Source organism: Puma concolor, chromosome B2 (assembly GCF_028749965.1).
Source record: "Puma concolor isolate L17-30 chromosome B2, mPumCon1.1.hap2, whole genome shotgun sequence".
NCBI classification, from domain to species: Eukaryota; Metazoa; Chordata; class Mammalia; order Carnivora; family Felidae; genus Puma; species Puma concolor.
In genome coordinates this window covers 52,029,197-52,152,416 of record NC_141671.1, presented here as the reverse complement: position 1 = coordinate 52,152,416, position 123,220 = coordinate 52,029,197, and the positions used below count along the sequence as shown (strand labels likewise).

Genomic DNA, 123,220 nt, shown 5'->3' with positions numbered 1-123,220 from the left:
AGAGCCTGATGCAGGGCTGGAGCTCATGAACCGTGAGATCATGACCTGAGCCGAAATCAAGAGTTGGACACTTAACCAACTGAGCCACGCAGGTGCCCCTCTACAAAAGCATTCTTAAGCTCATTGAAGATGAACAGGGAAAATGTTGACTGTCATACTTTTTGTCCCTTGCATGACAGCCATGCTAACATTTTTGTACAATGCAAACTACTAATTTGCCTGACATTCCATGTTAAACAAATTAGATTATTTGGTGAGGTCACTCTCAGTCATATGCCTGGTTAAATCCCACCCTACCCTGTGCTTTCTTATCCACTTTTCCTCTGTTTTCTTTTTCTACACAGCATTGACCACAATCTGATACATGATTTATATTTTTTAATTACTTGTTGTCTTCCTCTCCCCTGCATGCTCTCCAGGAGGGCAGAGACTTTTGCTAGTTTTGTTCATTGCTTCCCCTGTTCCTAGAACAGCACCTGGCACAGAGCATTGGAGACAACCAACAAATAGTTGTTGAATTCATGAGAGATGCAATGAACATGGGCTTTATCACCAGGGGCAGGTTCATTACTGACTTGCCCTGCTTACCAGTTGCAATTTGGGAAAATTCTTATTTTTAAGTCATAAATAGATTTTTATTTCTCTGGTCTCTCTCTCTCTCTCTCTCACACACACACACACACACGTACACACACACACACACACACACACACACAATATATGCTCACTATGAAATATTCAGAAATACAGAAAAATATGGAAAGTGGTGAAAAATAATAATAATTACACCCCCCAGAAGTTGTTAAAAATTTTCATATATAGCCTCTGACCACCCGTGTTGATTTCCATTCATGGGATTGCAAACATAGCAGCCATTTGGTGGAACTGTTAGAGATAATGTGTAGAAAACAGCTGTGCCTCAGTGCTATTCTTTATCTGGACGGAATGCAAACATGTATTCACCTCCAGATGCATGGGGCACACTATTATTTTGAGACAAGTTCAAGAAAATTTAGCTCCAATTTCAGATATTGATAAGAATTAGTATTATAGAAGATGGTCATCATTAGAGATCCCATCCCAAGAGATAACATCTAATGCTGATGGTAATAGTAAAGTAGGAGGAAGGGTCTTCTTACATCTTTAAAAGATAAATATATATGCCAATAAATTAAACAAATATTTTTAAATGTTTACTATGTGCCTGGCTCTGTGTTTATTGCGTTCAGGTATCTTTGCATTTTAGCGTCACAATAACCATGTTACTATTATTATTCCCATTTTAAGAATGAAATGGAGGGGCGCCTGGGTGGCTCAGTTGGTTGAGCGTCCGACTTGGGCTCAGTTCATGATCTTGCAGTTCATGAGTTTGAGCCCCGCGTCGGGCTCTGTGCTGACAGCTCAGAGCCTGAAGCCTGCTTCGGATTCTGTGTCTCCCTCTCTCTCTCTGCCCCTCCCCTGCTCATGCGCTCGCTCTCTCTCTCTCTCTCTCTCTCTCAAAACTAAATAAATAAATAAACATTAAAAAAATTTTTTTTTTAAGAATGAAATGGAGGTGTAAAGAGATAGTAAGCTGCCCAGGTCATAGGGCTTGAAACCAAGAAAACTAGAATGCAAATCCTGGATCTGGCTCCAGGGTCCTCATTCATAGAGCATTTCAGAACAGCATCCAGTGCAAACATGCAAAGGGGGCCTACATGCAATATAGAAGGATGCAAAATAAGAATAACGTCCAGAGGATCAAGAGGATGTCGGTCATGAGGCATGAGCATTCTGTTCCACTCTGCTATCAACTTCCAACAGGATTCATCAGTTAGTTGGCTTTTATTGGTATGAATCTGCCCTTTAAATCCCAATCATGACTAGATGAACCGATGAAAATACTGTTCTTTGGACTCTGAAGTTCAGTTTCAGACCTTGGACCCATAATGACTTTACTAAAGAGTGGGTCCCCACAGGGGCCAAGACAGGGCAGCCGCTCTATCTCAGCAGTGGCCTCAGTGCCACTGATAAGACATTCCATATTCTCCAGCTGGTTTTTGTTACCTGATAGGGAAATCAAGACAGGTGATTGGGAAATATGTATCTATGATCAAAAACATGTTATGCAGTGATTGGAATTTAATTTCTGACATGTGAGTTCACCCTTAGTAAGCTAACAGAAGGTTCATTGGACTGGCTGGGCATGCGAAGGTCACACTGATGCCCAGTCTGGTTAGAAGCTGGAGGATCCTAGGAGAACTCCAAATGTTTCCTCCCCTAGCCTATTTTCACCCTCAAGCCTCTGAACACACATCCTATTGATTGCTTCTTGCTTCACCAAGATTCCAGAATCCTTATTTCTGACATTAGTCCAGGACCCTGCCTTCAGTTCCTCACGGCCTCCTTTGCTTGAATGCCCGCTGTTAGTGTTCTTGAACTTGAGCCACACCTCACTGTACATAAATTCAGAAACTGGACTTCTTTTTTGACATTGCGTACCCAGAAGGAAGAAATATTGTTGAAAGAAATAAAAGAACTTTGGCATCAGACTGACTTGGACTTTAATTCAAGCCCCACATTCACTAGCCATGTAGACTTTGACTTCTCATCTTGAGAACAACATTTTTTGCCCCTGTGAAAATGGGGAAAATACCTCTTATCCTGCTCACTTGTTGGGACTAAATGAAACAGTGAATGAGCAAAGGTCTGTGGCAGTGCTGAGACATTTCAGGCTCTCGGTCTTCTTGGCCTCTTTTCTCAGAGCTGCCCGCATATTTTCTAGACCAGGGGTCCGCAAACCATTTCTGTGAGGGACCAACAAGTTAATATTTTAAACTTTTCTGGACAAACTCATTCACAGCTGATCACTCAGGCCAGTAAAACTTATTAGCTATGTAAATTTGGACCAGAGTTGTACATGAGTTTGGCATTCCACAATCAAACTACAACCCAATACTGAAATTCAGTCACTATGAAGGCTTCTCACTCTTTCTGTCTCTTACAAGTCTTAGGCACAAATATAAATTAAGCAGTTCCTTTGTACCTCATTTTGCTTTTAATTTAGAGGACAACGCCACAATGGCTCTGGGATGGCATCAATTATCCTCAAATCAGGCCAGCTTTACAGTCTTAGGAGTGAATTGCTGGTATGTAAGTTTTCTACTACTCACAGAATGACTCCTTTTGTGACAACCTGGGGGGCGGGGGAAGCTACTCTGGGCATATTTTAATCACGAATTCAAACTGGCCAGAAAAACAGTCAGAGAAAAGAAAGCGTGCCTATATGCCTCATAAGATTTATACAAACTTGTACAAAGAAAACAGAGATCACAGAAGAGCGTGACTTGACTTTTCACCTTTAAAGAAGCGGCACATAAGAAAGTCTGGTTGCGCAATGCCTCCTTGAGGCTCAGCTAAAAAGTAACCCTAGCTGGCCTGAGATCAGCAGCAACCACCACAGCATTTCTTCCTTCCTTCCTGGTTATACAATTCATCATGCTTAGTGAGTAGCCCTGGAGATATCACTGCAGCAAAGAAAAAAAGGGATATCTTAAGTTTAATTTTTTTTAATGTTCATTTTATTTTTGAGAGAGAGAGAGCACAAGTGCGGCAGGGACAGAAAGAGAGGGGAACAAAGAATGCAAAGCAGGCTCTGTGCTGCCAGCATGAGCCCGATGTGGAGCTCCAACTCATGAACTGTGAGATCATGACCTGAACCGAAGTCAGACGCTCAACTGATGGAGCCCCCCAGGCACCCCATTTTAGGATTAAGATAATGATAAATAAGAAGCAGCGTGAGTGGCCTCATAGAAAGGATCTACCAAGCACCTTCTCAACACAGTGTAACCTCTGAAACATTCCCTCAAGATAGGTTGTCCCCATTTTGCATTTAAAGATACTAAGGCTCAGAGAGTTTAGACTTCTGCCCAAATTTCATCTAAACGGCAGGTAATCAAACTGGACTTGAAATCCTCTATTTCTCAGCTCAAGATGATAACTCTGCTTGTACCACACCAGGATGCCCCTTTCAGAGACTAGGAAAATAATTATAGCATTTATATATATGGGAAATCCTGCCCTCTCTTTACTTTGTTTTCTAATTAGAACTGATTTTATTTGATCACCAGCCTTGAAAACAGTGTCCTTAATTCAATTGTGCCTAATACATTTCTGTTTAAATAACCATTTAAGCTACATTGTGGGTTATACAGGCTTTTCTGAACTAGCCTGAAAATCTATTCACCCTTTAATTGCTGAGGAAACTATCTGTCCCAAATTGCTGAGGAAACTCATTTATTAATATATATTTAGAGTAATGTTCAATTATGTATTATGGATTTCCAATGTCAATGAGTAAATATTGCCAGAGTGTTATGTAAGTTATTAAAATTTCTGCATTACATTTACATCCACCCATTTTTATTAGACTTCTAAGAGTTTTGAAGGGCTGTGGCTTATGATTAGGAAAGATGGGACAGAAAATAGAGATAGATGTAAATCTCAGCCTTGGCTATACCTGGGAATCATCTGGAGAGCTTTAAAATGTGCAATGTCTGGGTCTAATGTTTAGAGATTCTGATAATATTTGAGTTGGAGACTTGGTATCAGGCGACAAGCTTCCTGGGTAATTCTGACAAACAGCCAAGATTGAGAAGGAATGAAAAAGAAACAACAATTAAAAATATCCCATAGGAAAAAAAATTACCCCATAGAATGTACAACACCAAGAGTGAACCCTAATGTAAAGTATGGACTTAGGGTACTTACCATGTATCAGTGTAGGTTTATCAACTGTAGCAAACGCACCACTCTGGTTGGGGTTGGTAAAGGGAGAGGTAGGCATGTGTGGGAGCAGGAGGCATAAGGAAAATCCCTCTACCGTCCTCTCAGTGTTGTTGTGAGCCTGACTAAAATTGCTCTAAAGGAAAAGTCTTTAATTTTTAAAAGCATACAAAGTAAATATTTTAAAAAGAAAAAAAAGGATTTCTTCTTTAATTTGGTTACAGGAAATGTAAATATATATGGAAATGTGACTAGGAAAATATTTAGTGAAGATAATAATTTAAACAGTTCTTTTAATTTTAAAGACTTTTACGTGACACATGAAAGCCCACTTTTAAAAAGTCGTGCCTACCATGTGCCTCAACATTTCTAAGTGCCTTACACCTGCTATTTCAAGTAGCCAAAATCATACCTAAAGAAAAATGTATGCTTATAAGTGTATATATTGGCAAATAAGGAAAATTGAAAATAAATGGATCTAGCACAAAATTCAAGAAACCAAAAAATAACAAATAAAATCAAAGAAAAAAGGTAAGAAAGGAAGGAAATAAGGAAGATAAAGGCAGAAACCAACCAAATGAAAAATTGAAAGAAAAAACGAATAGCAATTAAAAATAAAAGTCAAATATGCTCAGTTGGTAGAGCATGTGACTCTTGATCTCAGGGTTGTGAGCCCCATGTTGGGTGTGGAGCCTACTTAAAATAAATAAATAGATATCTTAAAAAAAATAAAAAGTTGGAAAGAAATAAAATTACTAAATCTAACCTGGCAAACGATCACACCAAAAGAGATAATGTATAAGTAACATTATGGATAAAAAAGAGTCTATAGTTATAAATGAAGTAGGGAATAAAACCACTTGAAGAGCATACTAGTCAGTAAGCTTAAAAATCTATATAACTTTTTCAGATAGTTTTCTAGAGAAACGCAAATTAAGATTCGTTCAAAAAGACTTAGGATACTTGACTAGTATAATAACCAGAAGAGAAAACAAAGAGGAAGCTAATCATTTACCTTGAATAAGAACATCTTTTTCAAAATGAAAGATGTGTTTTTTCCCTCTTTCCCTCCTAGGAAGGAGACTTCCTAGAAGTCCCACATCCCGCTTCTGCTGCCATCTCATTAGCCAGAATGTAGTCACATGGCCAAGGGGATTTGAAAAAGGTTGTCTTTACCTGGAAAAGGAAAAGGAAGGGTGGAACAGAAGGACAAAGTCATATTCAGAGGTGGCTAGAAATATCTCCTATTAAGCAGCAACAATCAACTAGATAAACTAATGGAAAAAAAGATATCGTTGGTTTTTTTTTTTTAATGTTTATTTTTGAGAGAGAGAGAGAGAACGAGCAGGCTAATGGCAGAGAGAGAAGGAGACACAGAGTCTGAAGCACGCTCCAGCCTCTGAGCTATGAGCACACAGCCTGATGTGGGGCTTGAACTCATGACCCATGAGACCATGACCTAAGCTGAAGTCGGATGCTTAACCGACTGAGCCATCCAGGCGCCCCTATAGTTGGGGTTTTGTTAAGCCATAAAAATAACATGTCCAAGAAATGCATAATCATTATATAAGAAAAAGAAAATCAAGTGTGTGTACCTCCAGGCCCAAGGAGACGCCAAAGGTGGCTTTTGGGGAAGGAGTGTGGAGGGAGCTAGGACAGGCTGACGAGGCGGTCACATGTATACATGAAGCCCTGCTGGGCCTTTAACATACTGAGACATGGTATGTGGACCTCCCTTCACACTTGCTCCAGGCCTGTGTATGTGAAGGACTTATCTGGCCAGGGTGTCAGGATGGGGATTCCTATTTTATATAATTAGGCCAAGGAAATCCTCATTGTTAAGGTGAATGAGTAGAGAGCTGAAGGAATAAAGAGCAGTCTGCATAGGTCACAAAATGAACATGTGAGGAAATCAAATTTAAAGTAATACAGAAGAAGAAGCAAACAACCCATCCAAACCCAAACCATATTTATGTTTATATCGACAAGAGCCATGTGAGAAATGGTTTTGAACAACTTCTTTGGAAATCTTGACTATGTCATGATCTAGCTTGCTTCTCAAATGGAATTAAAAACTCCTAGCAACCTCTATGTCCCCTGTGCGATAAGAGTGAATCTGGCAGAGGCCTGAAATGGAATGGCTGAGTGTGCAATGAGGTCAGCAGCTATGTGTGGTGTGAGGGAGAGAGGGCTCCATGACGCTGGGCTATAATTGGCTGGTATAAATGCCAGCAAGCCAGCCTGGCAGCAGCAGGAGAGACTGAACCCAATAATCTGAGTAGCAGAAGTTACATTAGCGTTTCTGCCCATTAGTGACAAGCACATGGTTCTTTATAAAACAAACTTCCAGCACAACAGTGTTGGCATATTGAATGCACTTATTCTTTCAAAAAGCACACCAGTTAGGAGCACCTGGGTGGATCAGTCTGTTGAGCATTTGTCTCGATTTCGATTTGGTGAGTAACATGTCACTGAGTTACAATATTGTCACATAGGTGTATGCAAGCATAGTTTAATTTGAGTTTTAAGAAAATGCTTCTTATGATCTCACAGTGGTGGGGTCGAGCCTTGTGTTGGGCTCTACACTGAGCATGAAGCCTGACTGGGATTCTCTCTCTCTCTCTCTCTCTCTCTCTCTCTGCCCCTCCCCACTCCTCCCAAAATAAATAGATAAATATATATATACATGTATATATGTATATATATACACACATATACATGTATATATGCACATATATGTGTATACTTATATAGATATATATATACATATATATATACCAGTTAATTAAACTGTGATTACAATTATGTTGCAGAAGCTATGCAAAAAAAAAGAATGAAAACTGATACAAGTAAAATGATAATAATTGTCCTTGGTTGCCAGGGTAGTTTTTTCTACATTTCTGGGTTTTTTCTTGCATACTCATTAATTTCATATTTGAAAAAATATACTAAGACAATCAATTAAATTTTTTGGACTTATGAGCCTAGTAAGATGGATAATTAGGAGATAAATATATATCTTTTCAATTTTTTAAAAGTTTATTTATTTATTTTGAGAGAGACAGAGACAATGTGAGTGTGGGAAGGGCAGAGAGACAGGCAGAGAGAAAGAATCCCAAGCAGGCCCCACACTGCCAGCGTAGAATCCAGTGTGGGGTTCAAGCTTACAAAACCAAGAGATCATGACCTGAGCTGAAACCAACAGTCAGATGCTTCACCAACTGAGCCACCCAGGCACCCCAGGAGATAAATATATTCAAATCAGTTTAGTCTCAATAATCAATTAGAATGATGATTTGGAAAGAGATATCACAATATATATATTTCACCCAGGAATAAACTTAACAAGAAACATGCAAGATCTATGTTTGTAAAGAAAATATATATATATATATTTTTTTTTTTTTTATATCCATATATATATATCCATACATATTTATATATATATGGAAAGACATATCTTATTTCCGCGTGAGACACCAAATACTAAAAATGCTATAAGAATCCACATTAGTGAGGGGCGCCTGGGTGGCTCAGTCGGTTAAGCGTCCGACTTCAGCTCTGGTCACGATCTCGCGGTCCATGAGTTCGAGCCCTGTGTCGGGCTCTGAGCTGGTGGCTCAGAGCCTGGATCCTGCTTCCGATGCTGTGTCTCCCTCTCTCTCTGCCCCTCCCCCGTTCATGCTGTGTCTCTCTCTGTCTCAAAAATAAATAAACGTTAAAAAACAGGTTACTCTTTAAAAAAAGAATCCACATTAGTGGATTAAAATGCAATTTCAGTAAAAAAAAAAAAAAATCCAGTTAGGCTTCCTTAGAACCTGACATGGGAATTTTAAATTCATCGTAGAGAAGAAATTTGTTTAAAAAAGAAGGAAAACTAAAGAATAACAAGGAAAAGGGGGCACCTGGAAAAGGGGGCACCTGGGTGGCTCAGTCAGTTAAGCGTCTGACTTCGGCTCAGGTCATGATCTCGCAGTCTGTGAGTTCGAGCCCTGCGTCAAGCTCTGTGCTGACAGCTCAGAGCCTAGAGCCTGTTTCAGATTCTGTGTCTCCCTCTCTCTCTCTGACGCTCCCCCATTCATGCTCTGTCTCTCTCTGTCTCAAAAATAAATAAACGTTAAAAAAAAAAAAAAAGAATAACAAGGAAAGGGGTGCCTGGCTGGCTCAGTCAGTTAAGTGCTGACTTCAGCTCAGGTCATGATCTCATGGTCCATGGGTTCAAGCCCGTGTGGCACTCTGTGCTGACAGCTCAGAGCCTGGAGACTGCTTCGGATTCTGTGTCTCCCTCTTTCTCTGCCCCTCCCCCACTCCCACTCTGTCTCTCTGTCTCTCTCTCAAAAATAAATAAACGTTAAAAAAAAAAAAAGAATAACAAGGAAAGAGTTGTCTTTCTAAAAGTCCTGTGAAACTGCAGAAATTAAAACAGAAAATAAAGAAAGAGGTGGAAGGAAGAGACCAGACTGTGTGAGATTGATTATCTGATACAGGGGGTATTTCAAATCCAGGAGTGACAATGGCCTGCTCCATGAATAGTGCTGAGAATCGTATTTCAGAAGCAAAAGAAACAAAGTAAGAGTTCTACTTCAAGAGTTCCTCTCTTCAATTCTGACTGGAAAGATTAATGAATGACAAGTCTATCCAAGTAGTAGATGGAAAAACCAGTGACTATTTTATAATCTTGGTATAAGTTACTTTCTTAAGTAAAAAGAAAATTCAGAAGTCATGAAAGAATATTGTAGCATAAATTGTAGACAAAAGATTAATATAATATGGTAAGCAACCACATAACTAAAGGGGCAAATCCAAAGGAGAAATGCTTAAGTCCAATAAACATATGAAGAGACATTCATCTTCATACATTCATTATGACATGCAAACTAAAGCATCATTGGGATCCATGTCTCTTACATTAGATCGGTTAACATTGAAAAGATTGATAATACCCAGTAGTTGCAAGGTGGTGGGGAAGAGGTATTTCTATATGTGATGGTGGGAATGTAATTTGGTGAGCCTTGTGGGGGTCAATTTGAGAATAAATATTTAAATAACCCAGGAATTCCACATCTAGAAGTCCATTCTACAAAACAACCTAACCATGGGTATGTACACAAAGTGTTACCTATAAAACTGAAAAATTAGAATCAACTGAATGTGTTCCTGTAAAAAATTGGTGAGATGAATTCTGACTTAACCATGCTAGAGGATGCAATGCAGTGTCAATAAGGACGAAATAGTTCTGCGTGTACCAATGATGAAAAAAGCTTGTGACATGTCACTGAATTACGATATTGTCACACAGGTGTATGCAAGGATGGTTTAATTTGAGTTTTAAGAAAATTCTTCATGTTATGTAGGGAATGGAGGAGTTTTAAGTTTTATTTTATGAACTTTTATATTGTTTCAAATATTATTAGACATTAAATGTCTTATGTTTTTAAAACACTTGATTTAGCTGCAGTATTCAAAATTAAGTATCTATCAGTCCAGGTGTCCAACTTTCCTGCCCTCACTGGGGTCCAAGCTACTCATCACCTGTCCTCGGTGTATAAAATTTCCCTGGAGGAGCACCTGAGTGGCTCGGTCAGTTAAGCCTCCAACTCTTGATTTTGTTTAGTTCATCATCTCTCATGAGATCAAACCCCAACATTGGGCTCTACACTGACAGCACAGAGCCTGCTTGGGATTTTCTCTCTCCCTCTATGCTCCTCCCCTGCTTGCTTGCTCTCTCTCTCTTGCTCTCTCTCTCAAAAAAAATGAGCTTTAAAAAAAAGTTCCCTGGGGCATGCCTGGGTGGCTCAGTTGATTAAGCATCCAACTTCGGCTCAGGTCATGATCTCACAATTTGTGAGTTCAAGCCCCGCGTCGGGCTCTGTGCTGATAGCTCAGAGCCTGGAGCCTGCTTCGGATTCTGTCTCCTTTTCTCTCTGCCCTCCCATGCTCATGCTCTGTCTCTCTCTGTCTCTCAATAATAAATAAATGGTTTTTTTTTTAAAAGTTCCCTGGACAGTGTGGAAGTTCCTCAAAAAATTAAAAATAGACCTACCCTATGACCCAGCAATAGCACTGCTAGGAATTTACCCAAGGGATACTGGAGTGCTGATGCATAGGGGCATTTGTACCCTAATGTTTATAGCAGCACTCTCAACAATAGCCAAATTATGGAAAGAGCCTAAATGTCCATCAACTGATGAATGGATAAAGAAATTGTGGTTTATATACACAATGGAGTACTACGTGGCAATGAGAAAGAATGAAATATGGCCCTTTGTAGCAACATGGATGGAACTGGAGAGTGTGATGCTAAGTGAAATAAGCCATACAGAGAAAGACAGATACCATATGTTTTCACTCTTATGTGGATCCTGAGAAACTTAACAGAAACCCATGGGGGAGGAGAAGGAAAAAAAAAAAGAGGTTAGAGTGGGAGAGAGCCAAAGCATAAGAGACTCTTAAAAACTGAGAACAAACTGAGGGTTGATGGGGGGGTGAGAGGGAAGGGAGGGTGGGTGATGGGCATTGAGGAGGGCACCTTTTGGGATGAGCACTGGGTGTTGTATGGAAACCAATTTGACAATAAACTTCAAATATTGAAAACAAATTTAAAAAAATAAAAATAATTAAAAAAAGTTCCCTGGAAAGATTTTAGAAAACAGTGATGCCTGTTCTCCATCTCAGAACAAGTAAGTCAGAATCTCAGGGGTAGGACTGAGGCACCCAATGCATGGTCTGCAGACCAGCAGTATCAACAGGATCTGACAGCCTGTTAGAAATGCAGACTCTCAGGCCCCACCCGAGACCTACTCCATCAAAGTGTGCATCTTGAATCACACCTCCCAGGGAATTCATTTGCACATTAGGTTGGGAAATGCTGACTATTCCATTTAGTGACCCAGGGTAAATTACTTAATGTCTGGAGACTCCACTTTTCTTGACTGTAAAATAGAGGGAAATGATATCTCTGAAAGCTAAATGGGCTTATGTGTGTAAAGTGTCCAGGGCCCCACCAGGCATATAGTAGGGACCCAGTGAATGGTACCTTTTGCATGCTGGTTACTTCTAGCTTTGCACCTCAAAAGTGGATGGCTCACCCACCCGACCTCCACTGACCACCTCACCAGAAAATCCTGTGCTCTGCATTCTCTCTGTGAGACATACAGACCAATGATCAGGGTACACGAGGTGGTGGCTACTCTCCAGCACACCCATGTGCTTCTGCTCCCACAGGTTCAGCTGTGTGTTTACCAAGAGGCAGCTGGGTGTGTTCCCAAACCTGTTTATGCCAGTAGCACTTGTTATTGAATTACATAATTTAATTAAACATTATGTAAACCAATGAAATAGGAGTCCAAAAAGTAAACTGTTCCCATGAAATGCTACATTGAGGGCTTTCAAAAGACCCAATAAATGCAAGTATCTAAAAATGCGCGTGGATGAGACAACTGTAGAAGACAAGAGAAAAGAAGTCATATGCATGTACAATTATATTCAGGTTGCTTGGCAAGGTTTGAACATTTTTCTGTCCAACATAAGGAAACCAAAATTGAATTCACAATTGACGTTTTGTGTGTGAATTTAAGAAAGGTCCATCTACCTGTGCTCACACAGAAGGCCTTGGCTCTATGTCAAAAGATTGGGGATGAGTATCTCTATGTGTCAAGTTAAAATAAAGTATCTCCAATATGGGTAGGCATCTCTTGGAAAGATTTCCCATGTGTTCTGGTCACAGAAGGCTTGGCACTCTGCAGGGCCCAAAGAGAATTTGTCTCTGCCGTCGCCTCTAATGTACACACTGAGTGGGCTGATTCTTTCCTGTCCTTATATGAAGCCTCAAGCAGCCCTCCCAGTCACTCTGGGTGTGAAATGTCCTGAGATCACCTTTGGTCTTAAGGAAAGCCTTGTTTTAGTAATTAGAATAATCAGTTTAGTTTAATAACAAAATTCCATATTTTCCCCCTCCCTGAGCTGAGGGTTGATTTAGGCCACGAAACCCAAGGTCTTGGGAGTCGGGGACACAGGGGCCATTAGGACAGGTGGATGTCCGTCCTCTTTCAGTGCCTCCCCTTACTAGCTGCCTTTCCATCCCCTCCAAGGTTGGGCCTGGGACAAGTGGGTTAAGACAAAGGACACAGTCTTCCATGGATAATACCTCCGTGACCTGGCATGGCTGCCCATTGGTCTTGAGTGTACAGGGTTGAGTCTCTCATGAGGTATTCTCCCCATTGCGAATCCCCACTGAAAACCACATGATGAAAGCGATCATTCCTCTGCCTGCCTGCTCTCACTGCCTACACTCAACCCTCAGGCTGCTAGTCTGAGGAACTCTCCAGAAGGCCCTTTCTTGGTGGTCCTTCTTAAGAAGACTCTAGGCCAGCTCCCTCACATGAATCCAAACAACAAACCAGAAAAACTCACCTCCTTGTCCCAATGTTGGTGAAAGAACAGCTTAGAGTTCTAGCCATAAGAGCTTGTCAACACCTAGGGTCTCCAAGTGCAGATGTACAGATTATACACATTGTCATCTGTGTGGATGGCACCTTACAGTTGTGCAGTGTACCATCTGAACAGTCATCCTCAGAGTCACTAGCTCACTGAAACCCAGAGAATACACATCAAGCTTAGATGACTGCCTCAAAGCCTTTTTCACTTGGATTGGGAAGTGATAAAGCACACCTCTCCCCCTACTAAATTAAAGGGGAAATGTCACAGCTCTCCAAGAACTTTCTCCATAAGAATCCTCTCTCTTTGATCCTCTTTACTCTCCTCTTCAACTTCCTAGCCCCATCTTAAATTACTTCTAAGGGTCACAAAAATAGAATTTTTTTGACCACCTGGTTTACATAGGACACTTTGGAGTATGAGTTTATTGTTTGTTCTTATACCTTCCTTCAAACAGGACAGAAATTGCTCTTGTTACACCTTTAATTGACTTTTAAAACTAATTGACCAAGAGAGTGCCTGGGTGGCTCAGTCAGCTAAGCATCCAACTTTAGCCCAGGTCATGATCTCATGGGCCCTGAGTTTGAGGCCCCATTTCAGATCCTCTGTCCCCTGTCTCTCTGCCCCTCTCTTGCTTACTGTGTTGTATGTGTGTGTGTGTGTGTGTGTGTGTGTGTCTCAAAAATAAGTAAACATTTTGGGTGCCTGGTGGCTCAGTTGGTTAAGCGCCCAACTTTAGCTCAGGTCATGATGTCACAGGTCATGAGTTGGAGCCCTCACTTTGGATCCTCTGTCCCCCTGTCTCTCTGCCCCTCTGTCACTTGCGTGTGCTCTCTCTCTCTCTCAAAAATAAGTAAACACTTGGGGCACCTGGGCGGCTCAGTCAGTGAAGCACCCAACTTCAGCTCAAGTCATGATCTCACAGTTCGTGGGTTTGAGCCCCACATTGGGATCTGTGCTGACAGCTCAGAGCCTGGAGCCTGCTTCAGATTCTGTGTCTCCCTCTCTCTCTGCCCCTCCCCTGTTCATGCTCTGTCTCTCTCTGTCCCAAAAATAAATAAACGTTGAAAAAAAATTTTTTTAATAAGTTAACATTTAAAGAAAAAACAAAACAATAATTGACCAACTGTGGACCCAATGGCTGTTGTACATGGAAACACTTTATGCAGGAGGATGTGCCAACAGAAGGGAATCAGGCATTCAGTGAACTTTCACAGAAAGGCTTTTTTCCATGAGCACAATTTACATTAGCCTTGAAACATCTGCCAGACCAAATCTAAGTGGAAGGGTACGGGAGCCAGAGAGGGGTCCTATTGGTGGAGAGATTGACATTGAATATCCATATTCACTCATTGACTCAAATTATGTTATCATGTCTGTGAAAACTTGGTCTGGCAAACATCAAAAAGACACAAGAACGGGATAATCTTAGCCTTTTTTCCTGCTTTAGAAGTTAGAATGACGGGGCGCCTGGGTGGCGCAGTCGGTTAAGCGTCCGACTTCAGCCAGGTCACGATCTCGCGGTCCGTGAGTTCGAGCCCCGCGTCAGGCTCTGGGCTGATGGCTCAGAGCCTAGAGCCTGTTTCCGATTCTGTGTCTCCCTCTCTCTCTGCCCCTCCCCCGTTCATGCTCTGTCTCTCTCTGTCCCAAAAATAAAAAATAAAAAACGTTGAAAAAAAATTAAAAAAAAAAAAGTTAGAATGATTGTTTAAGAGATGTCAGGTGAAATATTTCCTAATTTGTGTCATGAAACAGCCTTAAACCCTATCAAAAGACTATGGCTGTGGGGCGCCTGGGTGGCTTAGTCGGTAGAGCATCTGACTTCAGCTCAGGTTGTGATCCCACAGTTTGTGAGTTTGAGCCCCATATCTGGCTCACTGCTGTCAGTGGCTGTGGGGCGCCTGGGTGGCTCAGTCGGTAGAGCATCTGACTTCAGCTCAGGTTGTGATCCCACAGTTTGTGAGTTTGAGCCCCATATCTGGCTCGCTGCTGTCAGTGTGGAGCTCACTTCTGATTCTCTGTCTCCCTCTCTCTCTGCACCTCCCCCCCACTCAAAACTAATAAAAATAAATTAAAAAGACTATGGCCATAAGTCCCATAGGATGATACACTGCTCAAGAATGCAGTTGCTGAAGCCATGAGAGGTAGCCCTCCAGGTCCACACTCATGGGCTCAGCCATGTTTTCCACAGCAGAGGACTAAGCTAGCATGATCCTGATGGGTGTCACCCCAGTCCCATGCTTCTCCAGACCTAGCCTTTGCCATTATGAGATCAAAACTGAGGCCAGAACCCCACTTCCCTCCTGCTGAGTTCTTCTTTGGGACCTTGTCATTGGGTCAGCCTTGTACGTTACAGTTTTCAAGGTCAGCACTGAAAGAAGCAAATTTCCTTCAAGCCCCTTTAAATTTTTTTTTTTCCAATGTTTATTTATTTTTGGGACAGAGAGAGACAGAGCATGAACGGGGGAGGGGCAGAGAGAGAGGGAGACACAGAATCGGAAACAGGCTCCAGGCTCTGAGCCACCAGCCCAGAGCCCGACGCAGGGCTTGAACTCACGGACTGCGAGATCGTGACCTGGCTGAAGTCGGACGCCCAACCGACTGCGCCACCCAGGCGCCCCTCTTCAAGCCCCTTTAACTGCAGTGAAACTATGTGGCCATTAGGTGGATAGGATGCCTTGTTAATGACCCTGATGCCCAAAGACACTGCAGAGTAGGAGTTGCAAAACATGTGTTTTTTGTTTTGTTGCCATGGGCAATGTTGAAAACAAATTAGTTACCAACATTTAGAGATTAGGATATATCACATGAAAAGGTGATTTTTTTTTCTTGTCTTGAAATTAGAATCTCTCTCAACATACTGGGCCTAAATTCCTAAATGGCAACAGATAACTAAAACATTGTTTCCTGATACCCTATGATAATAAACACATTTGATCTCCGAGGTTCATGGGTTCAAGCCCTGCGTCAGAGCCTGGAGCCTGCTTTGGATTCTGTGTCTCCCCTCTCTCTGCCCCTCCCCCATTCACACTGTCTCTCTCTCTCTCTCTCTCTCTCTCTCTCTCTCTCAAAAGGAAAAAATAAACATTAAAAAAATTTTTTAAATAAATAAATAAAAAGTTTATCCTAAAAGTAAAAGCTAAGGTCACCTGAGTGGCACAGTCAGTTAAGCAACTGACTCTTGATTTTGGCTCATGTCATGATCCCACGATTCGTGAGTTTGAGCCCCACTTCAGCACAGAGCCTGCTTGGGATTCTCTCTCTCCCTCTGTCTCAAAATAAATAAATAAACTTAAAAAAAAGTAAAAGCTACACTTGAAATTCTCTTTAAGGTCTTATGAATTGCACTGCAATTTCCTCTGCCCATTGGAGAAACACATTTTAATGGAGTCCTTTACCTGACTCACCCAGAAAATACCTCCAAAGCCTTCAGGACCATGCCAAACATGATCTCCTGTGCTGAAATGTCACCAGCTTCTTGGGGCTGCTTCCCTGTGCTTCCATTATACCTAAGTCTAGTTAGTCTTTTTCTGATGATGTAATCATCATTCATCTCCCCAACCGGACTGTGAGCAATTTGAGAAAAAAAAAAAAAAAAGGTAATAATTTACAGGGCATTCCTAGCAGCTCAGCTATAATGTCTGATTAATGCTTATTTAATAGTGCATCATCCTTCAGGTCTCAGATTAGATATCGTTTCTATGAAGAAACCTTCCAACCTTTCCTGACACAACTGACTTTACCAGAACCCCTGTTATCCCTCTCCAAATATGGCCAACTTCTCATTCACAGCACCCGTTACAATGGTAGTTCATTGTTTGGTGGGAATTATTTGTTTGTCAGGGCCTTCCGCACCAGATTCGTGAGGCTGAGCCTATGTCTTCTGGTTCCTCAGTGTATTCACCCATCTGCCTAGTACAGTGCCCAGCAGCTATTCTCAAGTGGTTGCATGGCCCATGCATAGTCATCAGGGTCATGACTATCCAGCATAACAGTTCTGCCACTGCCCCCGTGCTCCTGTCTGCTGTCACCATCTGTAAGTCCCAGGAGAAAGGGCCCCTGCCTTCTTTTGCTCACCATTATGGCTCCAGTCCAATGCCTAGTTCAATGTCTGTGTCTGGAGCACCACATATGCCTATCCCTTGCTCCAGTCACCACCTCAGCCCCCAGTTCTGTGCAAACTTTCACCTACATTGTGCAGGTAAAATCTGTCAGTACCTCACTGGCCCAAGGTGTGGAATCCTGGGAGAACCCACTTGACTCACAAGAATACACAAGCCAGAAGCCAGGGTGTTAGTGCCTGTGGGGCCACTCTTGGTCAGTGGACAGTTATATGAGATCCATTTCAGAAAGCTTCTCAAGAGATCCAGGGGGCTGAGGCACAGCAGCCCACGGTGCTAGGCAACTTCTTAATGCATCCTTGTGCTGTCTTTCTCTCTGTTCTTTTTCAAAAATTCCTCTGGCCTCTCACTCTTCCCTGCGATCACTTCCCAAATACACCTCCCATCGAGGCATATACCTATACAGGTGTATATAGGCTCTGCTCTCAGGGAAATCCAGGGCAACATATGATGCAACAATTTGTTGTTGAATGAATGAATGACCCAGTGAATGAACAAGACCTTAACCATTGTGGATGCATGAGCATAACTGGGTCTCCAAAAATATCATGAATGATCATTTGCATTCATTACCACTCCTAAGAATAGAATTACCTCCAACAGATAGAAGATGTTATCCCAAAGAATATCTTTAAAAGAATAGACTCATTAAAAAGCAAGAAGGGACTAGTTGGTGGTTGCCAAGGACTGGCGGGAGGGGGGGATAGGGAGTTATTTTTAATGGAATTAAAATTATTTTAAGGGCACCTGGATGGCTCAGTCGGTTAAGTGCCCAACTTTGGCTCAGGTCATAATCTCACTGCTTGTGAGTTCAAGCCCCACGTCGGGCTCTGTGCTGACGGCTCAAAGCCTGGAGCTTGCTTTGGATTCTCTGTCTCCCCCATCTCTGCCTCTTCCCTGCTTTCTCTCACTCTCTTTCCCTCTCAAAAATAAATAAACCTTAAAAATTAAAAAAATAAAAATAAAATTATTTTAGAAGAATTAACAGAATTTCAGTTTGGAAGATGAAAAAGTTCCGGAGATGGCGGGAGGTGATGGCTGCACCACAGTGCGAAGATACTCAACACCACTAAAATGTACACCTAAAAATGGTTAAAATGATGCATTTTGTTATGGATACTTTACCATAATAAATAATTATAATAACAACTATAAGTATAATAAGATTATAATGATAAAAAACACATTGGACACTAACAAATAGTAGGAAATAAACACCAATGTTGCTACCTGTGATATGGGAGTGGGATTTTAGAATATACACTCTTTAGTTTCCAATTTTCTCCAATGCTATTCTACTGCATTCCTCACCTGACAGTGGTGATGACCGTGCTATTCTTCTTGAGATGGCCCCAAAACATTAATATACATATTTTAGCTAACATTAAATTCTGAGTACAAAAGGAGACTTATTAACTAGCCTGCTTGTCTTTAATGATGATAATTTAATGATGATAATGGAAAAATTTTTGTTTTGTTCTCTTCCATTTCACTTTTGTTAGGACTTAATTTTGACAGGAGGTAAAAATGAGACTAACCCCTGGTATGGCTTGCTTTTCTAAAGGATATGCTTGTAACATATATTATACTTTTATATAAAACATGAACATTAAACAAAGTAGTGCTTTCACTTTTTATGAAAATAAAGCTAACCCTCATTAATTACCTCCTTAATCTCCTTATCACTTCCCATTATTATTATTATTATATATTTTGTTATCATTGATTCTCCATTAACATCCGTGTTCCTTTTTTAAGGTGATCACACTTTCCTTCTCCACAATTTTGGGTTTAACTAAGACCATTTACCCCCAAACTTAGTGATCAGTGTGTGCATTCCATATGCATTCTGCTACTACTAGGTGACAGGATTCTGGGATTTCAACCCACTTTCATCACAGCCACCATTTCTGTTCTGGAGCAAGTTGCTGTATCTCGCTTCCGACCGACTTTTCAGAAATAGTATAAGACCACATAAGAAAAGTTGGAAGTCCCTAGGAATTCCTATATGCGTTGTTTTCTAAGGTTATTCTGTGGAACACTTGTGCCACAGGGTAGTCCCATGAAAATAGGTTTTGATCAAATATATATGAGAAAAGGCTACATGTTTATTCTCCTTTTAGAGACTAACAATGCACAATAAGTGTTTTAAAGTGTCTAAGAAGTCCTTCACTAGAAGGAAGGAAGGAAAGAAGGAAGGAAGGAAGGAAGGGGAAAGAAAGGAAAAGAAAAGGGGAAAGAAAGGAAAAGAAAAGGGGAAAGAAAAGAAAAAAACAAAAGAAAAGAAAAGCAGTCATTTATCTTTGCTGATAAATGAATAAATACCCGGCTACTGAAATTTTTCTTTTATGTAACACCAATCTTAACATCCCTTGGAACAAAGTTTCTACAGAACATACTTTGGGTTTTACATAAATAAAAGTAGCTAATTCTAGGTGGGGAGAGCAGGGAGAGTGAAAATATCTTCTTGGTGTCATGGAGAATTCCCTGTTACTGAAAAACTATAAATGGTTAAGTGACTCCTTGCTGAGGATATTCTTGTCTAATCTCAAACCTGAAGAAGTCACTTCTACAAAGTTGCTTCTAATTTTAGAATGGTAGACAATTAGACAACGAACTATGATATGAAGCTCTTCGTGGCAAACTCAATTGCCTACCATGACTAAGGAGAAATGAGAAAACCATCCAGGATAAGTGCCAGGCAAACCCCATGTGGGCAATGGAAACTGATGCGTTGGGGGCATATGCCCTAATGGGTGCAGTCCCCACTCAGCTTCAGCTGTTGTTCTCACGTAGATGGACGGGCCCAGTATCGCTAGATTGTATGACTGTTCATGAAACCACCTTTCTATGGAAATTGTTCTATGCAGCAAGATACTGTTCTGTGAAAACCTCTTTATTTAAAACTATTGGCTCAGGGGCACCTGGGTTGCTCAGCTGGTTAAACATCCGACTTCAGCTCAGGTCATGATCTCACAGTTCATGAGCTCAAGCCCCACATCAGCCTCGCTGCTGTCAGCGCAGAGCCTGCTTCGGATCCTCTGTTTCCCCTGTCTCTCTGCCCCTTCCTCGCTTGAGCTCTCTCTCTCTCTCAAAAATGAATATACATTTATTTAAAAAATATATTATCATTTTTGCAACTGACTGATGGCTCAGTCAGTTAAGCGGCCAACTTCAGCTCAGGTCATGGACTCACAGTTGGTGAGTTCAAGCCCCACATTGGGCTCAATGCTGACAGCTCAGAGCCTGGAGACTGCTTCAGATTCTGTGTCTCCCTCTTTCTCTGCCCTTCTGCCATTTGTGCTATATCTCTCAAAAATAAATAAGCATTAAAAAAAGAAGTTTAAAAAATATATTAGTCCAATAAAATAAAAAACAAAAACACTGTAAAGGCTAAATTTGGTCCACAGGACAACTGTCTTGAGTCCTCTCACAATGGTGCTCAGAAATGAGTGCCCCTACCCTATGATGTAAAACTGAGGATTTGGGAAGTCCTGTGTCACATTTTCATGTGACACATGTTTGTCATGTTTGCCTCCATCCTGATCAATCCGCCACCTCTTGCTGTGAATGTCTTCTTTACTGCCTGGGAACAAACTTGATTGGAATATGTGAAGAAAGAATGAATATGCAATGAGTGAGGATGTGGAGGGACCTCCTAAGTGGAAACAATAAGGAACCTATAACATCTGAGTTTTGATCATCTTATTCTTTCCAGCTGTTTTCCACATAGTGTGGAGTCACTGTGTTGCCCGAGAAGACTCAGGGACAGTCATCAAGCTTTCAAAAGATAATTTTAATCAATTTTTCTGTTCAGAAATAGCTTTTGCAATTTAAAGCTGTTTTAATATAACATATAATTGATCTCAACTTGCATAAACACAAGGCACTATGGTTTCAAAATTTTATGATGGCTGGCCTTCTTTAAAGGGGGAGGGGCAGGAATGAAAAATGATAGATTTAACTTTACCGAAAAGGTCTCACATCTCTCCTTTCAACTTCTTTAAATCTTCCAGAATGATATCACTCTTGATCATGGTGAGGCAAAGGAAAAATATTTTAGTAGAATAGCTAGATTGGAAAAAAGAAGAGCATGGCAGGAAGGACAGAACGAGGCCATCACTTGTCTAGGGCATTGAATGGAAGGGGCTTTTAGTCTTTCAATTACCTTTTGAAGGTAATTTGATGATGCGACTAATGAGAAACTAATCTTTGTCATCTTTTTTAATCTTGTTTAAATCTTGTTTAATTCCAGAGATAGTGGGTCATTAATGCAAGCAAACGGATCATCCCTAGGGTGACAAGCTTTCTTGAGCACTGACCATGTACCAGGCATCATACTGATATAGAAGTTAAAGAAAAAAAAAAAAAAAAAAAAAAAAGACCTTGTCCTCTAAGATGTCCCAGGTCAGGGAGGAGAAAACCACATTAATATAATGTAGTAAGTGCCACAAGAGACAGCTATATCCATGCATCACAGGACCATGGAAGGAGGCACCTAACACAACTTGGGCAGAAAAGGAAGAAGACAGGTCAGGGAAGGAGTCTACAAGAAGAAGGTAAATGATGAAGAAACACCACTCAACACTTGGGAATAAAGAAAATTATATCATTTTAACTCACGATGGCCGGGAAAGCAAATTCCCTAAATAAGGGGCTTCTACGTTTTAGATGACTCTTCAATAGTGCCAAACCAAAGTGAGTGTTAGTCCTCAGCTTTCATATGTAGATTGTTTTTATTATTTGATGTCTAAAAGCAACCCTCAGTGACTGTACGCTTGCAATCATCGGAGAAGCATGCTGTATATTTTGAAAACTGTCATATTTTTATTTTTTTTTAATTTTTTTTGAATGTTTTATTTATTTTTGACAGAGAGAGACAGAGCATGAGCGGAGGAGGGTCAGAGAGAGAGGGAGACACAGAATCCAAAGCAGGCTCCAGGCTCTGAGCCATCAGCACAGAGCCCGAAGCAGGGCTTGAACTCACGGACTGTGAGATCGTGACCTAAGCCAAAGTCGGACGCTCAACCGACTGAGCCACTCAGGCACCCCAAAACTGTCATACTTTTAGAAGTGCTTGCAATGAATATGTTTTCTCCTTTACAAGTGTGTCTTTATACCAAAACAGAACTGCCACCTTTAAAATGTCACAACAGAGCATGTGGCTTGTAAATGTCCTCTTACGTCAAGAACCTCTTAACTATACTGAGCACAGTCCATGCGCAATTGGCATCTGTAGAGGCTTTTGGAATGGGCTGCATACATTCATGAATCAGCTATAGTATCCATGAAAGTTTTTACTTCATTGATTGACCTCATGTTTATCTTCCAAAAGTAAGAGTTCAATGGGACCTTTGAACGCCTCTATGCTTGACTTACCTAGCCAATGTTTTCTGCAAAACCTATGTGTTTACAATAATGAAATAGATCCCTTTGTGTCACCTTGAAAAGGCAATGCTTCATGTCTATTATCTGAAAATTCTTGGCATAGGAACCCGGCTCTGCCTGTTCCATTTGTTTTAGAGAGTCACTAACAGATCCTCTTTCAAAGATTTACTCCCACAATAAAGATGAGAAACTATCTGTTGTCCCCTGTGACTGATCCCTGAGCTAGTCCTTCTTAGTGATGACAAATAGATTAACACGGGTGAGACCCTGATGTCAGATGACATCTCCAAGCCTTTCTGATATATAAATAAAATTGGCTTCACCTTTCTAAGTCACAGCCATGCCCTCACCAGGATTTCGGGGAATTACCCAGGGACCTAGGCTCACGTATGTCACCTGTGACTCCAAGTAACTGCTCACCTCCTCAAAGCTCATCCCCATAACTCTCCTGTCATTTTTACTCTGCGCCAATGCGGGTGACTTTTCTATGATTTCCACTGAAAACACCCACCCAGAACATTACGTAGAGCAGCCTTTACTCAAACTTTTGTGCCATGGAGAGTATTTACAGCGCAGAAATACAAACTGCTGAGAATGAATCATTAGGCACCTTTGTTGTTACAGGTACATCAGCCACCCTGCATCAGAAATGGCTCCGTTTCTGACTCCCTGCCCCCACCACCTGCAGACTACAGCTCACATCTCCTAACTCAGCCCTTCTCCCTCAAGACTCCCACCGGCTCTGTGCTTCCCTGCTTCCAGGCTGCCCTCTCTGAGTTTCCCCCCTTCAAGTGCCCCCATTTCATTATACCAAGGAGCTGAGCTCCTGGGCCTGTCAGCTGAGTAACTAAAGAGGAAAGAAATGCACTGAAAGGATACTGTGGAGCCCACGGACTCACTCCTGACCGGCCAGAGAAACAGGCCAGAGAGAGGAAGAGAACAAACAAAGCCTCTGCAGCTGAAGCCAGAGCGGAGAGCCCCAGACACCACAGCCCCCACAGAACAGTAGAAGCCATGGCAGGAAGTCCGAAAACCCCTAGATCTGGACGCAGAGGCCACCACTGGCCCCACTGCCAGTTCTGCTGTGGCAGACAGATGTTGCTGATGCGGCTCAGCCATTCCCCACCGCCCCCCTCGGGCCAGAACAGCTTCCTCTCTGCCCTGCTTCTTTGCGTCATTAGCTCCCAATTTCTAATCTGGGGTGCAGGCATCTGATGAGCCAAACCCATGACTTATGCCCATCCATGCCATAGCTGACAAATTAAGCATCTGGCTTCTTGGCTTTTATGGCAGAGACAGACTCTGCTTGCCACCCAACCTCATACAGTAGAAAATAAGTATACAACCATCAGAAAGGGGTTCACATGTCCAGCAGCCAGACGTAAAAAGTGTCAGCGTCACTTTCTATCACCTGTTTGCCTCCTGGCCTTTCTGGCTCCTTGATGACTCTGGCACAACCAAAGACTTACTATAGCCTTGCCTTTGCTAAACAAAGGGCAATCTTCTCCAGCCTCACTGTCTAGGATGCAAAACCTGTCAGTTTTGTTCTCTCAAACTTTCCTGTCTTCTGCCTGAAATGTAAACTGTATATTTCTGGGAACCTAAATTTTAGAAGATGAAGGACATGCTTAAACTCTTCTCAGGCTACTGTTTAAGATGACAGGTCATGATTTCTTTTCCAGGTCCCACTTAAAGAAAAACTTTAAGACCACTTCTGTCCCTAAAGTTCAGTTTTTATTTTGAATAGTTTCTAGTACCTCTTGAGATCATAACAGAAGGAGTAATTATAAGAATAAGAGATACCCTGTTGACTCCCAGAGGCTGCATCTTCCTTCCAACTTTTCTTTATACCTGCACTGTCCATGTATGCCGTGCCTAATACTAACATTGGGCACTTGAAATAAGGCAAATCCAAATGTCAGCACTTGAAATGTACTGAAAGTATAAAAGATTTTGAGCACTTAGTATTTACTTAGAATGTAAAATATCTCATAATTTTATATCAATTGTCTATTGAAACAATATTATAGATATATTGAGTTCAGTAAAATATATTATTAAATTAATGTCATCTGTTCCCTTTTTCTAATTTCTAAAGCAACTCTTAGAACATTTAAACTTACATATGCTTACATAATGCTTACGTTACACTGTTTTGCACTCTGAAATGCACCTGTATTTTTAAATTAATTCCAGTATAGTTAACATACAGTGTATTAGTTTCAGGTGTACAATATAGTGATTCAGTAATTCCATATATTAGTGTCATCAAGATGAGTGTGCTCTGAATCCCCTTCACCTGTTTTATCAATCCCCCCCCCCACCCTGCCAACTCCCCTCTGGTAACCATCTGTTTGTTCTCTACAGTTAAAAGACTGGGTTTGGGGAGTTTTTTTAGTTTGTCTCTTCCCCCCCCTCCTTATTTGTTTTGTTTCTTAAATTCCACACATGAATGAAATCATATGGCATTTGTGTTTCTCTTAACTGACTTATTTCACTTAGCATTATACTCTCTAGGTCTATCCATGTTGTTTGTAAGGGGCAGGATTTCGTTCTTTTTTATGGCTGAATAATACTCCATGGTGTGTGTGTGTGTGTGTGTCTTTTGTGTGTGTGTGTCTTTTGGGTGTTGAGTTTTATCATTTTTTTTATATATTTTGAATACTAACCCTTTATTGGATATGTCATTTACAAATATCTCCTCCCATTCAGTAGTTTGTCTTTTAGTTTTGTTGCTTGTTTCCTGCACTCTGCAGAAACTTTTTATTTTACTGTAATCTCAATAGTTTATTTTTGCTTTTATCTTCTTGCCTCAGGAGACATATCTAGAAAGATGTTATTATGGCCAATGTCAGATAAATTGCTGCCTGTGCTCCCTACTAGGATTTTTATGGTTTCAGGTTTCACATTTAGGTCTTTAATCCATTTTGAGTTTATTGTTGAGTATGGTATAAGAAAGTGGTCCGGTTTCATTCTTTTGCTTGTGGCTCTCCAGTTTTCCCAGCACCATCTGTTGATGAGATTGTCTTTCCCCCATTGTATATCCTTTCCTCCTTTGTTGAAGATTAATTGACCATATAGTTGTGGGTTTCTTTCTGGGCTTTCTATTCTGCTCCATCAATCTATGTGTCTATTTTTGTCCCAATACCATACCATTTTGACTACTACAGCTTTTTTTATATGAAATTTGTCAAATTGGTTTCCATACGACACCCAGTGCTCATCCCAACAGGTGTCCTCCTCCATGCCCATCACCTACCCTCCCCTCCCTCCCACCCCCCCCCATCAGCCCTCAGTTTATTCTCAGTTTTTAAGAGTCTCTTATGGTTTGGCTGTCTCCCTCTCTTTTTTTTTTCCTTCCCCTCCCCCATGGTCTTCTGTTAAGTTTCTGTTTCTGTTTCTGTTAAGGATCCACATAAGAGTGAACACATATGGTATCTGTCTTTCTCTGTATGACTTATTTCACTTAGCATAACACTCTGCAGTTCCATCCATGTTGCTACAAAAGGCCATATTTCATTCTTTATCATTGCCACGTAGTATTCCATTGTGTATATAAACCACAATTTCTTTATCCACCCATCAGTTGATGTACATTGAGGCTCTTTCCATAATTTGGCTATTGTTGAAAGTGCTGCTATAAACATTGGGGTACAAGTGCCTAGAAATCTGGGATTGTGATCACTCCAACTTTGTGTTTCTTTTTCAAGATTGCTTTGGCTATTCAGGGCCTTTTGTGATCCATACAAATTTTAGGATTGTTGGTTCTAGTTCTGTGAAAAATGCTGCTGGTATGCACCTATAATTTTCAGTCAATGAGCATGTAGCCCATTCTATGCCTGCATACTACAAAATGAAAAAAAGCCTTTGAGAGTCAGTTATAACTGAGAATACTCTTCTAAAATTCTTTTGCATGAACAAACCCAAAATTTATTCATCACTCATTTAGCACTTTTCTAAATTAAGTAATCAATTAACCAATTATTGAACACTAGTGTGTGTAAAATGCTGTGTTGTTGGTTGGGACTAGAGTTATACACAAATCAGGTACAGTCACTGTTTCATGCAAAATGAAGTGATTAAAAGCATGGGCCATGGAGCCTGACCATGTGGGTCTAAATTCTGGTTCCATCCATTACCAGCATGTGCTCTAGGATATGTTAAGAGTTCTTCACTTTTTTAATCTATAAAACATGAATCCTAGCTGGTAAAAATGTTGTGAGGATTATGTTAGCTTATCCATGAAAGGTACATGGAAGGGTTAGTTACCTACTGCTGCATAACTTAGCAGCTTGAAACAATACACATTTATTATCTCACAGTTTCAGTAGATCAGAGATCCAAGCTTAACTGTGAAATCACAGTACTGCACAAAGTACTGCACGGTTTGATTACTAAGTCATTAGCTGATAAGCAAACCTCACAGAGCAGCTTCATGTCAGCCAAGGCCACACACAACTGTGCACAACACATTTGAACTGACAGATTTTGACATGTTAGAAATACAACATCGGTGCACACTGGGGATCCCTGGTGCCAGAAACAAAGGCGACAGAAGGAAAAAAACTAGTCCTTAGTAGTTTCCTCCTCCTTGATTTTAACTGAAGCACTCTCTCAAGCTTTGACCAACATACAGAGCTTGATTTCCAGGCTAATGGCTTTGGCCAGGGGTCATGGCAGTGTTAACCACCTGCTGGTGCTTATCCAGGATATTTGCCAAGGTTGAGTCTCATCTGAAGGTTCAACTGAAGAAGGATCCACTTGGAAGTTCATGCAGGGGTGTTGGCAGGATTCACATCTTTGGGGGAATGTTGGACTAAGGGCTTCATTTTCTAGAGGTTGTTCCTTGCCTGGGTATTTCAGATGTTGCACTGAGCTTCATTAAAGACAGGAATAGAGAAAGTCTTTTAATGTGGAAATAGGAATCTCTTGCAATCTAGTCATAGAAATCATAGTCCCTCAACTTTGAGGTATTCTATTGTTTAGAAGTAAGTTGCTGAAAGCTAAGAGATTATTTAATGCTATGAATCCCAGGAGGCAGAGATCATTTGGGGACCATTGTAGAAGCTACCTACCACAGTTACCTGGTACAGAGTAAGTGCATGCTAGCTTTTGTTATTTATGGCACTTCTGGTCCAATGAGGGGTTGTTGAACTGTGAAGTGGAAGGGGAAATAGATGGTACCTTGGGAGCAAGTATGATGACTTAAGGCCAGAGAGAGAGGTGGTATATTTGAGGTACTTGGAGAGGACTGGCTTTGCTAGAGCATGAAGATATTGTAGAGGAAAACAGGGATCAGGTGGCTGAAAGGCAATGTAAGCCAGAGAGAGATTTGGGACTTTATCCTGAGGAAATGGAAAGCTATTGAATTTTCTGCAGGGAAGTTACATGACCAGATTTGAAAACATCACTTTGGTTACATTGTGTTAAGGACAGTTTGGAGAGAAGCAAGAGTAGACACAGGAAAGCCATTTTGGGGGATTTCATAATGGTTCAAGTGAGAGGTGATGATAGCCAGGGCCATAATGGCAGCAGTGGGAAATATATTACAGATCTGTAATAACAGGACATGGTGAATTATAAGATGTGGATACAGGGGTGCAGGGTGGTGAGGAAGAGGCAAATGATGATCCCAAGTTCACCCTTTATAGAACTAGATGAGTGATGGCTTGTATACTACCAAAGGCAATATTGTAGAAAGAACATATTTTGAGGGAAAAGATGACTTTAATCCTGGAAATAATGAATTTTAAGGAGCCTGTGAGATATCTAAGGATGTCTGAGATCATCTGCCAAATGCAGCTTTGAGGACTGAAGAGAGTTGAGGACAGCTCTGAAGCACTTTGATCTTCAAAAGTTGCACAGAAGATCTTCTTCAAGAAAAGGAAAATGAGAATAAAAGACCAGAGAAATTGGAGAAAAGTCAAAACCAATAGGAAGAAAAAAATGTTAGTAGAAGTGATTGGTCAACTGTGTGGAATAATTCAGAAAGGTCAGGCTCTGACAAATGTCCAAAAAACTAGTTACTCGGGGTTATTTATGACCCTGGCACTAGCACTTTGGTAGAAGGGCAAACAGGGAAACTTAGTTGGATTGATTTGGAGAGAAAATGGGAAGCAACATGATAGAGGCTACAGATATAAATACACACAATACATCTGAGAAGGTTGCCTATAAAGAAGTGAAGAGAAATATGGCATTATCTGGAGAAAATATGGACAAAATTGAAACCTTTGTTTTGTTGCACTTGTTTTAAATAGAAGAGTTTGTGTACCATTAAATATAGGTAGAAATTGGCCAGCAGAAATGGGGGTGGGGGTACAGGAGAGTAGGAAGAATTGATACAGCAAGGTTCCTGAACAGATGGCTATGTCTGTAACCCAAAGCACCAGCAGAGGGGTTTAGAAGGAGGGGCTGTTCCATTTTAACAAGGCAAAGAAAGAAAGGTTGTGTACTTCGTCCTGGTGGATTTGGTATTGGAACACTGAATGTGTTCTGATAGAATGGCTTCTATTGCCTTTTTAACAAACCCTTTCCTTCAGATGTTGAGTAGCCCAAGCATTCTAAATCCTCGCTACTCCAAGTGTGGCCCTGGGACCAGCAATATCAGCATTACCTGTGAGCTTGTTAGAAAAACAGAATCGGGGCACCAGGGTGGCTCAGTGGGTTGAGTGTCCGACTTCAGCTTAGGTCATGATCTCACAGTCAGTGAGTTCCAGCCCGGCATCGGGCTCTGTGCTGACAGCTCAGAGCCTGGAGCCTGCTTCAGATTCTGTGTCTCCCTCTCTCTCTGCTCCTCCCCTGCTTGCACTCTATCTCTCTCTGTCTCTCAAAAATAAACGTTAAAAAGAAAAGAAAAACAGAATCTCGGGCCCCACCCCAGGCCTACCTTATCAAAACTGATTTTTAACAAGGTTCCCAGGTCATTCCTTCTTACTTCTTGAAGGACCTTTCCATAATCATATAAGTATCATCATAAATACTGATATAAGCTGATTTTTATCATTCTACTAAGGTGACAGTTGAATGCCCTGGCCCTTGACTGCATCAAGGAGGTGGAAACAGGAAGGATCACATGGAAGTGGTCCTCTATTAGTTTTATGTAAACCATAGAATAAAGAACTTCTTTGATTTATTTCTGACACATTCGAAGCTGAAGATCTATGGGTGAAAACAAAGAATTAAAAAAAAAAAATCAGAATAGTTTCCCATTCTAAAAAAGCTGAATGGAATTTAAGTAGAAGTGATAACTAAGATTCTAACCAGTGAGCTGAGAGGTGACAGGAGGACTAAGCCCAGTACCTACGGAAATCATAGAATCATAGAGTTGGAAAGATACCAGACGTGATCTAGTGCAAGGGCCAGCCAGAGCGATAGTCCCTCCTACCTCACCCAATCCTATAGCTTCTTTTATTTCCCCGCTTCCCCTCATAAGGAACTGGCTCCTTTTCATCATTAGGATCCTTTTTCATCATTAGAACCCAGTTGTTACCGGAATTTTCCTTTCTTATTTTTAATATTTCCCTGGACTTCCACCCATGGGGCCCAAATTTGGCCTTGTTAGGTTGCAAGAATTTTTACTGAATCCCTTGTTGCACAACAACCCCCAAAACACTTGACACAGGAGTTTCATCTATCCTAAGTCCTTTCTCGATACTTTGCTTCAGACAGGCCCAATATGCACAGCTTCTGAAGTTCTCTTCATTCCAGACATTTCCTTCAGGATGCAGAATAATTTCCCAGTGTGCCAAGGGGCAAAGCAATGCCTAACACATCACCTGAGTAATGAAGACTAATTTAGAACATTAATTTTCCCTGATCCATTTCTCCATTATTGCAGCCTAATATCACATTAATGCTTCACAGCCATTTCACACTCTTGGTGTCTATTAAAAGCTTGTGGTCAATTGTAATCCTCTGATTTTTTTTTCACAGGAAGTGCTGCCAAAGTGGACATCTTTCCACCTGCCTGTATGCCAGAGTGTGTGTTCATCGCAGACCTCCCTGTGCATCACTGCAGAGTCAGGGACTGGTCGCAAACCTCACTCTGTTCAACTATACCATGACCGTAATGATGTCGATATCACATGTGAGGTATCAAAGAACACACCTTGTCCTCCTAAACATGTGCTCCTCTTCTAAAGAACAACCTATTTATAAACTCGGGCTTTGGGGAGGACCTGAGGTGACCAGGCTATTTACCGTTCTAGAAGCTAATTTGTGATTCACAGCCTTCCCTTCTTCTTACCAAGGATGCCTTCCCCGTCCCTGCTTCCAATAATTAAATACCCAGCTAATTAATTTCCTTTCCTCACACCCAGGGTGACTGACTCTTGACTCTTTTTTTTTAAACTACTGAGCAGGTCAAGAAACCCAACCCCTCCCCAGCAACCAGAGCCCCGCCTCTGCCCCAGGAAGCTGAGAGTTGAAGGGGGGGGGTGCGGCTGGGGGGGGTCCCCTCCTACTCCAGGCCAGGTCCCCTCCTACTCCAGGCCAGTCGGGCTGAAGAGCTCAAGCTCTGAGGAGCTCAAGCTCTGACGCCTCATTTGGTTGGCCGGCCAAGGTCACTCTAAAAATTGCTGCTGCTGGGACTTTGTCAGGTGGCTGCTGGTGGCTCCCCACCGCATTTTCCTTCTCCCTCCCTCCCTCCCTCTCTCTCTCTCTCCACAGATTGCTTCCCAAGAGGAGCCTGCTGCTGAAAACTCACCATCACACGTCTGGACGCCACTTCGCACAGGAGGGTAAGGAGCTGGGGCCACGCTCTCCAATTCCTGTCTTCTAGATTCGAGGGTGCGTATGGGTGTGTGGGTGCGAGAGGGTGGCCGTGACCGCGTGCTCCCGGCTCCGGAGCAATTCACTGACTGCCGTCTACAGCGGGCGGTAACGTTCTGTGCCTGTGCCCGATGGGAAATTGGGAGCCAGAAAACATTTTCTTGAAATGTAAGGAATGCCATAGATTAGGAGAATGCCTAGGGATAGAAATGCATGAGAGGGATGCCTTTAAATAGTAAAACTGCTAGTCGTTTCTATTAATAATTTTAAGTCTCTAAAGCCTAATGTATTTTTTTTCTTCCTCTCTATTTTATAAGGAAAGGAGGGACAAAGTAACATTCTTAGGTTTGGTTCACAAGGTTTAGAATTCCCTCTTCATTTTGATCAGGAACCATGTAAACATTTAGTACCTGATCCATTTAGATGAAATACAGTCCGTTTCAACTCAGTTGGTAGCACAAAAGTCAGATAAACTCTGAATTCCCAGAAATATTCCTACTGGCAAGATAGAAACTCCCCCTATGAAAAGAAAGTATTGTTGACTGAACCATAAGACAAATTTTTGTTCCCGATGTACACATATGGCTATGCTGATCATACGTTTTAGGTTAGAAATGAAACGGTAAAGTGGAAACCCCCCCCTCAAGTCCAACTTAACTTAAAATGGCAAGCAGCAGAGGCTGGAGTGTTTCTATTCCAGGAGTCAGTCCTGATGAGCTCGGACAGATGCAGCCACAGGAATGTGACAGGACAGGGAGAAGGCGCAGCTGATTCGCCCCTTTGGCAAGGACACATTCTGGGATCCCAGCTCATTCTGGCATGAGAGTGACAGTGACACTTTAGCACACATGGCTTTTCAGCTTGCCCCATGTGGAGTCTCTCCCAGGAGGCAAGGGTGGAGGGCAGCAGAAAAGAGATTGTTCTTAAATATAAAGTGACAATTCTTTTCTATAGTCAGCTCTAGAAGATTTTCATTTGAGAGCTGTATCAGGCCGGGACACAGTGTAATTCTTTCACAGTGACTTGCCCACTCCTTGAAGACAGTAGAATTTTGTGACTATTTCTTGTCTGACCATTCTCAGCCCAATGGTTCTGGGTCTATTTTGGGTTACGGGCCCTTTTCAGAAGATTTCATGAAATCTCTAAGCCCACTCTACAGAAAAACACAAACACACAGGCGTAACATGTTTCATAATATTCCAGAAATTTTCATGGAATTCACGGACTCACTTGAAACCTTAGCCAGAGCAAGGTTTCCAGATAAAATACAGGATACCCAAACTATATTTGAATTTCAGATAAACCACCCAGTTTTTTGTATAAGTATGTCCCAAATATTTCAGGGGATATACTGATTCTAAAATATGATTCAAGGTTTATCTGAAATTCAAATTTAACTGGACATCTCGTATTTTTATTTGCTAAATCTGTAAATCTCCTGTCCCAGTTGGTTTATTTGTATCTGATAAAATTGATTGTAGGGTTCTGAAAAACCATATTGAGGGGAGAAAAGATATGGGACCAGACTTTGACAATTCTGGCAGCCAAAGCCAGCTGTTTCACCTTAACTCTCTGTAAACTTTTAGAACTGAGAGGTACACATTTTCTCATTTGATGGATGATTGAAGTGAATTCCTACTTGGTTGAGGTTTTGCCATACTTCCATTAGATGGTTAGAGCAAAAAGATCACCAAAACTCAATTTCCAGTTCTGTGACAACCAAAGAGACATTAATCTGAATAATTACATTTCCAACCAGTCCCACAACCCATATACATACAAAAGTCTAAGAAGAGATTTCAACAAAACCAAAACCAAACATTTTAGTACTAGTTCCTTGCATCCTGTGTGCGGTCTTAGTGAGTGGAATTACAATCAACTCTGCGTATGGTTTCTGTATCCTTTACACATAAAAGCCAGGCGCAATTCTCTAGCTAAGTTAAACCATATGGAATTAATACTTGTTTTTAAACAAAAATTGATAATTTCATATGCATCCCAACACATAATAAAAGGAAGTGCTTTATTCTCTGATCAACACATTCCTGTAGGATCTCCTTGAACCTATTTCTGTTTTTGGCTTACCCAACCGATTAGAGTTTTATATCTTTACTACCCATAACAGGATTAAGAAATCCACAGGCTCTGTTCCTCCTCAAATTTATTTTACATTCAAAAAGGCATTTCCTTTATTTTAGTGTTTGGAGTTTTTATAACTCCATTTCGTGTTCTCTGTATCCAAATTTTTATCTTAGAACCTTGGTTCTGCCTCACTTAGTCTGTGTCTTCCCATGCTGGAAAGAGCTAACTTTTTAACCTGCTACAGAGTTTAGCCTACCCTGGGTCTAAGAGAGGTGATTATAGGGGTCAGGACTCAATCTGGGTTTGAATCTGTGCTCCACTGCACACTACATACTTGTGTGACCTTGATACGTTTTTAAACTCTCTCTGAACCTTAATTTCTTCATTGGTAAAATGAACATAATATACCCTATCTTTTAGGATTTCAGTGGTGCTTAAATTTAAAAAAAAAAGTCACATCAAGTACTTAACTCAGGGCTCAGCACACAGTAAGGTCTCAATTAATAAATGCTAGCTATATAATTATTTTGAACAGACATGGAGGTAACAGTTTACATTTAATACATAGTGTAGATTCATGCTTGGTGGTTTATAGTTAGGAATTAATTATGAATGTACTTAAATTTGGCAAATATGAAAGATGATGAAAACTGTGATGGCTCACATGACTGTTGCCATGTGTTCATCAGATGTTGAATACATGACACCATCATAATAGAAATGACACGAGAGCCAAGATCTGCGGTGGACAATGGGAGGAAAGTGTGGAATTGCATCCCTAGTACCCTTCTACCTAGTTTCTAATGGGCAGCCCTTCCAGGGGACCCAAGAGGCTGCTCCGGGTAATATTGGACAGAGCAGAGACAGAAGGAGGGAGGCTATGGTGTCCATCACCAGAAAAAAAGAATTGTCTGGGGTTTCTGCACAGAATGAAGGGATAGTTTGGAAGTATAGCGAGCTTTCTATAACCCTCTGCACCCTGTGCAGTCTTTCACCCAAAAAGAGAAGGGAAAGGAAAGGATTTGCAGTGCCTTCCGTTATACTTAGCTGTTCATCCCATTACACAACCTCTTCTGCTGTAACTAACTGGACCAGTTCCTCTTTCCAGTGAGTCCTACTATGGTAGGGGCTGTGTGAAAACTGCAAGTCCTAACTGTCTCAGGGAGCATGTGTGGTTCTTCCTTTCTTTGATCCTGGAGTGGTGGTGGGGAGGCCCACAGCTTCCTAGAGCCCCCCTGGGTAGGGAGGGAGAATCAAGCCTGTTGTGCTTTAAGAACAACAGAGAAACAGTCTTGAAACTCTCCCAGCCTAGGACACCTCAGCAAGGCTGTGCTTCTCACCATCTAGACCATGACCCCAGTCAAAGCCTTCCTAACCTCCCTCTATGGTAACTGTGGTCATTGCCCTGCCAAGAAGCCTGGGCAATGTCTCAGTAGCTTGACCACAAGACACTCACTCAGTTAAAAAAAGAGAAAAAAGCTTTAAAAAAAAATAACAGTAATTAAAACCCTCATCCAACTGTGAGTTAATATATAATTGAATCAATGAAAGCGCAATGCTTTCAAAATTTATTGCTTAATTTCTAGGTTATACTCTAGATTACATATGAACATATGTATGCAACTTATTTGTAAAACATCTGTTCCTCACAACCACGTTGTGGGGCTGTCACTGTGACCATCATCAGCCATCACTTACAGTATGACCCAGGGCACACAGTGAACATTTGTATAATTGTAGAAGAAACAGTAAAGTGTTCCTGTACAAATTGTTTCTGAATATATGTTTGCATATGACCTGAGTGACTGAGCATTTGCATTTGCAGTGACTGAGTAATATATTTTGTAAATATTCAGTTCTTTCTGATCATTCGTTGTACAATCAGCTTGGAAGCCCAGCGCCATGACGGAATGAGTAAATAGCAGTGGATTAAATTGTTCCACTTTACCTTCACACATCTGCTCCTTAGGCTGCCCTTTTACAACCCCCTTCCTTTCAAGCTGTCCTTGCTCTTCATTTAAATGTGACTGTGAAAGAATGATGGTCGGTCACGTGGCACGGTGAGTGTATATGTGTGTGTGTGCACACATACACCCACTGTAACATCCCTGTGCCTGTACTCCCCAGCAAGGCCCCAGGGTGAGGGATCTGTAGAGTTTGTTGCAGGCTTGTCTGTCTGCCTGATGAGAACGGAGCCTCTTGGGTTTTGATCTGCCATAATGAGAAAGCTAGTCTTCTCTGCAGTAGGGCCCTGAGTAGCTGCCCTTACCACTCTTACTGACCTGTATTCCTCCTCGAATTGAGAAAAGCAGTGGCCAGAGCCCCATGCAGGGCCAATAGGAATTAGAGGAGCAGGCCCAGTGGAAAAGCATCTGTCGGGATACAGGAGCCCGTGAACATCTCTGCAGCCTAGAGGACATCATCAGAACTTTGCCCAGCTTCAGAGCAGTGACTGACCCTCAGAGTCCTGTGAGAGTCTTTAGGGTCCTTATTGGAGGAACATAGCCCACACTAAGAACACCTGGCCAGGTGGATACACAGCCTCACCTCCAAGGTGCACACCTAGAAAAAGGATGTAGTGGCAGCTCTAGTACAGAATGATTGAATATGTGAGCATGTCTGGGAAAATATGGCCACTAGGAAGTTGAAGGCAAGCTCTGGTTTCAGTAGTCTTTTATAGTCTCCTGACGACTTCTCTCCCTCTAACTCGCCTAGAGAGAGCTTAAGAAGCCAGTTACCTGGATTTTGAGGGCTCTAAAAGACCTCTCTTATTTTAAAAATGTACATATTAAAATGTTACCTAGAATATTAATTAAGTGATGCCTGGGTGGCTCAGCCAGTCAGGCGTGCGACTTCGGCTCATGTCATGATCTCGTGGTTCGTGAGTTTGAGCCCTGTGTCAGACTCTGTGCTGATGGCTCAGAGCCTGGAACCTACTTCGGATTCCGTGTCTCCCTCTCTCTCTGCCCGTCCCCTGCTTGCGCTCTCTCTCTCTCTTTCAAAAATAAATAAACATTTAAAAAATGTCAACAGGGGCGCCTGGGTGGCGCAGTCGGTTAAGCGTCCGACTTCAGCCAGGTCACGATCTCGCGGTCCGTGAGTTCGAGCCCCCGTGTCAGGCTCTGGGCTGATGGCTTGGAGCCTGGAGCCTGTTTCCGATTCTGTGTCTCCCTCTCTCTCTGCCCCTCCCCCGTTCATGCTCTGTCTCTCTCTGTCCCAAAAAAAAAAAAAAAAAAAAAAAAAGTTGAAAAAAAATAAAAAATGTCAACAAAGAGCATGTCTTAAAAATAAATAAAATAAAATAAAATAAAATAAAATTTTAATTAATAGGGGTACCTGGCTGCCTCAGTCGGTAGAGCACGCAACTCTTGATCTTGGGGTTGTGGCTTTGAGCCCATGTTGGGTATAGAGATTACTTAAAAATAAAATGTTATTAAAATATTAATTATACTAAATTAATTTAACTGATTAATATTATTTAAAATATCATTTAAATAATAAAATTATATATACATAATAAACAGCTGACCCTTGAGCAACATGGGGGCTAGGGGAGCCAAACCCCTGCACACTCAAAAATCTGTGTATAGCTTTTGACTCCCCCAAAACTTAACTACTGATCACAAGGACCATAAGACATCACGTTTTGCTGCCATAAAAAATTTCCTGGAGAGACAGACTGTTTATGCAGAGGTGATTAGGGTCACACAGCATGTTAAGAGAATATTTGCAACTCTTTTTTTTTTTTTTTTTCAACGTTTATTTATTTTTGGGACAGAGAGAGACAGAGCTTGAACGGGGGAGGGGCAGAGAGAGAGGGAGACACAGAATCGGAAACAGGCTCCAGGCTCCGAGCCATCAGCCCAGGGCCTGACGCGGGGCTCGAACTCACGGAACGCGAGATCGTGACCTGGCTGAAGTCGGACGCTTAACCGACTGCGCCACCCAGGCGCCCCAGAATATTTGCAACTCTTGAGCTCACTGCAGTAGCAACAGGAGGGTGCTGCAAAATTATTACAATTAATTTTATGCAGTTATGACTTAATTCTGCATCTTTATGTTTGTTTACATTTCTCTCAACTACAAATGGTGCCACGCATGGTCTGTGTTTGTGTGTGTACGTTTTCATAAATTTTAAATTGTTTATAATAGGTTTGTGTGTATCTTATGGTAGCAGATGATAAAATAGACTAGTATCTACATACATTTTATGCATTCATGACGTACCAGACTTTTTAATTTTTTCACTATTTCTAGATTATATGGTTTGTCTGCAAGTGTTTTCAATTATTGCAAATCTCCAAAAAAACCTCCAATGTATTTATTGAAAAACCTGTGTGGAAGTTCAGTCCAAGAGTCAACTGTACATACACATGTACATATATGAAAGATAGATATGTATATATCTATATCTATATCTATATCTATATCTATATCTATATCTATATCTATATCTATATATAAAGGAAATTAAAAGTGGCAACAGGAGATAAGAGATGGAGGCCTGGAAGAACTTTTACTGATTTCACTAGGGCCTCAGGTCATCTTCTTCTCCCTTCCTGGAGATTTCTTAATCCTTCTTGATCACATACTAATTTATTGAGTTCAGGCCCTTCCCAGAATCCAACAACCTTTATGTTTTGGCCTAATATGCCTGCCCACCTATCCCTCATGACAGCCATCTGAGTCTGCATGTACCATGCTGAGTCATGCCTCCCTGCTTCAGCATGAGGCATTTCCTCTACTACTAAGTGATCTTATCTGCGCCCACCCCCCCACCCACTCCTCTTAAAAATCCTTTGTCTTGTACCAGGACCAGCAAAACCTATTATCTGCAAACCCTCCCATCCCAACACCACTTCACCAAAATAAGCCTTGTATTTGAATCCTTAGGCCCAGTCTTACAGGTTCAATCTGTTTCATGTAATTTTGTGTTGCTACATAACCGATAACCAAATGTCCCAAGCCTTCTAAATTTCTAGGGTTACCTTTATCATTCATATCAAAATAAAAATAATCTGCTCCTCATACTGCATAATTGCACAAATTCCATTTCTCTCCCTAGGATTTTCAAAAATTCTTAGAAATGTTCATAGTTTCTAGAAACACCCCCCTGCTTCCAGGTTGCTGTTTGCCATTTCTCATTCTGGGTCCCTGTGTATGCTTGTCCCCTGCTCCTCATGATTGCTTTTCCATAATGTGGCATCTTTCTCTGATTTGCTTCACTTCAAGGCTTAAACAAGTTACTTTCCTATTCCCAAAGACCCACAACACAATGTTGTTGATTTTTATGAAAATGATTGAAATTTTTTGAATGCTCACTTTTTGCTAGATACTCGGCTGAGTGCTGTATAGGCATTAATTTCTCATTACGTTTTCATTTGCAACCTTGCAGGCAGGCACTATTATTATCTTCACTTTAAAGACAAGTCAGTGGAGACTCTAAGAGGTTAGGTAATCTATGGTGAGTCTTACTTTGGATTAGTAGCAGAGCTGTATTTATATCACATTTCATTATCATTTAGTTTGAAATATTATCTAATTTCTCTTGTGACTTCTTCTTTGACACATGGATTATTTAGAAGTATACTGTTTAATTTCCAAATAATGGTGGTTTTTCTAGATTATTGTTACTAATTTCTAAATTTAATTCCAGTATGATCAGAGAATGTACTCCGTATGGCTTCAGTGCCTTTAAGTTTACTGAGACATGTTTTGGGGTTCAGCATAGGGTCTGATCTGTCTTGGTAAGAGTACCATGTGCACCTGAGGAGAATTTGTATTCTGCAGTTGTTGGGTGTAATGTCATAGAAATACCAGTTAAGTCAAGGTGATTAATAATGTTGTTCAGGTAATCTATACCTTTACTTATTTCTTTGCCTAGTAGTTCTGTTAGTGTCTGGGAGTTATTAATATTTTCAAGTATAATTGAGGAATTGCCCATTTCTCCTTTTAATTCTGTCACTTGTTTTGCTTCACGTAACTTTGAAAGTCTGTTATTGGGGCGCCTGGGTGGCTCAGTCGGTTAAGCCTCCGACTTTGGCTTAGGTCATGATCTCACGGTCCGTGAGTTCGAGCCCCACGTCGGGCTCTGTGCTGACAGCTCAGAGCCTGGAGCCCGTTTCAGATTCTGTGTCTTCCTCTCTCTCTCTCTGACCCTCCCCTGTTCATGCTGTCTCTCTCTGTCTCAAAAATAAATAAACGTTAAAAAAATTTTTTTTAATAAATAAATAAAATGAAAGTCTGTTATTTGCACATATATGTTTATATTTGTTATATTCTCATGATGATTTGACCTTCTTATCATTATGAAATTCCCTCTTTACCAATGGTAATTGTTTTTTTATTGAAATGTATTTCACCTGATATTAACATATCCACTCCAGTCTTCTTATGTCTACTATTTCTATAGTAAATCTTTTTGTACCCATTTATTTTTTACCTATCTGTGTCTTTATATTTATAGTGAGTCTCTTGTAGACAGCATATATTTGGGTCTTACTCTTGCTTTTCTTATCCGTTCTGAGAATCTGTGCCTGTTAACTGTAATGTTCTACCCACTGACATTTAATGTAATTAGCAATATAATTGGATTTAGGTTTACCATTAAATTCTTAGCGGGGGTTTTGTCCCCTCTAATTTTTGTCTCTCTGCTCCAACTTCCCTGCCTTCTTTTGAATTCCATTTAATCTATTGCTCTTTCAGCTATACTTGGCATTCTTTTTTTAATGTTTTTATTTATTTTTGAGAGAGAGAGAGAGTACAAACAGGGGAGGGGCAGAGAAAGGGGGGTACAGGGGATCTGAAGTGGACTTCATGTTGAAAGCAGGGAGCCCAATGCAGGGCTCAAACTCACAAACTGTGAGATCATGAGCGAAAGTCGGACACTTAATCAACTGAGCCACCCAGGCGCCCCGTACTCTGCATTCTTTAAGTGGTTATTCTAGGGCTTTGCTGTCCAATACCATGGTCATCAGTCACATGTGACTATTAAACACTTTAAGTGTAGCTAGTCCAAAATGAGCTGCACTGTAAGTATAAAATACACCTTGCATTTTGAAGACTTGGGATGAATGAAGAATGTAAAATATCACATTAATAATTTTATACCAATTACATAGTGAAATGATAATATTTTGCATGTATATGGTTGAATAAACCATATTATTAAAATTAATTTCACTTGTTTCTTTTTAACATTTTAATGTCACTACTAGAAATTCTTTAATTGCATGTGTGACTCATGTTACATTTCTATTGGACAGCACTACTCTAGAGATTACAATATGCAAAGTTAAATTCTCACAGGCTACAGAAGTTAATATTTACCATTTCACACAAAATGTAGTAACCTTGCAACCATATAGATTCACTTACCATCACCCCACCCTTTATGCTGTAATTGTTGTATGTGCTACATCTAGAAATATTAGAAACCCCGCAAGACAATTTATCAATTTTGCTTTGAAGAGTTGTATGAATTTTAAAGAAGAATAGAGGGAAAAAAAGTCTTTTATATGCATCCAGATGTTTATCATTTCTGATACATTTCATTCCTTCCTGAAGATCTAAATTTCCACTGAGTTCCCCTTTGAGGATCTCTCTTTCCCAGAATTCCCAGCTCACTTTGTAGTGGATGTGATTGCCACAAACTGTCCTCTGGTTCTTCAATGCAGCGATACTTTCTGTTGGAGGTGTAGCTGCCCCTTGAAGTGCCAGTTGCAATCTGCTCTTAGGCAAAAAGCCACCAACAAAACAAAACAACCCACAAAAAAACCACCCCAAAACTTTTCAAGGGTAGGGGAACTCATCCTATGCTATTTCTTTTTTCCAACTCTTGACTCCTCTATAAAATCACCCTGCCTTTATTTTTTTTAAGTTTATTTATTTATTTTGAGTCTCTGAGAGAGCACAAGCAGAGGAGGGGCAGAGAGAGAGAGGGAGACAGAGAATACCATGCAGGCTCTGTCCGCACTGTCAGCACAGAGCCCAATGCAGGGCTTGAACTCAGGAGCTGTGAGATCATGACCTGAGCAGAAATCAAGAGCTGGAGGCTTAACGATCTGAGCCCCCCAGGCACCCCACATCCTGCTTTTTATACTCCCTACAGTCACTTGATAGTTTCCCCTGCTTCTCCTCCCCCCCCCCCCCCCCGCCCAATCCACAGCTTCCCACCCTCACCCCTAGAGCTGCTTGTTAAATTGAAGCAGTCCTTCTGTAGAGGCTGAGGTGTTCACGACAATACCAGATGATACTCCTACAGGCAGAGAGGGAGCTAGTCAGCAATTTATCAGACTTTATTAAGGATACTTGAGATTCCTCAATTAAGTGTGATATAGGAGAGTAACACTGTAGAAAAGGAAGATTTAAAACTGGCAATCATATATTATTGCTCCCAGGATCCACTGGTCACCCTTTCCTTTGGAATTCCCTGCTGGCCCTTTGTCTCCAGAGCCCCATAATATTGCTGCTTTGTTGAAGCTAGATTTTCTCTTTTCTTCAGAAACCTCATGATTATACCCTGTCACTGAGACAAGAATGATTCAGTACAGTATACCAGTTGTTAAAATAGTGAGATCCTTCCGTACGGAGTTGATCCTTCTGTATTTCCGGATATTTGCTGCCCTGACCTCCCCCTGATTCCCTCCCACCCCTCCAGCCTTCTCCAAGAAGCCCCTGGGCCCCACTGTTATCCAGCAACTGATGCCTTACACAGAGTGCTCCAGGGAAGCCTCTGGAACTCAGCTCCAGAATCCATGCTATTAAGTAGGCTCCTGTGAATCCATGCTATTTAGTAGGCGCCCTGTTTTATCAGTTGTTGAATATCTTAAGATATTTAAGATATCCTATATGCTACCAATGAATACAGTAGTCACCAAGTCACATATAATCCAAGCTATGTGAATGTGCTCTCTCTTAAAATATCTTACTGTACCTTACTCTCCCTTCTTGTGATGCTGTGAGATGATAAAATGCTTACGTGACGAGATGAAGTGAGGTGAATGACATAGGCGTTGTGATGTAGCATTTAGGCTACTGTTGGTCTTCTGTCCAGAAGGACATCATCTGCCTCCAGACCACAGCTGACCATGGGTAATGGAAAGAGAGGAAAGCAAAACCACAGATAAAAAGGGGACTACTGTAATCATTTAATGATAGATGAACAGAATTTTTACCTTTTCGGTCTAAAACATTGATACTACTCTTCAAGTTCAGGATTTCCTCCAAAATAATGAGTGATTATAAGCCCAACATTTATGGGAATAAAAAATTGTCCAAAGGGGCTCTTCCAAGAAAATATACCAGGCTTTTCCCAAAGACATTGGTGCTACTACTCCAGATGGTAGAAACTGATGTTTTAAAAAAATTATTGTGTTTACCTAGTTACTTGTTGCCATTTTATACTTGTATGCCTTGTCTGTCTAACATAAATTACATATTGTATTACTCCATCACTCCCAGCACAGTGCTGCCCAGACAGCAGTAGGTGTCTGATAAGTACTTGCTGAACAAAATTTTTACATTTCCCCAGAAAAATCCATCAAGAGGACACTAACCACCTAAGTCAAAGGCATTTGAAGACTAAACTGATGCGGGTTTGGAAATCTATTTCACAAGGTCAGGATGCATCTGGCATTGCTTGCAGGAAAGAATGAAGCAGGACATATGTGCTGCCGTCTTGTAAACAAATATAAATATGAATATGACAATCTGAACTTAATGAGGAGGACAAAAGGCCCTGGCAAAGAGATAGATCTTCTCTGTTTCCCACGTACTTGCTATGATTCTTCTACATCAAAGGAATAAGGACAAACAAAATAAAAAGGTTATGGAATTCTTAACATATATTCCAGTAGTTAAATTGAAGGCCTTTCAAGAAGGATCAAAGCCAAGTTTTACCCTTCAGAATGAATTCAACAGTGAAACTTAAAAGACACACACACACACACACACACACACACACACACACACGCACACACACAGAGCCTTCAAAAAACTATGAAATGCCTGAATACCCAAATACCCATCAGTAGGAGAATAATTGCATAAATTTTATACATCTTTAGTATGGGATGCTATGCAACTATTAGAATGATGTGATGCATGTGTGTACTGATACAGAAGGAAGTACATAACTTATGGTAGGTGAGAAAAAACAAACTGCTGAATAATACAGCATCAATGTGTTTTGATGTAAGTTCTCATATAGTGGTCTGCTGGAGCTGACTTGTACTGGCTTCTGAAAGCCAACTGTTACATTTTCAGGAATTTGACAAGCTGATTGTTAAGCAGTGGATAGCTTAAAAGCAGCCACAATGAGTGTATTTGCACTAAAGAAATCCATACCTTACAAAGAAGGACTTTTTCACCTTTAAGAGAGCTGGTTTATCAACACATCACTGCTCAAAAATATGCAAATATAAGTTTGTATAAGCTTATCCAATTATCTGGAGTAATATCTACCAAAGTGAGTTGTTGATTTATAAATACTGATTTTGCAATCTTAAAAATTAAAAAAAAACAAAACAGTAATCTCACAAAAAAGTGAATACTACCATCCTGGTGTAAATAAAACCCACTGAAAAGTCCAAATATAACATCTTCTGGTGACTAAGCTCAATATTTTTAAAAAGTCTAAAGCAGTTTAATTAATGATATTTTAAGGGCTAAGCATGTATTTGTTAAACTTAGTATATTTCAAGTCTGTTTAATACTGAAGCTTAAATCACCTTAAAGGTTCAGAGGCACTTCATATCAGTTTAAACTGGCTCAAATATTTATAACATTGATAATGGAAAATGGATACTATCCATATAAATATATCTTTATGAGGATAATACTCTATGAGGCACATTCCTAGATTTAGATTTAGCATCAAAGCAAAGACTGTATCAATCATACTCCCATCAATAATGTGTGTGGAGAGCACCACACCAGTATCTGATATACGAAGATTAAAAAATATTTTGACCATCTGATAAGCAAAATGAATCCACAAAAAAGTAAATAAAAAGGATTTCTGTATTTCAGTTGACAGTTCTCTGATTATAATTAGTTTAGCTTTAAAAAATGTATTGATCAACTATTTGTATTTTCTGTGAACAATCTAGTTACCTAGTCATAGTCTTTGATAATTTTTAATTGGATTACTTTTTTATTGTTAATTAATTGTTGGAGTTCTTTAAATATCATGTTAATTAACTTATTATCTGTCAAGAGTGTTACAATTTTTAAAAAGGTGGGGTGTGCCTGGGTGGCTCAGAGGTTAAGCATCCAATTTTTTGTTTTGGTTCAGGTCATGATCTCGCAGTTCTTAAGATCAAGCCCGCTTGGGATTCTCTCTCTCCCTCTCTATCTGCCTCTCCCTGACTTGCGTGCACACTCTCTCTCTCTAAAAATAAATAAATAAACATTGAAAAAAAGAATGTGACAAACATTTTTTAAACATCAATTTCTTGCCTTTTAAATGGCTGGTGTTATTTTATAGTTTCTTTTTTTTTGTATTCAGATATTTCAGTCTTTTCCCCTATGACTTCTGGATTTGGGATTATGCTTAAGAGGGCCTTTCCTACCCTAAAATTAAAAAAGAAAAAGAAAAAAAAACACCTACTTTGCTCTACTTTTTGTACACATTGCGTGTGTGTGTATGTGTATGTGTGTGTGTGAGTGTGACTTAGGGATTTCATCCATCTGGAAGTTATTTTAGTGACTATGTAGAGTAGAAATTAATTGAACTAATGTATCATTACAAATCCTTACTCACTGATTTTTAAATTCCACATTTATTCTAATATATATATACATTTCACATGGATTCCTGAATTTTAGTATTTTATTGAGGAAAACTTCAGAGTAGTTATAATTCATTTTTTCATGAGAATAAACTAAGCCCTTCAAGTGATGTTTAACTACTGTTCTATAAATACTATACAGCTAGAACAGAGAATATTTGATCATTTCTGCTATATAAAATTACTTGGCAGTATAGGTATTGAGAGGTCTCATTTGATAATATAAATCTTTCTAGAATTGTCTTCAGTGCTTGATGCTGAAGCAAACTGTCCATAAAATGTGCATCTGGTTTAATGTAAGTCTTTAAGCCCATTTTTGAGGTTTAATCTACATTATGCTATTAAAAAACTATTATGAAAAAGGTTTTCAGTGTAACATTTCAAAGCCCAATGCACAGTTAAAATAAAACCATGCCTTTCTTTCTTTTCTTTCTTCCTTTCTTTCTTTCTTTCTTTCTTTCTTTCTTTCTTTCTTTCTTTCTTTCTTTTCTTTTCTTTTCTTTTGTTTTTTTTTTGTTTTTTTTTTGTAGCAAAATCTTGCCTGTGACAGTGTGTTTGCCAACATGGCCCCCAAAAAGAAGACTGTCAAAAAGAACAAAGGAGATATCAATGAGATGACCATAATCGTAGAAGATAGCCCCCTAAACAAATTAAATGCTTTGAATGGGCTCCTAGAGGGAGGCAATGGCCTTAACTGCATTTCTTCTGAACTAACAGATGCTTCTTATGGCCCCAATCTCTTGGAAGGCTTAAGTAGAATGAGGCAGGAGAACTTCCTTTGCGACTTAGTCATTGGCACCAAAACCAAATCTTTTGATGTTCACAAGTCAGTGATGGCTTCATGCAGTGAATACTTTTACAACATCCTAAAAAAAGACCCATCTACCCAAAGGGTGGATCTCAATGATATCTCACCACTAGGCCTGGCTACTGTCATCGCATATGCCTACACCGGAAAGCTGACTCTCTCCTTGTACACGATAGGAAGCATTATTTCTGCTGCTGTTTATCTTCAGATCCACACCCTTGTAAAGATGTGCAGTGATTTTCTGATACGGGAGATGAGTGTTGAGAATTGCATGTACATTGCTAACATTGCTGAAACATACTCTTTGAAAAATGCAAAAGCAGCAACCCAAAAATTTATCCGGGATAACTTCCTTGAATTTGCAGAATCAGATCAGTTTTTGAAACTTACCTTTGAGCAAATTAATGAACTTCTCATAGATGATGACTTACAGTTGCCTTCTGAAATAGTAGCATTCCAGATTGCAATGAAGTGGTTAGAATTTGACCAAAAGAGAGTGAGGTATGCTGCAGATCTTTTGAGCAATATTCGCTTTGGTACCATCTCTGCACAAGACCTGGTCAACTATGTTCAGTCTGTACCAAGAATGATGCAAGATGCTGACTGCCACAAACTTCTCGTAGATGCTATGAACTACCACTTACTTCCATATCATCAAAACACATTGCAGTCTAGGCGCACGAGAATCCGTGGGGGCTGTCGAGTCCTTGTCACTGTTGGGGGACGTCCAGGACTCACTGAGAAGTCCCTTAGTAGAGACATCTTGTACAGAGACCCTGAAAATGGATGGAGCAAGCTTACAGAAATGCCAGCCAAGAGTTTTAATCAGTGTGTGGCTGTGATGGACGGATTTCTTTACGTGGCCGGTGGCGAAGACCAGAATGATGCAAGAAATCAAGCCAAGCACGCAGTCAGCAATTTCTGCAGGTATTTGATCCTTTATTAGAAACTCAAATGGTTTAATATAAGACAGTTTCCCCGACAGAAGTAAATTAGTCATTTCTGTTAGTTCATTGGCTCAGTAAATCAATAACAATAATCCCACATTACGTGTACACAACAGTTCACATTACATAAAGTACATGCATATATAAATAGTGCACTCCAGATTTCTGAATAAGCCTAGGAAATGAGCTGGGAAGATGTGGTTATTCTGATTATACACGTGAGAAATCTGATACCCAGAGAAGTTATACCACTAGTAAGTAGTAATTCACATTTTCTCATTTATAGTATGGCGCCCTTCCCAATACATTGTTTTTCTGAAAACAAACTAGGTACAAATGTAGTTTTTAACACTAGATGGTAAGAAAGATCACAATAATACAAAATTTATTTTAAGTGACTGTCACTGATGACTGTCAGATTTATAATTGGCAGATACAATGAGATCGTTAAACACATGACAGGTAATTAATTTTAAACATTTATTTGAGGACTGAATACCTTAGAAAATATCTACATTTTTGATGCATGTAGAAACAGTAAAAGTATAATATAGCCTTCAGAAAATGAAACTCAAATGCCATGTTATTTTTGTATATTTATAATAACAACTTTCATATATTTGAAATGTCAGAAAGTCATGCTTCTATCATGGTACAAGTACAAAGTCAAACAACTAATGAGCAAGATCTGAAAATTTATACAGCATATCATGAAAAAAATTCTTTATTATTTCATTATAAGTCTGTGTGTCATTTAAATGAATCCAAACAATTAACTGATTTTTGTCCTTTATAAGAGTGGTTAAGCTTTGATTTGGAGGTTAAATGTGACAAAAATGAAGGAACATCAAACCAATGGAAAGAATCTGTGTTTACAATATTTTGGAACTATGTAAACAGTTGAAACAGGTTTTCTATGACTGCTTATTTTCCTCCTGCTAATAACTCTTATTAGGATTCTAGCCACTGCTTTTGCAGTATTGATTTCAATGCCTTGTGGCATAATAACTGTAATATCCAACACTGAAAAAATATACCTCTAACCTAAAAAATCTTCCCTGCGCAGAGGTGCTAAAAAATAGAAAGGTATCAAAAATTAGGCATCTGTTGATGTTTTTGGATAGGAGCTCCATTGATCTCATTCTAAACAGATGATAGAAGACTTGGTTGAGTGACTTAGCTTTACTGTTGCAATGGCCAGGACAGGTGTGTAAATGAGAAGGTATTGGTGAGAGATGGAGAAATCCAACTAGCCAACTCCTATCTTAAGCAGTGAGAATGAGCGAGGGATGGCTGGTGTCTGTAGATATGTGGAATTGACGTCAATGTGGCAGTGTTCCCTTTCTGCTTGCCACAAATACCCAGTTTGCACGGCCTCCCCTACATGCATAAATCTTCCCCATGATGGACATTTGAGTATGGAGGAAGAGGGACTGGAAGGTTGGGCTCTGTGGGGACTTCTCCAAGTGACAGCGGGTTTTATAAACGGGAGGAGGAGGAGTCACCAATGCCTACCTTGCCTTTTCCAAGTGTCACGCTCTTTTACTGGCTGACACAGAAACACCAGCCCCCAGGTGAGGGGCTGCGCTCTGTTGGTAGGGAAGCCTCCTTGCAGGAAGTGTCAACATTTCCATTTGTGGACTCACGTGGGTTCTCCAGCTGCCGCCAACAAGGCTGTCACACTTCCTCTGCCATTTTCAGATATGATCCCCGCTTCAACACCTGGATACACCTGGCCAGCATGAACCAGAAGCGCACGCACTTCAGCCTGAGCGTGTTCAACGGGCTCCTTTACGCCGTGGGCGGCCGCAATACCGAAGGCAGTCTGGCCTCGCTGGAATGCTACGTGCCCTCCACCAATCAGTGGCAGCCGAAGACGCCCCTGGAGGTGGCGCGCTGCTGCCACGCCAGCGCGGTCACCGACGGCCGGGTGCTGGTGACCGGCGGGTACATCGGCAGCGCGTACTCGCGCTCGGTGTGCGCGTACGACCCCGCCGGCGACTCGTGGCAGGAGCTGCCGGGCCTGAGCACGCCGCGGGGCTGGCACTGCGCGGTCACTCTGGGCGACAGGGTGTACGTGATGGGGGGTAGCCAGCTGGGGGCGCGCGGGGAGCGCGTGGACGTGCTGACCGTGGAGTGCTACAGCCCCGCGACTGGCCAATGGAGCTACGCGGCGCCGCTGCTGGTGGGCGTGAGCACGGCGGGCGCCTCGGCGCTGCACGGCCGCGCGTATCTCGTGGGGGGCTGGAACGAGGGCGAGAAGAAATACAAGAAGTGCATCCAGTGCTTCAGCCCGGAGCTCAACGAGTGGATGGAGGACGACGAGTTGCCCGAGGCCACCGTGGGCGTGTCCTGCTGCACCCTCTCGATGCCCAACAGCGTGACCCGGGAATCCCGAGCCAGCTCGGTGTCCTCCGTGCCAGTCAGTATCTGAACCCAGGTAGATGCGGGGACGCAGGAAGAACAAATAGGCGTTCGTGGGTAACCTTTGAGTTAGCGGAAAGGAAAATATATAACCTTTACTACAGTGGTTGTATCTTAAACTATATCGAGGCCTATGTCTTGGTGGTTTTAAATTCCGGGTATGGCTTAATCTACCTCTGGGTCTGTTTTTTTTTTTTTGGTTTTTTTTTTTTTTGGTTTTTTTTTTTTTTTGTTTTTTGTTTTGTTTTGTTTTGTTTTGTTTTCTGTAAGCCACAAAGAAAAGAAACCACTCCTTTCACCGGCCATTGGGTGGCAGGCAGAATTCATTGCAGGCAGTCTTCCACCAGGGCGTTTTCCCTTCATGCATAGCGGTTACACCCACATCTGAGAATTTTCTTTTACCCTTCAGTAGACGGGAAGCTTATTCGAGTAAGCAGTTTCATGTACAAAAGTTTATCTTCCTCTTTCTCTTTTTCTTTAGGAAGTTAAAAGCATTCATAGCTTTTATTTTAAAATGGAAATCCATCTATATCCATAAAGACTTAATTCTATATTTAAATGCAGTTTCTTTTTCTATACGTGACTGAGTAAAGAATATTGAAAGGCATCCCGTGACAAAGTCATAAAGCTTAAAACAACGTCTGACTGGAAAGTAACAGGGATTCCTCCCTGTAACTGTCACATTGATACCTTTGGTTTATCCCTTGTTCTCTTTTTCCTCTGTGCCTCAGTCTCCAGTGTAGTTGCTATCAAAAAATACTGCTCTCAAAGAAGAGAACCACTAGTCATTTAGTTTATGGTGTAAATTTAGATCATTTTGTTGTTTTTCCTACAAGTGTTTGCACTTCAACCTTCCTCCCCTATTAAAGGAATTGCAAGTATGATGGGAGCCTTACTCTGACCCTAAAAACTACACGGAGATGCAAACTTGACCCAATGTAAGCCCCAAGAAAGAACACCAAATAAAACTATGGCTGTAAGGATCATTAACTTAAAGCTTATGTAGCCTGAAGGTTATACAACTGGTAACAGTAATGTGATTTCCCCCATTTTTTTTTTTTTTTTTTTAATGGATGAGAATGAAGGGAACGTTTGGAATTCTTGGGTTTGGCAATAACATCCTGGTGGTAAATGTCATTGTTTTCCATTTCACAGCAATCCTCTTGATTTCTTAGTTAAAAATCTAACACATTTATCTCACATGGAAATATCAAAATAATATATGCCCATTCTGTTATATATGTTTTCACTTCGTCTGCTCCAAATTAACTTTGCAAATTAAGGTGTATCCACTTGATATCATTTTCTTACATGTTTGCCAAGTTTTGGAGCAAGGGAATGATTGTAGTAAATGATACATATTTTCCTTTCTTATAATTTATCACTTTATTCTTTGATAGTTTCTTTGTTTTGGAGAAGTGGCCTATCAGTTATGGGTTATGTGCAATTAGGTTTTGAAAAATAAAACTATTTAAATGGTTAAACACGGGATACGTGGAAATGTAACTGGGTTCTCATTAATCCCATTTCTCCTACCTTGTGTAGATAGGTTATTGCTAGAGTTACAATATTTATATTTAAAATATTTTATTTGAACTGTGAAAAGTGGTTCATGTAGTACACTTTGTGGAACAATTTTATATCATTGCCCCTTATGAAAAGTTCAATTTCTGTGTATTTAATGGTAACACTTGGGTAAAGCCTACGACACTATAAGTTGAGAACAAGGCATTGTTAATGTAAAAACACTGGGCTGTTTCCTCACCCCACACAGAACATTCAGAGCTTCTCCACGTACGGAGCAAATCTAAAGGTATCTGCTCCCTTGACTCTCTGTTCAGGCTGGAAAGTAAAGCTGTATAAGAAACTAGTTTATGGAGCAAGTTAAATCACTGAGCCCCTTAAGTTACCATTGTACAAACCACAGATAACCCTTGTCCTTGAAGCATCATTGGGAAAATAAACTTTTCATTTTTAATAAATTATTTTGGCCACAACCCACAATGCCTGTGTGAGGGTGACTATAACATCTTTTAGTTTGATATAAATGTATGTTCTTGTACAGTTGAGATGCCTGTAGTATATCACAAATTTTGAGAGGAAAAAAAGTGATTTCTTATGGATTATAGGTCATAAGTGGGCAAATAGACATAATTCCTGATGTGCACTAGTAGTGTCTCCCGTTGAGATCCTAGAAGTTCGGTGAAGTGGAGGGCCTATGGCTTGAAATGAAATGAGAATCAATCAGTTGTAACATTTTATCTTGGAAGAATGAGGAGAGATTGACACTAGAGGATTTTTCAGCAATCAGAGCTTGATGAGAGCTTGGTGCAGACACGGAAGTGGCTTTTTAGAGATGAGACTGGAGACATGTTGGAGCTGGGTAAATCATTTGAAATTACCGTGTAATGTATTTTCTATGTTGTTTATTTGAAGAGTGAGAAAACCCACGTGTCTGGGCGTACCAGGTTCCTGGGGACGTTGCTGCTCTCTCTTCTGTTTCAACAGTTAGGTCCATAAATAAAGACCAATATGAATTTAGGATCCTGGAATTTCTGACATAACAAATTGATAGGGAGCATGGAACATTAAGTGTTGGTGAAAGTGCTGTGTCCTGAAACATCCCTCACTGACAACTGAAAGACACTAAAGTATGTAGAATCAAACTAATGCGCGTCACTTTTTGCGCACGAGCGAAACGTACTCTTTAACCCTGCCATTGAAGCAGTTGCCCCTAGAACCGCGACGGTTTCTCCATGTTTCCCAACTGGAAAAGCACTTCATTTTCCATGTGTTTAAAGCATTCAATTATACTTTTGGTCTCAGGATCCAACCCTATACCTCCTTTTATTTTTCTGAAAGAAAAGGACGTGTTATTTTTGTAATGCCAACATTACATCCTGTGACTAAATAAAAGCATCAGTTCCGCCTATCAGAGCAATAGCAAGTTACCCAGTAGCTGAAATAAGAAGCTTTCTTTTTCTGAATGGGCCAGAGACCTGATGTGCGAGTCTCAAGGAAACAAGACTGTCATGTGGTCTGTCCGTTGTTAGCGTGCCACTGTCGTCCCTGATGCTCCAGTTGCTTTCGGTGTCATTGAATGAGTTTTGTGTTTACTTTCTCTGTTGTAAGACTGGTTATGAATAGAAGGTCAGTGATGGTACAGATTAATATAATTCTAAACAGTAATTAGACGGTAGCGGGGTGTTACGAGTGAAGAGGTGTAATTGAGGCAAGAAGGAAGTGAAAACGTACTGAATGGTTCTATGGTTAAGGCAACACAGCAATTATAGTAAGTGTATTTTACAAATATGCATGTAACTAGAGGCTTCCCTGGAAATATGTAAGTGTTAAAAGGTCAATTTTTTGCTGGTTATCTCGGCCAAATGCCTTCAGAATTTATCCAAGACACTAGATAAAAGAAACTAAAATCACTTCATTTAATTTTTTCCCTGAGTTACAAAGCAATAAGTTTATGTAATCTTCTCTGAATGATTCTTCTGAATTCTTTTCTGAACAAATGTTCTCTGAATGAGCTATATCCCCATCCCAGCCACGGATGAATATGTCTTCTAGCACAAGGCAGCATTATAAGGAATTATTTTTCAGTATGTCTCTTCATATCAGTAAAAACTGTAGCAAAATTTCCTCAATGCTCCTCCCATGGTAATTATGAGAACTAAAGAATCTAAAATATTAAAGATTTACCCTCCAGCACATTCAGAAGGTAAAAACCATTTAAATTTCCTTCCCAGAGACTTTGAGATGAAATGCTTGTCTTGGATACTCCTTTTAAAACAACTTTGTATCTAGTCAGCAAATTCTGGCAAAAAAAAAAAAAATTCTTTGCTTAAAACATTCTGGTACCATATAAGGAACAACAAACTAAAATGTATGTGGTGTCTGTAACCTCATCACTACCAATAAAGCTGCATTCAGTAAGAGCTCAGTCAATGATCCACGTGGACAGTTTTGTAGTGTCCTTTGTGTGATAACTGGGGTGTGTGGTTTCTTCCTCTAGTTAGTTTTCATGGTGACTCACTTCAGCAAAACACAACAAGAAAACGAAATGAGATGATTGAAGAGCTGTTTCAGCTGCTTGAGGACTGGTAAAGGAAAAATGTATTTTTATACATCGAGAGTGATTTGCTTTGTAGCTCAGACAAAAGCCTACGTTTGGTCTGTCTCAGCCCTGACCACTTAGAAGTCATAGATGAAGTGTGGTGGTTTCTAGTCTCGTTCCCACCCTGACCACAGCCAACCTGGCATGGACTCTGGTTCATCATCATTTGCATCGAAACTACATGTTAGGAAATGAAACTGTATTTTGTGCCAACAAACCCTTATAGCCTTACTCTTCCACCTCACCTTCCAAATGAGCAAATGAAATATAACCAACATAAGATGCTCAGTCTTTGATCTGGTTTAGTAAAGAATAACACTCAGTTGAGGCCATTAGTCATTTCTAGAAAATTCTAAATGGAAGCGATTACTTTTTCTTAAACTTCTCCAAGCTTTGCCACCATGAAAAGAGACTAGAACGGCCCCCAAACAGAAACAGCCTGGTGCCACATTCCCAGTTCTGAGCACACTGGCAGGTGCCCCAGAGTTTCCTTGACTTTTCTTTGAACTCCCACATTTATAACTCCAAGCTTCCCCACCGGTCTGCACTCCCTCCCCTGTCCACATACTAGTCCGTTTATCCAATTCTTAGCACACGTGAAATTGTTTAAAGACACTAATTACATCTAAGGCACTCCAGTATGTATCAAAGGAATAACCATATTGCATACACTGCGTTTGCAAATTTGATAGACTAGAGACCGAAAGATATTCAAAACTACCTCTAGGCTTTCCCCTCACCGGGGTTGCAGGGGAAGTGGATTAGGAAGTCCATTTCAGGAAAGGGACTTGAAGGAATCCAACCCACACCCTCTAGAAATACTCTTCTTGTCCCTTCTTTTCCTTTCTAGCTACATTCACAAGATGGTCTATGAATGTAAGTGTAGGATGCATTATTCCTTATGCCAATGCCAATCTTCCACCCAGTTTCAGACCAGACATACTCCTTAAAGAATGGTGAGGGGAGGCCCTTTTCCCCAACCTTTTGACAAATACAGTAGTCTCTGGTTAGTCTAAAGATCCTATATGTCTTCTTTTCTTATCCCTTTCAGAAAAGCACCTTTTAAAGTCAGTCTGACTCATCCTGGAGAAATTATTATTCAGATTTTGCCTTGATATTCAGTCACAGCTATGGAAGTGACTGCAACTTTCAAAAAAGAAGACCTCTTAAAATTACGATTCATCTAGTGCAGATAAGGGTGATATATCAAAATGGAAGAAATGAGACCTTGATTATAGTGGCAAACATTTCTCTTTACCTTACCTCCATCCCCACTGTTGCAACATGTACCCACAGGAGGGAAGTGTACAGTGATATGAATGGAGGACTTACATCTTTTTATCTAGCTGTTTTTGCTTTCTGCTCACATTTAGGTTATCACTATAGACTCTACATTCAGAAATTCCTTTTCCATCTTGGAGACATCACTACCAACAATTAGGGGGGGAAACTGAGCAGGATCTGTTTTTGGTGGGCCAGGTATGGAAGTAACCTATGTCAATTCCGCCTACATCACTTTGGCCAGAACTAAGCATATGGCTGTACCTAGATACAAGGGAGCTGGAGAAACAGACTTCATGTGAGCCCAAGAGGAAGAAGAAAGGATTTCATACAGCGTTGTCTCTGCACATTGAAAGATTACATTTTGGAAACCACTGCTCTCATCTTCCTCCCTGGTTGCCCAGGGAGCAAGGAGCTTCCCAGGCAAACTGCCTCCCCTCAGCTTCTGGATGTGGTCACAGCACAACAGGTTCTCCTCTTTCCCTTTCCTGCCTCATAAGACTTGCACTCAGCTCCTCTATTGTATCTTGCCTTTTCCTTTCTGAAGAACAAGTCCAGATGACTCTTGCAGCCTTTTCTCAATTCAGGGCCCTGATAGGTCTACAGCATACATTACATGTATTCTGTAAGCCTTGAGAATTGGTATAAATCTGGCTCCCCCAAATCATCAAGGAAACCCATCCAATACCAGAATCACCCCCTCATCCCTCCCTCTTTGGGTCTCCCTGCCCCTCTACTTCTAGAATACTCTAAACTCTTCTTGATTTTACCTCTTCTAAAACAATATTGACTAGAAATCATACATCTGTGATTAAATTCCTCTTACTCCAGTCATACAAGGAAGTTCCCAATGCATGATTGTTTGGAGAGAATAGAACACATTATGTAGAGTCTAAAAGAGGAAATACATGGATCTATTCTTAATAACCACAAGAAGAGAGGATTCCTTAATGAGAAAGGGAGAAAGAAAATGAAATGGCTATAATCTGACCCCCAAGTCTTTTTCCCTAACCTTTATGCAACCTTTCCATTTAGTGTAGAGCTCCAAGCTGAGAATTGTTTTATTCTTATTTTTTTAAGGTTTATTTATTTACTTTTAAGAGAGAGAGAGAGAGCACAAGGAGGGGAAGGACAAAGAGAGAGGGAGACACAGAATCCAAAGCAGGCTCCAGGCCCTCCACTGTCAGCACAGAGCCCGATGTGGGGCTTGAACTCATGAACTGTGCGATCATGACCTGAGCCAAAGGCTGACACTTAGCCCACTGAGCCACCCAGGTGCCCCCAAGAGTTTTATTCTATCACAATTTTGCATGTGGGTAACAAAGGAAATTCTGTATGCAGAAAGAATCCTTTCCTTGTTTAGCAAATATTCATTGAACATAACCATGTACCAAGCACACTGTTGGAACACCATTGTGAAAAGGTGCTATGTTTCCCCCAGGGAAAGTGAAGAACCAGAATTCCCATGGGACACTGCTACCTGAAGCATACTCATTTGGGCAGAGGCAACCCTACGAAGTACAATCATATTAACAGGCATTTACTTATTGCCAAGTTTCGTGCTCCTGAGGTCCTGTGCAGAAGAGAAAGATAAACGTAACTTAGAGCCTGGCCTCACAGAGACTTTTAGAAGGGGTAAAAGTTGGAGTGCTTTGGTGGCTGAGTCGGTCAAGTGTCCAACTCTTGATTTCAGCTCAGGTTGTGGGATCCCAGGGTCATGAGATCAAGCCCCGCATTGGGCTCTGCGCTAAGCGAATGTAGAGCCTGCTTAAGATTCTCTCTCTCCTTCTCCCAAAAAGAAAAAGAAGCAGAAGAAGGGAAAGAAGAAGTAAAAGTTTTCTAATTGACTACATTTGGACAGTATTCTTTTATTTCCCAACCCCATACCCCTGATCCTGCTCTGTCTGTCTTTGTCCTGCTCTGTGCTCTCAGAGGCTGACCCCCAGGGACTACATCCTCCAGACTCAGACTCTTTGTTCCATAGGTTGTATTTACCCAGTGACGCATCAGGAGGAGGTAGAGGGCAGAAGAGAGTGGTTGGGGCATCTCTTTCCTGTCCTTCCGGACTTCTGCACTGCACTCTGGCCACTGCTGCAACTCTCTGCAACTACTGCTTCTTCTGGGCGAGCCCCCCTCCCTGCCTCCACCTCTCACACACGACACGTCACAGCCCTGCAGCTCCTGGATATTTCCTTCCCAGTTTATGTACATTCCGCCACCCCTTTCAGAATACGTTCCTTCAAAGTGAGAACACTGTCTCCCCTGTTTACTGCTGTACCTCTAGTGTCCAGAACAATTCTTGGTGTACAGCCAGGGTATCAGTATTTTTTGTTGAGTGAATGGATGAATGAATGAATGAAATGATAAAACCATCATGACTTACTGCTTGCCAGATTCCTATTCTAACGATACTCACTTATTCAATCAGTAAATATTTACTGTGTATCTATGATACTCAAATCGCTTTCCCTTACCCCGGAAGAGGTGAGCACAAGTACCATACAAGACCATGAAAATAGGTCTTCTCTAAACGAATGGCAGCCAAGAGTTACATTGTCAAGAAACAGTACAGGTGGAAGGAATTATCCAGCCAAACCTTTACTGTACATTTCTGTTTTTTAAAAAATCTCTCAGGGGCACCTGGGTGGCTCAGTCGGTTAAGCGTCCGACTTCAGCTCAGGTCACGATCTCGCAGCTCATGGGTTCACGCTCCAGGTCTTCCTCTGTGTTGACAGCTCAGAGCCTGGAGCTGCTTTGGATTCTGTGTCTCCCTCTCTCTCTGCCCCTCCCCTACTTGTGCTCGCTCGCTCTCTCTCTCTCTCAAAAATAAATAAACATTTAAAAAAGAAACATTTGTAAAAAAATCTCAAAAGATTGATAATATTTATATAGTTATTTTACCATTAAACTTTCTAAAATCTCATTGCTTTCTCTCTATAATTGCCAAATCTTTAAAAGCAAATTAGGACTAGTTTCAGCATTTAGCTGGTAACTGTTTATTTAGTGTATTTATTTAGTAATAAATATTTAGTGTCCATATTTAAACTGTTTATTCAATATAGTTATGTATAGACATACATACATTTGATGCAATACATATATTGGTATTTATGTATATGTCCATATTTATATACAGTCTATCAAATGATGTGCATATATATGTATATTTAGTAAGCACTAAACACCAGCTAAGGGCTGAAACTAATCCTATTATAAATATATCTACATATGTGTGTGTGTGAGTGCGCATGTGTATATATATACATGTATATATATATACATATATATATATATACATATATATATATATATATATATAGTTATACTGTTACAGACTGAATGTGTCCCCTGAAATTTATATGTTGAAACCATATATGATGACATTTGGAGGTGGGGCCTTTGGGAGGTACTTAGGTCATGAGGGTGGAGTCCCATGATGGGATCATTGTCCCCAGAGAAGAGGAAGAGTCAGCTCTCTCTGCCACGTGAGGATACAAATTAGAAGACGGCCATCTGTAAACCAGGAAGAGGGCCTTTGCCCAGAATCCAACCACACTGGTACCCTTATTTCAGATTTTCAACCTCCGGAACTGTGAGAAAAAAGAGTTGTTTAAGGCACCTGGTCTATGGTATTTTATTATGGTGGTCTCAGCCCAAGCAGACTAAAAGACAAAGATAGGGAGATAAAGAGAGACAGAGACATATCTGTATTTATATCTTATCATGTCACTACATGCTTGCATCCTGAGATTTACAGCCGTTCTGACTCCAACACCTTACTTTACATGACAGCTAAATGAGTTCATAGGTAACGTTCAGTTCTATAAATACTTCTTGAGGGCAGCTGTGTTCGTGGTCACATGTAGGAACCTGAGAAGTTTGGAGCCTACGCATTGATGCCCAGAGGGCTTCTTCTGATTCAGGAATGAGAGATAAATAGAGGGACTCCTGGGAGCAGGGTCCCTGCAGCCCGAACCCCGGCACCTTTCAGAACCCCAGAGCAGCCTCCATCAGTGGTTCTGTCTTTCAAGTTTAAAGATACAGAGGGCAAGGCAGAGTCCTAAACAATGAACAGTAAGGCTCTAGGCCTGAGCACAGAGCCTGCTTTGGATCCTCTGCCCCCCCCCCCCCCCCGACCTCCCCCTGCTCATGCTCTCTCAAAATTAAATAAAACATTAAAAAAATAAATAAAAAGATAAAACGTTGCAAATTCTGCTGAGAGGGAGATCTGCCTGTCCTTCAGAGACACAACACGGAAGCACACTTCTGAAAGTGATGTGAGAGATGGGAGACTGACCCTGGGCAACCTTGGGAGCGATGCGCTGAAAGTGAGAAGGCCATTGGAAGAGAGTCTCCCTGTGGAATGCTTGCATTGAATGGGGACAAATTGGCTCCACCGAAAATCCCCAAAATACTAAGACATTGTCCGTCTCAGTCCCACCTTGATTCCTCCTGAATTCTTCCAGTTGAAATCCAGCTCTGTAAGCTAGTACCTTTGGTGAAGCCCTCTGTCCTCTGCGGCCACCCCCAGCCTGCACTGACCAAACACAGAAGAGAGAGGAAGCCTTCAGGGGTGGTAACTCCCTGTGATGTCTGTAGGGAGATCAGGGCTCTGGGCTGCAGAAGGAAACTTTAAATCAGAAGAGTGAGCATCACCCAGGGCTGGGGGGATGTGAGTCCTCTGCTGCAGTGGGTGCCACCATTATGCCCTGACACACACAGCCTGGGTTCCGGCACAGCATGGCTGTGATGCCTCCTAGGTTTGCTGTAGGGATTTTGCTGTACGTTTGCAGGTGGAGCCTAGAGAGGCCAGTGTTCACAGGCTGGTCTTCTCTGGCTGCATCAGCCTTTTCCATAGCCTCCTCAGTGCACCATACAAATAATTTTTTTGTGCACTTACTCTCTGCTTGGGCAGAGCAAAGTTACAAACCCTGGCCTCCCCCTCTCCCAGTCCCACTAATGGTCTGTCCTGGATTGAGGCAGTTGTTTGGGTCAGAGGTGGCACACTTTACAGGGGCCTGTGCCAGTCATGTGGCTCAGAGGATACTAGCAACCAGAGGTGGCACTGTGGGACCCTTTGGAGCGACGGAGGGCCTGCTGACTGCCACAACAATGACTTCCCGGCAGTCCTGAGCAGCTGTGTTGTGCTCTGCCAGGCTTGTCGGCACACTGGAGACAATGCCCAGCCAGTTCTCTCTGGGTTTTCTCATGGTTTTGGCATTGGCTGTTTATAGTAAAGAGCCCATGTTCTTTAAAGAGGGGGAAAAGAACTAGGCAAAAGATCATCTGCCCCAGGGTAGAAGAATATGGCAAAGTCAGGGAGAAGACTGGTCTGCTCACAAGACCAAGAAGGACTCAAGTCACCACCAGTGGAGGTGAGTCCTCCGATGGGCCAAGCACCATATTCGGCAGCCCTTGACTGAAAGCTGAGCAAGTTCATCTCTTCTCTAGAGGATACAGCAGACCTTCCTGACAGATCATAGAAAAGTGAGACACCTATGGGGCACCCGGGTGGCGCAGTTGGTAAAGCGTCCGACTCTTGATTTTGCCCCAGGTCATGATCTCATGATTTATAAGTTCAAGCCCCACATGGGGCTCCATGCTGACAGTGCAGAGCCTGCTTGGGATTCTCTCTCTCTCTCTCTCTCTCTCTCTCTCTCTGTCTCTCCTCCTCCCCGCTCTTGCTCTCTTTCTCTCTCAAAAAAATAAACTTAAAAAAAAAACCTTAAAAGCGAGACACCCAAACTTTCATTTCATTTCATGGAATAATAAAGACTCGCCTTCAAGGATAGACACATGGTCACTTGCAGATGATTCAAAATCCCTCCAGTCCCTAGTAACTCACATCAAAATATGCCTTTATATTTTTTTAAACCATCAGTGGTAAGATGTATTTGTTCTTTAGGTAAAGGAGAAAAGGACCAAGGTAAAAGCCATGTTGAAATTTACAAATATGACCCATTTAAAGAGGTTAGGAAAATCTCACAGCAAGAGCAGTCAAGCTTTTCTAATACAAGGATATGGCTTGCATAGAATATTTCCCATTAAATTAAAACAATTACCCAGGCCCTAAAATTTGAGAAATAAAAAGATTTTAGGAAGTGCAGTTGATCCATGTTGATCCACAGAGGATGTGGATAATAGTCTTGGAAAATACAGGTAACAACTGAAGGTTAGGTAGTACAAATTTCCACTTTATTTACTTTTGTGTGTGTTTGTGTGTTGGGGAAAAGCAAGCTCATTTTATTTTATTTATTTTATTTTTATGGATTTTATTTTATTTTATTTTTTTAATTTACATCCAAGTTAGCATATAGTGCAACAATGATTTCAGGAGTAGATTCCTCAATGCCCCTTACCCATTTAGCCCATCCCCCCTCCCACATCCCCTCCAGTAACTCTCTCTTTGTTCTCCATATTTAAGAGTCTCTTATGTTTTGTCCCCCTCCCTGTTTTTATATTTTTGCTTCCCTTCCCTTGTATTCATCTGTTCTGTGTCTTAAAGTCCTTATATGAGGGAAGTCATATATTTGACTTTCTCTGTCTAATTTTGCTTAGCATAATACCCTCCAGTTCCAACCACATAGTTGCAAATGGCAAGATTTCATTCTTTTTGATTGCCAAATAATACTCCATTGTATATATATATATATATATATATATATATATATATATATATATATATATACCATATCTTCTTTATCCATTCATCCATCGGTGGACATTTGGGCTCTTTCCATACTTTGGCTACTGTCGATAGTGCTGTTATAAACATTGGGGTGCATGTGCCCCTTCGAACAGCATAACTGTATCCCTTGGTAAATACCTATTAGTGCAATTGCTGGGTCATAGGGAAGTTCTGTTTTTAATTTTTTGAGGGACCTCCATGCTGCTTTCCAGAGTGATTGCACCAGTTTGCATTCCCACCAGCAGTGCAAAAGAGATCCTCTTTCTCCACATCCTCACCAACATCTGTTGTTGCCTGAGTTGTTAATGTTAGCCATTCTGATAGGTGTGAGGTGGTATCTCATTGTGGTTTTGATTTGTATTTCCCTGATGATGAGTGATGTTGAGCACTTTTTCATGTGTCAGTTGGCCATCTGGATGTCTTCTTTGGAGACGTGTCTATACATGTCTTTTGCCCATTTCTTTACTGGATTATTTGTTTTTTGGGTGTTGAGTTGGCTAAGTTTTCTATAGATTTTGGATACTACCCTTTATCTGATATGTCCTTTGCAAATATCTTCTCCCGTTCCATCGGTTGTCTTTTAGTTTTGCTGATTGTTTCCTTCACTGTGCAGAAAGTTTTTATTTTGATGAGGTCCCAGTAGTTCCTTTTTGCTTTGGTTTCCCTTGTCTCTGGAGACTTGTTGAGTAAGAAGTTGCTGCAGCTGAGGTCAAAAGAAGTTTTTGCCTGCTTTCTCCTCAAGAATTTTGATGGCTTCCTGTCTTACATTTAGGTCTTTCATCCATTTTGAGGTTATTTTTGTGTATGGTGTTAAGAAAGTGGTCCACGTTCATTTTTCTGCATGTTGCTGTCCAGTTTTCCCAGCAGCACCACTTGCTGAAGAGACTGTCTTTATTCCATTGGATATTCGTTCCTGCTTAGTCAAAGATTAGTTGGCGATATGTTTGTGGGTCCATTTCTGGGTTCTCTATTCTGCTCCATTGATCTAAGTGTCTGTTTTTGTGCCAGTACCATATTGTCTTGATGATTACAGCTTTGTAATACAGCTTGAAGTCTGGGATTGTGATGCCCCAGCTTTGGTTTTCTTTTTCAATATTGCTTTGGCTATTTGGAGTCTTTTGTGGTTCTATCCAAATTTTAGGATTGTTTGTTCTAGCTCTGTGAAGAATGCTGGTGTTACTTTGATAGGGATTGCATTGAATATGTAGATTGCTTTGGGTAGTATCGACATTTTAACAATATTCTTCCTATCCAGGAGCATGGAATCTTTTTCCATTTTTTTATGTCTTCTTCAATTTCTTTCATAAGTTTTCTATAGTTTTCAATGTATAGATTTTTCACCTCTTTGGTTAGATTTATTCCTAAGTATTTTATGGTGTTTGGTGCAATTGTAAATGGGATCGATTCCTTGATTTCTCTTTCTGTTGCTTCATTGTTGGTATATAGGAATGCAACTGATTTCTGTGCATTGATTTTATATCCTGCAACTTTGCTGAATTCATGGATCAGTTCTGGCAGTTTTTTAGTGGAATCTTTTGGGTTTTCCATATAGAGCATCATGTCATCTGCAAAGTGAAAGTTTGACCTTCTCCTGGACGATTTGGATGCCTTTTATTTCTTTATGTTGTCTGATTGCTGAGGCTAAGACTTCCAATACTATGTTGAGTAACAGTGGTTAGAGTAGACATCCCTGTCTTGTTCCTGACCTTAGGGGGAAACTCTCAGTTTTTTCCCATTGAGAACAATATTAGTGTTGGGTCTTTTATATATGGCTTTTATGATCTTGAGGTATGATCTTTCTATCCCTACTTTCTTGAGGGCTTTTCTCAAGAAAGAATACTGTATTTTGTCAAATGCTTTCTCTGCATCTATTGAGAGGATCATATTGTTCTTGTCCTTTCTTTTATTGATGTGATCAATCACATTGATTGTTTTGTGGATATTGAACCAGCCTTGCATCCCAGGTATAAATCCCACTTGGTTGTGGTGGATAATTTTTTTAATGTATTGTTGAATCTGGCTGGCTAATACCTTGCTGAGGATTTTTGCATCCATGTTCATCAGGAAAATTGGTCTATAGTTCTCCCTTTTAGTGGGGTCTTTGACTGGTTTTGGAATCAAGGTAATGCTGGCTTCATAGAAAGAGTTTGGAAGTTTTCCTTCCATTTCTATTTTTTGGACAACTTCAGGAGAATAGGTGTTAACTCTTCCTTAAATGTTTGGTACAATTCTCCTGGAAAGCCATCTGGCCCTGGACTCTTGTTTTTTGGGGAGATTTTTGATTACTAATTCGATTTCTTTACTGGTTATGGGTCTGTTCAAATTTTCTATTTCTTCCTGTTTCAGTTTTGGTAGTGTACATGTTTCTAAGAATTTGCCCATTTCTTCCAGATGACCCATTTTATTGGTGTATAATTGCTGATAATATTCTTTTATTATTGTTTTTATTTCTGCTGTGTTTTTGTGATCTCTCCTCTTTCATTCTTGATTTTATTTGTTTAGGTCCTTTCCTTTTTCTTTTTGATCAAACTGGCTAGGGGTATATCAATTTTGTTAATTCTTTCAAAGAACCAGCTTCTGGTTTCATGGATCTGTTCTACTGGTTTTTGTGGGTTTTTTTTTTGTTTGCTTGGTTTCATAGCATTAATTTCTGCTCTAATCTTTATTATTTCCTGTCTTCTGCTGGTTTGAGGTTTTATTTGCTGTTCTTTTTACAGCTTTTTAAGATTTAAGGTTAAGTTGTATATCTGAGATCTTTCTTCCTTCTTTAGGAAGGCCTGGATTGCTATATACGTTCCCCTTATGACCGCCTTTTCTGCTTCCCAGAGGTTTTGGGTTGTGGTGTTATCATTTTCATTGGCTTCCATGTACTTTTTAATTTCCTCTTCAACTTCTTGGTTATCACATTAATTCCTTAGTAGGATGTTCTGTAGTCTCCAAGTATTGGTTACCTTTCCAAATTTTTTCCTGTGGTTGATTTCGAGTTTCATAGCATTATGGTCTGAAAGTATGCATGGTATGATCTGGATCTTTTTGTACTTGTTGAGGGCTGATTTTTGTCCCAGTATGTTGTGTATTCTGGAGAATGTTCCATGTGCACTGGAGAAGAATGTATATTCCACTGCTTTAGGATAAAATGTTCTGAATACATCTGTTAAGTCCATCCGGTCCAGTGTGTCATTCAAAGCCATTGTTTCCTTGTTGATTTTTCTGATTAGATAATCTGTACATTGCTATAAGAGGGGTGTTGAAGTCCCCTACTATTATGGTGTTATTATCAATGAGTTTCTTTGTTTGTGATTAACTGATTTATATATTTGGGTTCTTCCACATTTGGAGCATAAATGTTTACAATTGTTAGGTCTTCTTGGGGGATAGACCCCTTAATTATGATATAATGCCCTTATTCATCTCTTGTTACAGTCTTTATTTTAAAGTCTAGATTGTCTGATAAAAGTATGGCTACTCCGGCTTTCTTTTGTCGACCATTAGTATGATAGATGGTTCTGCATCCCCTTACTTTCAATCTGAATGTGTCTTTAGGTCTAAAGTGGGTTTCTTGTAAACAACATATAGATGGATCTTGTTTTCTTACCCATTCTGTTACCCTGTGTCTTTTGATTGGAACATTTAGTCCATTGACGTTTAGAGTGAGTACTGAAAGATATGAATTTATTGACATTATGTTGCTTGTAGAGATGGAGTTTCTGGTGGTGTTCTCTGGTACTTTCTAGTCTTTGTTGCTTTTGGTCTTTCTTTCTTTCTTTCTTTCCTCCTTTCTTTCTTTCTTTTTCATGTTTTCTCCCCTCAGAGAGTCCCCCTTAAAATTTTTTGCAGGACTGGTTTAGTGATTGTGAACTCCTTTAATTTTTCTTTTTCTGGGAAACTTTTTATCTCTCCTTCTATTTTGAATGACAGCCTTGCTGGGTAAAGAATTCTTGGCTGCATATCTTTCCGATTCAGTACACTGAATATATCCCACCACTCCTTTCTGGCCTGCCAAGTTTCTGTGGATAGGTCTGCTGCAAACCTGATCTGTCTTCCCTTGTAGGTTAAGGACTTTTTTCCCTTGCTGTGTTCATGATTCTCTCCTTGCCTGAGTATTTTGTGAATTGAAGATGATATGCCTTGTTGATGGTTGATTTTTGTTGAATATAATGGGAGTCCTCTGTGCTTCCTGTATTTTGATGTCTTTGTCTTTCCCCAGGTTAGGAAAGTTTTCCCATATGATTTGCTCACATAACCCTTCTACCCCTTTTTCTCTCTCTTCACTTTCTGGGGCCCCTATGATTCTAATGGTGTTCCTTTTTAATGAATCACTGATTTCTCTAATTCTTAAATCGTGTTCTTTTGCCTTAGTCTCCCTCTTTTTTTCTGCTTCATTATTCTCCATAAGTTTGTCCTCTATATCTCTGATTTTCTGCTCTGCCTCATCCATCTTTGCTGCCATGGCATCCATTCGAGATTGCAGCTCAGTTATAGCACTTTTTATTTCATCCTGACTAGCTTTTACTTCTTTTATCTCCACAGAAAAGGATTCTAATCTATTTTCGACTCTAGCTAGTATTCTTATTATCATGATTCTAAATTCTGGTTCAGACATTTTGCTTGTATATGTGTTGGTTAAGTCCCTGGTTTTCATTTCTTCCTGCTCTTTCTTTTGGGGTGAATTCCTTTGTTTCATCATTTTGAAGGAGAAAAGGAATTAATGAGGTAAAAAAATTAAAATTAAAAAAATTAAAATTAAAAAATTAAAAACAACGCACACATACACACACACACACACACACACACACACACAAATCAAATACATGATGCTAGATCCTAGGTATGTTTCCATCTAGTTGTTGAATGGGGCTTCATAGATTAGAAAAAAAAGGGGGGAAGAAAAATTTTAAAAAGGAAATCATTTGAAAATTTGAAAAAAATGAATATACTGAAATAGAATAAAATGAAATGATGGAAGTAAAATAGAGTCTGAAAAAATTTACACAAAAGTAAAAAATATAGTGGAAAACATTAAAGAGAAATGTTTTTGATAAAAATTGAAAATAAAAATTTTTTTCTCTTTATGTATTCAAGAAAAAAACAAAAAAGAGAAAAAAGAAAAAGAAAATTGAACAGATGGACCAGTGAACAGACTGAAATACGATTTAAATTACTTCATTTTCCCCTAGAAGTCAAACTATGAAGCTCTTTATTGTCCATAAACTAAGCAGGCAGAGACTTGTGTTCCTGAGGAGCAAGGTTGGCCCAGTTGGGCGGGGCTTAGTGTAATGGCTCCATTCTCCACTAGATGGCGCTGCTTAGCTTACTGGGGTGGATGGTTGTGGTGCTTGTAGGTGTGTATGTGCACAGGCCGCAGGGTTGAAAATGGTGTTACCCAGCTACCCAGTCTCTAGTATTGGAACTCTGCTCACCGATCAGCAATCGCGCACCTGTCCTTTGTCTTTGGCTTCCTCCCACTTCCCGCTTTGACGCTGTCAGTGACCAAGCCCCAGGTAGCACCTCCCTCCCGAGTTTTGTCTCAGATGTGGCTGTGTTTCCCAGCCCCTCGCTTGTGAAGGACTGCGGCTTTGACCAGCTCAGACCTTCTGGGGAATCGTCTCACTGAGCAATGGCTGGGTGCCGGCCGCACCCAGGAACATTTGCATGATTGTGCTGCTGCCGGTGCCCAGAGACTGCAGCTGAGTGCCAGCCCGCCCCAGAAAAAGTTCACGCGATCGTGCAGCAGCAACATTTCAGGGATTATGGCAAATCACAACACACACCTGGTGCCAGGCTTCACCCTCAACGACCTTGTTCCAGCACTAGTGGATGTGGTTGTTCTCCCAGGTCCACTGGGGCCTTTTCCTTTTGGGGGTGGGGGCCACACAGACTCTACAGCTCCCAGCAAGGGAACCACCTCTCCACATGTGGCCCAAGGACCTGAGGACCTTGCTCTCTGCTCCTGGGGATTCGCCCTTCCCACCAGAGCACCACCAGGTACCGAGCTGCAGAGCCTCAGACTCTGCACTCCCCTTGTTTATAGAGTCTTAATGGAATTTAAACCCTCTCCTTTCTCCTTTCTCCCTGTTTTGTTCAGTCCCCACAGCTGTTTCCACTTCTCCACTTTCTCTCCAGCTGCTTTTGGGGTGTGGTGCTTTTCCCGTACTCTCCTCCCATCTCTGTCCTCTCTCTGCGAGCAAAAACAGTTCCCTGCCCTCTGTGGCTTCTGTCTCCCCCAGTTCACCTCTCTGCACCAGGTACCTGCTGAGTTCTGTGGTTCAGGTTGTGCAGATTGTTGTGTTAATCCTCAAATCAGTTTTCTAGGTGTGCAGCATGGTTTAGTGTTGACCTGGCTGTATTTCATGGATGCGAGACACAAAAAAAACTTCCATGCTGTTTTGCCATCTTGGCTCCTGTCCCCACATCAAAAGTGTCTTTAAAGGTGGGGCGCCCTGGTGGCTTGGTCGGTTAAGCATCTGACTTCAGCTCAGGTCATGATCTCGGAGTTCATAAGTTCAAGCCCGGCTTTGGGCTGTCCACCATCAGCACAGTGCCCACTTTGGATCCTCTCCCTGGCCCCACCTCTTGCCTTCCCTCTCTCAAAAATAACTAAACATTTTAAAAAATGTCTTAAAGGAATCTCAGAAGAATGTAGAACAACTTCTGAGGAAAATAATGGATGGCTTGGATGAAAACGCTCATCCCAAGAGGTGATATGATAGATGAAAAGTAGGGGGAGAAATGCTTGAAAATTTAAGCCACGTGAATAAAACAGGCCATACAGGATAAAGGGGGCCCGTTGAAATCTCTGACTGAAACCGTGCTGGAGATGATCCACTTGCCTGCTCCATTTAGAGATGGCCACGTGGATGATGGCAGCTTGTAGAAAAAAGAGAACTGGACATGGCTGCCTAAATGGTCAGCCACAAGTCATTTGAAGAAACTCATTGATGCCACTAACTTAAATGTTTCCTTAGAAGATTTCAAGGAGAGAAACAAGGAATTTTAAAAGTTTTAAAAATAATATTGGGGTGCCTAGGTGGCTCAGTCTGTTAAGTGTCTGACTCTTGGTTTCAGCTCAGGTCATGATCTCGAGGTTTCATGGGTTCAAGCCCTGCATCGGGCTCTATGCTGACAGTATAGCACTTGCTCTCTCTGCCCCTCCCCCACTTGCACTGTCTCTGTCTCTCTCAAAAAATAAATACTTAAAAAATTTTTAAATTAAAAAAATTATAAAATTAAAAAAAGTTTTTTGAATAAAATCAAATGAAGAGCTTACAGGTCACAAAAAGTTTCTAATCCAAACAACCATCTTTAGTGGCTGAAAATTCACAGCCTGATGGGGAGATTTAAGAGCTTCCATTGAAACATCAAATACTGCCTGAACTGTATCAAGAACATATTATGAAACTTTGCAGAAAAACAGTCGAGGAGGTAATTTACCTTAGAAGTTGAGAAAAAAAAAAAACTTGTTAAAATGTAGGAAAGCATCAGCACTATAAACTGGAAACACAGCTCCCACCCAGAAGATGGCTGGAGACCTGGGGGAAGAATGGCAGTGCACAGCTTCCTTCTTTGCAAGCTGGACTGATTATCTCCTGTGGGAAAAGAAGCTCAAGAAGGTTGGTTGCCAACTGAGAGAAAGCTCAACAAGCCAGGACCAGGAAATGGCCAAACACCCAAAAGTTGGCTGAAGCACAGTTTAAATTCTAGTTTTCCCACGGGGTCTTATGCGGGGCTGGTTAATGTCCACACCCACACCCAAATGTCTGGATCCTGTACGTATGTTCTGTTCCATGGCGAAAGGGGCTTTACAGATGTAATTAAGGCTATGACTCATGAGGTGAGGAGAAGAGCCTGGATTAACCAAGTGGATCCAATCTAATCGTTGAGACCTTAAAATGGGACTCCACTTCCAGCTGGAGTCAGAGATGCAGCAGCAGAGAAAGGAGCTTCCAAGTGTGAGAAGGATTGACTGCACTATTGCTGCCACTGAGGCATAGGTGTCCGCGTGCAGAGATTGAAGAGAAGCCTCTAGAAGCTACAGCCAGCCCCCAGCTGTCAGTTAGCGAGGAGATGAGGACCTCAGTCCTACAGCTGCGAAGCACTGGATTTTGCCAATAACAACCAGAATGAGCCTGGAATGAGCCTCTGCAGAAGAATGTGTCCTGTCGACACCTTGATGACAGCCTGTGAAACCTGGAGCTGAGAAACCAGCAAGCTAACCCACACTTGCAACCTGCAGAATAAAAGGCAATAAATGTGTGTTGCTTTAAGGCACTGAGTTGGGGTGATTTGTCCAGCAACAGTAGAAAACTAAAGCCCCTATTATTCAACAAGCAGCCCTGGGCACAGGCCCAAGAGAATTGGGGCATCCCCTGGGTCATCAGGTCCCCAGGGGAAAGGGAGGGTTAAGCTGTGATGTCTCTGGAATCCAGGGTCACATGCTGGTCTGATTCAACTTTCAAAGCCCCCGATCTCTGTGTATCCACAACAACCGAGTGATTTTCCTGCATCCTCTCTCTTTAAAAATCATTTTGAGGGACGCCTGGGTGGCTCAGTCAGTTAAGCGTCTGACTTCAATTCAGGTCATGATCTCACATTTCATGAGTTTGAGCCCCACATAGGACTCTGCACTGTGCCACAGAGCCTACTTCATGCCCTCTCTCTCCCTCTATCTCTGCCTCCACCCTGCTCATGCTCTTCTCTCTCTCAAAAATAAATAAACATTAAAAAAATAAAGACTTTAGAAGTCATTTTGATACATCTCTTTTTAGTTCAACTACTATTACTTAATTGATGAAACATGTGCTGTTAGTAAGGTCTGATAGAATGATAATTCCTAAGGTAGTGTTTTTCTAATACAGATGGTTGTTCTATAATTCTTGTACGTACGTCGTTTCCACTTCAGTAGACCCTGTAGAATATTGATGATATATTGCATTTTGCTTCAAGAAAAAGGTCCATTATTACTTAAATTATCATTGAACCTTGACATGACCAAATGGAAACATTTAGAAGAGTAAAGACCATTTCTATACCCTCTGAGCTGCTAGTAGAAATCAGTAAAAGTCCCCGGGCGCCTGGGTGGCTCAGTCGGTTGACTGAGCCTTGATTTCAGCGCAGGTCATGATCTCATGGTTTGAGAGTTTGATCCCTGAGCTGGGCTCTGTGTTGGCGGTGTGGAGCCTGCTTGGGATTCTCTCTCCTTCTCTTTCTTTTTCTCTCTTTCTCTCTGCCCTTCCCTCACATATGTGTATGCTCTTTCTCTTTCAAAGTAAATAAATGAACATTAAATTTTTTTAGAAATCAGTAAAAGTATTACCTCAAAATGTTTTGACTGGTATTTAAAACAACACATACACATAGCCCCAAATGGCAGCATCATCCCTAGCTGAACTTAGTAATATTTTTATTATTAATTCATAGATTAGAGGATTTGATATTTTGTAGCCATTTCTTATTTTTCTATTTCTTTTTAACTTTATTTCATTTTTGATATTCTTTACTGTTCAAATATTTCTGAATTTTATGCAGTCGAAGTAAGTTTTTCCTTTTATGAAAAACATAAAGATCCTTCTTGGGCATTTATTACATCTAGCAACCTGCTGGGTACTGGAGACCCAAGATGGCTGGCCCTGTGTCACTGTCCCCGGGGGGTGGGGAGACAAGGGGAAGAGGTGGAGGGGACAGACATGTAAACGAATTATTGTTGTATGACGCAGTACGTGTAATTACAGGGGCAGGTGGGCAGCCTCACGGGATTGCTGCAGGAGTGGCAGATTCTATCTGGAGGGGTTAAAGCAAGAGGGGCAAACTTGGAGCTGAATTTTTAAAAAGATTTAGAAATTCAGTGTCACTGTGGGTTATGTACTATGTGCAAACAGCATTAGCAAGTCTGTGCTCTTGCCTGTCTTGAATTTTGCCAAGAAATTTAGCAAGGGTTGTCCCCAGAAAGCCTCTTCTATGGTCCTTGGAAAGTAGTCTAAACTGTGAGTCGGAAGCCTGGAATTTTATACCCAGATCTTGCATTTGCTAAACAAATGGTTTGGGTCTCAGTTTTTGTAAAAATGGCAATTGATCATAATCATCCTGCTTCCTTCATAGGAAAATTAGTAAAGATTGAATTAGAGCATGTATGTGCAAACACCAGGGCACTCTACAAATTAACTGAGGTCACAACATTCCTCTTCTGAGTTGCCCAGGGCCAATGTTAATTACTACTACATATTAAAAGGACAGATTAAGCAGACTAATAAAAATGTTTGATGCCTTAGAGTTTCATAGCACCTCTCCTCTGAAGCTGGGCACCCCTGTTCCCTCCTTAGGCCTTCCAGGGTCTTTCCAGGATAACCATGGCCTGTGTCATTACCCCACACTTGTGGAAGAATGGGGAGGATCAGGTAGAAGGCCCAAGATCGACAGGCAGAGTGAGGACTGGAGCTCCGGCCCTTGTCTTCAGACCATTTCCTGGTACACAGAGTGCACAGAGCTCCGGGCAGGAATGATCATGGTGCTTTCTCAAACTATTTCATTTTTTAAAAATAAGTGTTTTTTCTTTTAAGTTTATTTATTTATTTTAAGAAAGAGAGAGAGCACATGAGTTTGGTAGGGGCAGAGAGAGAGAGAGAATCCCAAGCAGGCTCCACACTATTAGAGTGGAGCCTGATGGGGGGCTCAAACTCATAAACTACGAGATCATAACCTGAGCCAAAATCAAGAGTCAGACACTTAAAAGACTGAGCTACCCAGGTGCCCCTCTCACAAACTATTTCAAAAGTCGCCCAGAACAGATAAAGATGTATTTGTTCTAATTACAGATGTTCAACAGTAAGGCTCATTCTCTTCAATATTCAACTGGAATTAAAAACAAACAAACAAACAGGAGCGTCTGGGTGAGTCAGTCCTTTAAGCATCAGGTTCTTGGTTTCATCTCAGGTCATGATCTCATGGAACATGAGCCCTCAGTGGGGGCTGTCAAGACATAGCCCTCTTCAGATTCTGTCTGTCTGTCTCTCTCTCTGTCCCCCTCAACTCATGCGCTCTCTGTCTCTCAAAATAAATGAACATTTAGAAAACAAACAAACAAAGCATGCCTTGAAAATGTAAAAGGAGGGGTGCCTGGGTGGCTCAGTCGTTTGAGTGCCTGACTTTGGCTCAAGTCATGATCTCATGGTTCATGGGTTCGAGCCCTATGTCACAGTCTGTGCTGACAGCTCAGAGCCAGCAGCCTGCTTCGACAGCCAACAGCCTGTCTGTCTCCCTCTCTCTGCCCCTCCCCTGCTTGCGCTTTGTCTCTCTCTGTCTCTCAAAAATAAATAGATGTAAAAAAAATTTTTTTTAATTAAAAAACAGTTTTTAATGTAAAAGGAGAAAGCACTATGTGACTACCTCTCCTTGTCCCCCAGGCTCCACCCATTCCAGGCACGGAATATGCCTCCCCATCTCCACCTGTGGAAATTTACCCCAACCCTAAGCTCAGCTGCAATGCCACTCCCTGATCCCAGCTGCCAGAAACATTTCCCTCTCTTGAAATCCCAGGGCTTAGACTAGTGGGTGAGAACCCAGGCTCCCCAGGCAGTCTGTGTCTGAATCCCAGACCAAGTACTTACTAGCAGCCTCTCTACCTGTGGTCCCTTACCTGCAAGTGCATGGTGACGCTAAAAAACAAACAAACAGCAGCAACAACAAAATCATGGGCATTACAGGTTTATTAAAAAGATTAATAAGAGGGGCACCTGGGTGGCTCATTCAGTAAGCGTCTGACTCTTGATTTAGGCTCAGGTCATGATTTCACAGTTTGTCGGTTCAGGCCTGAGTCAGGCTCCATGATGACGGCATGGAGTCTGCTTGGGACTCTCTCTCTCCCCTCTCTCTCTGCCCCTCCCCACATGCTCGCGCTCTCTCTCTCTCTCTCTCTCGATTGTCCTCTCTCTCTCTCTCAAAATCAATAAATAAACATTAAAAAAATTAATAAGATGATGTGTGTAGAACACACTTAATGACACATGACAATACCCAATAAATATTAGCTGTCAAATTTTCACCTATTCGTTTTCAGGTTTTTCCTGTGCGCTAGGTAGCCAGTTCTCTGGGAATAGGAACTGCTGTCATGACACCCCTTGCCGAGTTAACACAACATCCCAGCTCTGCTGTTTATGAACTCTGTAGGCTGGGCCTGCCATTTAATTTCTGTGTCTCTGTCCCTCATCTGTAAAATGGGGATAAGATGAAACTTAAAGGCAATAAGGTATGTATACTTTAGCCATTATTTGGTGTTTAAGAGTCTATATTAAAATTATATTAAAGAGTTAAGGCTCTGATACCACGGTGTTTCTCTGACTGTATTTTTCTGACCTATAAAGTTGAAATTACAGATCAAAATTTGGAGAGAGAGACAGAGAGAGAAAATGCAGTGTGAGGATGTTCAGGGCTGGGAAAATAGCTGCAGGCAGTCTTATGAGATATACTCTCCACAAGAGACAGGAACCCCTCAACTCTGCTCTTACAAGAGGGCCACTACCTCCTCCCTGATGAAAGTGCGAAGGAGGAGGAGATGGGAAAAGCAGAGCAAGGAGGGGAAAGGCAAGGCAACACGGGAAATGAACAGGAGTGGCAGCAGAGGAAAAGAGAAGGGAGAAGAGAGGAAGGCAGAGACAGGAGAGGACAAGGGGACAAAAGAGATTTGGGAATAAGGAAGCCCTAACCTAGTGGCTGCCAGTTGGAGTGATCCAGCGCCTGGAGGTGTGGAAATTTAAGGGGGTGGTTGTATGTCCCAACAGTTGAAGTTTGGATATGGTGGATATCATGGAACTGTGGATGGTCCCACAACTAGATAGTCCCACATCCTGCTTAACCATTGAATTAATTCACGTAGGTGACAAAGTCAGGACCCCAGTCTATTTCCCACATTCACACAGTGTTTTCTCTGGGTTTTGATATAGGCTGAATATCCCCGCAACGCCACTAAATTGGAGGGAAAATTATATGTTGCTTTGTTGACAATTGTTTTTAATCAGGGAGAGCTTATGTGCTGTTTTGCTAATAACTTTACTTAGATTACTCACCACTGGAAAAATCTCATCTCCTGAGGTAAGGCTACTCTCGATAGGTGACTCACACCACACCCTGTATCAGCACATACTCACATTTGCAGATTCCACATATGGGTGCAAACATTTGACTACATCATTATGACTTTGCTATAGTTGGTCCTGAGCTATAAGTATCATACTATTTAGTTTCCATTTACTTTCCTTTTGTTCTTTCTTTATGATTCAGTTGGGCATAACATTGATTTTCAATTATGTGTATAAATAGATTAGGTTATCTAGGAAAGTCATTTTAGAATAGTCAAAAGAGTTTTAATAAAAAATTTTTTGTGGGCAGGAGGTTTTGGGGACGATGGGATTAAACTCCTATCCTAGAAACAATCCTGACCCATCCTTTCCCTAATCCATTTCCCTCTTGACCACTTCAACAGTAGGAGATGCTGGCCTATAGGAGCCCTCCCAAAAGAGGCACTGGACTCTGGCCCTCTCTTCCCTGGATCTCTGATATCTCATCCCAGATGTGTGCTGTGTAGGGAGGTAAGTAGACCTGCAGTCAATCACTGGCACTAATTTTATTGTATAATAACATGATATGAAAACAAAACATTTCATTTTGAAAATGTTGTGATATTTCTGGTTAGTGGGTCTAGTTGGAGAAAATGTGACTGCTTAAAAATGGTGCCCCTGTGGCCTAGATCATTCAAAGATCAAGAGGCCTCTGTAACATCAACAATCACAAATACTCCAGAGCTGGACTTCAGGGGCTCATTCCATCCCCTTCCTGCAGAGATGATCCTACAACCTTGGGCAAACACATAGATCCAAAATTTCCATTAGCTGAAAAGGCCATAAAAGCCATGCTTTTCAGTGAGGAAAACATGCCAAGGTTCAGATCCAGGATGGGAGTATTTCCCGGGTAGAAAGCCAACGGAGTAATGGTTAAGGAAAAGACTTTGCATCCAGACCACCTGGGTTCATAATCTTAGCCCTGGTGCTCATCAGCCCCGTGACCTCTGGTGACTTCTACTCATCGCTGCCATCAATTGGTTTGTTTGCTGTAAAGGGAGGAGAGAAATAACACCTGCCCAATAGGGTCCTTGTAAGAATAAAAATGGTATCTGCTGTCAAGCATCTGAAGAAGAGTTTGGCACACAGGAATCAATAAACGTTAGCTCTTAGAATTCTTCTGCCTGGGAAATTTCCTTCCTTTGACTCTAGCAATGCTTACGTGCGATTCTGCTCTACCAGGTACGTGGTGTTCTTTATGACCATGTCATCAAGTACAGATCAAATTAGAGGGGAAAGCTCTAAAGGAAAACAAAGACACCAGAGAATTCCTCTTTGACAGGCGTAGACTAAGACAAAAGGAGTTATGTGACCGCTAGCCATATATTCAGAAGAGTTTAGACAATACAGCGCTTTGTTATATTTCATGAGTTCATAGGACCCAAAGAAGCTAATACAGTAGAACAATAGCTGACATATCAGGTTTTTCAGTCATACTATCAGTTGCTGACAGGTTGCCAAACTGCCTTTGGCCTGGCTCTGAATCCACATCAGGCAAAGTATTAAAATGATCATTTCCCTTTAACTTTGAAAGTCCCGGGTTATCTGAAAGATAAATCAAAATCAAATGTGGCCTGTGCATCTGATGGCAGAATTACTGAGCTGACTCTGTTACTGAGGTATCTAGACAGTGAGGAGGACATTTAACAAGAGGAGAGGGGATCGCTCTATGAAATTTATTTGAATTATTCTGTGTCAGCCCATAGTTGGTATCTTAGTTTCCTAGGACTGCCACAAATTGCCACAGACTGAGTAACTTAAAACAATAGCTGTTTGTGCTTTCATGGTTCTGGAGGCTTAGAAGTCCAAAATCAAAGTGCCAGCAAGGTTCTGGAGGCCTGAGAGCGAGCCTGTGCTATGCTTCTCCCCTAGCTCCTGAAAGTTATCAGCCATCTCTGATATTTCTTGCCTTGTGGCTACCTCATTCCCATCTTTGCTTCCATTGTCATGTGGCCTCCTTCTCCCTGCACATCGCTGTCTTTACGTGGCATTCTCCTCTGTGTGTGTGTCTGTGTCCAGATTTCTGTCACCTTATGAAAATACCAGTCATATTAGATTAGGATCTACCCTAATGACTTCACCTTAACTTGATTACATCTGCAAAGACCCTATTTCCAAATAAGGTGACATTCACAGGCCCCAAGGGCTAAATTAGCATTTCCCTATATCTTTTGGGAAGACACTAGCCAAGCAATAACAGGTGACGGAAGTTGCTAATTGCTGAAGACAATTTAGTGTTTATCAGGTTCTGCCCTGCATCTGAGCATTTTCATTCCTTAGATAAGGAGGGCAAACAGTTTAACCTTTGGACTTGATTCTGGCCAGGATCAGTCTCTTCTGGTAGTTTCTCACTCAAGTTCTGCGTTTGGTATTTTCCTGCATTTTGAAAGAAACTGCATTTGCCTCATCTTTGAATACATTAACTCTCTATTTGGATAAGCAGTGCCAAAGAAGGCCAAATTAGATGGTCATTGTTGCCAGTGAAATGGGAGAAAGAGTGGTGGCCGCGTAAGAGACACTACTCAACTCTTACCAGAGGCCGTCTGTGTATGAAGAACTTCACTAGATGGGAGGAAAAAGTAGCAAACAGGATCTCGGTCCTTAAAATAAAAAACCCGCCATAACACGTTCCAGCCGCTTCTGTATCTTAAAAGCAGACAGGAAGTTTGGTTTGAGGCTATTCGCTTCCAGAGTTACAAATGGAAGCTAGAAGGTAAATGACAGGGACACACAGGTAAAATGGTTCCTCCTACCCCCCATCCTTTAGGAAAAAAAACAATCAGAATTTAAAAATTGCTCATGGAGAGTATAAAATGTATATATCTGTTTGTCTGTTCATTTCTATCGTGGATCAGCAGCGGTGGTCCACATGCCAAATCTGATTGCTGCCTGTTTTGTCAATAAAGTTTTACTGGAACACAGCCATACCTATTTGTCTTACTGTCTATCACAGATTCCCACCACAGTGGCAGAAATGAATATTGCCAACAAGGCCTAAAGTATTTACCACTGGTCTTAAAAGAAAAAGGTTGCCAACTCTTTATTTAGGTTTAGGGATTAGGAACTAAAGAATACCTTAAGACACCAAGCAAGAATGGATTACACATGGGTTACAAGTAGTAACTTGCAGCAGATCTCTTGGTATTACCATTTATTTGACAAGCCTATGAATTTAGTGGTAAAAGCTTGGCATTAGTGCCTATTAGTACAAGCCAAGTAGGATTTAAACAACAAACCCTGAGTAATCCTAAGAATGGAGATCCCCAAAGTCAGTATTATTAAGTCAGAATCCTAGACCTGGGGCACCTGGGTGGCTCAGGCAGTTAAACATCTAACTTTAGCTCAGGTCACGATCTCATGGTTCGTGGGTTTGAGCCCTGTGTTGGGCTCTGTGCTGACAGCTCAGAGCCTGGAGCTTGCTTCAGATTCTGTGTCGCCCTCTCTCTGCCCCTTCCTTGCTTGCTCTCTATCTCTCTCTCTCAAAAATAAATAAACATTTTTTTTAATTAAAAAAAAAAAAAAAAGAATCCTAGACCTGATGGTAAAGGAGAATGAATCCCAGTCCAGTATAGCCTTCTAGGGCTCAGAGTAGGGTGTAAAAATCTTCTTCTACTTGTTTGTAACTACATTTTGGTGTTGGGATGAAATCTAGCACAACTTCTCCCTGCTATTGTTATTCTTGTACTTTGTCCCTTTTTTTGCCTGGGTCACCAAACCATGGGAGGGTATGCCCAAATAGTGCTGGAGACCCCACACCCTTCACAGGGTTCTCCCAGAGCACCCCATACACCAGTGCTCTATAAAAAGCAACTGCCACTTTATCCCAGGGGCGAAGCTTCTCTCTAGGCCCCGGCACCCCTTCCTCAGGCCTGCTGCTTTGATCTGGTGCACCCACATTCTCAATCCAAACTCTGCCTCTCTGGCCAGCCCCTATGGATGAATGCCTCGGCCCAACTGTCTGCCCAGCTTCCCATCAGATCATCTTTGAATCCAGGCCTGCTGCACAAGTGCCAGACCTGATCTCTCCCAGTCTGTTCTGATCTCATCGTTTTTCCCCTAAGGGCACAATGTCCAATCCCTGCCACTAAGCCACGGGGACTTCTGCGTAACATGTTGGCTGGTCCCTTTTTGCTGAATCTGTTTTTCCATGACAGTTTCTGGGTTAACTTGTCTTAGAACATACCAGGACTTGAAAGGTCTGCTAATCCCTTATGTCCTAAGAGAATAAATTAGTATATCTGTATCTATCTATCTATCTATCACATATTAGAATATATAGTGTGTATATATACATATATAAATTGTGTATATGTGTGTGTGTGTATATATATATACATACATACACACACACACACACACACACACACATATATGACACTTAGAAGTGTGTCTGACTAGGGAAAACATCTAATATATGTTATTATCTTATCAAGGTCTGAGCCAGCAGTGATAGTTTCTTCAGCGCTGCATGGTATTCAGAAAGCTTCTGGAACCAAGCATTTACTTCTAAGAACAATATTCATCTTTAGGATGCTGAAACTCTAGTCATATCCAGTATCTCTTTTTACTATTTCTCAAGTCCTGTTTTCAGGTGGAGAAGAAAGACTTGTAAAATCTGCCTTTAAGTACAATGAGAAGGCAAAAATGCCTGTACTTATCTTTCTCATTTTTAAGCCACTGAAACTCATTTTGGCCAATAGATGGGTGATCCTTGAACCCTCACAAGCTTTGTCTAAAACAGAAGCATTTTTTTTCTCATCTTCCTAACAGAATGTCTTTTATACTTTTTCCCCAAAAACCAGCACAGAAAGAACCACTAAGAGCAAGAGGCAGTCTACTAATCCAGTATAAGTCCACCGGGGCCATCTATCTGTATGTCTTGTTAAATTATCCATGTTTATGATGTGCTAAGTGTTTACTGCTCATTTCTTGACCTCCAGGTCCCTCATGACTGGCTCCTTGCACTTTGAGCTCTTCCACCAGCTGGTCTTAGGAGACAAAACTGCAGGAAGACATGTGACAGAAATCAGGAAGCAAAGGTGCTGCTTCCCCAGCACGAGCCAGAGTGGAAACAGGCCTATTTCAAAGATTGTTTGGGACAAAGCCCTGTGGTACTGTTTCTAATACTACATGTCTGGTGTCTGTTCCAGAAGTAGCAATGTAGGATAGATAATAACTAATGGGCCTGTAGGGACCAGACCTTATTGGTGGCCACTGGGAAATTTCAGACAGTGGGCACGGTTCCAGATGTGAGATAATCTGTTATCTTTAGACTCATTTAGAATCACTGGAGTTGGAGCTGAGCCCATACTGGCTTGCAGGGAAAGGACCTCCCAAGGACATTTTGTCCAATGCAAAGCCCAGAAGATTCCTTATATCTTGTACGTGCTTTATTGTTGCCCTTATCACACAGCATCATAGATATTTGTATTCCCCATTTAAACTCTAACCTCCTTAAGGGCTTTGATCATATAATATTCATGTTTAACTTCCCAGTGACCACTGATCAATCAATTCATCAATCAATCAAATTTAACTTTAGGTTTAAAAAGAACACTGTATTTACACCCTTCAATTTAGACCAAACAGTTGAGATACTAATGAGGCTTTAGGGACTCCTCCAGGGTGGATAAAAAGTGGTATCTTCCTCTCCTCTGCTTCTTTCCTGGGATCATTCACAAATGGACTGGAAATATTGGTCCCACTCTTGCCTTAAAGCTAAAAGGCTCCCGGGGCTCCTGTGTGGCTCAGTCAGTTAAGCATACAATTTCAGCTCAGGTCATAATCTCACAGTTCATGGGTTCGAGCCTCACGTCAGGCTGTGTGCTGACAGCTCAGAGCCTGGAGCCTGCTTCAGATTCTGTGTCTCCCCCTGTCTCTGCTCTGTGTCTCCCTCCCCTGCTCACACACTCTCTCTCTCAAAAATAAATAAACATTAAAAAAAATTAAAAAAAAAAACAACTATAATGCTCTGGATGTGTGGCCCTCAAAGAACACCTGGGACTAATGAAAGTTCTCCCACCCATCTGCCAGGTGGCATCAACTCCCTCCAAGCCTAGATGCAGGAGTTCACCCAAATGCTTGTTGTACTTGATTACAGCATCCTCTCCTAGGAGGGCAGATAATTGCTTCCATATTCTGTGTCTCTGAATGTCCTTTCTTTATCTCATCTGACAAAAGATCATCTCTTGTCCTTTTGGTACTGACAGTATTCACCATCCTAGTACTCCCAGGGTTTCCCTGACCAAACACTCTGGAAGTGTGCATGACTCATCAAGTCCCATCTTCTGGATGTTACAGTGGCATAAGTAGTACAGTAGGGTCACAGCCGTAGCAATAGAGGTGACCAACCTGGCATTTTACCTGAGAACAAAGACCACTGCAAGTTCTTTCCATTCTTTATCCCCCCTGAATATTTATGTTGTTAATTCTTTGCATGAATCTACATTTGCCTTTCTGTTCCTTTATCTTAATCCTTCATTCTAGATCAGTTTGGATTCAATGACCTTTATGGAGCTATTTACAACCTACTGGTTTATCATCTGAGTCTGACCTTCTGGACCCTGGCCTCCGGTCAAATATTTAATACAAAATGAAGACTATTTATTTATTTATTTATTTTAATGTTTATTTATTTTTGAAAGAGACAGAGAGAGAGAGACAGAGAGAGAGAGAGAGAGAGACAGAGCATGAGCAAAGGAAGGGCAGAGAGCAAGGGAGGCACAGAATCCAAAGCAAGCTCCAGGCTCTGAACTGTCAGCATGGAGCCCGGTGTGGGGCTTGAGCTCATGAACCACGAGATTATGACTGAGCCAAAGTTGGATGTTTAACCGATTGAGCCACCTGAGCACCCTCAAAATAAAGACTTTTTAAACTTCCAAAGGATAAGTGTCAGAACAACACCAACCCTTACAAGTCACCATGTGTCTGAGAAATAACTATTTGGATGTTAAAAGGCTAACAGAAATACCTGACATCCACATCCCCCTGGTTGAACTGACTACAACAAAGGGGTGGAAAATAGAGAAGGGGGTGGAAGGGAAGGAATTACGAGGTATGCTGGCTCAAAGCCATGTGCCTATGGGGGAAACGAATTCTTTGACACCCCCAACAATGACTCCCAAACCTTTTGGAATTCTGGCATCCTAGCATTAGCTACTTGACCATCTAGTGTTGATGTGACAACTTCCAATCCTGCACTTGCATGAAAATTAAATGAAATTCACTTAACGTTTTTAAATGAATGTGAATTAACAAGAACTTTATTGCAGGCATTTTGCAGCGTCCCTTGTAACAACTTGTATATAACACATTGGCTAAGAGGAACACCACTTTTTTAAACAAAATGGTGCAGTCATATAGTTGTTACAGCCCTGGAGTCATGTCAGGTGAGCCTTGCCACATCCATCCTGGAAAATAGCAGGAGCAGTTGGCACCTCACTCAGGGAGACAGTGCAAGAGTGAAAGAGTTCCCAGGGGGTCCAGGCACACTTCCTACAAATGAACTCCAGGACATAACCTCAAAGTCTTCCAGTGGACCCTCCTTTACTTGAGCTACTTTCAGTCATTTTCAGTCCTTACAAAATAAATAATCCTTGCCTAGATCATGCTGAATTGGCACATAGAAAAAGGATATGTGAATACCAGTAAAAAAACTTGGCAGGCCCAGGCCCTGCCTCCATCTGACCTTCAGGGCACAGTGCCATGTGGGGGGTAGAAGGGTGACAGAGAGGTGGCCTAAGCATCTGGAGTTGATGTGCTGCCCAGCTTTGCTACAACCAGATCTTGCACTCACCTACCCAACAGAGCCATCTATCCGTATATGAAGATGTTTAACTCTACAAAAGGGATGGCACTTTGCTTGGCTCCTTTGACTGGTATCTTTGGATAAAGCAAGAGGAAAAGAGACAGTAAACAACATGGAAAGGAAAAATAAAAGATGGAGAGACTTGTGGCCGATATATTCCCACCCAAACATGCACACTCTATTCTACAGAGCACATAAAAGACCCTAGAATTAGGAAAAGACTGTTCCATGAGAATAATACTCACGGGGTTTTTCAACAAAATGTTTTTGCCCTATAGACCTACAGAGCAGTCTGGCTGACTCATTTCTGCTATAAAACACGCTCCAATTTTCTCTGGCCTTAACAGAGAAATATGAAACTTGAAAAATTTTTATTTCCCCAGCTTCTTGCAAAGCCCTACCTCCCAAGTTATTGTGGTAACTTCCTGACTTCCACCCCCGTGAACCCACAACTGCTTTATTTCCCTCAGGCCTACGGCCTGGTCAACACATATCAGTCAGTTTCCCAAGGCTCTGCTTTCTGCCATGTGACCATGGTTGGTACTAGTTCACACAGGAAGTGTCCCCAATTTCAATGGAGATTTCTTCAACAGTAAGTGTTAGCAAGAATGTGGAGAAAAAGGAACATTCATGCACTGTTGGTAGAAATGCAAACTGTGCAGCTACTATGGAAAACATAGTTTCCTCAAAAAGTTAAAAACAGAACTACCCTACAATTCAGTAATTACACTATTGGGTACTTACCCCAAAAATACAAAAACACTAGCTCAAAGGGATATGCACCCCTATGTTTATAGCAGTATTATCTACAAGAGCCAAATTATGGAAGCAGCCCAAGTATCCATCAATAGGTGAATGGATAAGCAAGATGTGGCGTGTGTATATATATATGTGTGTATACATAAACACATATATATATATGATGGCATATCATTCAGCCATAAAAAAGGAAATCTTGCCATTTGCAATGACATGGATGGAACTAGAGAAAATAATGCTAAGTGAAATCAGTCAGTAAGAGAAAGACAAATACCATATGATTTTCACTCATATGTGGAATTTAAGAAACAAATAGAAAGGGGTGCCTGAATGGCTCAGTTGGTTAAGTGTCTGACTTTGGCTCAGGTCATGATCTCACAGTTCATGGATTGGAGCCCCATATCAGGTTCTGCACTGGCAGTGAGGAGCCTGCTTGAGATTCTCATTCTCTTTCTCTTTCTCTCTCTGCCCTTTCCTGCTTACACACACTCATGCATGCTCTCTCTGTCTCTCTCTCTCTCTAAAAAATCAATAAACATTAAAAAAACACACAAAAAAATGATGAAGATAAAAAAAAAGAAGAGAGATACAAACGAAGAAACAGACTCTTAACTACAAAGAACAAACTGATGGTTACCAGGGCAGGGAGTGGGGGGAATGGGTAAGATGGGGATGGGGACTAAGAATAGCACTTGTGATGAGCACTAGGTGGTGTGTGGAATTGTTGAGTCACTATATTGTACATCTGAAACTAATATAACTCTGCATGTAAATTATACTGGAATTTAAAACTTTTTTTAAATGGAGATTTTTTTCCCTCTTGGTGTTGTTGACTGGATGGAATGAGGGAGCAAATGCAAAGTTCCAGGCTGAGGGCAGGCACCCAAGAAGCCTCTACACAATTTACTGTGGGGATCTGGCCTTCCCTCCTGAGAGAACAAAGTACTTGCCTCCTTGGAGTTAATGTAACTGTAGGTCCAAAAGTGTATGGAGTTAAGGGACAAGTTTACAAGGCAGTGGGCTGAGGATAGAAGACTTTCTGCTCTGGGGGTAACTTCTGGTCCCACATGGGTGGAATATGCTTTCATATGCCTACTACAGACTCAGATGAATACCTCAGGCAGCTGAGCAGGAGAACTCAGCACAGTGCTACATAAGGATCAAACTGGAATTCTGCAGATAAAATTTTATTGTGAAAGAAAGATGTGAATGGGGAATTACACTTTGATGATGTTAAATTAACTGATTTTTTAACATACTGAGATGAAAAGGAAGTTTAAAGTCATTCTTATTATTAAATGCTTAGCCAATTCAGAGTCCTTTGGGGGAACCAAAATGTCTATTGATATCTTTTAAAAAATTACTTATTTTAGAGCCTTAATAGATCTCTTTGACTCTGTGTTGGCAAAAACTTCAAATCTATCACTCATTGAAATTAACTTTGTTTATTAAATCACTTTTGATTCCAAGAAATTTCAAGCTTTCAAATTCCAAGCTTTAACCATGCAGGAGAAACACCAAATCCAGATAATGAATTTGAGTGAATTTAGCTGATGATGTGGCTGGGAATTTCATTCTCAGAAACAGCTTAGAAAACGATGTCATAAGGTTGTTAACATGAAGATAGTAATACATGTCACATATCTGTGTCTGTCTTTGATTGTGGTTTTTAAATTTAACCAGTTAGTTATTCCCACACCCACACTATTTTCCATAAAGAATAAAAGAGCACTTAGAAGATTTTATGAAAGATAGCTTGATAACATAAGATACGTAGAGGTGGTAACCAAAGGGGAAAACCACGATAAGTTCCTGAAATAGAAGTAGGAATGAATCCAACAAAGGATTATTTATTATATGAAACTATTTAGTGACTTTGGTACCAACTTTTTAACCAGGTGAGGAAAAAATAGTTTGACTTTTTATAAATAGAAAATGTTTAACTTTTTGCTCTTTCCAGTTTAAACTTTACCCATTTGAATCAGACCTCAAATATACCCTACACCTCCACTTAATAACTATTCTTTTACTTAAAAGATTTTCCCAATAAAATCTTTGCTCTTATCAGGTTTGGGTCCCAGCAAAGACAGTCACCTTGCAAATTTCAGTAACACATAGCCCTTAGGTGGATTCAGCATTTACAATCTTAGATCTTCTAAGTGCTACTTTCCAGTATTCTGTCCCATATTCTGTCCTACTGAATCATCAGAATATCCCAGAAATTCCAGCATTCTGGCAAGGAAAAGCATACGTATGTATGTAGGTATGTGCGTGTGCATATGCGTGTGTATGTATATGTAGTATTTATCATATTAAGGTGTACTTGGAATTCTTTTTATTCCTAGGATATATCTCAATGGTTATACATTAAATCACTGTTTTTTAAGCCCCTTGAAATAATTTATCTTTGTATAGTTAAGCTACTAACTCAACACAGTAATCTTTATCTTACTTTCTGTTTTAGGAATTACTTTTGAAATTTAATTTGATTTTTATAATGATATAAAAATGGATCCAAACTCAAATTCACAAAACAAGGTATAATCCAAAATGTAGTTTTCAATCTGTGTTTCCTTCACTGTAGTCCCAATATAACCAATTTTTTTTCAGTGTTTTTATTATGCCCTTTTGTTGTTATGATTTCAAATATAAGCAAATATTCATATCCCTGCCACATTTTGGGGGTAAATAGTGAAATATATCTTCTTCCATCTTGTTTTTTTCAGGTAATAACACATTCTACAGAGTACATATCCATAGAAGCATATAGAGATGCTCCTTATTTCTAGCTACACTTCTCCAGTGGTGAGTGTCTGAGTCCCCTATTGACAAACATTTGGATTATTTCCAGCATTTTATTGTTACAAATAGAGTTGCAATGAATATCTGCCTAAAGATTATAAAATAACTTTGGAGTTTTGGAAACGTTTATATTCTAAGACTATTTTGGAAACTGTTAGATAATTCACGGACTGAAGCGTTTTGTTTGCTTAAACCTTTCTTAGTGTATGTTAGCTATGATTATATAAATATGTTTACTACATTTTCTCTTTTTTAAATTTATTTATTTTGAGAGAGAGAGGGAGAGAGAGAGTATGAGCAGGAGAGGGACAGAGAGAAAGGGAGAGAGAGAGAGAATCCCAAGCAGGCTCTGCACTGTCAGCACAGAGCCCGACATGGGGCTTGATCTCAGGAGCCATGAGACTGTGGCCCGAGCCAAAATCAAGATTAGGATGCTCAGCTGACTGAGCCACCTAGGTGCCCCCATTTTCTCATTTTTCTTATATAATTGGACTTCTGTGTCAAAGTATATGACCAGCCACTGCAAATGGTCCACAGATGCATGGCAAAGGTATAGCCTCTGCTTGTAAAATACAAAGTTCAATACCTACCTACTGAGTCAATCTTATTTTACTTTTTGCTCTCTACAAAATCTTGAGAAAAATATTTTAATTCCTCTTACAATTATATTTATCATTTTCTCTTTGATATTCCAGAAAGTTTTTTCTTTATTTCTTTTAAGGCTATATTACTAAGAAGGCTCATGAATTTTACATCTTCTTTTTTCTATATAAAATGATCCTTGTTGGGGTGCGTGGGTGGCTCAGTAGTAGTTTAAGCCTCCAACTCTTCATTTCGGCTCAGGTCATGATCTCATGATTCATGAGATCAAGCCCCACATTGAGCTCTGTACTGACAGCACAGAGAATGCTTGGGATTCTCCCTCTCCCTTTCTCTCTGCCGCTCCCCCACTCATGCTCACACTCTCACTCTCAAAATAAATAGATAAATAAACTCAAAAAAATATTAAAAAAATAAAATGATCCTTGTTTTCCTGACAAATTATTTTTGGTTTTAATGACATTGTTATCACTACCTTTATCTTCTTTCTTGCCTTCCTTCTTATTCCTTTTTTTTTTCCCATTGTTTATCTTTTTATTTTTAATGCTCACAGCTGAGTAATGGCTGCCCAGTTTTTGGCTAGCAACTGTCCTGAGTTCTTGAACCAAGGAGTATGCAAAGCCTGTCTCAACCCCCAGCAAGATCTTCCATGTCAGGGGTAAAGCTTTGATGGCTCCTGATAGAGATCCTCAGAAAGCTCCGTAAGATTTTCACCTAATGACATTCCCTCTCCGATTCTGACTGCCACTCAAGCTTCATTTCCAGTGTCACTGGAATTGATAATGGATTCATCATTTTTATGTGGGTTCATTGGGGTAAGATACTGGATGCATAAAACTAGAAGAGATTGCACTGGAGCACATTCCATTTTATTTATTTATTTTTAAGTTTATTTTTTATTTTTATTTGAGAATGAGGGGAGGGGCAGATAGAGAGAGAGATTCCCAGGCAGGCTCCACCCTGTCAGTGTAGAGCCTGCTGCAAGGCTCAAACTCATGAACCATGAGATCATGACCTAAGCCAGAGTCAGACGCCTAACCAACTGAGCCACCCAGGTACCTTAGAGCACATTCTATTTTAAACTGGAAGCCAACTTGCGATGTTTTGAACATTCACTACTATTTGGTAATATGATTTTGATAATTAAATTTGTATTATAAAAGCATATATTAAAGAGAACTTAATGGCCGAATATGACACAAAAAAAGAAACAGTGTGTCAAAGATGATAAAATTTACTTATAAACTTTTATTCTATGAATGTATTTCAGACCTAAAGAAAATATACAACCTTGTCCTTTCACTTTGGGGTCAACTTATATTTTTAAGTACTCTTGTATTTTTTATATTAAGAACTTATGATGAATTGGAGGTTTCAAAATTGATAACTCAAATCCATTAGTCTGTTGTTTGTTTCAAAATTTTGAGAAAAGAGTTCATTGTTAAGCAAACTGAGTTCTTCAGACAATACAAATGGATCAATATACCATTGACTTTAAAATGGTCAAATGACAATTCAACTCTTCTATAAACCAATAGATGCAGTTTATTAAATTATTTTTTCTCATGAATTTTTATTCTTTTCAATAGAAGTATATTCAATATGTGCCTTAATTTGTCATCTTTGGAGGATTTTTTTAATTTAAAACATCTTAAAAGACTCTTCAGACAAAATATGCCAATTTGCAGCTCAGAAAATATTATAATCCTTCTCAAAGACCATAAATTAAAACTCTTCCATCTTTTAAGTTGGAAAACTGGGTCTTCAAATCACAGGACTAATTTTCTTTTTCATTTTTTATTTCAAAATAATTTCGAATTTATAGAAAAGTTGCAAAAACAGGAAAGAGAATCCTGTACTACCCTAGTTCATCAAATGTTAACATTTTGCCACATTTACTTTTCCAGTCTCTCTCTCATCTCACTCTTTTCTCTCTCCATGTGTACACACACACACACACACACACACACACAACCAGAACAAGAGTATCCTCTTACATAACCACATTGCAGTTATACATTTAGCACTGATGCCATAATCACTCTTTATCATTCAGTTTCTGTTCGCACACTTCCAGTTTTCCGAACAATGTCCTTTATGGCCACCCCAGATCCAACACAGCGTTCTGAGTTGCATTTAGCTGCCTTGCCCCTTTCGTCTCCTTCAATCTGGAAGAGTTCCTCAGCCTTTCCTTGTCTTGACAGCAACCGTTGTAAAGAGTCAGAGCAGTTGTTAGAACAGGAACTAGTTTTCACTCTCCTCAATCCCTTCTGGCACTGGCTTTGTCTTAGCAGAGGGAACTTGGTGTCTGCTCTTCTAACCTGCCAGAATCTATTTCTTAAGGGTGAATCAACCCAATGACTCATTTTCATGAATCGTTATGTGTAGCATCTGAATCCACATCCACATACAAAGACTCAAAGCAAACCTAAAAATAGTAGTAGTTGTGGCAGTAGAAGCTTGTAATACATAGAGCTTACTCTGTTTCATATGTTTACTCATTTGCTCCTCGTAATAACTCTAGGAGAGTAATACAATTATCATGGCTGCCTTTTTATGACAGGAAACTGAGGCACAAAGAAGTTAAGGAACTGTACAAAATCACACAGCTAGAACATGGCAAAACCTGAACTTCAACCCCAGCAATCTGTCACTAGAAGCTTCTATGGGTTCCTTCTCTCTCAAATAAATCTCTCACCTCTTTTATAAGCCTTCAGCCTAGCAAATGAAAACGTGGCTTTTATGATAGGTTGGCATGTGATATAGCTAGTAAAATTTATAAGAACAATGTTCTGGTCTATTGCATAAGCCCCACACTCTACATCTGAGCTAGGTGGGAACGGAAGACCCAGAGAAGCACCAACAGACAGCAGTTCCCTGAGAGCAGGGAACTGCAGTATCTGAACAAATTGTCACTGAGTCATATTAAGTTAAATATTTACTTAGCTGGCAGGAGTGAATATTATATTTTTAATTGTTATCTACTTTAACCAACAGTTAGTTGGTATCCATTGTGGATGGAAGATTATATTATGCATTTTGGAAAGAACCCAAATAGAAGAAAGAGTCTCAAGGAACAATACCCATTCATGAAAAGACAAAAGGTTAAGAATATTTACTAGGAAGTGCACATGTGTTGATACATTAGTATTATATAAAGAAAACACTTTTCACAGAAACCCTACGGGAGTTATTAGAGTAGGGAACATTTAAGAAGATATGTTTTTCCAAAGGGCACCTGGGTGGCTCAGTCGGTTGAGCGTCTTACTTCTGTTCAGGTCATGATCACGCTGCTCGTAAGTTCAAGCCCCATGTGTGGCTCTTGGCTGACAGCTCAGAGCCTGGAGCCTGCTTCAGATCCTGTGTCTCCCTTTCTCTTTGCCCCACCCCCGTTCATGCTCTGTCTCTCAAAACTGAATGAAACTTAAAAAGATAAATAAATAAATAAATAAATAAATAAATAAATAAACAAACATTAAAAATTAAAAAAAAAAAAAGAAGTTATGTTTTTCCTTGAATGTATGAGTTTTAAAATTGGCTTAGAAAACCAAGTGGAATTAAGAGTGTCCTGAGCAGGGTAAAGATGCACAGGAAGGGGACCACACACCTGAGGACCTACAGAGGGTAGAGAGTCATGGGTTCACCTCAGAAAGCAAAAGGATGCCAATAATGGGTGTGACAAAGAAAAATCAGCATTAACCTGTTCACCAGATGGGTTAAAAAAAAAAAAAAAGAGCTCAGGGTCATACCTGTCAGGAAGAAGAGACTATCTTAAAGAAAAGGCTTTTGGTTGAGGAGGGATTTTTGTTTTATTTTATTTTTTTAATAATGTCAGACCAACTAAGCATGAAAGAGGAGTATGAAAAGAGCTTACTGGCTCAAGGTCAGAAGAAAGCACTGAGGCCTTATAAGAAGTGGTGTATTCCGGGGCACCTGTGTGGCTCAGTCGGTTAAGGGTTCACCTTTGGCTCAGGCCATGATCTCTCGGTTCATGAGTTCCAGCCCCACATCGGGCTCTGTGCTGACCGCTCAGAGCCTGGAGCCTGCTTCAGATTCTGGGTCTCCCTCTCTCTCTGCCCCTCCCCTGCTCATACTCTATCTCTCGAAAGTAAATAAACATTAAAAAAAATTAAAAAAAAAAAAAAAAGAGGAAGTGGTGTGTTCTGAAGAGCAGTGAAGCCAAAGTCAGGCAGCAGCTAGCTGAGGTAAGAGTAGGATGGAAAAGTCCGCTTTGTCACACATGGTTGTGGAAAATGAAATGGCAATTGGATGCTGTAGCGAGGTCAAGGGAGGGATACTCTTTAAGTTAAGAGCAAACACTACACACTGGCTACAAACTCCCTGAGACTGTGTCTAACCAGCGCTGTAGATATTGAATCAGCTCCTGAGGATGGCTTTCACGACTCCAGTCATTGGGAAAATGTTCGGAAGAAACAGGAAATATGGGAAATATAAACATTTGTGCAGAAAATAGTGGGATTCTAAAAATAAAACTTAAAATTTTTGTGTATAAGGCCACGTGGCATACAGTTAAATTAAAAGGAAGGAACCAGAGGGATTGCCTGGCTGGCTCAGTTGGCTCAGGGTTGTGAGTTCAAGCCCTACACTGGGTGTGGAACCTACTTAAAATAAAAATTAAAAAATAAAACTACACACACAAATTTAAAAATAAAATGAAAAATAAAAGGAAGGAACCAGAGGAATGTGATTAGATAAAAATACCAAAGTCAGTTAAATTTTTGTTTAAGCTTATTTATTTATTTTGAGAGAGAGAGAGAGAGACAGAGCAGGGGAGGGGCAGATATATATATACAGAGAGAGAGAGAATCCCGCTGACAATGTGGAGCCCAATTCAGGGCTTGAACCCACAAACTCTGAGATCATGACCTGAGACGAAACCAAGACCCGGCTGCTTAACTGACTGAGCCACTGTGGTGTCCCCAAAGTCGGTTAAATATTTACATGTGAGGGTTCAAAGAAAACTTAGAAATAGTAGTAATCATGGCAAGCATAGTTAACACTTGTATGGTGCTTACTCTGTATGAACGTGTGAGTATAGAAGCAAAAGTCCTGAGACACTAAGTTTTTCTTCACATCTCAGAGTTTTGAAGAAAAAGTAGAAGATGGATTTATTTACTAACTCAATAGAAACATTTGCTAAACATCAGGGGTATTGAGATCAATCCAATATGTCCCCTTTGGTCAAGGAGCTTCCGATCCAATGGAACTGGCAGATAACTACAATCTGTTGTGCCGAGAGCTACCAAGGACAAGAGTAACAAACATAAAGGTAATGAAAATGTATTTTAGTGATTTGGTGATTTGGGTGCCACTCAGTAGACCCTCAGAAGCCCCAAGCCTTCCAGCCCATCTTTTATCCCAGGAGGATCCTGGATCACTCACAATACTCTTTGGCATTCTTAACATTGTCTTACTCTAAGTCTTGACTCTAATACACCCACCACCACCACCACACCTTCACATTCACGCACATGCACCGAGGAAGGATGGTCTCAGTTGATTCTTCCATCCACATTGTCACATTGTCCACATTGTCACCACCACATCTATCATGGCTAATCTTGCCAGGTGGACCTTGCTGTTATTTATCAAAAAGGCCTTCATCTCACCTATGTTGGAGCCCTCTTACTGGTATTCCAAAAGGTTCTCTGGCTCCTAGATTGTTTTTTTGTAATTTTCTTTCTAAAGCAATTTGAAATACCTCTACTCTGTTCAACCTTGAATAAGTTTCTTAACTACCTAGGAGTGAGTTTAAGACACACACACACACACACACACACACACACACTCCTTTGCTCATTAAATTTCAGTGTGCTGATTCCTAAGCATGAATCCCAATCTTCCACCCCTACCTAAAATTCCAAGGCAAATCTAGTTGAGTCTTTGAGGCAGCCAGACAGGCTCAGTTCCCCCTAGGGACGTGGCCACCTATGTGCTTTGCATTTTATTATGTGAGGGAGAAGCACCTGAAATGTGAGATTTAGTGAAAGAAAGGCAGTCATGTAACAGTGCCTCCAGCTTATTTCAGCAAAAGAAAGGAAGTGAAAGCCAAGCTCTCTGTATATCCTTTTCACTAGACAATCACCAAATCACAATGACTCAGCACCATCATATGTTTTGGTCATTGGCACTTATTCCTATTCCATTAGGACCCAAACGTTGCTCCAATCATGTTGCCGTGTCACACCTCACCACTGTTGCTAGAAAAACATTCCATGCGGGAAAACACACTTGTTACACAAAAAGAATATGAGAGATTACATGGTGGAAGCAGGCAGTGTTACGGTAAAGATCAAAGTTCCTTTTCAAAAGGAATTTGTTATTGGTTCACACTCTTAGATTTGAACTTTTGTTGACTCATTGTACGGTACTTAAGCTGCACTGAGCTAATGTTTAGAAATTCATTCAATATGGAAGCAAAGTCCAATATCAAATTCTTAAGAGCATGTGACTTGGGTCTATTCATACCTGGGTATGTTCTTATTCATGAGTACACACACACACACACACACACACACACACACACATCCACACAGAACATGGCTGTAGAAAAATGGAATGATAACTGGACACTGAAATGAAGTCACCAAAGGATTACTTTTCATAAGAAATGAGAAGGAACACTACAGAGTGGCAGCAACTTCTCTCTGCATTGAGATTCATATGCATCCATATACATTCTTACATGAAAACTCTTTTTTAAAAGCTTAAAACCAAATGAGGGAAAACAGTTATAACTTGAACTAAGATTACAGTGAACAAGGAGTCCACAGAATGTTAGTATTTAGTTGTATATATCAACTTCCTTGCTCAAAGCATACACTTTAAAGAAATGTACTGAGGTGCAATATACGTCCTGTAAAGGGCACACATGTGAAATGTGGAGTTGATGGATTCTCCCACATGCATTTACCTACGTAACTAACGTTCAATTCAGGATAGAGGACATCTCTGTGCTCCTCTAAGAAGGCTGTCTCTTGCCTGTTCCCAGTAAACATCTCCCCATAGAGGTAATACTATTCTTACCTCTGTCACCATAATTTGTTTTGTGTGTTCTTGAGATTTATGTAATTTGAATCTATTAAAGTATGTACTTTAATGTATATTTAAAGTGTATACTTTAGTGCCATTTAATTTTTAAAAATGCAATACATTTGAAAGGTGTTTCCCTCTCAGCTCTGACCTCCAGCCACTCACACTTCTACCCAAGGCAACCAATGATACCAGCTTCTTGTGCATCTCTACAGAAATATTTATTCATACACATGCAAATGCACATGCATATACATAGTTTTCCTCCTCACACAAGTTCTACCGAATGCCATACCCACAGTGACCTATAGTTTGCATTTTACACACACACACACACACACACACACACACAAAATATATCACGGATATTGTTCTTATTCAAGACTTTCCTGATCTTTTCTCTGCCACAGAACATTCCCTTAATGAACCAGTCCCCTACTGATAAGCTTTTGCTTCCTAATTTTTTGCTATGATAAACATTTAAATATATTATTTCACACACAGGGAAGTAAATCTATGGGAAAACATTTTTAAAGGTGGATTTGTTGGGTCAAATGACATAATGTATATGCAATTTTTATACATTTATAAAATTACTCCAGTGACATGTTTTTTCCAGTTTAAGCTCCAAGGGTCTGTTTTCTCATTCATTTGCCAACATAGAGTGTTATTAAACTTAGGATCTTTGCCAATCTGACAAGAAAAAACTGATTTCCTCTCTGTAGATCTAATTTGCATTTATGAGTGCAGTTGGGTGTATGTTCATGGGTATAAGGGCCATTTGTAGATCTTTTTCTATACACCATCTTTTTACACCTTTATTCATGTTCCTATTTGATTGTTGGCTTATTTCTTTGAAGATACTTTTTATATACTGGAGAATTTAGCCTTTAATTGTGAAATGTCTTGCAAATATTTTCTCCTAGGTTCTTGCTTATCTCTTATCTTTGCCATATTGGCATTTGCCATACAGATTTTTTATGAAGTTGAATTTTATTGTGTAGCTTATAACTTTTCCACTCAAAGATTATAAGAGAAGATTCTCCCATGAATTCTTTTGACACTTTAATTGTTTGTTTGTTTAAATGTCGTGTTCATCTGGAATTTACTTGGGTATAAAATATAAGATATGGATATAACTTCATCTTTTTCCAGATAACCATTCAAGTTTACAAATACCGTTTATCAAATAACTGTCTTTTCCCTGTTGATTTCAAAGGCCATTTTTATCATATCCTAAATTATATGTGTGTTGGGGTACATTTCTACAACAAGAAACCAACCCTTGGAGATTCTTCTACACCCTGAGATCAAATAGGACCCAAATAGAGGTCTTGATTACTTCTGAAGATATGCTCACAGGCCAAGGAGAGAGTCGGCAGACACCAACATGTAAGGAATCACCCTGAATGAACTACATGCTATAGAATCATCTGAAGGGAACTAAAACAAACATTTCAAATGTCAAAGAGATAAAAGAAGGAAGAGAATCTATAAGGCAAGAAAAGAACATACAGATTTGGAGGTGCCTGGATGGCTCAGTTGGTTAAATGTCTGACTATTTTGGCTCAAGTCACCATCTCACCTTTCATGAGATCAATCCTTGAGTGTGGTTCTGCTCTGACAGCACAGAACCTGCTTGGGATTCTCTCTCTCTCTGCCCCTGCCCCACTCACATAGTCTCTGTCTCTCTCTCTCTGTCTCTCTGTCTCAAAAATAATAAATAAGCTTTATTTACTTATTTGTCTATTTTTTGAGAGAGAGAGGGCACAAGTGAGTGAGGGACAGAGAGCTAGAGAGAGAGAGAGAGAGAGAGAGAGAGAGAGAGAGAGAATCCCTGAGGGGCAGAGACTGGGTGGAGAGAAAGAAACAGGGCTCACCCAAAGTAGGTTCCTGTTTTTATGGATGTGGGGCTCGTGTTCACCTGAAATGGGGTTCGTTGGACTGGAATTCTCAAATCGTGAGATCATGACGTGAGCGAAAGTCAGATGCTTAAGGACTGAGCCACCAAGGTGCCCAAATAAATAAACTTAAAAAAAAAAAAAAGAGCATACAGATTTGGAAGGGAGTTAAATGGAATGATTGAATTATAATCTACTGATTTGACCTGTATTGAATACAAAGCTGACCAATTACTGACTAAACTTTGTTGTAAATTTTGCCTAAGAATAGGCAAAAAATGAAGGAAACAAATATGAAACTGACAATTAAAACTTTTTGATTATTCCAAAGTTATTTAGAAAAGTTATTTTAAAAAAAAAAACTTTAAAAAAAAAGTTATTCTAAATGTTTTGTTTCAGCCTCTGCAGTCCTTGCTTGATAGTCATTTTTATTAGGAGGAAAGGGGCATCATTTTACCAGAGTGAACACATGTTGAAGAGAAGTGGACAAAAGCTACTGGTGAGGGAAGCATTGTACCGTAATTTTTCTTGGTAGATGAAAGGTAGCCTTGAAAACCAATGCAAGTTAAAGGTGTTTCTAATTGGTAAGGCAAGTAATAATGGGTATGGACATTGTACAGAGCTATAATTATCATTCCAGGGAAGCCAGATGGGTAGAGTCAGTTTATTGCATATAAAAATAAAAAAGAGGGGAAAAATCAGTGATATTGCACAGCATTTAGGAATGTGTAGGTGCAAATACCAGACTCAAAAACAGTATCTTAAATGATACACTTGCCCTGTGCAACAAGAAGCTGGGGTAGACCAACGTTGCCCTGGAGGCTCAAGAGGCTTTTCCTGCTTTTCACTTCCACCATCCTGAACATGAGGCTTTCATCTTCATGCTGACCACTTCTTTGTTGCAAGGGAGCCACTGTACCCCTACGTACTACAGCAACACCCAGGCAGGGAGAAGAGAAGAGAAAGTAAGAAGGCTGGATCTGTATCAGGAAAACAGAAGTTTCCCCAGAAACCCTCTGCATATGTCTCATGCAACGCTACAGGGTCACGTGGCCCCAAAGTCGGCAAGATAGTCTGATGAAGCAAGTATTTTTAATTTGGCTCATTAGCTAAAATTAGGGTCTTTGAGAAAGAAACAGGGCCAGTGAGAATTGGCATCAGCAGATACAGGGTTAACCCCTGGTCTCACATGATATTTTGACCGTGTTGCTTATTAAACATTCAGAAAGTTATGGACTATTTCAACACATTTTAGTTTTGATAAACATCTTATGTACCTTCATTTTTGCCTAGTCCCTCCCTACTCGTAAGCAAAAGGTGAACTAAAGCACTCCTAAAATGTCTTCTCATTTTGTTATGATAAACAGGTCCATCTTCCTTTATCCACAGTTTGCAAAATGTAAAAACAAGACAGAAACCATGAAAACAGAAAAAATGTTGTAACTGATTTTGTGACAAAAGCTTGATCTGACATGAGAAAGACATATTTAGAGGCTTCATTCATATGAATTAGTGTGAATGTTTATTTCATACGTTGCAGAAATATTAATGTTTGGTTAAGGGGTGCTGTCACAGGCTCTGCTTGGAATATTACATAATAATATTTGAAGTTCTGAATTCCGAAAAACTTCTTCTCAATGGTTTGAATAGGGGATTGTGGAACCACACTTAGAAAGATGACCTCGATGTAAATACACAGTTTAGCAGAAAGCACAGGGTAATTACATAAGTAATCACAGGTTTAAAAAAATGCGGACATTTGAGAACCTGGAAGAAGGTACAATTAATATGCCTCTTAACACTGAGTAATTTAGGGGCACCTGGGTGGCTTAGTTGGTTGAGCATCTGACTCTTGATTCCCGCTCAGGTCATGATCCCAGCATCTTGGGATCAAGCCCTGTACTGCTTGGGATTCTCTCTCTCTTTCCCTCTGCCCCTCTCCCTCATTCACTGTCAATCTCTCTCTCTCTCCCCCCCCCCCAAAAAAAAAATTAGGAATTTAAACCATTTCTATAGTCACCTATGAGGAGAGCATCAAGAATTCTTTCTAAATTTTATTATTTTTTTAATTTTTTTTAACGTTTATTTATTTTTGAGACAGAGAGAGACAAAGCATGAACGGGGGAGGGTCAGAGAGAGAGGGAGACACAGAATCGGAAACAGGCTCCAGGCTCTGAGCCATCAGCACAGAGCCTGATGCGGGGCTTGAACTCAGGAACCGCGAGATCATGACCTGAGCCGAAGTCGGACGCTTAACCGACTGAGCCACCCAGGTGCCCCCTAAATTTTAAACATTACATACATTTGAATGCTAAACTAGTCCTAAGACTAGTCCCAGAAATATCACTGACCAGTACAAGTTAATGTTACTATTTGCCCACCTGTGTTGCCGCAGGATGTCCAGTGTAAGTAAAGTAGCTGCAGCAGAGGTCTTTGATCTTGTGTGTTACTCAGAGATGATCCTCTACCTGAAAATACCTAAGCAGGCTTCTCAGCGTTACCATACAAATGATATCTAGTAGTTCCCTGTGAATACTCCGTGTGCTTTTCAAACTCCTACCGTAACACATTCATTTACATGATAAATAACAACCAAAGTATTCAATGCGTTATTGTGTTCCATATCTATATTATGTTGTACAAGATATTATACAAGCGTTGTATAAATAGTAATGGAAGGTGCAATATACAATAAATTCACCTCGCTTGAGCTCTTTGCAGGGGTGCTGTGGCAGAGCTGAGCACCACATAAGTGATGAGGCCAAAGCACAAGGACAGCAGTGTTCCAACACTTCACAAATGTGCACACAAATGGGGAGGCGGGGTTGTTGAACTATGCATTCTGATTTAGCAGGTCTGGAGTTGGGCCCTGAGATTCTGCATTTCTCCCAAACTTCCGGGTGATGCACATGCTGACTGGTGGACCACATTTTTTTAAATGTTTGTTTATTTTTGAGAAAGAGCAAAAGAGAGATGGTGCAAGGTAGAGGCAGAGAGAGAGCAGGGACAGGGGATCTGAAGCAGGCTCTGCACTGACAGCAGCAAGCCCGATGTGATGCTCGAACTCACAAACCATGAGATCATGACCTGAGCCGAAGTTGGAGGCTCAACCAACTGAGCCACCCAAGCACCCCATTATGGTGGGCCACATTTTGAATAACAAGGCCCTAAAACTTCTTCCAACCCTGAGTTACAATCCTCTATAAAAGGATTCATATAATCTATCTGTAAAATGAACTACAGAAAAATAGAGTAATAATAGTTTACTACTGTTCGTCGCTTGGGAGGACAACGTACATCTTCGAATACACAAAGTCTTAGGAGAACTCCATGTGATTTAGCAATCTAGCTAGCTTGCCAAGAGGATAATGGAAAACATAATTGAGATGTGGGCGAAAACCTCCAAAGACTAAAAACCTTTGCTCTGACATGCACCCTGAATATGGTTGTCCCTATGCCAAGATTTTACTAAAAGGTAATTAAGTCTAACCTTGAAAAAACATGTGCTCCCGAGAGTCTCTTGAACCCTCTCAGCCTCAAGTGGAGTTAGGCAATTCTGGAAGACTCCTTTAACATCTTAGATCTATTACTTGCAAGGAACAGTAAGACCCCATAAACAACTAAGATGTTCGTTAGATAAAAGGCCGTAAAAGAAGTAGGGCAAAGTGGAGAACCACAATAATCAAGAAGGACAAAAAGGAATTCAGAGTGAACCGTTTCTATAAGGGCTATTATACCAGATTCAAACTGGCCTCCTGGTTTCTAGAAACTTTAACACCAATTTATGCTACTTACCATAGCCAAAGTCATCCTCTCCAAAGAGAATTTTTTGCATGCTGCTCTGCTGTGAAGTCTAAGGCTCATAGAGAAAAATAAGTGCTCACAATTCTATAGGTTTTCACAAAAGCATACAGTTGTGGAACTACAACCACAATCAAGGTATTGAACACTTCCATCATCCCTCAAATCTTTCCCTGTACCTACATAGCCAGTCCGTTCCCCAATCCCAGCCCTTTGCAACCAGTGACTTCCTTTCCCTTCCTATAGTTTTTTCTATTTCCGAATGTTCTAAATGGAATCATACATCTAGGGCCTTCTGAATTGGCTTGTCAACTTTGCGCAACACCTTAGAGATACATCAGTCAGGTATTTGTTCCTTCCCGATGCTGGGCAGTATTCCCACTGCAATGCCGTGCGGAGCCATATTGGAGCCTATGGCAAAAGGAAAACTATGCACCCCTATCTACATATTTTTATGTATTTTATGGGCATTTTCTTTCTAAAACATTTAAGTAGCTGAAAAATATTGAAGACTTGAAAAATGGATGTAATTCACATTAAGTATAAAAATTATATTTATACCAAAGCAGAATTTGTTGTAATTTTACTTTCTTGGCTTTAATGGAAGCAAACTCATCATTAATATTTTCAAAATCTACTTCTTTGCTTATCTCATTTTCTTTTGTAGAAGATTATTGCACTAAGATTAGCATCATTAAAAAAAAAATCTCGGGGCGCCTGGGTGGCTCAGTCCATTAAGCCTCCAACTTCGGCTCAGGTCATGATCTCACGGTTTGCGAGTTCAAGTCCTATGTCGGTCTCTTGGCTGGCAGCTGGAGCCTGGAGACTGCTTCAGATTCTGTGTCTCCCTCTCTCTCTCTGCCCCTCCCATGTTGATGCTCTGTCTCTCTCTGTCTCTCAATAATAAATAAACATTAAAAAAAATTGTTTTTAAATCTCAAGATCACTTCTGAGATTGTTTTTTAAATCTTGTTTTTAAATCAAGACCCAGCTCGGTTGGTGGAGCAAGTGACTCTCGATCTCAGGGTTGTGAGTTTGACCCACACATTGGATGTAGAGATTACTTAAAAATAAAAGCTTTTTTTTTGAAAAATATAATTTATCGTCAAGTTGGCTAACATACAGTGTATACAGTGTGCTCTTGGTTTTGGGGGTAGATTCCTGTGATTACATACAACACCCAGTGCTCATCCCAGTAAGTGCCCTCCTCAATGCTCATCACCCATTTTCCCCTCTCCCCAAAAGCTTTTTTTTTAATGTTTATTTATTTTTGAGAGAGAGAGAGAGAGAGAGAGAGCATGAGCAGGGGAAGGGCAGAGAGAGAGGGAGACACAGAATCTGAAGCAGGCTCCAGGCTCTGAGCTGTCAGCACAGAGCCCCATGCGGGGCTTGAACTCACCAACTGACATAGTTTTTGTGTGATGTGCATTTTTTCCATAATAATTGATACTCTCATGCAGTGATTTGTAAATTTCTTACTTCCTAATTTTTCTTTTCATTTATTTTCAAATTCTGGATATATATTCATATCTTTTGTTAAAGTTTACATTCATCAAATATGCTTTAAAAGTAATTTTTTCATTTGTTATAAGCAAAGGGATAGGCCTTCTATTAAGCATGCAGCATTATGTACAGTCACGTGTTTTTAACATAGAGCTTTATTAACTTTTTTGTTGTTGCTTTAAAACATCCCATACATGTAAGTTTCATAAAATATTTGATCTATTGCACTAAGATGCTTTTGGTTACAGCATAATGTATTTTGTCATTTGATAGTATATCTTTTAATATTTGGTGAGTGTTTTTAATTTGTGTAAAAGGTCCCTTGGTGCAGTTGATCTTTATGCCTGTCAGATGTTCCATAATATCATTCTTAAAACAGACATAATAATGTTCCATGTGTCATTGAATGAAAAAAAAAAGTAAATGTACTTTATTCCATACTCAAGACAGTTTATATTTCAATTCACAGAAGCAACATTTCTGCATATTAAAATTATGAGCTAAGTATTGCACAGACTTGGGACAATCAATTTTGGGAGGAAATACTGGCTTGTACACCCATGTATACACCAGCCATGTTTGCTCCATTGTCACACCCCTGGACACAAGCATTTTTATGTTAATACTATCTTTTCTAATTTATTAATAGTTTCACAAGATAGGCCATATCCAGTTTTTTTTATTTCAGTAAAGTCAGTAGAAATTTCTTTTATTGATGACATTATTCATCTTGTGAATATACCTAATAATCTGACACACCTGTTCACAATGAGCTATATAAGGTGTACAATCAAAATTACTCTGCTTCCTTTATTCTAAATAGTTTTCAGATTTACTAGGATTTCCTAGTAGCATTACTAATTTGTTTTGAATTTTGTTAGACAAGTAAATCATGGGTTCATTTTTATAATAGCCATGTGATTACCTTTATTGACATTCATGATCTATAAGTTCAACTAAATTTAGAAACATTCCAGCATCTAGACTTCCAATAATTTCTTGCCATTCTCTAAGAGGTAAATCATTTTTGCACCAAATATAACATCTAAAATCACTTACAAACTATTCCACCATTTTTTTCCTCTAATTTTACTTCCTTCTGCTAAGTATTATCTATTAAACAGTTTGAAAACACTTTCATTTTAGAAAAGCATCATGATAAAACAAGGCATTTTTATGGGGAAAAAAAATGCTTAAATCTTCCAGTCTTTGAAAGCTGTTTTTGAGTTGCAAATATCTGTTTTTAAACCTGTTTTTAAGTTTCAAATATCTGATTTTGTAGTATCACTGCTAAAAAGTACACATGAAAAAAAAGAAAAACACTTTTTAAAATAAATCAGCCAGTCACAATGAATCTATTTGCCTTTAAAACATTTTTTTTTTTAAAGTGTCTTGAGGGGTGGCTGGGTGGCTCAGTTGTTAAGCATTTGACTTTTGATTTCAGCTCACATCGTGATCTCACGGTCATGGGATTGAGCCCTGTGTCAGGCTCTACACTGAGCGTGCTGCCTGCTTAAGATTCTCTCTCTCTCTCTCTCTCTCTCTCTCTCTCTCTCTCTCCCCCTCTGCCCCTCTCCTCACCCCCCCTTAAATAAATTTTTTTTTAAAAATGGTCTCTTGAAATCTTCAGCCACTATGTGAAAGTCATTATAATCTGGATCCTATCCTGGATTATGTTTATTAACATCAGTTTTTTTACTGAAAATTGGTGGCCACAATGGAACATTATTAAAAGTTATTACAAATGTCATTTTTCTTGCTCTCTTGCTCATATTCTTGTTACTAGTTTCTGAAATGTACATTTTCTTTTCTTCAGATTTTTCTTCACATTCAAAATGATTCTTTAGAAAACTGAATTTGCTTGTTCTATTCTAACAATGCCAATATTAGAGACTCAATTATTTTTTTAAAATTTTTTTTTAACATTTATTTATTTTTGAGACAGAGAGAGAGAGAGAGCATGAGCAGGGGAGGGTCAGAGAAAGAGGGAGACACAGAATCTGAAACAGGCTCCAGGCTCTGAGCTGTCAGCCCAGAGCCTGATGCGGGGCTTGAACCCATGGACCGCGAGATCATGACCTGAGCCGAAGTTGGATGCTCAACCGACTGAGCCACCCAGACTCCCCTTCAGTGGTTGAAGTACAAGTGCTTTGCTGTCTAGCCAAACTTGTAACTGCCCCATATAATTTTGATCCATTTCTATATGCATTCTTTCTCCTTTTCCTGAACATTTTATCATCACATACCGTTTTTAGATGCCATATTTCTGAAAAATAAATTTTAGTATAAAACATATTTATTTTTAATCCATATGCAGTTCAAGTAAATATAATATATGGTGAATTGGAATTAGTTTAATTCATATAAATTATAATATTTAACAATCAAGTATATGTACGTAAAAGTTTGTATCAAAATTTTTTTTAAATCCCTGTGAATGGTTCTTGGAAATGCAAAATGGTGCAGCTGCCATAGAAAGCAGCATGGCAGTTCCTCAAAAACTCAAAAATGGTATTACTGTATAGCCCAGTTATTCAACTTCCGGACATATAGGCCAAAGAATTGAAAGCAGGGTCTCAAAAAGGTATTGTATAACCACATTCATAGCAGTATTATTTACAACAGCCAAAAGGTGGAAGCAACCCAAGCATCCATTGACAGATTGATGGATAATTAAACTATAGTATACATGGGGCACCTGGGTGGCTCAGTCAGTTAAGCGTCTGACTTTGGCTCAGGTCATGATTTCATGGTTCATGGGTTCGAGCCCCGCATCAGGCTTTGTGCTGATAGCTCACAGCCTGGAGCCTGCTTCAGATCCTGTGTCTCCCTCTCTCTACCCCTCCCCTGCTCATGCTCTGTCTCTCTCTCAAAAATAAATAAACACTAAAAAAATATGATGTACATTTGCAATAGTATATATTCAGCCTTAAAAAGGAAGGAACTTCTGACACACAGTGCAACATGGATGAATCATTATGCTAACTGAATAAGCCAGTCAAAAGGACAAATACTGTATGATTCCACTTAAATGTGGTACCAAGGACAGTCAAATTCCTAAGGACAGAAAGTAGAACAGTGGTTACCAGGGCCAGGGATGGGGGGAAAGGGATGTTATTGTTCAATAGGCAGAGACTTTCAATTTTGCAAGATGAAAAAGTTCTGGTGGTTGTACAACAATGTGAATATACATAACACTATTCAACTATACACTTAAAAATGATTAAGATGGTAATTTTTTATGTGTATTTTACCACAATTTAAAATTTACTTTAATTAAAACTTTAATTTTAATTAAAAACCACTCTATATATGTGTGTGTATACATATGTGTGTGTATATATATATATATATATAAATCAACAATTACAAATAGAAAATTACATACTAGCTTTCTAGACAAGTTAGTAAAACAAAAAGTAGTTTAAAAAATAGGTTTGATATAAAGATATGAAACAGTGAATTATTTATTATTGTTTTAAGTAAATAAAGTGTAAAAGCCTCCTAAGTTTATTTTCCTGATTAAAATTTTTTTTCATAAAACATTTGAAGTGACCAAGTTTTATTCCTGAAAAGTAAAATATATTATTTATACACTATTTATATATTTCAGAAATAAATATAAATCAAAAATAAATATTTATTTTATTTTGAAGTAAATATTTATTAAATAAAATTTGTATACCTCACTTCAGTTCTTACTATTTTTAAATTTTTTTTTTACGTTTATTTATTTTTGAGACAGAGAGAGACAGAGCATGAACGGGGGAGGGTCAGAGAGAGGGAGACACAGAATCCGAAACAGGCTCCAGGCTCTGAGCTGTCAGCACAGAGCCCAACGCGGGGCTCGAACTCACGGACCGCGAGATCATGACCTGAGCCAAAGTTGGCCGCTTAACCGACTGAGCCACCCAGGCGCCCCAGTTCTTACTATTTTTAAAATCACACATTTATTTGTAATAAAATAAAACTTTCCCATTTACACTGCAGTACTGTAGATGTACAAACAATTATAAATGATGGAAAGAACTTGCCAGTTTCCTTCATTTGGGAACAATGGTCATGATTGTCCGAAGAAAATGCAAATTGGATCATTTTTACCACCTTGCACGTGCACCCCCAACTTGCTTAACTCTCATGGTTGTAGCAGTGCAGGGTCAGTTTCTGCATTAAATTTTCATGTTTTGTTCATCATGTATTTTTTTGCATTAGTTTTGATCTTTAAAAAATATTGCATTAATATTATTTATCTTGGTTACTGAGTGCTTTGGTGTCCTTAAATGTTGTGCCTGAGCTGAGTGTCTCATTTGCCTCACCCTAATCCTGGGCCTGCTCCATCGTGTGGATGTACCACAGCTGGTTTATCCACCTGAAGAATTTTGTACTGTTTCAAGTTTCGGGCGATTATGAATGAAGCCATTATAAATATGCATGTAGAGGTTTTCATGAGAATATATGTCTTGGAGCACCGGGGTGGCTCAGTCAGGTAAGCGTCCAACTCTGGATTTTAGTTCAGGTCACGATCTCACGGTTCGTGGAATGGAGCCTCGCATTGGGCTCTGAGCTGACAGCACGGAGCCTGCTTGGGATTCTCTCTCTCTCTCTCTCTCTCTCTCTCTCTCAAAATAAATAAATAAACATTTCCAAAAAAGAACATGTTTTCATTTCATTTGAGTAAATGTCTGGGCATGGAACTTTTGTTGTATATGAAGTACGCACTCACCTTTATAAGAGACTGCCAACCGTTTTCCAAACTGGCAGTAACGTTTTGCTTTCTCACTGGTTTATGAGAGTTTCAGTTGCTCTGCATCCTTGTCAGCACTTGGTATTGTCAGCTTTTTATGGTTTGTTTTTTAATTTATCTGGATCATTCTAATAGGTGTACAATGTGGTATCCTGCTGTCATTTTAATTTGCTTTTCTCTAATGTTCCTGATTTATCCATGTAGTGTTTTACACCATGTGCCAATTAAAAATATGGCACATGTGGGGCACCTGGGTGGCTCAATCGGTCGAGCACCCAGCTCTTGATTTTGGCTCATGTCATGATCCCAGAGTCATGGGATCGAGCCCTGCATTGCGCTCCACACTGAGCACGGAGCCTGCTGAGGATTCTCTCTCCCTTCCTCTGCCCCTCTTCCCTGCTCACACATGTGCTCTCTCTCTCTCTCTCTCTCTCAAATAAAAAATAAAACAAATAAAACTTTAAAAATTTTAAGAATATGGCATATGTACATATGCTGAAAAAGATAGGTTTAAAAAGCAAGAGCAGAATATCACGTACTGTGATCTCTTTGTGTAAATAAATATACATGCACATAACTGAAAGTTTTTGGAAGAACACATAAGAAATGTCAATGATGAGTCCTCTAGGGGAAGAAGACTTTAACTTAATACCTTTTGAACAGTTTAAATATTTTTTTTAAAAATTCATTATTTTAGAGAGAGAGTGAGAGAGACAGAGTGTGAAGAGGGGAGGAGCAGAGAGAAAGAAGGAGACACAGAATCCAAAGTAGGCTCCTGGCTCTGCGCTGTCAGCACAGAGCCTGGCGTGGGGCTCAAACTCACCACGAGATTGTGACCTGAGCCGAAGTCGGATGCTTAACCGACTGAACCACTCAGGCGCCCCGACAGTTTCAATATTTTTATAAGCATGTGTTACTTAAACAGATAACGTACTGTTTAAAAATTTAATAACGTCCATGGCTCTCCTGGGAAGATATAATTTAAAAATCATCCAAAAAACAACTTCAGCAGGGCTCTAATCACTCACATTCCCAACATAGACTCCTAGGACAGCAGGGAGGTGATGGGATCTCAGGAAATCCTGCCTCGGCTGCAGGTTATCCCTTCCTGGAGCTGCAGCTTGTAGAGAACAAGCTCCTCCCAGATGCACCAAGGCAATCTCACCTGTGCTGAGACAGAAAGGGCAAGGTGAAGGGTGCTTACAATTAAATCTGCCCCTTTTGACTGAGAAAAGCAGAGGCTGTTTCACCAGGCTCAGCTAGAAGACTTCTGCTTACAGCTCGTGGGCTAAAACCAAGCGGTGTGGCCGCCCCTCACCTCGAGGGAGACTTGTGACTAGGAGTCTCAGACAGCCATTGGGTCAGCAACCAGCACTCTGCACTGGGTTGGTACACATTACATGTGTTCAAAAAATTGGGCTTTGAGATGCCACGAATTTCTAAAACATGCCTCCTTGCATGCCTATTTGCAAATAATGTAAAAAAGCAGCAAGAAAAAAAACAAGTGTGCCAAAGGAACACAGAGTGAGGAAAACACGTCTTTAGGAAAATAAGTGCAGTTGTCCTTCTTAGGAAGTTTTGAAGACAATGACATTTCATTCATGGTACCGTTGTAAGTATGTTGTTTATTCCACCCTGGCCCCTCTTCCTTTCCCCCACTTTGTAAGAGAATGAGACCAGTAACATAAGGTTACCTGAAAATAATGTTGTAATTCCTGAACATGAGCAAAAGCCAGCTGTGTTCACTCTGTGCTGGGCTCTGAGGAGCTTTCAATCCACCCGGGGAAACGAGAGTTCTACACATTAAACAAATAGAGAAATTAAAAATGTTAAAATGAATCCTGGGGACGCCTGGCTGGCTCAGTCGGTTATGCGTCTTGACTTCAGCTCAGGTCACGATCTTGCAGTCTGTGGGTTCGAGCCCCACGTCGGGCTCTGTGCTGACAGCTCAGAGCCTGGAGCCTGCTTCGGATGTTGTGTGTCCCTCTCTCTCTGCCCTCCCCGCTCACACTCTGTGTGTCTCTCTCAAATATAAATAAACATTCAGAAACAATAAAAATAAAAATGAATCCTGTGCTGGACTGTGGGGTTTAAGCCACAGGGGGTTAGGATGCAAACAGTAGCCAGCCATCTCAGCTGTGGCTCTTCAGTGAAATCTCCTCACAGGCAAGTTTTGAGTTTTTCTGATGCAGTCTGTATCATCCTCCCTTCCTTTTTCTCACTTCTTTCCAGGATGATGTTTGTCCCGATTCTACAAGGCAGAGAGGGTGACATTTTCAACTTCTTTCTGGCACCAGCTCCCCTACAAGAAAAGAACACTATAAGTGAGTACTCTTCCAGGCACAAAAAAGGGGGGAGGGGGGCGGGGGACCTTTCTTCAACTTTATCCGGTTTTTCCTTTGGAATCAGAGCTCCTGAAAAAAATAGTATCTCCTTAAAACAGAAGCTGGTCAAAAAATTTTGTCCGGGATTTTAAAACATGGGTGTGCATGGATGAATAGTTTTCAAATAATTTGTCCCTGAGAGGTGAGCCTTCTTTTGCCCTGGGGTAGTCACATGAGTGGCCATTTTAGGCAAACAAACAGAGCAAGAAAGCAGGCATTGTCCTGGGATTAGGATGGAACCCAAGCTTTTGTGTCTCAGTCAAGTCTGAGATCCTTGTTACATAAAATTCAACACTGGGGACACAGTGGGTCAGTTTGAGTGAGTCCGGAGTCTTCAGGGAGGCAGCAGACTGTTTAATCAACCGGGTTTGCAGATATGTGAAGAGAAGGGCCTATCGGGGTGGACTAGGATGGTTCTGAAATTAACTCTAGGGTAACAGGGGTCTCAACGAGGGAGGGGAGCTCAGGTCACAGGCCCCCGCGTGAATGCGGAAGGAATGCGTTAAACATATAGATCCTGCTGAAGCTGGAGGCCTCCTGGCCTGCCAGCAGGACGTGGGGCTTGTGATCCAAGGCACAGGCGTGGAGCACACGGGCTGGGGAAGGGGCGCGCCTGCATCAAGGTCCCGAGCTGAGGGATGGGATTCCCACCCCCACCCTCCCCCCACCCCCAGGAACTGAGACGCCAGGTGTTGAGCAGGAGACACCACTTCACAGGGGAGTGTCATCGTCTGCTGATGGGGGAGGATTTGTTTTCTCTCTCACAGGCTGTGCGTGGTGGGGATGGGGGTGGGGAGAATGGCAACAGCTGATAGATCACTTAAAAGTCAGACAAAGGCCCTCTTCAGACCTTAGAAGTCCACGGTGTTTGGTGGGGGGCGGAGTATGCCAACGATTCATAGAAAGGAACCTGGAAGCGGGGCTGTTGGACTGCCCGTTAACCTGGCAACTGGGGCTCTTGAGCGCTCTTAGGCTCAACGTGAAAATCTAAAAGAATGTGACGAATGGCACTCAGATCCATGAAGCAGGAAAACCCAGTTACACGTATAACACAACCCTCATCCGGGTTCTTATCTGGAACAGTATCTGAAGCAGTATCAGAGGTATTAGAACTTAGTGGTTGAAGGCATAGACTTTGAAAGCAGATAAGCTGAGACCAAGCTCTAGTTCTGCCACTTATTTGGGAAGTAATCTCAGGAAACATCAGAGAGTAAGGGAATAAAATAGGAAAAGGAGGGAAGCTAATAAAGGGTATATTATCAAGTCAACTGTCACAGGGGGCAATGGGCACATAATCCTGCTGGGGAACCCTAGGAGACAGAACAGAGATTACCTCAGAGTTATCCCAACCAGGGGCTAGGAAGCCAGGGTTTGTCCACCAATTTCTGTCCACCATTGCTTCAGAGCTGCTCCTGGGGGCATTGACTCTCTGGCACTCAGGCTTCCCACAATGCTGCTGTGCATGTTCCCAGGACCAGAGCAAAGCCCTTGGGTAGAGAATCTCAAGTGTTCACAGTAAGGCTTGGGCCCAGAGATAGGAGTGCCAGGAGGATATAATGGTCGGCTCTGGCCATGTGGGCCACAGGATAACAGGGCTCATCCTTGTGTGGTTCAGAAAGCACTCGTAGAGATATTACCATATTTTACCTTCACTACCAACCTGAAAGATAGATTTTGATTATATCCATCTCATAAGGAATGGAACAGAGGATACAAGACATTAAATGACTTGCCAAAGTCATACAATTAATAGGCACAGCAGGAATTGAACCCAGATTTTCTGTTTCAAAGCACCATTTTTAAAAAATCAGCTATAGCCTCTCTCTCTCTCTCTCTCTCTCTCTCTCTCTCTTTCTCTCCTCTCTCTCTCCCTCAAAAATAAACATTTAACAATAAATAAACAAACAAACAAACAAATAGGCACCAGTGTGGCTCAGTCGGTTAAGCTCTTGACTTTGGCTCAGGTCATGATCTCATGGTTCATGAGTTCAAGCCCCACTTCAGGCTCTCTTCTGTCAGTGCAGAGCCCACATCAGATTTTCTGTCTCCCTCCCCCCTCCCTCTCTGCCCCATCTCTGCTTCTGCTCTCTCTCTCAAAAATAAATAAACATTATATATATATAATGTTTATTGGTATATTTGTATACCATATTGGTATATGGTTTATTGTATATATATATATATATATATATATATATATATATATATATATATACCAAATACAGCAAGCCATCTTATAAATGGAGTTTAAAAGGGTGGAAAACTATTTGCCCATCAGAATAGCTGAGCCCCCCCCTTCCCCGCCCCCAGGCCTAGTAGCATGAGGGCTATGACAGAATCCACCCCGTGGAGGGCTGCTGGAGAAGTAGAGTCCACATGAGAACAAGAAGAGGAAGACACTATTTAGAGTCTGGGCTGATATTATAAGTGTGTTTTGTGACAATGGGTAATGAATTCCAAAGGGAATCATAGAAGGGTTTTAGAAGTTGGGGGTGGGGGAGGCTCAGGTGAGCTCGAAGAGACAAAGAGCGAATACACAAAGCCCTGTGCGGTTTTTATATTTGCCTCCTTTGCCGTCACCTTATCCTCTTACATGCCAGTGCCATTGTTCTGAGCTCCTTGCTGTTTTCCTGACAACTCCTAACTCCCTCCCTGCACAAGGCCTTTGTACTGGCTGTTTCCTCTGCCTGCAATACTCTTCCTCACTTGGCTACTTGGCTAAACCCCTAACTTCCTTCAAGTCCTTGTTCACATCGTTCCTTCTCAAGAAGACCTAACTACCCTGGCCACTATCCAGGCCATATCATGTCCTGACCATGAACTAACTGCATACTATGGATCCCCTGCTTTAATTTTTCTTTTTCCCATAACACTTATCACTTTCTGACTTCCTGTACAGTTACTTATTTTCCATATGTACTGTGTGTCTTTCCTTGCTAAAACATAAAGTCCAGAAGGCCAAGCATCTTTGTTTTGTTCTCTGATATATCCCAAGCACCTAGAAGAGCATCTGGCCAGTGGTAAGCACTCAGTGAACACTGAGAAATGAGTGAATGAATGCCAACATTGCTCAGCTCACAAAGGAACAATCCAGGTGCCATTCCATGCCTTCACCATAACTTAATGCCCCCTGCTTCCAGGGACAGAAGAGATTCCATCTTCTCCCTTTCCTGTCCCCCACCTCTCCCACTTTCTCAACTCCACTGAGTCTCAGTCTCTCCTCCCCTCCTTAACCTAGGCAACCAGAACCTTCTGCATTGTGAAAGTGGGCATTTTCTTCTTGGTTTACTTTTAAATGGTAAGTACTTTTGTTTGCCCTGTGAAATATATGGCAACAGTTTATTTAATAACTCTACTGTCTTCTTTCTTTTTTTGGACACAGTAGATGCCATGAAATAGCATGCTCTTAGTTATATTTGTCCAAAAAAGGGGGGGGGGTAGGATCTGTTAAATGGTCAGCATTAGGGCTGGACACTGCCCTTACACTGTCAACACTATGTTTACTTTGACATATTTACAGTGCCTGAAAACATTTGCTGTAGTTCCAACAGTCAAGGTTAAGAGATAAGTATCTGAATGAGAGGAGAGGATGGAAACCAGCCCATGTCAAATGCTGGGGAAAGGGCAGAGCTACAGCTAGAGAGTACCGGAATCTTGCTCTAGAATAAAATCCCCAGTTTTATTTATTTTTTTTTTTTAGTTTTTTTTAATTAACATTTATTTATTTTTTGAGAGTCAGAAAGAGACAGAGCACGAGCAGGGGAGGTGCAGAGAGAGGGAGACACAGAACCGGAAGCAGGCCGTCAGCACAGAGCCCGACACGGGGCTCAAACCCATGAACCATGAGATCATGACCCGATCCGAAGTCAGTTGCCCAACCAACTGAGCCACCCAGGCGCCCCTAAAACCCCCAGTTTTTTTTTAAAGCACTGAAATAATTCTAATATATAAGCTGAGAACTAAAAACTGTACTTAAGTTCTTGGAGCAGCATTTCAAATACTGAGGCACCCTGGGGAGTGTTGTGTTGTAGAGTTTGAAATTTGATTTGACTAGTTTTGATTTAACTAGTAATTTGAAGTAACTAGTCCCGTTTCCTACACGTGAAATCATAAGCAGTTAAGTATGCAAAGAACATGCAAAATATCCAATAGAGAAAAATCCTGAGTAACACTTTCAGTCTTTTTTATTATTATTGTTTTTATTTATTTTTGAGAGAGGGAGAGAGAAAGAGAGAGAGAGAGAGAATGGAGGACGGGCAGAGAGAGAGGCAGAGGATCCGAAGCAGGCTCTGCGCTGACAACAGGGAGCCCAACTTGAGGCTCAAACTCATGAACCATGAGATCATGACCTGAGCCCAAGTCAGATGCTTAACTGCCTGAGCCACCCAGACACTCCTCACTTTCAGTCTTAAAGATAATAATCTGATGTAGAGAGAACAGAGGAAGACGGAACCTGACAGGACACTGAGAAGTCACTGGCAGAGCCCTACCAGCTGGTTATAATATGGACAGATTGTACACTAACTAGAAAGGTCATCGTGTTGTGTTCTTCACATCAAACCCCCACGGATAGAACAGTTCAGCGTCAGATACTCAGTTTTCCCCATCCATTCGATCATCCATCTTTCCCAACATTCTGGGTGTTTAAGTAAGGACCAGGCAAATGAGCTTTAAGTTATTGAAAAAGAAAAAAGAAAAAGGGGAGGGGACCCTCACATAAGGAGTTCCCAGAAAAGCAAGAAAGACTCGTCAGGGAAAGTTTCAGGGAAGTGGAGCCAGGGCTGAAGATCATTGGCTTGTCTTGCAATGCCTGAATCAAAGCAAATGGAAAAGTGCTCACATCAATATTTCTACAGCATTCTTGCTCTGTCACATCCAATTATTTACAGAGCTTTCATGTATCTTTGTTTATTTTAATCAAATTACTTCTTTTCTGGCTAGTTTAGAAAATACCATTGGCAGAATGAAAGAACATATGTCTTTTTTTTTTTCTTTATATTTTATTTTCTTTAATCCCCTCCATGAAGCAGTCAGGATTTTCAACCTCGGCTCTGAATTGCCACAATACCAAAATAGTCAAGAAACTGTTCCATGAAGGCAATGCCAGTGTTATGGATAAGAAAATTGATGTTCAGAAGCTTGCTCAGTGTCACCTGCTGACAGCTGTGTCAAAATGTTTTTTACCTTTTTGCTCCTACTTAGTCTAGAAAAACGTACAGAAATTTCTGTAGTGCTGCATTGTTCTGGGAATAGTGACATATTAAGCCATTAGAAATGACCTAGTCGGACCCTGTCTAGAGGTTACCTAGTCAGCCCCAGCAAGAAACGTGGACACGTGTGAAAGATCAAAGTGACAAGGGCAACTTTTGCTAGAAAAATCCAATGATGTAAGAGAGTCAGTAGCCAGCATCTGACCTGCTTAATTTATGCTTAAAATTGTACTAGGGACTTTTTTACTAGACTCTAAAAGCAGGTAAGGAAAGTGTTATTACAATGCTTCATCTAAGAATTCCCCCTTGTTTGGAGTAAATCTGAGAATTCCTGGAAAATGGGAGCTTGCTGACTACTTTTGAATTACCTCAAATGTCATTTCTCAATCTCAGGGCCGCTTGGGGCCTGAAAATTCTTTGGCGTGAGGGGCTGCCCTTTGCACTGAAGGAGGTTCAATAGCATCTCTGGCCTCTACTCACTAGATACTGGCAAAACTACCAGCAAAACCACCCCTTCCCCCTCCCCCCCCCCTTGTGACAAGCAAAATATCTGTAGACATTGCTGAATGTCCCCCAGGGGCAAATCATGAGCACCATTGCTTCTAGGTGCCTCCAGCTCAGCCTTCAGGCTCAGGCATGTTACCTCCTCTAAGAGGCCTTCCCTGATTACTTAATCTAAAGCAAATCCCCTTAGGTGCACCTGGGTGGCTCAGTCGGTTAAGTATCTGACTTTGGCTCAGGTCCCGATCTCATGCTTCGTGGGTTCGAGTCCTGCACTGGGCTCTGTGCCAACAGCTTGGAGTCTGGAGCCTGCTTTGGATTCTGTGTCTCCCTTTCTCTCTGCTGTTCCCCTGACCTCACTCTGTCTCTCTCTCTCAAAAAAAATTTTTTAAGTAAATCCCTTTATTAATATCTCTCACACATCACCCAGTAAACTAAGATAGACATTGCAAAGTTTATGATTACACACCTATTTTCTTCTTTTCTTTTCTTTTTTTTTTAATTTTTAACATTTATTCATTTTTGAGAGACAGAGACAGAGCACAAGCAGGGGAGGGGCAGAGAGAGAGGGAGACACAGAATCCAAAACAGACTCCAGGCTCTGAGCTGTCAGCACAGAGCCTGAAGCAGGACTAGAACTCACAAACTGTGATACCATGACCTGTGCTAAAGTCAGACACTTAACTGACTGAACCGCCCAGGCTTCTCTTATTTTCTTGTTCAGTGTCTATCTAACCCATTTTATTGGAAGCCCAATGAGGGCTGTGACCATGCATATTTCATTTGCTACCATACACTCATCAACTGGCACAGTGCATGACATAAAAAAGATGTTTAGTTAGAATTGGCTAAGTAAGTACATTATACTAACATGTCAGAAGATACTGAGGTTAGATTTATTCTGTATCCAAAATCCCTAGGGAGGACCATATTCCAGGATGTAGAATAAGTAATTGCTTTAGGGTTGTAAGAATTTTTTAAATGCCCCTTATGGAAGGAACATTAGGCATAAAATTAAGCAGTTTTATACTTAGGGCTCTGAGAGATTTGGAACAAAAAATCAACTTACCAGCCCAAGTTAGTCACTTCACTTCCTTGACCTACAGTTGTCTGCTCTGGAAAATAGGGGTAATAGTACATGCTTCAATAAAGTTGTAGTAAGGAGTAGGGATATGATTTATAAGGTGTCTGGCACATAGAAATTGCTCAATAAAATGGCAAATGCCATCAAATACTTTTTGTAATAATAATAACAATAACAGCTTAGTCCTGTCAGACCTGGGCTTTACCAACCCAATCACACTCAGCAATTGCCATTCAACCTCCAACTGACAAGTTCAGTTCCAACAGCCAACCCAAGGCTGTTTGAGACCCTGCAAATGGATAAGGTCTGCAGTTCATTTTCCTACCCCTAGCCTGGAATGCCATGTGCCCCAACCGAGCCTTGAGCCCAACAAATGGCAATCTGTCTCTGACCCCAGTCATTCTTGTTCTTGGCTTTTGCACAAATTTCTTGGCTTACCCTCTACTTCCCTTTCCAGGACAAACTTTCTCCCGAGACCCACCCATTTTGTTAGGGCTCAAACATTCTCTTAGTTATTTCTAGCCTCTCCTCTCTATGCCAGTAACCATAGCCGATCCAGCAATATCGACCAACCCAAACCACAGCTACAGTTCTAACACCGACACTGCCTAGATACTCCCATGTAGCCCCCATCGGTAATCAGACCAAATGCTGGCCAGCCTGGCCTTATTTGAGCCGGAATTTCCCCCTGGAGAGTAGGATATTGACTGCTGAATGAAGCATACTGTGAGCTGGATTAGACTTGAGGAAACAGCATAGAGATTATTTGGAGAGAGAAGGAGGGATAGGATATGTGGCAGGATATGTGCTGAATCAGAGCCCCATGCATACTTTATCTGCTTTCTCCCCGGCCCCCATCTACTGCAAAGGTTCCAGATGATGCCAATATCTATGGCAAAGTCTTCCAAACACACGCATAGCCTTGAAAATAGGTAAACACAGCCATAACTATTTCTATATTTCTGAAAAATCCAGGCCTTCTTAAGGTTGAGAGTCACCACCTCTGAGTGTCCTGGCTTAGTGGTCTGGCAAGGTGTTTTAGCAAACTCTTCCCTGCATTTAATATGACTAGGTGGGGCTGACATAAGCTAGTAAAAATTTAAACCCTTTTCTGATTAAGCAACATGTCAGTGCCAGTGAGAGAGAACCTGTTGACACATCTGGCTTACTAGGCTAGAGAGCAAAGAAAAAGAGCCATTATCCTTGGCTTCTAGTTAACTCTTTTCTCTGTAGCTTCAGGGTCAGCAGATTTTTTTCTCTAAAGGTTCCAGTTAATAAATATTTTAAGCTTTGCTGCTCACATATAGTTTCTGTTCCTTCTTTTCCTTCTCCTATTTGCCTTAAATCATGTAAAAATTTTAAGACATTCTTAGCTCCTAGACCATACAGAAATAGTCTACACTGCCCCATAGGCCATAGTTTATTGATCCCGCTCCAAACCAACAACTCACAAATATCTGAGTAATGGCCTTCAAACTGACATTTCAAGACAAAGTCCATTGATTTTATTTGGGATATATGCTCATTGCTAAAATTGCAATTATCCTTGAATAAGTTTCCTGGCACTTATGATAACTCCTAATTTATTGGTAACCCATTGAGCTTATCCTTAAGATGTGTACGTTTTACGATATGAAAGTTATAGCTCAATTTTTTAAACTTTTAAAATGTTATTAGGGTATATTTGTTTAATAACTATATGTGTCTTCCTTGCTTGCCTTTTTAACTTTTTTTTTTTTTTAAGTAATCTCTACACCCGACATGGAGCTCGAACTCCTGACCCCAAAATCAAGGGTCAGATGCTCCAGTGACTAAGCCAGCCAGGCTCCCCTATCTCGCTTACCTTTCTATTTTTAGCACCACATCCAGCTTGAAGTAGGCACTCATTTGTTGGGTATAATGGAGAGAAGAAGAGATTCAGGAGAATGGATGGTGGTGGAGGAAGGAGTGGAGGAACATTACAAACACAATAAACCAGGACTGTAGACTAAGATGAATCATAACTGAATGGCCAGATTGTTTGAGAAACACCTGTTACGTAGACACAAAAAGGCACCTGTGGATGCCTGATTCTGATAAACACGTAAAATTATTCTGTGAAAATCACAGAATTGTCGTGACTGCAGTTACAAGGGCTCTCCGGGAGCCTACCGGGAATATGACTTTGGAGTCACACACCTACCAGGAATATGACTTTGGAGCTGCAACCAACTAGTCTACAAAGCCAGAAGAGATTTCAAAAATTCAATTTGCTATCACTTCAGTATTTGCAATAGCTCTTACGAGCTTCCAGAAAACCCAAAGGGCAGCCAAGTTGTATGTAGACAACTCGTATTTGTTGTATTTGTTCGCAAATGTTAAGAGTCAAGAGAAGAGGGTCTGCAGGCTTCCCTGCAGAGAGAATTAAAGTTTGAGGGCTAAGTGACCTTTTGGCTCCGGAAATCACAGAGTCAATGACAAAGCTGCAAAAGCGGACTCAGTGTGTCCCGTCAAGATTGCCAAAAAGAATATATAGTAAGCCTTCTTCTGGCTGAAGTTTCCAGGCAGTAAGCCACGTCAGGCAAGCTGAGACAGTCAGCCCCAAAATGCATGGGACAAGGAAATGGTTTCCATAGTGAAGAAGTATCTTTTGACTCCAAAGAGGATTCAGAACCAAGCACAGAAATATTTAAGATAACCAAGGCCATATGTTACTCTATTGAGACTAGAGTGTGTGCAAATTTAGTGCTTTCTGTATTAGGAATATTTAGGAGAAATAAGTCTATCAGAGTGTCTACCTTCTAATTAGAAGTTTTGTTTTGTTTATTTATTTTTGGGGGAGGGAGGGAGAATGAGCAAGGGAAGGGCAAAGAGAGAAAGGGGGATGGGGGACAGAGGATCCAAAGTGGGCTCATGCCAACAGCAGAGAGCCTGATGCGGGGCTCAGACTCACGAACCATGAGATCATGACCTAAGCTGAAGTCAGATGCTCAACTGACTTAGCCATCCAGGTGCCCCCTAATTAGAATTTAAATGTGTAATTGAGTAGTCAGTATCAACTTGTAATTTTTGGTTGAAATCTTCTACATTGGGAAGAAGCACTGGAACATTTAAGAGAATCATAAGTTCACTCTCCAGCTGAACAGTTCTTTCTTGCAGATAACCTGAGCACCAGGTAGGAAGGTGGGCCTATAGTGTCCCCTGTCTCTTTATCGTCCCAGGATGCTGGACTCCTTGGTGGCAGATGAAATGACCGGACTGACCTTGAAACTCTGGGAGAAGAAACTGGAGCAAGAGCCTAAGCATGTGGAAGGGGATTCTGAGGACCCCCACCTCAGGCCAGGAAATGAGGTCAGGCTGGAGTGGAGTGCTCTGAGGAGGAGGAAAGAGTTTCCATAGAGCACCTTCCAGCACCTCCTGGAGGAGGTCTCCCAGGCCCAGGGGAACAGGTGTCAACAGAGGAGGATCCCCCCCACCACGGGCATCTACCTGCGTCTCCCTGCCCCCACCAGTCCTGGAGCCACCAGGGATTATCCAACACTCTGTCCCCCAGCCTCTTGCCACCATCACTAAACAGCTACCTCAGCAGCCACTCATCTCATAGATTCCCCTCTCCAGGTCTTCCCCACTCAAAGGTCAGGAAGTATTAAGGAAGGTCTTCTGCCTCACTCATTGATATCTAGGAATTCCTTACCTATTCTAACATGGGCCTTTTTCAATACGCAAATTGCAAGTGTTAAGTCCTTTGGTGACCTGCCTTTCAGTCTCTTTGCGGTGTCTTTGGATGAACACACGTCCTTAATTTTAATCATTTTGTTTTTCAGGCTTTCCCCCCGCCCCCAAAAAATAGAATTTTAAGTTTGTTATAAGTTTAATGTATCAGATTTCTAAGAATTATTTAAACACTTGGAAAGGTTTATTGGTCAAAAGATTTTTAAGGCTAAAGACCTAACCTGAAATACATTAAATATACAAATGCAGTGTAAAGTATTTGAAGATATTTGATGAACAGATCCATAAATAGTGCCAAATATTAGTCAAAGAGCCTTACAAGTGATTGCAAAAATGTGCTTGATATATAATAAAATAAGATTTGTAAGCTGAACTTCAAACCTTAAGGGTTTTGAATCTGTAACTATAATAAATTTATTATTAACTTCAAAAGCTTAAACAAGCCTCTGCATAGTCCTTCCTGCACTTAAAACAGCCCTTAAAGTGTGCTGAAAAATGAACACTTAACACTTTCATCATCAGCCCTAATTCCTTTGGTAGTTCCTCTTATGACATGATTTACACACATCTCAGAACTTCAGTTACTCCTCTGAACTGGAATTTATCTCTGTGTCTATGGGTGCTTATTCCAAAAATTCACATTGATGCTTACCAATTTAACATCTAAGAGGTACTTAGTAATGTAAAATCACTAAGATTTCCTGATGCAAGAAGTTCTAAAGTTGAGGTAAACTGTAAAATAACTGAAATTTTAAGAAGGCAGTCCAAATTAATCTGCTAATTTAGAGCTTCTCTGTGGCCCAGAAACTAAGCTATCCATGTTGGCACTTTGCACAATCAGCATAATGCAGTACCTTCTAGAAAATAACCTGCTTCCAGTTCCCTGAAATTGAAATTTAGGGACCATCAGCAGAAACTCCAGCTAGCACAACCTGACAAGAGGCTGCAGCAATAAAACATGACGTCTATAGACAGTATGAGATAATATTTTCCCAATTCTACAAATATTTTTAGCATAGGAAATAGTGCTATTAGCTTTGAATTATTTTCTAGTAGTGGTAGTTTTAAAGGATAAAATAAATACATAATGGATTGAAAATACAGCACAGGGAATATAGTCAATAACATTGTAACTTTGTAGGGTGACTGATGGTAACTACACTTATTGTGGTGACCTTTTTGTAATGTATGTAATTGTCGAATCACTGTGTTATACACTCAAAACTAATATAATATTGTATGTCGACTAACGTTCAATTTAAAAAATTAAATAGTGGTGCCTGGGTGGCTCAGTTGGTTGAATATCTGACTCTTGATTTTGGCTCAGGTCATGATCCCAGGGTTGTGGGATCAAGCCCCACGTTGGGCTCCATGCACAGCACAATTTCTGCTTAAGATTCTCTCTCTCTCCCTCTGCCCCTCTCCACCTCTGGCATGCTCTCTCTCTGCCTCTCTCTCTAAATAAATAATAAAAATAAAGTAAAATATACATACATGATGTTGTAATGGGTTTGAACATTTCCTATGAGTATAGAACAGCATGGTAGTCATTAAATCTTTATTTTTCCCCAAAACAAAAGCAAAATACATGAATGGAGGATGTCTCCAATTACTAAGTAAAAAGACAGAGGGATAGCCCAATTAGCAAAAAAGAAATATAGTTGTTAGGTAGATTTAATTAAAGTCTTTACACATTTCATCTAAGACTATGCTTTTATTCACTGTAACTTAGAGGCCATTTCAGTCATAATTGCATATGATTAAATGTAAGAGTAAAAAAGGAATAATGGGGCACCTGGGTGGCTCAGTCGGTTGGGCTTCCGACTTCACTCAGGTCACGATCTCGCGGTCCCTGAGTTCGAGCCCCGCGTCGGGCTCTGGGCTGATGGCTCAGAGCCTGGAGCCTGCTTTGGATTCTGTGTCTCCTTCTCTCTCTGCCCCTTCCCCGTTCATGCTCTGTCTCTCTCTGTCCCAAAGATAAATAAACGTTAAAAAAAAAAAAAAAAAAGAGGGGCGCCTGGGTGGCGCAGTCGGTTAAGCGTCCGACTTCAACCAGGTCACGATCTCGCGGTCCGTGAGTTCGAGCCCCGCATCAGGCTCTGGGCTGATGGCTCAGAGCCTGGAGCCTGTTTCCGATTCTGTGTCTCCCTCTCTCTCTGCCCCTCCCCCGTTCATGCTCTGTCTCTCTCTGTCCCAAAAATAAAATAAACGTTGAAAAAAAAAAAAATTAAAAAAAAAAAAAAAAAGAGTAAAAAAGGAATAAAGAGCAACTTTCTTCCTGAGTAACCAGTACCAGGCTTGACCTCCTGCCATCAACAACAATAAATGACAAATAAATGAGACAATTATTTTTAGACGTTGGACACCAGGCAGCACCAGACAGAGGTCCTTGAGAAAAGGGAAGCCCATGAAGTGAACAGCACACTCACCCTGGATTTTTGCCTAGGGAAACCTTCCAAACCACAGGGCCAAGAAGTGAAGTGCTAGAAGGGCACAGAAGACTCTAGAAGACACAGATTCTATGTCCCTCTTGCCCTGCACTGAAGAGGGCAAGAGTGAAGTTCAGGGCTGCTAAAGGAATTTGTAGGGCATGGCACCAGAGAGAATGGAGCTGCAGAGATGAGTTCTTAGAAGTCTATGTGGCAGCTCCTGGTAGATCCTTGGCCGAGGGCAGAGCTGCACATAAGCAAGGCAAAACTCTGTAAGGCCCAGCAGAGAGTGGCTGCCCTAGGATTGAGTACTAACAGAGGTAGCTCAGTGCTGAGAGGCTTTGGAGTTCCAACCCAGCCGGAGTGGGAGACCTTTCTGGGCTCTTTGATCATTTCCAGAGACCCCAGAAAGGCCATGTGATTGGAGGAAGTAATGTGGCCTCAAGTCTGGGGCATTCTTTAGAGAAGTTGGCAAAATTTTTCTTACAAGACCAAAGGGAAAAAACTCCAGGCTTGCAAGTCATATGTTCCCTTTCACAATGTCTCAATTCTGTCATTGTAGCATGGAAGCAGCCACAGACAATATGTAAATGAGTGAGCATAGTTGCATGCCCGTAAAGTTTTGTTCATAGACCCGAAGGTGACCTAAGTGTTAGGATGGGCAGACAAGGACATAAAAGTAACCGTTATAAATATGTTTAAGGATATAACAGAAAATGTAAACTAGTAAACACCTGGGAAATCTCAGCATAAAAATGGAAATTATAAAAAATAACTAGTCAGTTAGCTGGTTAAGCTAACAGTTAAGCATCCGACTTTGACTCAGGTCATGATTTCATGGCTCATGAGTCTGAACCCTGTGTCAGGCTCTGTGCTGACAGATCAGAGCCTGGAGCTTGCTTCAGATTCTGTGTTTCCCTCTCTCTATGTCCCTCCCTTGTTTGTGTTCTGTCTCTCTCTCTCTCTCTCTCTCTCTCAAAAATAAATAAACATTAAAAAAAATTTTTTTAAATAACCAAATGGAAATTCTATACCTGTAAATTACATTACCTGAAATACAATATTCATGAAATAACCATAACAGCAGACCAAAAATTGCATAAGAAAAAGTTGGTGAGCTTGAAGACAAATCAAAAGAAATCATTCAATCTGAAGAACAAGAGAAAAAAAAAATTGTTAATGAATAGAGTCTTGGTAATCTCTAGAAAGATACCAATGATCTAACATGTATAATGAGAGTACCCAAATGAAAAGAGAAAGAGAACAGAGCAGAAGAAATATATTTGAAGTAAAGATGGATGAAATGTTCCTAAAGCTGGTTATTGGAAAGTCAATTTACAGATCCAAGAAGCTTGGTGAAACTTATGGAGGATAAACACACAAAGAAAAACATACTGAGACATTTCATAGTCAAAATGCAGAAAAATCAAAGATGAGGAGAAAAATCTTAACAGAAGCCGGAGAAAAAGGTATATGCTCAGGAGAACTATAATACAAACTCAAACTGGTACCTCAGCAAAAACGGTGGTGAAAAAAGTCAGAAAGTGAAATTTTAAAGTGTTGCAAGGGGAAAAAAGCACCATCAACTCAAATTGCTATATCCAGCAAAATTATCATCAAAATGAGGGTAAAATAGAAACCTTTTCAGATCAATGAAAACTGAAAGAACTTGTTGTCAGCTGATTTATAAAAATAGAAATGCTAAGACAATTTTTCAAGCTGAAAAAAAAAATGAAACCAAATGGAATCTCAGACTTATAGGAAGGCATGAAAAGTATGTAAGCTAATAAATATGTAGATAATATTTAAAAGGCTCTTTCTTTTCATTCCTTTAAAAGACAATTTAAAGCAAAAGTAGTAACGTTGTGTATGAGGTTTATAAAGCCCATAGAAGTAAAACAGATGACAAGTTAGCATAAAGAATGGAGTAAAAGGAACTATACTCTTGTAAACTGTATTTTACATGAAGTGCTACAGTGTAAATTTAACATAGACTATAATTTTAAGAAATTTTTTTATGTTTAGTTTATTTTTGAGAGAGAGAGCACAAGTGGGGGAGGGACAGAGAGAGAGGGAGACAGAGGATCTGAAGGGGGCTCCACACTGACAGCAGTGAGATCAGTGTGGGGCATGAACTCACAAACCCAGGTGGAGATCATGACCTGACCCAAAGTCAGATGCTCAACCCACTGAGCCACC

General features: G+C 40.6%; 1 protein-coding gene and 1 long non-coding RNA gene across 6 annotated transcripts; one reads left to right on the top strand and one right to left on the bottom strand.

Annotated features, from left to right (window-relative positions):
• Positions 1 to 2,526: 2,526 nt before the first annotated feature.
• On the bottom strand, positions 2,527 to 32,292 carry LOC147580989 (uncharacterized). The gene is made up of 3 exons (XR_015251298.1): positions 31,417 to 32,292; positions 5,780 to 5,940; positions 2,527 to 2,786 (listed from the first exon to the last, which is right to left on the bottom strand). It is a non-coding gene; the product is annotated as an uncharacterized LOC147580989 (long non-coding RNA).
• KLHL31 (kelch like family member 31) lies at positions 31,249 to 90,086 on the top strand. Of its 5 annotated transcripts, none has more exons than XR_015251295.1 (6): positions 31,249 to 31,499; positions 45,886 to 47,090; positions 48,812 to 49,550; positions 75,098 to 75,203; positions 86,025 to 86,103; positions 89,979 to 90,086. XR_015251295.1 is itself a non-coding variant. In XM_086707086.1 (3 exons), exons 2-3 carry the CDS (start codon positions 45,919 to 45,921, stop codon positions 49,542 to 49,544), a joined length of 1,905 nt encoding a protein of 634 aa, XP_086563212.1. In that variant the 5' UTR covers positions 31,249 to 31,450; positions 45,886 to 45,918; the 3' UTR covers positions 49,545 to 53,483. The 5 variants fall into 5 exon arrangements, 2 of the variants coding, with proteins under 2 accessions (XP_086563212.1, XP_086563211.1); XR_015251296.1 differs by lacking the exon at positions 89,979 to 90,086 and adding an exon at positions 89,702 to 89,914; XR_015251297.1 differs by lacking the exons at positions 86,025 to 86,103; positions 89,979 to 90,086 and adding an exon at positions 79,535 to 79,552.
• The last annotated feature ends 33,134 nt before the right edge of the window (positions 90,087 to 123,220 follow it).

What these genes read in the sequence shown, in the direction of transcription:
- KLHL31 (XM_086707086.1), top strand. Translation starts at nt 45,919, where the DNA reads ATGGCCCCCAAAAAGAAGACTGTCAAAAAGAACAAAGGAGATATCAAT. An exon ending in GCAGTCAGCAATTTCTGCAG is followed by an intron (nt 47,091 to 48,811) that starts GTATTTGATCCT and finishes TGCCATTTTCAG; the next exon opens with ATATGATCCCCGCTTCAACA.